This window comes from Taurulus bubalis (genome assembly GCF_910589615.1).
Source record: "Taurulus bubalis genome assembly, chromosome: 21".
Lineage (NCBI taxonomy): Eukaryota > Metazoa > Chordata > Actinopteri > Perciformes > Cottidae > Taurulus > Taurulus bubalis.
In genome coordinates this window covers 7,757,749-7,901,927 of record NC_136609.1, presented here as the reverse complement: position 1 = coordinate 7,901,927, position 144,179 = coordinate 7,757,749, and the positions used below count along the sequence as shown (strand labels likewise).

General features: G+C 44.2%; 4 protein-coding genes across 4 annotated transcripts; 2 read left to right on the top strand and 2 right to left on the bottom strand.

The window, feature by feature from the left end:
- The first annotated feature begins 40,158 nt into the window (after positions 1-40,158).
- spry2 (sprouty RTK signaling antagonist 2) lies at positions 40,159-43,929 on the top strand. The gene is made up of 2 exons (XM_079236708.1): positions 40,159-40,257; positions 42,410-43,929. The coding sequence occupies exon 2, from the start codon at positions 42,458-42,460 to the stop codon at positions 43,505-43,507; it is 1,050 nt and encodes a 349-aa protein (XP_079092834.1). The 5' UTR covers positions 40,159-40,257; positions 42,410-42,457; the 3' UTR covers positions 43,508-43,929.
- A 21,502-nt stretch (positions 43,930-65,431) lies between these two features.
- On the bottom strand, positions 65,432-71,440 carry ndfip2 (Nedd4 family interacting protein 2). The gene is made up of 8 exons (XM_079236500.1): positions 71,301-71,440; positions 68,639-68,858; positions 68,314-68,444; positions 68,029-68,116; positions 67,774-67,898; positions 67,618-67,684; positions 67,417-67,523; positions 65,432-67,338 (listed from the first exon to the last, which is right to left on the bottom strand). The coding sequence occupies exons 1-7, from the start codon at positions 71,325-71,327 to the stop codon at positions 67,420-67,422; spliced, it is 762 nt and encodes a 253-aa protein (XP_079092626.1). The 5' UTR covers positions 71,328-71,440; the 3' UTR covers positions 65,432-67,338; positions 67,417-67,419.
- A 14,495-nt stretch (positions 71,441-85,935) lies between these two features.
- On the bottom strand, positions 85,936-135,704 carry LOC306752882 (gamma-aminobutyric acid receptor subunit beta-3-like; the record flags this gene model as incomplete). Its single annotated transcript, XM_079236711.1, has 11 exons — positions 85,936-86,307; positions 87,805-87,873; positions 88,266-88,513; positions 93,823-93,975; positions 98,969-99,106; positions 99,987-100,069; positions 102,806-103,026; positions 114,406-114,473; positions 114,643-114,734; positions 116,564-116,611; positions 135,553-135,704. 11 exons carry the CDS (start codon positions 135,702-135,704, stop codon positions 85,936-85,938), a joined length of 1,644 nt encoding a protein of 547 aa, XP_079092837.1.
- Positions 119,564-139,072, top strand: LOC306752886 (gamma-aminobutyric acid receptor subunit alpha-5-like; the record flags this gene model as incomplete). The annotated part of the gene is made up of 9 exons (XM_079236715.1): positions 119,564-119,640; positions 120,447-120,571; positions 122,206-122,273; positions 123,430-123,650; positions 127,695-127,777; positions 132,487-132,630; positions 137,268-137,420; positions 137,673-137,884; positions 138,776-139,072. Exons 1-9 carry the CDS (start codon positions 119,591-119,593, stop codon positions 139,070-139,072), a joined length of 1,353 nt encoding a protein of 450 aa, XP_079092841.1. The 5' UTR covers positions 119,564-119,590.
- Between the last annotated feature and the right edge of the window lie 5,107 nt (positions 139,073-144,179).

Below are 144,179 nucleotides of genomic sequence, written 5' to 3'. Positions count from 1 at the left end.
CTAACGTTTGCTAATTAGCTCATTCGTTTTTGCATCTTCGGTCGCAAGCAAAAGTAAAAAAAGTATTTCCTTAAAGATTGTGCTGCATGAAAAGTCAACAGAAGGACAATACAATTGGTCCTCTGGGGACCATGAAGGTCTGTCCTAAATTTCACAGCAATCCATCTGATGACTGTTGAGATCCAGTCTGGACCGGATGAGTGGACAAACCAACCGACTCACAGACCCACGTCCGCCGCCAGTTGTCATTAAAGTGTCTCCTGCAACCTTATTAGCTGGTGTCTTTGACTGAGAGTTAATACAGCGGGGAGAATGGGCAAGATGCAAGCATGTGAGCAATAAAAGCAAATGCAGCGTGCGTAACTGTACTCATCTTTTTTTTCCTTCTCTTTTTTACGACATTCTCCTCTCAAGCTGGCATTATCATCATCACGGAGGACAATAGCAGCAATCGCAAGCGGGAGAGGAGCCATTGCTGTGATACTTTAAATAGCACCGTCAAAGTGAGTCGGTTGGCATTAGACATTTCCGACATGTAGGCCATGTCAATACGGCTCTGTGTTCTCAGCTTTCATCGTTTTCACCGTCTGTCAGCTAAATTGCGGTGTTTTTGATTTTTTAAAGCAGGATGAAATGTAGAAGAAAACGTGTTTCAGGCCCCACTACACGTTTGAACTTACTGTCAACAATCCATATGGGAAATATACATACACGGAGCTTAAGTAAGTCATCAACATTTTACAATGGCAGACACGCAGCTGACCTCGCAGCTAAACTCATGGCTGCAGCCGAGACTTCCTGTTGGTGCGCATGCTCCACAGCCGGCGATAAATTATTGATTCGGCCTGTTTGTGCATCCGGTTGTTCAAAACTAGACACACTTGGAGTTGGAGTTCAACACTTTGTCTGCATCCATCCCCATCAATTCTTCTCCCCTTTCACACTCCCTCAATAGCCACATGATGACTCTGGTTTTATGATGAGATCTGGCAGGGGCGTCTGTGGAGTGTGTCAGTGCACAGACATCAAATGTTGTGAAAAGACTTGCTAATTTGTGGCCTGGACACAGGTTGCCTGCCTTCAGCCATGAGCGAAGCGGCTCTTGAAGCTCAACGGCTCGCAAACCATCCCGCCACCAGCGCTGGTGACAATGGATTTGGGGAGGCAGCCCCAATGTGGTGAATGTGCAAATAGAGAATGAGTCAACGCAGGGCGGGATCCAGGCTTTTTGCAACAATGCAGCACGTGTGCCTCTTAAAAGGAATAGCTATTTTCTTCCTGAGCAAAGTTTTGCCTTCCGCTCTTGGTCTGCTTGCTTCAATATGCCCACTTTGCCACATCGGGGGCCAAAAACAAGTTATACTTAGTTATTCCACCAGCTCCTACGTATGTAACAACTGTAGATACTACTTTTTACAACACAGGCTCCATGGCAACAGTGTACTAATGATGCACTGTTGCTCCATCCCAAGATTCACAGTGTTTGGGTTGTCACTGGAGACTCTCTTTCAGCCTGGGAGAGTGTGAGGAATGATGAGGCACTCGGCGGCCATTTAGAAAACACAATCACCGAGCTACAAAGTTCCAATCTGGGTCTTTTTTTTTCTTTTTATATCACAATATAAGCTTTAACAATGTAGGGCACATGTGCAATTTGGTGTTCCTCAGCCTTATCTTGAGCTCACAGTACTTCCTCGAGTGTATCGAGGACATCACATATTTTTCTTTCTGTGGAGGAAGAGACCACGTAATGACTGGAACCTCTCAGCTTTCATCCCGAAGACAGCCGAGCTCCCTCTCCATGACACAAGGCCCTTAAGCCTCTCTCTGAGGCTGCAGCCAGTCCGGTGTCAGAGGTGGACCGGCCATCTGGATTTGCAGTTGACCTGTCCACAAGGGCGACTCCAGCAACATCCCCACAAAACATTCCACAGTGTTTAGAAGTACTGATATAGTCTTGGCGGCGCCTCGATGCAGCTGTGTGTCAGCGAGCGGGGTCACAAGTTTCTCACATCTAATGAGTCCACCTTTTCTCCCCCCTCATCCCCTGCCATCTTTACTTTGATTCGTTCCAACTCCTACGCTGATCTGACAGCGACTGGCTGAATTCTGGAGCGCTGATGGCAGATACGTTGACCGAACGGAGAACCCAAAAATGGAGGTGTGAGATTGGAAAATGGATTGTCCCTTGTGAGCAAAGCGTGAGCAAATGTCACAAATGTTGTGTGCCGCACTGACAAAGCGATGTATGTGTTGCACGTCAACATGCAGCACCAGAATGTTTCTATGTTCTCTATCATCCCGCCTTCAGTTGGTAATGTGTAAATGCATATGAACGACGGGGGCGTGTGCAGTAAGTCCGGTCCCAATTGAGTGATAACATCTTCTAATCATTTCATAAAATGTGCATGAAATGCGTATTTAATGAGCTATGTATGGAAAAACACATTTTATAAACATCCTTGTTTTGTATCTCCGCCTACAGTTTTAAAGCTCCATAATGACGATGAATATATTAAATTCTTACATGGTTGCTTTTTCTCATTAGCATTGAATGCCATTTTTGTTTTTGTTTTAAAGGAACTCCCCATAGACGTCCATTGTATTTATATCTTGACTTATATACAGTACAAACTCCTTTGATATTTCATCATGATCATTGTAGTACGCTGATTAACAGTACAGGAGCTCTTTATGATCAAATCTAAGTTTATGCATTGAGCTCCATAATGCATGTACGTCTATGGGTGACCATTGCATTTATATCAGCGTTTATAACTGCTTTATTGCCCCATTACCCTCCATTAAATATACCAATATTCTAACATGAAGTCACACAAAAATAAATCAATGTGCACAGCGACCACACACATTTTGTTCCAGAGATACTTCTCTAGTTTGGAGCGTGAACACTTCCCAATAACTGCCATTGTACCCAACTGGTGACCGGGTGCCAGTCACCATTGAGTGATCCCACTCATTAGGCATTTCACTGAGACATGCAGCAATGGACTGCCGTGGCTGCTGCCAGGGCTAATCAGAGGCATGAAGGAGGAGGTTCGGGAATTTAAATGCCATTGTTGGCTGAATTTTAATGCCAACAGCCAACAATATTTTCTCTCACTCAAGTTCCAAACGGTTGGACAATATTCTCTATCTTACAATTTCAACCTACGAAGAAACGTCCCACCATGTCTCTTAAATTCTTTTGGCAGCTATTAAGATTATAAAAAGACAAATTAATGAATGTGCACAGGCTGAAATGGTTCTGCTACATAAAAAGGTAGAGTTAAACCGGTGGTTTCTTACATCTTCCGGGATCACTGACCCCGGCGCCCGCTTGAGGCAGCACACCCATGCCTCGTGTTTAACATGCGCCTGCACTTGGAGAGCTATGAAGCACATCATAATTGTTACATCCCCCAAATCCTAACCCATCCATCAATCAGTCGCTCTAACTCGATCCATTCCCGATAGCAATCTGACCCCAATCTGGTGCCAGATCTGCAGAGGATTGCAGTTTTCCCTTCTCCATTCCACCGGCCTCCACGGTGCCAAGCGGGATCAATCAAGCCCCGCTGAGGCATCTGAGAGGAAGTGAAGTTGTGTTTGACCCTGTAGGTTTGCTGCCAGGCGATGATAGTAAGCAGAGCGGACAGGTTCAGCCTGCCTCCACTCTCCAGACGACCAACCTGGACGAGACTGGACAGCCAGGGGAATAGAGATGAGCAGTGGGATGACGACCGTGTGCGCGTGTGTGTGTGTGTGTGTGTGTGTGTGTGTGCAGATATGTAGATGAGTGGGCTCTCAAGTGACAGGATGCACTTGTATTTGCATGTGTTTGGTTGGGGAAGTGGCTGCTGTGCTTACGAGCGGGGTTATGAACTTGAGTGATGCAGGAGAGGACATGCCTGTGTGTGTGTGTGTGTGTGTGTGTGTGTGTGTGTGTGTGTGTGTGTGTGTGTGTGTGTGTGTGTGTGTGTGTGTGTGTGTGTGTGTGTGTGTGCATAAGGTGAGAGTAAATCTCCCCAAAGAAAAAAAATACCTCAGCTGTGTCTTGTTTGTGTTTGACAGCATCTGATGGGTGTGATTGATTTGCTCATTAAATAGATTTCACACGTTACGGGTTTTGAATCCAGGCTCCACTTCTGTGATATTCATATTGCCAATTCCTTCTTTAGCCATGTTTCCTTTAAAAGAAATATATTTCAGACTTATCTGTAGTTAGTCAATAACCGCAAACTTGTTTTAAATTCAGTGTACTCTGCCCAAGGAGCACATGCTTTATCTGTGCTGTATGATTGATGTATGATTAGGGCAAAAGTGTTTATTCCCCCAAAAATATGTGATGGAAAGTACATTACCCAAGTACTGTACTTGAGCATATATTTATATTTGAATATTTCACCGTTTACAGCTATAGTTATAATTTGTTTTACAGATTAGGGTTTTACATATACCATACATTTAGAAATGTCCTTGTCAAAGATGAATTACTATTGACATAACATTATTAACACGAAGGGAATTTGAGGAACGCGGATCTCCGCCAAACAAGACATAATCTCGTCCGGCAGAGTTTATTACATTACTCTATTAATGATCCAATATTATGCAAAGACACAAATATGAGAGAAGCATGCAAATACATGCATTATACATTTGTGCAGCAGAAATATGCTTTTTCTTCTCTCATTTCCAATTAATAATCTCAGGAGCCCTAGCTACCATCAGCTACTGAACTGCATACAGTATTGAAAGCTCTACGAAATATACTCACACATTGTTGCATCCATATTTACAATCCAATAATGTGATATATAATAATATATTAGTCACAGGGGATGTTTTTTTCTGCGGAACAATAACTTCTACGTTTACTACTGTAAACACACTGGTGTCACTAATAATATCACTTCTAAAGTTTTAAATGTATTGTATTAAATGTATACATCCAGGCAAATCCCTCACAGCATTTACAAGCATTTAACCTGTTTTTTTTCTTCCTCTTTCTTGCTGGAAGGTTCTGAACATCTCCACACACATAATCAATACGCCTCCCTCTTACAGCGTAAGTACAAGTGACACAACATGCTGCCTCTTTTCTAATAGGCAAATAAACGACGCTATGCGGGCAGGTGGCGACTGCCATCCAGAACAAACAGAGCATTGATTTACAGTCATTGTTCTGGTGCGCGGTCCCGTTTGCTGTGGGAGGAAGAGGGTTGGGTGAAAAGGCAGAGTCTCCATGGGTTTACATTATTGAACAGCAGTAATTGGCAAAGCATTGTGCAATTTGTCGCATTCATCTCCGGTGGGCTGCTCTTATAACCTCAGCAGTCGCCGTTGTGATACAATAAGTGAGATATGGGTTAAATCTCACATGCAGGTGAAACAATATTGTGGCGGTGTTGATTGCATTAAGGAAGATGTAGCTCAACGTTCATCCCAGGTTATTTTGATTCCTAAAATGCAAAAAGCTGCCCTCTTCCTCTCACACGACAGCCATGACAATAGCTGTTAACGTTTACGGGCACGGGTTCCATAAAACCAGGTGCACCTGAGTCTTAACCCGGCTCCGCCAGAGGCCCCTATGTAGTGAGCTTTATAGGAGAGAGGCTGTAAAGAGTTGCCATTCAAAATGAGATACCCACCACTAAAAAAAATACTGCCACACTCCTTACAATATGAGCCGGTTGTAGTGCCATTGAGTGTGCATGTGTGTGTGTGTGTTTGTGTGCATGTGAGGATGAGCGATTACAAGCTCTGACTGTGGCCAACATCACAGTGCAAATTAGCATTAATAATACAATTTGATTCCAAATAAAAGGAGCAAACAAATGCCTACATGTACACCTGGCTCCACAAATCCAGTCAACAGATGGGTACACTGCAAGCCAGTTATGGGGAAGAGCAGAAATGCTAATGAGCGTTCAGTGCAGGGCACAATCACAGAAAAACAGGGGGATGGACTCGTATTGTTGGCCGGAGAGTGGTCCAAGGTGACGGCGATGCCCAGAAGCGGGCCGGCAGTAAGCGGGACGCGGCAATGTTTGAGTCTCGCTTGCCGGCCAGCTGCTGGCTGAAGCGCCGCTCTCCTCCGCCATCACCCAAACTCCTGGCGAACATGTGCAAATGTTGAAAATGTCCACTTTGTGGCCTTTTCCTTTTGAGGGCCAGTTACACAACCAAATGCCACAACATGATCTTAAACCCAGACTTGCAATCTGGTGAAAATGTCCACGGCTCAGTTCACTGCGACTCCTTTTTTTTTGTTGATGAGAGTAAAGCAGGGACACGGTGAACCGGACGAGTAGGGGAGTTGAGACCAATGACATTTCATGCAAATAACGTAACACCAATTTTGCAGAACGTCATTCAGCATTTAGAATTTTTGGGGACCGAATGGTGAGGTTGCACCATTCTGGTCCAACAGAGGAGTGAAATAACCTTTCTAACAGCCAGGACGGGAGGCAGAAGTGTGGAGGTACTTTCTCAGGCCTCTGAAAGTCCCAAAAGAGAAATATGCACTCAGCATGTTGCCCACAGTTGCTTTCGGAGAAAAAATGGCATATTTAAAAGCCTCCATTCGCTGTGACATTTTTTAGTCACAGTCGCTTTTCATTTGCAGCCCTCTCTCCCTCCCTGTGGTCACCTCTGTATAGGAGCCCTTTTCCTTCTTGCATTATTGGAATGGAATTGACGTACAGTATACACATTTTGCTTCTCTAAAAGTGTTTTTTTTTTTTTTAGGGGGGCTGACCTTTTAAATGCACAAAAACACTTGCCAGATGGAAATTAAAGTGTGTGTGTGTGTGTGTGTGTGTGTGTGTGTGTGTGTGTGTGTGTGTGTGTGTGTGTGTGTGTGTGTGTGTGTTTGTGTGCGTGTGAAAAGCCCAACAATTTTGTTTCAGTTATGCTTCCACCATCATGCCCTGATTCTGGCTTCACCTTCAAAACTTACTAGTATTTCCAACCGCTTCATGCTATCATTAACCTTGTCATTTTGGAAAGATATTATTATTATTAAAAAGCAGCACCTGAGAAACCACTTTGAAGCACCGAATTAATACAAATGAGTGCGCTCCTTGAGATGATACTGAATCACTACTGCATGGTTGAGATGATGATGATGATGATGATGATGATGTTGCATCTGCAAAGTGCAACCCCTGTGGATATAATGCATTTAGCAGAAATAACTCTGGTGATGATGATGTGCCATGTGGGGCCCTCGCTATACAGAAAATGTTGCGTGTACATTCAGGCGCGAGCAGTAAGTCATGACCTCAGATGATTTGGGGAGGGGAGGAAGGCGTATCAGCTCAGCGGTGCCGTTTCAGGTTGAACCGGCAGTGTTATGGCAGGGCGATGATGCTGCTGGATCAGAATCTCTCCCTCTGTTGGAGGATGCTGGTGCTCTCTGTGTTAATTAGGCCTCCCTCTGCTGCCGCTCTCTCTCTCTCTCTCTGACAGCAGCATACAGCAGCGAGGTCTGTAAATCTGAAAACAACTCTGACTCCCCCTGTCATTCCCACACGTCACTCTCTTCCTCACTGTTTTCTCCTCTACAATAGATCATGTTGCTTCTATTCAGTTATTCTCAAACCCGGGGTACTTTTACTCCAGGAAGGTATACCTCTGCAGTTTCCAGCGAGGGACCTGGACAAATTGTTCCTCAGCTAATTTGGGGAAAGCAAATGTAAGAAAAAACAAACATTTAGCTTAGTTCAGCTAACAGTTAGCTGAAAGTATTGCAAATGGTGGAAATAACATGCCGGCGTCTTTTTATTAACCGTTAACCCACAAGGTTAGTGGCTTGCATGCAGCCAACGATAACCGGAGTGTGCATCACGGTTTGGCCCACCGTCTGTGTGGCGCTGAGTAGGACGTTAGCAGTAACGCTATAGCTGTGAACGTAGCAGTGCATTTCACCTTAAATCAACACAAGAAGGCAGCGGACATTTTTATGTGTACCATTGCCATTGCAACGCACTGCGACCATTGTAGCGGGCAAGTAGCAGACTCACTGGTGTGACCTGCAGCCCAACACTCGTGACATTTTAGATTATTATTACACCATCTCTGTCTCATCACATGTTCCCTCACAGGCATTATTGTTAACTTGGGAGCTCTCCTCCATCTTTTCTTTACATCCGCCCCTCCGGATTGTGATTGAAGCCAGATTAAATTGAGGAAATCCATAAGAGATCATGGGTTTCACTTGGATTTACGTTTGCCAGTCTCTTTCACCCGGAGCGTAAAGGCTCCCTTTAGGATGCTCAGAGGATTTAGCACCGCGGTTTTCATTTGCTGCCTCCTTGGCTGCTTCTTACCTTGAAAAAGAGATAGTCTTCCCCGCCAAGGGTTGAATAAATGGCTTAACTGACATCTAACTCTGTCACGTTCACACCCTTTCATTTTTCTGTCTCTATCTTTCTCTGCCTAGCGAGCTTTCTCTCTCTCGTCAGCAGAAAGTGACGCGAGTATCAAATTGCAGAGCAATAATATTCTTACGGCACTTTGGTCAGACCGGCCGATATTAGAATACCAGGAAAGGAGGACCCTCTCTCTCTCGTGGAGGCTGCACGATCTCCATAGACCTCTAAAAGCCATATTGTGGTCACGCACGTGTACAGTGGTCCTCAATGCACACTGACGGAGGCTGCGCTCGCACATGCGCACGCGAGAGAGACAAAACAAATCACATGAATAAACGGATCAATATTAGTAAAGAATTCGGCTCTTTCTGTAAGTAGACCCCGCGAAGACCCCTGACTGGATGCTTTTGAATTATACATGCCTGAGTGACAGATGGATCGTGGGAGATTGATGTCTGTCACACTCCCCTGTGCGCCTGACACATGTATGATCCCAACGGCGCTTTCTGTGATTACTAAAAGTGCAGGTTAAACACACACACTAATACCGCTGACTACGTCATGTCCGTGAATGTACACACACACACACACACACACACACACACGCAGGGGCAACAGCAGGTCTCAGTGACTCCTTGAACCGCACAGGGTATTCAGTGTTGTGGTGGAGAATAATGATTGACTGGCTGGAGCCTGATCTGCGTCAGACAGAGTAGGAGACTCTGAACTATGCTGCAGGCAATTACTTTGTTTTAGAGGCAGGGAGGGAGGGAGAGAGGGAGTGATGGAGAGAGAGACGGGAGAGAGAGATTTGGGGGAAGGGCTGCTGTGAGTTCATAGTGACACCTGGTGGTAAACGACAGCGCCAGAATCATATTCACTAAAGGGAAATGGAAGATTATGTTTATATTTTTCGCCTGCTGTCAGTCTGGCTTACTGTAGTCACTTGTTCTACATATTATTCTGCGTCCCAGTACCGGTTAATAGAGTTAAAGTTATGACACCACATGTTCCGCAAACACCCACACATGTATATATCCGTACCCTTGAGGACTTTCCATTGATTATATTGATTTCTAACCTCTAACCCCGTAACCTCAAAGGTGCTGCGTGCATCGTCTCTCCAGCAGTCAAGTTAATTACATCTTACCAATTACTGTGAGACTTGTGAGGGCTGTATCTCTACACTGCTATATGATGAAAGCAAACAAAAATAAATGTTTATTGTAGCCGAGTAAGTGCTTTGCAACAGTTTGTGGGAAAATGTCCTTCTTTGTGTCTTACGGCTGTGCAGCAGATTCTGCTGGCCATGAAGCACAAGAGCGCGTTGCCACCATCTTGCTAAGTTTCAATAAACTAAAAAATACATGAGGAGAAATCGCCATAACTTGTTATTTTCCACCAAACCTCAGAGGGCAACTATCACAAAAGACAGAAAGTGAATTAAATGCGTCTTCGTGATTGAAGGATGGTGCAATGCGTTGAAACGCTGTCCCCTCACTATTGGCTCATATAGGTTATAGTTCATACTCACCCGTGTTAAATGTGGTTTCTAAGCTCTGGTTGTAAACCGCATTACTTCCTTTATATATGTCTTGTCTGGTGAAATGGAAGTGAAGGTTGGCCGTGGCTCCCAAACATTTGTTATGTTAAATAAATCATCCCCCCGAAGACAGACTACGGCTTTAAGATGGTGAGACAGAATACAAGATGAATCGTCTGCGGTGCATAAATGATGCTGCCGACTCCTTTCCTGTAGGTTCTATCTGTGCGGCTCTCAGACCTTAAACATACTTGGAAATGTTTTCAATCATTAATGAACCTTCAAGTTGATGCAGACTTATAGTCCATTTAAACCAAAGTCCGGCCTATTACAAGCGCTTTTTCGTGCTCTTGGTCTTCCATTCGGTTCCCCTGGAGGTGTTGGGGGTTCAAGTTAAAGGGCATTAAAGAGAGGTGCATTACTCATTAACCTCCCTCCCCGGAATTTGCCCAAATAGTCAAAGGATTTAAAGTTGCAGTCGACGACCAACAAACCTGCATCTTCGAGTTTGTACCTAAAATAATTGGGAGAAAACAGGTTTGCCTGATGCATTTTTCTCAACCATTTACTGGATTCAACGCTGGTCACGGCACTTCCAAAACAAATATTCACAGAATGCATTCAATTACTAAATCACCTTGGTCCGGTTGCCAAGCAACATTAGTGCAAGAACCACTGCTTCCACTTTCTTTCAGCCTCTCCGGTGATTTGTCTTGTATTTAGTTTATGTACATTATTCAGAGAGAAAAGAGAGGCGGGAGGAGGGCATAAGAGAATGGATTTACAATGGGAATGGGACGGGCACAATGGTAAAGACACAAACACAGCTCTGCCGCAATGCATGCAGCCGCCCACATAGCAGCACACAGACACACATTTTTTCGATTTTCCGATTTGTGTGTTGTTGTTGTGGTTTCTTTTCTCGCCGCTTCTACTGCTTGTTAATTACGTCCGCGGTGTCCTCGGCTTCCCCGTTGAGCACTTTATGTTCCGCAGAATGCTCCTCATGAATAAATTCAACATTGTCCCTCCTGCACACAGATTCTGTGACGGAGTGTAACGCACAAGCAGTTTTTATGGTACATGTTGCCGTTTCCCACCTTAAATCTGGTCTCCAGCTGTGTGTGTGTGTGTGTGTGTGTGTGTGTGTGTGTGTGTGTGCAGGATAGCTGCAAGCAAGCCAGCAGGTTTAAAAACACCATATTGATGAATGTCTGCACGATTGGTTGTGTACCTTTTGTGCAGGTGTTGTACATGCAGCTTCTGTAACACGTAGGTGGCTGCCTATGTGTGTGATCAAGACACGGACATCATCCCCAGCTTCATCTGTCACAGCAGGACAGCCATCGAAACACACACGCGTACAGAAGGCCCGTCCAAAGGATACCGGTTTAAAGGTGTGTTTTGCTCTAAGTGGCGTCGCCGGGTGATGTATGTGTGTCGCTGCCCGTTCCCGGGCTCCGTCGTGGTTTTTTTTCTTCTCGCTCGAAGTGGGAGACGAGTCAATCGCCGTTATCTGGAACACATGGGAGTTTGTCTTTCCTTTCAGATCTGGAATAACTTCATTCAAAAAAGAAGAAATAAATGGGCCGGGGTTTGTCTTGGGGACACTGATGCAGCAACATTTCGACAGATAAGACACTTTGTGTTGCTACACATGGTAGCAGGCTGTCCTAAACATGGTCTTGAGACCACTTTTTATGACAGCTTAGGAGAGTTTGTGTTTATTTAAACTCTGGTTTGTCTTGATCTCAAGTCCTTTTGGAACTTTTCCCTGTCTATCTTGCAATTTCTAAGAGTTGTTTGTCTCCATGTGGTCCACTTTTCTTTGTGTCCCCAATTTTTTCAAGTATTCAAAAGACCTCACATATCTCTGATGTTAAGAGACAGATCTACACTGTCTCTCTTAAAAATGTCTATTTTCAGTTTTTAGAAATAGAATATTCACTTTCTTGGCGAGCATTAGATGAAAAAGATGGATAATACTCCTGTCTGTACAGCAAATATAAATATGCAGCGCGTTAGCTGAGCCTGAGGCAAAGGCCGAAAGCCGGGGGAAACAGCCTGCCTATAGATTTAGTGTGTCAATAAGTGAGCTGTATAGGTGCTCAAAGGCGGATTTTCTTTCCTTTGGGGGCCTGGCTAGCTTTTCTCCTTGTTTACAGCCTTTGTGCTAAGCTAAGCTAGCAATATGTGTAGTGTGGGATAAGTGGAGGTTATATTCGGGGCTCACCAGTCCTTCAATTTCTTCTCATTGCTGAAATCCACGTATGAAGAGCAAACCTGTGCTGCATACCAAAGTGCACGACACCCTTGAACGTCCGCGTCCACTTTTGTCTTTGTCTGTAAATGATTGCCCATGAGGTCAGACACATTATACAGTACAAACCCCATTGACAGACGAGCCTCCGCTTCCATTAGAAGAAGGTTATAGCCAAGCCGAAGATTCTCTTAACGGCACAATTATTAGAGAGGGGAGCAAATGTCAAAGCCCTCATTAAGTCCCTTTGGAGCCAGTATGTCCAGTGAATAAATCCGAATGGCCTCCATTCTAAGTGGGAGGTCACTGATGTCATCCCCTCTGTGGCAGCACTTAACCTATGCATTGCCATAAAAAATCTTGCAGAGGTCAACAAGTGTGAAGTGCATTTCCGCAGACCTGATGATGAGAGGACTTCGACATTACATACAGGGCAAGAGGGGAGTTGTGTACCTCCCGTCACTGATGAGTGAGCTCAGCAGTTTGCCTCCAATATGAAGGGATTGTTTGAGTTTGTGCCTTGGAAACAAACCAAGATAACCCAGCTCGCGGATCAAAACTATCAGTGGTCGTGTTGCATTGTGGAAACGGATTTATTTCTGCCGTCGTCTGTGCACCGTCAGTGTGTGTGCGTGTGTGTGTGTGTCCTCTACGCCTACACAGAGGTGTCCTTAAGCAAGGCAGCGAACAAAAGGAACCTTTCTTCGCTCGCTTGCAAAAAAAGTATAAGCTCAAAAATATACTGCTGCGCTTTTTTTTCCTCGCTTTTTTTCTTCAGCGTCTCACCAACAAAGATAACTGAACAGCTGAACTCTGCTCAATGCTTGATGCTGTTTTCCAAGCTGAATTTTGACAATGCCACCACTAAGTCCCTCTCTGCCTCGAACAGCTGGAACCCTTCCAGGTTTTGTGTGTGTGTGTGTGTCGGGGGAGAAGGGTTGGGTGTATGTGTTGTGTCATACCAATGAGTTATGTATGAGGCATGTGGATTGAGATTTGAAATTCATGTTTTTTTTATCAGTGTTCCCCACTCAATATGTGCTCCTTCTCTCTGTTCCTATGGTTTTCGGTGTTACATAACCTCGCATTTGCATTTGACATTGCCACATATTCTGCCTGCATATCTCCATCCTGTCTGTGTTCTCGGGTGCTTTATCAAAAAATCACAGCTGACATTAAAAAAATTCCTAACTGTGATTTCTCCCCACCCCCGCCGATAAGATTTGTTGAATCCTCAGCTCAGTTTTTAATAACGGTTGAATTTCATGGAATTCTGTTCAGACATTCATTGTCCCCAGATGCTGAATCATACTGACTTTGGTGATTTCCTTGACTTTTCATGAGTTTGACGTTATTTTGATTTTAGTCAATGTGTCTCAGCAACTATTGCATAGATTGCTATTACATTTGGTACAGCCATTCGTGGTACCCAGAAGATGGATCTTAAAGACTTTTTGGGGGATCTCTTAACTTCTAATCTCGTGCCAACTGTAATTGGTCCAGTGAAATAGCTCTAAATCTACACTATGGATAGGCACAGAATTGTATACAGAATATCGTGGTTCCCAGATGATGAATCCTGTTGACTTTGGTGATCCCCTTCTGTCAACCCATGAGTTTCACATTTGTGGTTTTGACTTTTATGATTCCCGCACGGGGAATTATAATTACTATTGAGATCCTTTAACTTTCCATGTAGCTCCATCAGGTCAAACTGTAATTTTCTTTTAAATATGTTGGTTTATGGCCAACTCATTTTACAACAAAGGAATGCACAATGATAATATAAGCCCCTTCGCACTACACACACATAGGTAGACCATATATACACATATTAGAACTAGATTAAGATACAATAAAATGATATGTGCAGATGATGGTCACACAGATGCATGAATTGAAAACATCCTACAGGGTAGGCGTTATGCAATGCCATGCAATGTGTCTGAGCATGACTCCAGTTTACAGAAGGAGAACGTTTTCCCACAGTACCTTCATGTTTTAGTGGTTTTCCCAGACAGCAACAACAATAACACTCCAACACACCACAGTGATACTTATGGCCTTTTGTAACTTTTGCGGCGGATGACGCTTCCCGCTCGTCAGGTCCCGTCTGTGCCGCGTCCCTCAGGATCCACCTGGTAAAGACGGAGTGGAGGGAAGTCTAATATTAGTTCAAGTGTGACTTCTTCTCTTTTCGCATGCCACTTCAAACTGACGGATACCGGAATGATTCAAGTTCCCTCACACGTTCGCAATTGCGGAGGCTAAAGTGAACCGCTTGGGAATATCTGGTTTTACAAGGCAATCAATATAGGTAGGCCTTGCTTTTTCCAGAAAGACAGTGGTAGAAGATTTTAAAACAAGAGGCAGAGACGTGATTGTTGTCTGAGACCAGGCTTCTAATTTCACTATGTTTTGATTGGTGGATTAAATATTCTATTATAGAGGTTTTTTTAAGCCATCCTGATCGAGTTGCTCAAGGAGAAAGAGAGAGTATGGGAAGATAGCAAGGAAGCCAGAAGACGGGAGGGCGAGAGGGGGGAGATGTTAAAAAAATTAATTCCTGGGGTTTATTCAGCGCCTATCACTCCGTCCTATCTGGGCTTATACCTGGGCTTCAGAAAGAAAGAGAAGTGAGTGAGAGGAGGCAGACAAAGGGCGAGGATAAGGATGGGATCAGATGGAGGTGAGGCGGGAGGGAGGGCGGCTGGGCGGCTGAATTGGGGGAAGCTTATCGGCGTGACGCACACCTGGGCCGCCGTCCTCCACCTCTCCTCATATCTTCCAAATGAAAGCGCTTATAGGCCAACGGCTGTGCAGAGGTCAGCGATCTGGTCTCACTCACCCACGTCCGTTGTGTCACCCGAACCTCGCCTCTCTTGCATCCGCCCGAGCAGAAAATCAAACGCCTGTTCAGCAGATGTTATAATTTCATCGCTGTCTGGTTTTGAAAATGAAGGAGCCGCCGTTTAAAGAAATCCCACACAAACACAATTTTACTCTCATTTAGTGGGCCGTGACAAGCTCTGAGCCGAAGGTTTCACATTGCAGAGGCCATGCAGTTTTTTTAGGATTTGGAGGAAAATAAAGTGCTTCATATATTATTACATGCATTGTTGACATGTTTAGACTCATTCATTAAAGGGAAGTGTTGTGAAATATTTCCAATACATGGAACAGAATGTCAGCTGTACAGTACTGTAAAAATCGTCCGAATTGGAAAAGACATGAAGAATATGTCTATTTGATGGAATGGTGCAGCCAAACATGAATTGTGGAGTTAGTCAAATATCTCCATCATTGAGTTCAAGATTCATAGTTGCTCAAAATCATACAATACTTTTTTTTCTTGCAAAGAATTATAATTATTAAGAATTATTTCTATTCTGATCATTATTTTTGATGGTTTCATTTTTATGGTTGTTTCAAGGATCAGCCACTGTAACATAACCCAAATGTGGAGCGTTAACAGGCACAGCATTGCATCTGAAGATGAACACATGCCTCCCGTGCCCCCTGGCTCATAGTTACTGCAGCTTCCCACGATCAAAGACCACAATGTGGATGGCGGGATGGAGGGAAGGGACAGATGGAGAGATGGGCGTGAGCTTGAATTAAGCACACAATTAGAACATTTCTTTTTTGGGATGGTGGATGCATGAGTGAATATTTTTAGCTGCTACTGAAGCAGGAATATTAAGTGAAATGATTAATATTCATACCAATGCTCTGGCAAAGTATAGCCACTGCAAGGAAAAGAGGGATGGGCTCTGCACTTGTATAGATGTACAGTTGAGAGGCGCTAATCTTGTGAATATCGAGTTTTATAACAGTGGCTAGATTTTCGTTCATATTTGTTCATAAATTGATAATCCTCCGCTGTATTTTGTGTTTTACGGCTAATTAGCACATGGCAGCATGCTAACACGCTAAACAAGCATGGAACAGCATACGTGCCACCGTGAACATGCTAGCATGCTCGTGTTAGCGTTTAGCTTGAATTGCGGACGCAGCAAAGGGTGGCCTCATCACCACTGCAATGAAACCCCTCGCCACAGAAACGCATTGTGCGGCCGCTTGCTTTCTGCAATGTAAACAGAAACCGACCCACGTAGGAAGGGCTCTGGAGGTGGACTCCTGTGAAGAGAGAAAGCGCCCAGTCTCAGTGGACGGGCTGCTGTTTGATTCCAGCACAATCGACTTAGCGGGTGGGACAATAGGGAAAAAATATTGTCAAGAAAGCTTGGATGCCAGCTAGAGACTTGCCAATGAATGAACCACATTTTGCCCTTAAAAAGGCAATTATGGGAGTTTGATGTACTGTGGTGACTAATTTCTCCATCATATAGGCACTGAATGTCTTTACAATGAGACGGAAAAGAGAGAGCTCATTGGGAACGAGCGGACGAGAAACCACGCCTGAGCATACTGAGCATTAATATTTCATGTCATCAGCCTCCATTTGTCTCCCTCACCCTGTTTTTTCTTTTCTCAAACGTAATAGACGTCAGGGGCACGAGGCAGAAGCAGACGGCGGAGGTGAGGGGTGGTTGGCCGCACATGCGTGCACGACTCCTGTGGCGCGCCTTCATTTCTGCTTTTAACTGAAATAAGGAGTGAGACTCTCTAATGGCTCTCTTACCAAGCTGAACTATTGAAATTGCATTCTGAATAACATGCGCCTTATTTTCAAGGTTCTCCATTCATACGGGAAGTATTTTACCTCTGCTCTCCCACAAGCAAGAACATCAGCCGAGTGAATGCAGCAGCCTGTCAATAGCATCACCGAGACATGATTTTCTGCAAACTAATCTACTCCGCATTATCGCAGTGTGAGGTGAATAGACAGTCAGGGACAGAAAGAGGTGCAGTCTCCAACTCATCGACCCTTTCTTTTGGTTATCATGACAAAATGTGTTTTTAAAAGACTGATAATGGGAAACAAGTTGGCCAGAGTGGTCAGTGACCGGACCTTGTGTGGAAGTGGTGGTGAGTGGGAGCTTTGCACGTTGGCACAAATGCATTTGGTATCTCAACCAGGCCTTCATCACATAGTACAAAATCACAAATCCGACCTGCTTCCCAGAACTGTGGACTCATATTCGATCAATTATTTCAGGTTTAAAGCGAGTAACTTTTCCTCAACAGCGTCTTCTGTGCACAGAAGGTAAAAATTGCTAAATGTTAAACTACTGCATTTAGCTACAATGCTAAGCTATTAACTGACATTTTTTTTACAGACAAGTGATGGAAGTAAACCAATTCTGTACTGTCAGCTATGCAGCAATATTCATCTAAAGTTGGCTGTAACAGAAAAATTTTTGAGTGGTTTGAATAGAGAAATAGTTGTATAGTGTCACTTGAACCAAAAATTGTCTGGGCAACTCTCGTGTGTTACTGAATTGAATAGAGCTTCTTTTTTTTATATTTTTAAAGGAAATTAAAATGTTAACAGGCATAAATCCAATATGCATTTGTTCTGAAAGGAAATGTTCTGTGAGAACATTTGAATTAAATCAGAACTGCATTAGACACCAACCAACCGTATGGTTTCCCCTCCTCCTTAATCCCAATCTAACCCCGGGTCAATACCCAAAATAAGTTTTCTCACACAGCTACGGTCGGCTGCTATTGTAATGAGCCTGATTCCCACAGAAACGGTGGTTCACTTTGGGTCCACGCTGAAGGGGGAAGAACAAATGAAAGAATCTCTCATTTGCATGGATCCCGGACCAGGTGTACAAATGAATGGATCTCATTAGATGGTTAAGATGTTAAGCCCTTGGCCTAATGGAAATCTTAATTATCGCTAATAGCCCCAAAGGAGGGCACCGGTTGTGACAAGCAGAATTAATAAGCAGCCGCAGAAATGTGGATAAGAACAAAACATCGTGTTTTTTTTGCTCTGACCTCTAGAGGGTTCATTTGCTCCCGGCTGCAGCAGAGACATTATTGCAGGGTCACAGGGGTCCACTGGTCTCCCCAGTTCAGGGTGCAGAAGAACCCTGCAATGATTTACAATCCTTCAACGTTGTTCTTCCCCTGGCATTTATCCAAGGCCATTCAAGTTGATGAGATTTTACGTGTCCTTGACTTGCCCCATACTTGTGCATGCAAAGGAATTCTATTCAGGAAATGTGTTAAATAATTGGAAATGGCATAAAGCAATGCAACAATATCAGAAAGAGAGAAGGAAAAAAAAAATAAGGAGAGGGAGCGCTGGGCCAAAAAACAAGAAGATGAAGAGGCTGGCTTCAGTTCATAGCGACACGATTAAAAGGTTTAGAAGCCGACTCATCTCGCTGATTAAACGAGTTCCCCTCGAACAACTTTTGTCCAGGCTTCCTTTTCCATGAATGTTTGTGTAGGCAGACGCACAAAATGTTCGAGAAGCAAAGAAGCGCACTCTGTTGATTGGCTAACCTCGACAGTCGCAATCACCATAGAAACAAAACCCCTTTATTAGAACGACATAGCTCTGCTAATCGCGTGCATATGTTTTGGGAGGACTGTGCCACCGGTTCTGTTTTCCTCAGGGAATTAAACGTCTAAATAAATAGAGCCTGGCATCTGTCAATCATCTGAGGTAATCTTGAGCCGGCTTTAAAAGGGTCGCTTGAGTCTTAATACGTGATTTAAAAACCGCCAGCGGCGTGAGACCTGGGTAGGGGCGGGGTTGTATGATTAACTCAGAGAGACATGACACAGTCAAAGGTTTTCCAGCTTTTAGAATCTGTCAGTGAGCCAGGATTTAGATACAAAAAACACAGCAGAAAAGATGGTAAAGTCAAGTTGACTTGAAGAGAAATGTTCTCCTCGTTTAACTTCGACAATGTCAAATAGGATTTAACAAACCAGATAGAGAGCAGGGGTGGTACTGTGCTCATGCAAATGGAAAAGGTTTATGGAAAGAAACAGTCAATTGGTTCCTTTTTTCTTTTTGTTCAGAAGACAGAAAAGATGGCTTCCTGTTTACGTTGAGTTCATCCGCTTGAAATATTGTCCACCACAAATGCGTACTATTTTACATGTAAGCTCATATTTTAGCCCTGTATGTATCGTCCTGTTTCACTTCTAAGATTCTCATTTTGCTTTTGCTTGCATAAATTATTCATATTTAATGAGCATTGTTGAAGGGAGCGTGAGATTGAAGATTTTCACGACAAAACGACTGTTTTTGTTGTACATTTTGTGGGAAGGCCGACAGCTCAAACTCAACAGTCAAACCTCCCTCTCTTTGTGTGCACACGGTCGAGCAAGCACAGTCTCGGTCCCGCCTCGCTCCTCCCCAACCGAAGACAGTCTCCTCGCTTTTTTTTTCCGGGACGAGACTGTTGTTGGGTCGTTGCCCTGCTAATACAACTTCTATTGCTTCTGGGAAGGGGAATTTAACTGAGGAATCATGTTCGTTAGCACAAACGGGGAAATGGGCTGTTTGTGAAAATAAATGCAGCTGATTAGACCGCAGAGAAAAATGAGAGGACGGGGGACGAGGGAGGGGTAGATGGTGAAGTAGAGAGAGATAACCATATCATAACGGAGCGAGGGGAAGAAACAGAAACGGAGAGACACAAATAAATGGCAAGAGAACTAATGCAACATAAAAAAAAGTCAATTTCCTAAACCTCTGAAGCCCCCTCCAGGGTGGAAACAATTACTGCGGACGGAGAGACAGTTGTGATTAAACAAGCGAACGCCTTGACAGTGGAGATAAAGTTTAGAGAGGACGGGTATGACAGAAAGTCATGTTTGCTGCAGACTATGATAGCTAATTCGCCGCCGCTGATCGGCGCCTGCAGTGAGAGCAGCAACATGGCAAATGACAGTTCAGAGTCGGATGCATCGGAACGCAACCCACACACACTCTCAAAGCACATCCACACACACACACACACGCGTGCGCGGAAGTCGTGGCTGAACTTTACATGACTTTCCCTCCCATCGTGGATCACGGCGATTGCCGGTTTCTCAAAGAAGTAAAAATGACAGTTAATTGTATTTATTTGAACGGCAGCACGGAATATCTTCCAGAAAACTAATTTCAAGAATAGGATGAGTCTTTGAAATGAAATTACAGAGGATGGTGCTTTCGGAGTGCCGATGCCTTCGCTGAAGAGCCGCGTCTTCATCACCAGATTAGAAAAAAAAAGGGGGCCTATATAACCGAGTGACGGAAATCGTCGGCTGAATTAATGAATTAAAAGTGAATAAGCCCCCTGCGAGACCGAGAGGGAAATGGCCGACAACAAACCGTGACGTCAAAACAACAGCAGGGGGCCACTTTGGCATCTGTTGAAAGCCGAGGATTGTCATTAAATAAATAATGTTGGGCTGCGCCGCTTTACTCTTTGAAAAACACCGCTGTGAAATTGGTACTCTTCTCCGGGGGAATAATAAGCAGATAATAATTGCCACAAAACTGCGCCGGGGTTTCAGATGTGGACGGGTGCTATTTCCACAAGAATTAGTCATGGGCTGGTTTAGTTCCATGGCCAGTCCGTGTCCCAAATTCCACCTTTTCCATCACTGTAATGAATAAAAATTACGGCCGGGGCGATGCTTCGATGATTACAGAAATACGTCGATTTGCATAACGGGCCTCGCCGCTAAGAAATACGGATTCTTCAGTTCAGGGAAAGGGTCGCTGTGACAAACATGGGACTTCCTCATTTCCCGATTTTCTGCCTCCTCGTCTCCTTGCCTCTCTGTCCTCCGGCTCGCGACTCGGAAATTGATCTCTGCGCTCCATCTTGAAGGAGCGAGGATGGAGGAGGCCGATTACACACCGGAGTGTGTGTGGCTCTCGCCGCGATGGATGAAAGAGGCGTGACACACAGATGGAATAATCTCACTTTACAAATAGAACTGTTCCTTTTTGTTTTCATAAGTTGAAGTTACTTAAATTGATCAAACTTTCTGCCCTTCACTTATATTACTTATATTGCACGCCTAATTCATCTGCTATATTATAAAGTAACACGATGTGCAAACAGCTGCCGCATCAATTTATCAATAGCGACATGCTCCTGCATTCAGCACTCAATTACTGTATTTCATGTTGTCGTATAGATAAACAGCTGTGTTTGTGTTTCTATGTCACTCTTTATTTGCATAATACTTTTCAAACAAACATTTGATTGAATTGACTTTAAATGAAGAATACTAGTTGTCATGAACACTGTTTTGCTCATCTGACAGCGATGGAACAAAACTAACGAACAGCTGTGTCACGCATCATGTTTAATGGACGTTGCTTTAAAATGGCGGCTCTCAGACGAGGAGGTGTTATTGGTTAGACGCCTGTTGCCTCGACTCCTCGCGAGGAGACGAGGAGACAAGGGAAGGAAAGGAACCAAAGTAATCAAATTAATCTGTGTCTGAGAGGATTAGGTTGTCGAGAGTCCTCTTTAGGTTGTCGAGAGTCCTCTTTACAAAGATTGCCGAGAGTTTTCGAGAGTCCTCCTTAGAAATATTTGGTTTGGAGGTTATTTTTCTTTCTTTTTTACATTGAGAACAAAATACCGCACAGTCAATCAACCAGACTGACAATCGAAAGAGCAGAAAGAGACAAAGACCACTGAGTAGACGGCAGAGGAATCCAAGAAAATATCTGGAGCCCAAATGCACCATTGTGTTTCTGTAATTATCGAAGGTTATAGTGCTTTCATGGACTGGAGAACACACATTTTGTGCCTGAACACTGCAATAAGTTCAGTTCATGAATGTAAATCGTCCTCATCCAACATCTTATCTACTCTGTTATTCTAGCAAAGATTGAATAGCATTTTTGTAAAGTAGGGTAATGTCTTAATTTCTATTTATTCCGGAGGTTACTCATGTTGTGTGTTTCAGTCCCCTCTCAGCATGATGAATACCGTTATCAGTATCCAACAGGCTGGCTGTCCTTCAGTTGCACATTAAGCATGAAGTGCCATATGCCAAGTGATGCATTGGCTCGGGACATTTTGTCCTTTTCCCTTCTAAGATTGTGTTCTTCACAACTTCTTCAGCTATATTTATTGCACTCTGCCTGGGTCCAGAAGAGAAACCAGAACCTGGCCTGTTCCCAGGCCTTCAAGACCCCAACCTATCAGCAGACAAGGCCGTTAATATTGGACCATTCTGCGAAGGGGACACTGCTTCCTCCTTCACACTGATTGGACATAAATCATGAGGTGCAGTATCCTTCAATAGAATCTGTTCAGGAATACTGGGCTGGTCAGACCCAACTCTTTCCTTCTTCCCCTGGGGTCCAGCTTGTGACACAGTTTGGTTTCAGTTTGGATGGGACTAGGTGGAAACAAGACCAGTAAAGCAAACATTATAGTATATGTAAAAAAAAACCTCTGTAGAGCCGTGTGTACTGCAGAATTTTGGATTTGAAGAAGAAAAAAATCCTCCATTGTTGACTACAAAAAAGAAAGAAGTGATAAAGATCAGCTTTAATTCAAGCAAGCAATTAAACATGTTGTTCATATGGACCTTGTGTGGTGCCATATAATTCTTTAATTGACCTCTTAAACAAAAAGGGAGAAAGAAACACTGCTGTGTGCCATACTTGTAAGCAACACATTGTAATGAGGTCTGTGATCCTGTATCTTAAAGGGAAAATAATCAACATCAGCATCACATATAGCTGTAAGCAGGGTGTCGACACCAGTTGCTATGATACACATCCCTCTTCCTTCCTTCCTTCCTTCACTGCGGATCTCCCTCTTCCTCCTTGCTTTCTTGCTCTCTATAGATAGGTTACAGCCTGGGTTCCAAAATATTCAACCCCCACTTGTTTACAGATAGAGAACGACAAGATAAGTGTGGAGGATGGTTTCCGAAGTGAGCAGATGCTGGCATATCATTTCTGTAAATGGCAGTTTATGAGGAACAACAACATAGGGCATGGAGAGAGAGAGAGAGAGAGAGAAAGAGACAGAGAGAGAGAGAGAGAGAGAGAGAGAGATGTGGGTGGACGGGGGTTGGAAACCACTTCTGGAGCAGGATCGCAGCTTTTGGCTCTGAACTCATTACCGCTGGAATCAAAAGATGCTGCTGAAGGAGCACGGCGCTGTCACTGAGATCTCCGCCCCGCGCTCCTTATAGAACACAACTTTTCTCTCCGCCACATCATTTGCCGCCCCCCAACCACCACCACCACCACCACCACCACCTCGCTCCCCTTCCCTTCCTCGTCTGCCGATGACAGGCAATGCAAAACTTCACACGGCCCGCTTGCAAAGTGGGTCAATAACAAACTGGGAGGAGAGCGAGAGAGACAGAGAGGGGAGCGAGTCTCGCCGTTGCTCTAGTTTCCAAGACGTAACAGGCTCCCCCTGCCGTCAGTTGAGGCAAAGAGATGAGACAATAGGTTTTTGGGATGTTGTTCTCAGAATCGTGACGTCCAGTGCCCTCCTTCGAGGGCCATCGCAGTGGCGTTAATGGGCACCAAGAAGGTGCAGGTTGGGCACAGTGGAGGGGTTCTTCAACCAGATGGGGAAAGAAACTGAAGGCTCTGTCCATTGCTGTACTACTTTAGAGCAGCGGCTCCCAACCTGGGGCGGACTGTGAAACCAGAAACGTTCTTTTCATCAGATTTCTAAAGCAGATTGTGCTTTATGAATCTCAATGCGTGTACGAGCCATCCTTTCTGCACCCAAAGGTGGGATTATAGATGGGTGTAGGACCGCCCTTCGACATCCATTTGCACATCTATCCATATCTCATTAGACCTGTGGATGAGGAGGAGCGCAACCTCGCCAACGTTCTCCACCCGACCATAGCGCCGAGGCCGCGTCCGTTCCGAGCGCCCACGTCGCTAATTCATCACACGTATTTGTAATCCGCCACTGCGGCGATATCTCAGTCATCATTACTAAAGGTCAGACGGGTGATTTATGATTCATTTGCAGAACTCGTATTGAAACGGGCCTCGCAAATGGCTTCGTGAAGCCAATTTAGGACCAAATGAAAAGATCATTAACAAATATAAACAAAAGGAGCGAAAAAACAATGTTTTACAAAGGTTACATCTCCCCCCTCATATTTAATCACTTCCTTATCTAATCACCAGCATAGCTAAACTTTGTGTACGCTGGTCTGACGTGTACGTGACATGCAGGCGTTCTCCTTTCATTAATATCAGTCTCTGTGTGGGAAATGGTCTTTGCATCGTTCTTGGAGAAGCTTTTGGATTAAAACATACATACCTTGGCTCTTTCCATCCACTAAATGCTGAATTCTCTCTGGTTCAAGTCAGCGGGACTGGCAGGAAGTTAGTCAAAACAAATATAATGTGAGTGTTTGGTTAAGACCGTCTGCTTGACTGACAAACCCATTTTGCTGCAATAAAAACGATTGAAGTGCGATGAACCGAGTGAGTTCGTTGGAAAGGTCTACAGGGCACAACAAAGGCAGAGAACCACGGCTCCACTGCTTTGTTTTTGATTGATTTTTGTCCTTTGTACTTTTTTGATGGAGACAGTTTTGATGGCATGCAGCAAAGGGGCCCGGGCTGCAGCATCCAGGACTCGAACAGGTGAGCTGTACCCGGGTGCCCCAGTGGGAGGATGTTTTGAGCCCCCCGAGTGGCGCCTGCAGGCCTCCTTCCAGGCTGCACACACGCCCACCAAGAAGTTAGAGCAGCACATATGTTGCCAGGCAAAACCCGGGGCGAAAAGCACACAAAGCACTCGCTGCTGCTTGATAAAGAGTCACTGTTTGTGAGTGAATAAATCCTGCGTGCCGCCACTTTATGACAATATCTATTGATCTTGGTTCCATTTTATAGTTTGCCTTAACATAAGTTATTCTCTGGCCTCTATCTGCTGCTGCATGTCCTGTGACACCTTTCTCTCGATCTTAAAATGTGCAATATCAGCAATATTCGTCTTTTACCCGGCTACATGTTCAAAGACTGGGTTCTGCCCTTCTCTGTTTCAAAGCCAGAATCCAGTGCTGCGTTCATGCACTACCTGCAGCTGCAATGCTGAGAGCCTTATAACAGTTGAATGAGTTTTGGTGCACCTGCACGTCCCTCTGTGATTTAAAAATGAAAACAAAAAAAGGTAAAAAACCTGCATGAGAACAAGGGATAATGTGGTTCTAATAAATGCAACAAATGAAAAAACGCCCACGCAGTTTAATGAACTTGCCGAGCCAAATTGCCGCCAAACAAAAGCTGTAGTTTTAATTGTGCAAGTGAAGAGGCCGCGTGGGAGTCTGTTGATGTTTACTGTTGTCTGCCCGGGCTCTCAGTGCTCAACTATCGCAGCTTTTAACTTTAAAGCCCCGCTCCGGTGACTCACTGCCAGGATTGTTGCTGCTTTCAAAGCACAGCTTTATATTATAGAGAGAATCGGACCGACACAGCTATTCTTTTCATGGAAGGAACTTGAACTTGGTGGGAGATTAGAGATAAAGTGATGTTTTTCATCTCCTTTCATAAAGCGCTGGCAGCAAGGTCGAGCATCAACAAAAGCCTCGAGTTCAACCGGGGGACCAGAATCCCACGACTTCTGGCTCCAATTAGCCCGTGGCGCTCGTGCCGCGATGACGTCCGCAGAACTTCTCCGTCTTCGCTTTTGTTCTGGATTCAAAAGCAACAGAATCTTGTTTATGACATTTTAACCGCAAATGGATTTCAAGTCACTTCACTGCACTAGCTGCCGGCAGAAATCAGAAGTCACAAAGCAACAGGTAGCACGCGGGATGTCACCTCGTGTGTGACGAGCTGTCACAACACGGAGGTTTCCTCTCGGTGCTGCTGTGCAACTGTTCATGCGAGGTGTTATTTTGCATCCTGCCAAGTGATTTTGGCTCCCTCGTTTTGCCAAAAAACTCACTGATTGGAAATGTTTCACGATGTTATTTATTATTTCCTACAAGAGGATTTTTGTTTTTCACCAACTTTTAACTGTTAATCTCTGAATGTTCCCTGTGCGGTGCTGAAAACTCACTTTGATAAATGGCCATGAATCTGCTAGAAAACCATATGAAAGCCTTAAATTCTGCATCATAATCGCCAAGGTCAGACTTTTAAAGCATTTAAAGTTATCCAGGTGATTGCTGTCTGTACATTCATGATTGCTGTGACAAGCTGCCAGAATGTAAACAAATATAAAGGTGACACTTTACTTTAAGTCCCACTATTCAGCATTTATGAGCACTGTACAATATCATTTCAGAAACCACAGTGTAGTGTTCAAAGACATTTTGAAGTGTTAATTGATGTTCAGTATTTGTCAGCAGGGACAAATGTGATGCTGTATTGTAGCAAATGCATAATGGTTGTGCTATACACCATTTATTAAATGTTTATATACTGCTTATGAATGATAAATAGGAGGGGTAATATAGGCTTTGGCTGTCCTTTGGATTCATTTCATGGCTGCTCTTTTATTTCTAATTCCGGGCAACTATACCATTTATTTCAATCTTTTTATATTATCAGTATCAAATTGTATTCTATTTTCATTGTTATGCTTTTTAAATGCTGTTTGGGTGTCTTTATTTGCTTCAAAGCGCTTTGAAAGGCCTTTGTGCTTGAAAGGTGCTCAACCAAAAACAAATCAAAAAACAGGCTCAGGCCCATGGCGAACTGACCTACTGCATGGCAACACAATAGTTTGTGTTCACGTCACCCAAAGCATGTTGGGAACGCTGTTGGCAGAATCTCAAAATACATCCACCGCATTAGAAACAGAACACGAAGAAATAGTGACATAATCATCCTCGGACCGAAATAAGTGTTCCAACCAACGAAGTTCTGACACTGTCCTCTGTCTGTGTCTGTGTGTTGACATGGCGGCAAGAAATACAGCAAATACGGAAAATGTTTTTCCTGTCCATTAAAACGACACAGAGCTCCTGGGGTCTATATACTGTGTATATATAAATGTATATATATTCCCCACCCCAGGCTGTTTTTGCTCTGTATTCAAGTGGTTAAAGCCGGCATACGTAATCAAAATCAATGTGTGCATTACACAATAACAGCCCAGTGTGTTTCTGTTGCATTGTGCATCCACAGCCAGGGGGACTGGTCTCGGTCCCCGGCTGACTCCGGACTCCGGCCATTAAACGCCATTGGAGGCGGCTGCTCTCGAGTCCGCTCACGTCGGGCCCAACAGCAGATCACCCTGCCTGCTCGAATGCAGCGCCGCCATTGGCTCGTGGCACATTGGGTATGTCCGAGGCATCGTCGGCTTCCTGAAAACATTAAGGCCTTTTCTGCCGCTCAGACGGCCCGCTATAGACGCTTTTGTGCCGCGAAGAAAGAGAACGGGGATGGATTGAAAAGCAGGGAGGAAGAGGAGGGAAAGAGTGACACATTGACGGAGGAAGAAGCCAACTGGTGCTCGCATAATTCTCATTGATGGACATATAGTCTGAGCCAAAGAGCTTTTCTTTGAGGAAGGGGGGGCTTTGGGATTCATATGCGCTGGGTGTCTCAGGCTTTATTCACACCGGGAACAGAAAATCACATCTTTACCCTCGTACAACCCAGAACTAATAGATTTTTGAGACGGAGAATAGATGCGATCTTGGATGCATTAGGCTAAAAATCTACTTGTCTTTTCCTGCACACGTCCTCAGAATAAGCTCTTGCTCCCGCTGTGACCTAAAATCCTATTTTCAGTGCACACAGCTTTGGCAACAACTTAGTCTTTTTCTGAACGCAGACGTATTTGGACTCAATGAAGACGCAGCGCTCCAGGGCCGGCGGGCTGCCGATTTAAATTGAATCGTGACCACTCTCAAAGCAGCGCTTTGCTGCCGATGCACTCCTTGTTTGAAAGTGAACGTTGATATTTATGGTTGTAAACTTCTGCATTTAAATCGATGAGGCCGTGACATAGTCTTCCCTGTTAATGCTGATGGCTCCGAGTTAACTGGAAGAGTTGTGGGTTGCTTGGCAGAGTGGGAGCAATGCAACCCCGTCCTGCCAAAGTCCGGACGGGGTTGGCTCCGAGCTGCCGGGTCGTCCCCTCCACCTCATCCATCACCCGTGTGGCTGAAACACGGTTCACCGGATTCTACACCGACACCCAACGGAAGATAATCCATTTCCCCGTTTCTCTTTCCGCTATCAGCCCATTAACTTCATGCTGAGCTCGATGTGGAACCCTCTGTGTTTCTAATTGTCTGCGTAGAATCAAAATGCTTATTACCTCAGGTACTGAGTCCATTTCTCAGCCTAAACAAAGTACGTCTTCATCCTAATTTCCTATTCTTATGCAATAATGCTCATTTAATAGCCCTTTTTTTTCAATTATCCCTATTTCATAATTAGCTGCTGGAGCCAATGTTGAAAGTGTTGCTCAAAAATAATTATGCAATTCTAAATCACAGCACATAGAGACATTATTGATAATTTGCCCGAGTGAATTGGCAGCATAAGCTGGTTGGGGACTTGGAAGAGGGACTTTGCCTCCAACCCCTCTCTCTCTCTCTCTCTCTCTCTCTCTCTCTCTCTCTCTCTCTCTCCCTCGCACACAAATGTACAGTAAGAGTTTTAAATTCGGCCCTTGTTTCAACCCCATTTGCAATATGAGCAGTGTTAATGAAACTGAAAGTGTGACTGTGGCTCAGCAATGAAGCAGCGACTATTAAGAAGTCCTGTCTCACTTTGGCTCAACACGTTTCATTTTTTTCTCTTTTAAGCATCATCTACTGGAGGTCGTGAGCGGCAACTAGAAAGCCATCTGCTTTTCTCTCTTTTTAAAGATGATGTTTAAAGATTTTACTTTGCTAACATTTGGTCATTAGCATTGAACACGAAGCAGACTTGAGACTGCCAGTGGTTTATTACCACATGCTAACAAAGCTGAAGTATTCAACAAATGATTTCATGGCAATCCACCCCATAGTTAGCTCAGAAGTGGACAGATTACAGTGCCCTTTGATTCAAACAAAGAATAATATTTCCCACCTCTTGCCTGATTTGAGACGCACTCGGCGAAGTATAGCTTCAAGGTGTGGAAAACATAGAGTACATAGTGTACTCGTGCGATCGTTGTGTAACCGCTGTAGTGTTAGCGACCAGCCGAGAAAGAGACGACAACGAGGAGGTGGCACGGGAACAGCAACTCATCGCAGGTGATTATTTACAAAGCCGTGACTCAGTGGCGCTCGGCTCCCCGGGCTGTTCCCCAAAATACAAATCTGTTCATGTTGCCTGGTTACAATTACAATTGAGGCGCTCTGCATGTGTTCCCATGAACAGTTTTATTTATTTATTTTCCTTTACTGATTTCAAACCAGAGTTTGTTGGCTGCTTTGTCTTGATGTTTTTTTGCTTTAATACCAAAGAAAGTTCTTCCATGTCGGGTGTGCATTTATTCTCCATAGGTGGCAGAATGTGCATCAGTAATATATTCGGCTCCCAATAACTCGCGGGCCGACAGCTCGGTGAGTTTGATTCTGTTTTCGGCAAGATTGTGTCACTTGTGTGAGTTTGAGCGTGTGAGGGGGTTCGGCAATTGTGGGTCGGATCCATTCAATCACACAACACAGCAATGTTGCATTAATGCAATAGAGTTTACTTTATTTGTTTTGAACTGCTTGATACACTGTTGGTTCCCAACATACAGAATAAATACATTTGCAACTCACTGAAATCCCATTTTAATAACATATTGTGAGTTCTTACATTTTATATAATGGCAAAGAAAAGAAAAAAGGGAAATGAATTATAAACAAAGAGAAAACCAGCTCTTTGCTTTGGGTATATTCAGAGATGCATCCAAGACAGCGAGCCACAAGAGGCCCGGCTCTTTGATACTTTGTCTAAGGTTGAGTAAACAAAGATTTATTTGAAGAGCATAATTCTCAGCCCATGCATTATACACACACACACACACTCACACTTGGCAAATGACAGCAGAAGGATACAGCCCTGAGAGCAGCACCTGGTGGAAAGATTATTCAGATTCTGCGTCCGTTCGTCTCCATTTCCCCCAAACATTTCTTTACCCCCCTAGCGTTGATCCAAATGGCTCAGCGCCGCCGCCGAGGTGTCCGTGGCTCTGCTCGAGGGGAAATATCTATTATCCCCCCTACTTGTTTTTCTTGCCTGGCAGAGGAATAACCACTCAGCGATTCAGGGCTTTCACCTCTACTCTGATAAAGGTTATCTTGGCAATTTAGTGCCGGCGATATCGCATTATGGAGAGAGTTATGAGGTGGAAATCAAATTTTGCTCCCAGTGGCTCAGAGGAGAGGGAGGATAAAAGGTGTGTGGGACTGCACAGTAATGATGTGGTGGAAATTGCTATGCGTTTGCTCACACCAGGATGTGTGAGAGTGCACATGTGTTTGGCGGCGGGTGCGTCCGTTTGCATGTTTACTGTCTACTATACAGTCTCCCAGGAATATTAAAGCGGCAATTTCACTATAGCGGAAAAGGCTTTTTACAAAATTGCTTCATCCAGGTTCATATAATACATGAAAGTGGCCAATGGGTAGCTTCAGCCAAGCCGCTAGATGGACATTTTGAGTCCTGCTAAGTTGATATATGCCAAGTGTTGTGGCAGCCACAGAGATAGTTAGTGAGGTAGTTTCGTTGTTCCTGAGTTATGTATGCATAAGATGCATAAACCCACATGTGAGGATTTTTTTAGGAAGAGAGCGTCAGCTGCAGTTTGCATTAAATATCGCACTCATTCTCAGTACTTAGCTCAATCTAAATGCACATTATTCGATTCAGAATCAGTTCTAATTAATATCTCCAATATCCACAGTGAAGAAACATCCATAGATCCACTTGGAACTCATAGAAACAAACGCACTCCGTACAACTCCAGAAATTCATTTTTCTTCAGTATCAAAGTAAACTTCCTCGGGCAGAAGATAAACAGGAAGTGCTAATGACTAACTCGGCATATTTTGAATGGTCCCAAAACGCCAGATATAGAATATAAGATAACAGGGCTCGAGTTGAAGCTTCAACTGACTGCATGGCAGCGCTACACATCCTGTTTACGTTCCCAAAGCCCTCACAAAGATGAGAAATGTAGATCCATATTTATCTCACTAATCAAGGTAAATAATGATAATTACAAAATCCATTAATATTAAATTTTTTTATGCTGCACAATCAATATGTTTTGACAGTACCGAGGCCCCATTAACATGATTCTCATATTCCAGAAATGAACACTCTCCAGTATTTATTCATATGCAGATATTTTAAGTGTTTGGGGCGGGGGTCAGAGAAAAAACTCTGCCCTAATGGATCCAGAGAGCAACATCCATTTACTCAACCACTAATCTCCATTTGAATAAAGTATTGGCTTTGCCTGTGGAAGTCGGGTGTGTTCCGGTAACGGCAGCCGGCACCGATAGCACTCACACCGTAAAGCTGATCTCAGTGTGCAGAGTGACAGCTCCTTCCTCCTTCCTCCTTCCTCCTTCCTCCTTCCTCCCCGTGCAAAAGAAATTAGAGAAACGCGTTACTATCAGGGGCATCCGTGGGAACCCACAAAGCACACCATCATATCACACCTCCTGTATTTGTCAGATGCATTATCACATTATTATATTCACAGTTTACCCAACTCCCCGGAGAGCGAAGAAAATATGCCGTTGCAAGGCTCATCCTGCCAAAAAAAAGGTTGCCATGACAATGAGATTTCACTCTTTTTTTCTCCCTTTAGTTTCAGTTTATTCAACTCTACTTATTCATCGTGTGCTATTATTACAGTATCACCATTGTAGCAGTTCGCCTGAGGATAGAAGCTCAGCTGCCGCTATGTATTACATGGAACTGTTTTTCCAGTTTATAAAACTAAATTACAGAGAGAGAGTGAAACCCTTTGCACCTCTGAGGTAGACACTGCAAGTGCGGTGTCCCACAGCAAATTGGTTATGTGATGGTGGTCGTCTTACTGTTAGGGGATGGAAATATATTTTTAGCAAAGCTGGGGAACATTTTATGATATCACCGTGAACTGGCGCGGCCCGAAGCGCTGTGAGGAAATCATGTACCGGGGAAGTAGGACAAAAGTGGTTCCACTGTCTCCAACCCATTCAGGTCACAAAGAGGGGATGACAAAGTCAACGCAGCAGAGGCGGAGACGCCCTGACTGCATCCTACATTTCACACAATGATACGGTGATATCATCACGTCCATTTTTTCAAAGGGGTGAAGTTCACTGTCCCAAAAACATCTGGCTGCTGCTGATTGGTGCTACCCACTGGTTTGTTTTAGCCATGCTAGCAGCTCGGTGTTTAGCCCCAATTGGCTAATGTTAGCGTGATAAAATGCCATACTAAGATGGTGCTGCTCAACATCAACATGTTTGCTCTCCCACAGAATCACAGGGTGACGGGTTATATAGCTGACTGCTTTCATTCTTCCTCTGGCAGCGATTTCCCTCTCTTCTGCAGTCGAGTCCATTCCCCACTTGAGCCCCACGCAGGAATAATGTGGCGCGTTGAACACAATACGCCTTTTGTGCAATTTTAAGACCAAAGCCTCTGTTTCTTGCTGTTGAACACAATAGTCTTGGCAACATAAATCCCTGACAGTCAAGCACCGATGTACATATTTCATATTTGTGAAAAGCTGATAACCACATGCTAGCAGGAAATAAACGTCTCTCGGGTCGCTGGCACACACAGGCTGAAGGCAGCTGCGTCCTTGTGGCCCCTCTGCTAATACTAATCTGTAACATTTCTGAGAGCGTAGAAGCCTCTTTTCAATTTGGAATACATATTTATGTGCTCAAGATTTTCCAAAAGGATGAACATTTCTTTTGCATGACGGGGGCCAATAAAACAACTTTAGCTAACCTCTCGCTGCTCATATGCTCAAGAGGAGCCTTGATCCACTTGAGTGTCAAGAGGACAAGAAGTGAGCGCCGAGCAGTGCAGAGCTCACAGTGACCACACAGTCCATGGGGGAGAATACTCTTTTATAAAAATTAAGTTGTATGGGGCTGTGTTTTTCTTTCTTTTTGCTGTCTTTTGGGAGAGCTGGTCAGTGTCTCTTAGCTTTATCTCCATATTGATATTATGTTGCATTGCCCTCCAACCCCTGTGTATAGAAAGACATTTTTGGCTTTTGTTTTTTCCATTTTTAAATAATTTTGGCTGGGTTAATGCATACGGGTTTGTTTCTAATTTTGGAAGTTGATCCTCGGCTCCTACAGCTAGACTATAATACATTGTGGAGCCAAAAGACCGTACAGACACTCAAACTCTTAAGGACTAAAATGTCCCCATTGAAACCCATTAAAACCAGAATATTGTATCCCATGACCACTTCAGCAACGACACCAATGGTATTGTTCATCATTGATTTATCCCAGACTGTGGTAATTCGCCCTGGCATTTAGGATACAGAAAATAACTGAACATTTGCGTTTTTCCATGAAGAAAAAAAACCCATTGGCATTATGTAAACACATTTTAAAGGGTTACGTTTAGAAAATAAATGAATATTTGCTAGTTATGATCAGGACAGATGTTGGATAAAATATTTAACTCAGTTAATATAACATTTATTTTTGTTTTATCAGAGCGACTTCTTTAAAGGATGCAAATAGTTACATCAGTAAGATGGCTTTTGTGTTAGCCATGCATCATAATAATAATATTCTTAACCCTATGACTCCACACTGGGGACTACAATCCTCTTTCTGTATCAAGGATTTTCTTCTTTCACTTTTTAGTATAGGACCAAAATGTCAAGTCCAACATCACTGTATTCTATATTCAACTCAAATAACTGAACTGCGGTGAAGTTAAATGCGTCACAGAGAGTTGGTGGAAAGGTTCCCCGATGAGTCAACGGGTGATTGTGGATTAGGCCTCAGTTACTGCATGTCAGACAGTAAATAGCTTCAATTTTTCTTATTATTATTTAGAAACTAGTAAGAGTGTAACTGAAAGGACTGCCCGTGTCATGTTGCGTATTAAAGCCTATTCAGATGTGTAGAAGAGCTTACTGGTACCACAGAGTGAGATTCTTCATTCTTTTATTTCTTTTTTTAAAGAAAGTTGAGTCTTAACTTTCCCCCTCCTAACCCCAATCATTTCCATACGATCACTAACTGACAGGACAGTCACAGGGGTATTGTTGGGGAGAAGTCATTTAATATAGTTAATAGACTTGGATTTAGATTTTCCATCAGACGAGGGAAGTTGGTTTGTTTGAAATCAATACTGAGATATAATTGAAACGTACTGAAGCCAAATTAAATCCTTTGCACATATTGGGAGATAATTAAAAAAAAAACGACAAAATGCACCATATTAAATCACTTGTCACGGTGGACATCTGTGTGCTGCACAGCCAAGTCAATACCCAGGTTCTCACCCGCCCAGACAAAAGTGTGGCTAGCCGAGCCTCACTCAGTACCCACATCACGACTCGGAGCACCAACAGCAACTATTCTGTGATTCCCTTTTCCTCCTCTCCAATTCTGCCCCGACCAAGCACGCTATGAGCCTCCAGTGAGACGCCTCGGCATCGCCTTTGTGTGCCACATGTATTCTCTGCATTGTAATGAAAAGGAGAGGGAGCAGAGGAGTCAACAGCGGAGTTGGTATTCAAAGCCGTGGACTCCATAGGGTCATGCTATTCATATTAGCGCACAGAGTGAAATACAGAGTGAAATACAGAGTGGTGGAATATTGGACACGGAGAGCGATGTCTGTGTGCAGAAGTGGGAAGTTTATCGATGATGTGCTCGGGGTTACGAGAGCTGTTCCGTCGATAAGTGTAACAGCGCGTAGTCCTGAGACGCGAGAGATCCATTTCTGCTGATTTCAGATCTGACATGTGAAGTAATAACACAATCCAGGAGGTTGTTATTTCCGTCATTGCCCCAGAGACCGAATCTGCTCTCGATCGTTCTGTGTCTGCAGGCAATAGTCTTAATAATCAGTAGCCTAAGAAATCTGCTACTAACCAGAAAACTTGTACTTAAAGCAAAAAGAAAAGTTTTTCTCGGTTTCCCTATATCCTGTTAATAATCTCAAGTCTAGGATTGTTCAAGTGTCACAAAGGTACCGGTTACGTTTTTTAAAAGCCTTTAAAAAGCTCTTTCCTTTGAGGGAAGTTTACACTCCACAACCCCGACTGATGTTACCCAAGAGGGTCGCGTTTGCCAAACACTCCTGAAAGCTTCTACTCCTCCTACATTAAACATGAAAGCATACTTTTTTCGAAAAAAACACAAGTAGCTAAGCAGCCAAACAGGGTTATGTCAGAGTGAAACAAGTCTTTGATATTTCCTTAGCATACTTATAGTACAAAGTAGCTCCACACTGCAATGCTGTTTCTTTATTCCCATGTCAATTAACTGGGGAGGATGCGGCAGTTGTACTTGGGGGCATGTTGGCTTCAGCCTCAGTCTTTCACCATGACAACAAGTATGTAAACATTAAAGGAGACATACAGTATCGCAAAAAAACTGTTTTTCAGTGCTTGTATACATACATGCAGGTATCGAAAGTGTTTACCAACACACAAACTGTGATATAAGACAAGCCAGGTATTATTTTTGTGGGATGCCTGGATCAAGAAAGGTGTGATTCCACAAGCCAGAAGCCTATCAGAACAGACTGGGGGCGTTTCTACCCTTAAAGAGACAGTCCCTAAAACGGAGCGTTTCAGACAAGACGGTGAATACAGATTGTTTTTTTAGCAATAAAACATGGAAACACGTTCTTGTAGAAGACCAAAACTACATATGATTCTGAGAATTAGCACGATCCGTCCCCTTTAAGTGCATATACAATAGCCATTTCACAGCGTTATTGTTTTAAAAACAGACTATGCTGTGCTGCATTGGACACAGTTCTGAATAGCTGAGAACAGCTGTAATGGCCCACTCATCAGGCTACAGGATCATATCACAGCCTGTGTGTGTGTGTGTGCGCGTGTGTGTGTGTGTGCGTGTGCCATCCCGGGAGAGTAGGTGATGGACTTTGAGACTCTGTCCTTTTACAAAGCTTTTTTCCGACTGTGTCTGCTTGACACAGTTCATCTCCCGCAGCAGCAGGGGTTTAAGGTTTCATTTCAATTTTCCTTTCTTCTTTTTGTTCATGGCGGCTCAGCGGGAGTAAGGTTCACTGTTCAGGTGTTCTGGGAGAAGAAGAAAAAGAAAAGGGCATTGCTTGTGGGGAAAAAGGAAAAAAACTTTTGGAATTGCTGTAACGCAGCCGCCATTAAATACTCAATTTTCAGACCTTGCCGGCGCCGCAGTAAACAGACATTTATAAGGTTGATTCAGCAGACTGAGAGTCTAGGTGACGGATGAACTCAGCAATGCGAGCTAAATTCAATTAGGTGGCCTTTTATTGTCATAGTGGCACAACACATCTTCTGGGGACAAGATAGGTGAAATAATGTCTCTGCTACCAAGCTATTCATTTAACAAGTGCTGCAAATACGTTAATCTTCACTTCTCTTTTGCTGGAGTACAGCAAACACGCGGGGAAAATGCTCAAGGTGTCTTAATTTAACGGTCATGAAGTATTTTTAACTTAGGCAGGGCTGGAGTAGAGCAAATAGAGTCTTATAGTGTCAGACATCCACCTGAAGGAAGCACATCCTCATTATAAATGCACAGTGGGCCCTGAGAAGAACGGAGGCTGACGTATGTCTCTCTGTGAAGAAACCAGCCCGGTTTTGCATAATCAGCAAGGTGTTGGTGTGAAATAAGAGGAAAATGAGTCATCGGCTCACATCTTTACCCTTCACTCGCGCTTAGGCACGGCTTCATACCTCATCAGCAGAAGTGCGGCCTGCTGAGGGTTCTATCCAGATGTTGTTGCCGTTGTATCAGCACCACAGATGTGAAAGAGAAAGAAGACTCGTCTTTTTGTTCGGAGAGTACTCGCGCAAAAACGTTATTAGTATATGTTATGTGTGCTGCCGTTGAATGCTTTATATGAAGATGCAGCAAATATCATAATTTAGCAAAAGACGGAAATTGTACAAGCTGAACCAGTTGGCCCCCAGAGAGCGCGTCGGCCCTCAACTTCTTTATGCTGAAAATGGATCCTTGTGTGCGGAAATTCAGCATAAATTCCATTTGGCTCACAATAAGTTGAAAGATGTCACAGATGTGGGCAACTTTATTCAGAAAATATGTGATGTATTGTAAATTACGCTTGAACTAGATGTTTCTAAAGTAAGAGGGAAGAGCTTTACCAAGTCTGCAACCGTGTAACATTTCCATTATGTTTTATTTTCAGACCACGAACAGAAACAATATACTTTAGAGTCAAACCAACAGCAGCCGGCGAGAGAGGGAGGGAACAAAGGAAGATAAATTGTTTCAAGAAGGAGGGAAATCTTGAAAGCTTCCTGACCAGGATCCAAGTTAATTTGCCAAGTCATACTCTTGAGTTTATTAAATTGACTCACAACTTCATAATTACTCTGTCTGGATTTGGTCAGACACTATATTACTAAAACAGTGGGACGGCTGGAGAGAGATGTCTCCGCTCCCATTGTTTTCATTGAAGGGCTGCTCTTTCTGTCCCTGCCTCAGTCTGACTGAACATGGGCTAATTGGTCTTTTCATCATTTCGCTAGAAAAGGTTTCTTCATAGCTTTACTTCACAGCTGGGGGACTTAGAGCCTGACTTTTAAGGTGTGTGTGTGTGTGTGTGTGTGTGTGTGTGTGTGTGTGTGTGTGTGTGTGTGTGTGTGTGTGTGTGTGTGTGACTTGACTTTTCAACAGAGCACACTACCAGAGTACACTGACTTTTCCTGCATTGATCTTAATATAAAACTCACTGATTCCCTTTCTCATTTTTCTCTTGTTCGTTCTTCGCCTTTCAACATGTTATGGTTTCACGTTCCCTCTGTTTTTAATGCATGCACATACATGTACGTCGCTGCTTCTGAACAGAACAAAGTGTGTGTGGGAGTGAATCTGTGTCCCAAGAACAGACACTCTTTGTTAAGCCTTATTAGAAAACGTCTCACGTGATTGTCAAGGACATTTAAACAGCTCTGATGGTTTATTTTGGCTTGATTGTGATGTTTGAAATCCAGCTTCTATGCATTGCAGTCTGCAGTACCAGAGGGAATCCACAAGGGGGTGCTGCTACACTATGATTCCCAGAGAGTAAACCTAATATAATGGCTTGCTAATTAGTTGTATCATTTGCCATGGATTGCTTTTAACCTTGGATCCATAGCAGCCTGGTAAAGAGCCTCAAATGGATGAAATGGGAAAAGTGTCCAGGGATGTCCGGGGGGATTAACATCCTGCCCTCTAAATCAAAGGAAAGTCGGTGCATATGGAAAGTACTCCAGGGCCCTTTGAGGCGACAGCTCTGAAAGTACTTATTTTTATCACTCTATCAAACTGGTGTAAAGTACTTTTGAAATAATTTTCCTCTGTCATATACGGGCATAATACAATTGTAATTCTCTAATTCCAACTAAACGTTGTGATTATAGTACTTGAAAGTTTAAAAATATATATATATTTAAAGTACATTTATGTAACTACTGTACTTGAGTACAATTTTAAGGACTTAGGTATTTATATTGTATGTTACTTTGTACTCTTTTGGGCAAGGGTGCACTGCTTCTTAAAAGTACAAAAGTATCATCAGCAAAATGTGAACAAAGTATCAAAAATTACACTCATCATGCAATATGACCTCTTAAAGGTAGTCTGCAATATAATATCTGTAATTTCCCCACTGAGGGACAAAATAAAGGATTATCTTATCTTAATATATTATTGTATCATTATTGTTACAAATCAACATTAATTAACATGTGTGCAGCATTTTATTAGAGAAGCACTTGTAAATACTTTATACTGTTAGGTAGTTGGATCTATAAAAAAAATGTATATATAAGTATATGAAGTAATAATCTATTACTCCACAACATGTATCGGATATCTATACAGTACAAATATCTCCTCTGAAATCTAGTGAAATATAAGTATAACTTTACATAAAATGGAAATACTAAAGTAAAGTAAAAGTACCTTGACTTTGTACTCTGATTTTCTTCTTTTAATTAAGTTATCTCAGGATTATTGTATTCATACTTGAGTTATTGTATAGTACGTAATACTATAGACCTATCTAGTGGCATTTCAAATGTTATATTTTGCATTGTTATAATTTGCAGCCGATGTGAAACTTTCCTAAAGCTGCTGCAACAAAGGGTCCTCGGTGATAAGAACCTGGACACAGTGAGGGAAGAACATGGCTCCAGGGAGGGCAGAACCTGTACCCAGTGAGAACAGAACATGCACCCAGTGAAGGGAGAACCTGGACCCAGTGAGAGCAGAACATGAACCCAGTGAGAGCAGAACCTGGACCCAGTGAGAGCAGAACATGAACCCAGTGAGAGCAAAACATGAACCCAGTGAGTGCAGAACCTGGACCCAGTGAGTGCAGAACCTGGACCCAGTGAGAGCAGAACATGAACCCAGTGAGAGCAGAACATGAACCCAGTGAGAGCAGAATATGAACCCAGTGAGTGCAGCCCCCTGGCTGCAGCGCAGCGGCAGCGTTTGGGCCCCCGCAGTATAATTGATAAGACTGGGAGTGAATGGCTGCTCTCTGGCAGCCAATGGCTGAGCACCGGATGCGAGATATCCGCTGCAACAACAAGCGCTCTGTTCCCCCTTCAGCTTGACGCCATTTACAGCCCAAATCCCGACCTCCTCTCCGGAAAGAGCAAAAAAAAAAAAAAAAAACATTCACACACGAGAAAAAAAAAAAAAGTACTCGCAAACCCCTCAGAGCCTTGCGGATAAAACACCGAATGTTGTCGCTCCTTTCTCCTCCTTCTTGCGCTTCTTCTTCTTCTGCAGGAAACGCGGAGTGAAGCGAAGTTTACACTCCGGCGGTGACTGTTTGAAGTTTTCTCCAGTTTTTTTTACTGCCTCGTGCTCTTGCGCTAACAACATGGGATTTACGTCTTAGCGCTGCCTTTCAATGAAAACGCGCCCCGGTTGGAAACTCTCTCAATGGATTTTACCGACGGCTCTGCGGACTGAGAAGTGTTCGCGTGTGGAATAAACTCTACCGCTAACTGGATTTATTTCACCTAAACGGGGGCTAAAGTGTCGAAAGCACGGTAAGTTAATGCTTTTTTTCAAGACGTAAACTGTAAAACATTACGCACGTCTTGGGTGGAAGTTGTCATAAATATGCAAAAAAGTTTTTCACGTAGTTTTTAAGTTGCGTTAACGTACAGCGTCATGTTATGGTTTCAACAGAAACGTTTTTTTAAATTAGTTTATGACTTTTGCCGAGGCTGAGTTTTAATGTCTGTATTACTCGTGTTAGCTTCACGAGGACACAGTCGTGTCCAAGTGGGCACATGTGTTTGCTCATACGTGCATTCACGTGCAATGTGAATCTGCAGCACAGTGGAAACCACACGGCCTTGTCAGATGTGCATCAGACACAATGTGACTCCTGTGGTTTCTGAACACTCATTTTGTTTGTCTTTTTTTTTTTTTTAAAGCTTAATATTTAATATTCCTAACCTGTCATATGTTAAGACCAGTTCGCTCTGGTCTACTTCCGCCGCCCTCCCTCCGCGCATCACCCTCCTACTGTGGCCAAAATGGCTCTTACGCGCAGGCCCCTGTGAGTGGATGAGGGGCCCCCCCAATGTCCTACCCACTAACAGGTTAAAATTTGAGTGCGCCTGCAAGCCCTTAAAAAAAAAAAAAAGCTCCCAAATCCTAAAGAACCCTCACGCCTGCTGCTTCACTCCCCACCGCCCTTGAACGCACCACTCACACTTTACATGGACTCTTTCATCCCACCCCCTAACTTTTGTAATCTTGTCACTCATCTTCTTTTGAAGAGTGTCACAATGTAAAATGCCTTCGAATGGGGAAGGTTGCTGCAGGCCATTTGTCATGCAACAAACAAAAGCCCTTCCTGTATTGTCATTGAAAGGGTTGGGGGCCCTCACAACCCAAAAGATGCCATTTGAAAGCTAATTAGCACAAGGAAGGAGAATTAAGGCCAGTGCTGTCAGTTTCTTTACTTTGGTGTGATATGCTGGCGAAAACAAGACTGCGCATTTGAATATGTTTGCATATTGCCCTGTCACTCTGCATTTGTCTAATACATACTCTCTCCATACAATGAAGGGGTGAGAGTCTAATCTGATCTGGGGCCCGAGCGCCAAAACACTAGAGGTTGGCATTTTTGTTTAAGCTTAGGAACACAAGAAAACGTACGGAGAGCTCTCCAAAATTGAACAAAATGTAGATATAATAATGGAGAAAATGACAGTAGACATTATTACAGTTTGACACTTTGTAATTACATTTGTGTAAGTGTACATTTTCCCCAGTGACAATTCAAATGTCATGTTTTGTCTGAATATATTATTAGCTTTTGGACTGTTGGTTCAATTCCTCATCACGTATGAGGTTGAAACGCATCAAAGTCTCCTATTTGAGGAACCAGCAAGTGTGTGACACTGTTTCTTTAAAAGATACCCAAACGATTATTTGATTATTAAAAGTTTCAGATAAACCTTCTGTCGAGTTGTTTGATGTTCCATGCCAAACCTAAAGATATTTAATTTTATAATAGTTGAACAAGTACATGTTTGGTAGTTATTCAATGATCTAAATAGTTAACAGGTCAATTTTCTTTTTCTTATTTAAAAAGTATTTTTAAATAGACGACAGGAAATGAGGGACAGAGATGCGTCAAAGGTCCCGGGCCGGACTCAAACCGGGGAACGTTGCAGTTCTCGGTTGTTGATGTCTTATTCCGCTCACCAACCCTCACTCAATTGACTCGTCGATCATTTAGTCTGAACGGTCATCATCATCAGTCAGTTCTCTGCCTCATTTCCCAGGCTGATTTTTGTATTTTTCATGGTGAGGTCAGTTATTGTTGTGTCACAGGGCGTGGAGGAAACAGGAAGTTTGCGCAAAGCACCGGCAGGGAAGCGTCTAAATTCAGTGTAGATATCAGTTTGTGATCATGAGGCCTGGTTCTGCAGCTTGAATCAGCTTTTAGTGAACAAACGTCTGTCAGCATCTGTGCTTTTTTTGATAGACGCCGCAGAAATAACTGTAGTTCCATGGACCCACTCTTGCATCAGCTATGTAACCAAACACCCCCGACACTGTCCTGTGTTGTAAGGCCTTATTTCCATAGTGGCGTTAGCGCAGATATCGGTTATGATTTGCATGCCATCATTTGCATGGTTCGCCACGGACTGATATAAACGGTCTGTTTTTCTGTTACAGGACTTCAGATGTGTCCCATGCCAGCCAGAGTGACCCTTCAGGCCCGAGATGGATTCCACAAGTCAGAACGACAGCGACGGGGGAGGAGGACGCCACGGGCGGTTGACGCCACCGGCCATGCCGCATGACGAAGGGAGACCGCAACCCCGGCCCACGCTGCACTTAGATGGTCCACCAGATCCTGGGTCGACCAACAGGCAGCTGGCCCATACTCCAGCAGTGCTATCTCTGGACCAGATCAGGATAAGTGGGAGCAGTAATGAGTACACGGAGGGGCCCACCGTTGCCCAACGGTCTCCAGCCGCTCCGCATAGGCAACAGAAGAGTGACTTGGTTTCGTCATCAGGTTCAAGGACCAGTGGGCAGCAGGAGACTCCGGAAGAGGGGCCTAATAACCTCCGTAACCTGAATTCATTGACTCCATATGGGAACACAAATACTTCCATCTCCTCCAGAGAGGGCGCGACGAGGTCATCCAGCGCCGAGGACTCCCAGAGCAGCATCAGGACCAGCGCGGGGAGCACCTCCTCGGGCCAGAGGCTCCTTGGCAGCCCGGCCGGCATCAACCAGATAATCAGAACCCAGCCGAAACGGGCGGAGCTAAATTCGGAAGAGCTGAAGCCCCTGAACCACGAGTCCCGGGCCGTGTTGGCCGTGCCCGGCAGCGGAAGCCATAAAAACCCCGGCGTGCACACCAACAAGTGCGAGGACTGCGGCCGATGCCGCTGCCCGGAGTGCAGTCGCCCGCGGGTGCTCCCTTCCTGCTGGACGTGCGGCCGGCGGTGCGTGTGCTCGGTGCAGAACGCGGTGGAGTACGGCACGTGCGTCTGCTGCGTCAAGGGGCTCTTCTACCACTGCTCCAGCGACGACGAGGACACGTGCACCGACAAGCCCTTCTCCTGCGCGCAGTCGCACTGCTGCGTCCGCTGGACCACCGTGTCGCTGCTCTCCCTGCTCTTCCCCTGTCTCCTGTGCTACCTCCCGGCTCAAGGGTGCGTCGCCGCGTGCCAGTGCTGCTATGACAGAGTCGCGCGACCCGGCTGTCGGTGCAAGAACACAAGCCCGGTCCACTGTGAGGAGGCTCGCAAGCCAACGTAGACGAGGCGGTGGACGTTGAAGCGCCGGGGGATGGGGAAGCCTTCCCGGTGACTGGACTGATAGACGGCCCTGTAGTTCTGTAGTTGAAGGGTTTGATTTGAGAGCTAATGATGCTTGAGCTTTTGTGTTTTCCGTGTCTTCGTGCCCTTCCACAACATGGTTCACGGTTTGCCTTCAGTTGTCAACTTTCAAGGCCGGCTGACAGAAAATATGACCACAAAAGGAGGCGCACTCACCCTAGCATTACGAGTTTCAGTTGGAAGGTAAACCAAAATAAGCGCTTCACGTGATGAAAGGTATGAAGACACAAATAATTTCCTTCACTCAAGTGCCCAGATATTGTGCTTTTGCTTTGAGAGTCCAAATGGGTGGCCTTTTTTTTTTTTTTTAACCTTTAATACAACTTATATGCTAAGAACACAGACTCCTATTACTAACTGTATGTAAAGTAGTAAACGCAAAGGGTATGTACATTAGAAAATGAGTTTGACAGATGTTTTATTTTTGTACATATAATACTTCAACTGTGAAAAAATGTTCTGCCATACCAGAGGCACCTGGATGAATCCACATTCATATGAATCAGTCGACTTCATTCATACAATGTTTTTTGTACATTCACTGGAATGTATGTCAATCATTTCATGTCATTTACAAAGGAAAAATCTTATCCCTTTTGCTTGTAAATTGTACAGTGACCATATATGAAAAATTTATTTTCTAATTCCAACATTGCTTAGTGTAAAGTTAAAAAATATATATATTTATTTGAAGGTTTATTATTTTATAATGAAAAATATTTATTTTGAGAAAGCATTGTTCATGCGTCACCTCCTACGGGTGCTGCTCTGTAGGCCACCTGTAGGCGTGTCAAAGCTGGATGAATAGTTCACTATGAATTAGAAAACAACTATATTAACGTTTGAAATTAAACAACCTTGAAGTCTGACAAAGTATTTGTTCCTGTTTTTATTTCTGCATTGTCTTGTGTCTTCATATTCAGGCGATGGGGGGGGTGAAAATGATAGATATGACAAATCCATAATGTGTTTTCTTTACACCACAATCAGAATGTGTGTCCGTGCCAGTTGTGTGTCAACACTTCCCCAGATGTAGAGCCATCATCAAGCCCGCTCTGCAGGACAATCGCTCCACGTTGTCCTGCAGAGATCAAACGGGGACGCGTTACCGGTCACCTCAGGCAAAACATCTGGCTCTGGTAAAGCCACATGTACAGACTGTGCTCGTGTCGACATCCAGAAAATCCCTCCTGTCAATAATTTAAAACGAGCGTCTTATTTCGTCTTCTAAATCCAGATCCCCACCTATTTTATTTTTACACTCTGGCTCTGCTTCAAGTTCATTTCACACACGTTCCTCGGTATCCTGCAGATACTAGGCCCTTTTTTCTTCTTCTTTTTTTGTATCAAAGGTTTGTTCAGAAATTCCTTGGTCTTGAATGTCCCTACAGGCGAAACATAAGCCTGGAACATAAGCCCCTGACACTTGTTGACAGCATACGGACGTGTTTGCGGCACGGTATGCATTCAGAGCCGTGATTGACGCGCCGAGGCCCAACCTGCGCTCACTTGTTTGTTATTCATCCCCAGCCTTTGACTGACGGGTTGGTGGGGGGGAGTGTGCTTTACATAATTATCAAATTTCATATATTTTTGCAGCGTTGCGAAGGAGGACGTGGAAACATATCGGGCGGAATCCCATTAAGGACAGAAAGGGGAGAGTTGATCTTGTGTTTTAGTTCTAGTTTTTTTTATCGCTCCAGTCGCAGGCCTCCTCTCTCCCTCTATTGTCTCAGCGGTGAATGAAGAGGGAAGGGGTGGGTGTGGAGGAGGTGGGTTGTTAGGAAGAGGGACCGCAAAGGGTTAAAAGCATCACTTTGAATGACAAAGACCTAACAGTTTACCCCCGTATTCAGCCCGGCATGCATTCATCCTGTTTTCAATAGTCGGGGGGGTCATTTTGGCTCCCCAGCGCTGCTCTCGGCTACCTGCTCCTACTTGGTATTCCCATAGGGACATGGTTGTTTTGTTGGGGGTGGGAGGTGGGGAGGGCGATCCGTTGGACATGTTGGTAAAAAAAAAGAGGTGTATTTACAAAGAGAAATAAAATAGGACATTTCCTTCACCTCCGAGCTCATCGTGTCTCTGCACATTGATTGAAACGCTCGTGGAACATAAGGGCTCTCGGAGGACTTCCTCGGCTCTTTTCAGTTCCCCTTGCGCTCGCTTTGGATCCGAGAGAGTTCATTGGCAACATGCTGGGCATCTCCTCCGGGAAGAAGTGCAACTTGTTGGGCTGATCTTACATCAGGCATATATTTCTTTAGAATTAACTTGTGTCATGTACTAGAAATGTTGCGTGCCCGGACTTATTCAACCAATAAACTGACAAAAAAAGAAATGGGTGAGAATCGGTGCAGGAAAAGAAAAAACAAGATACATGGAGAGAGATTGTTTACCGGCCCCGGCTGTCCCAGTGATTTGGCAGCAGAGAGGAGCAGCAGGAGGAGGAGGAGGAGGAGGGGATGTGAATTAGGGGGGGGTGGGGGGGGCCCAGAACGTCTCTCTTTGTTGGTTTTAGCCGCCGTGGCCCCCGCGGCTCATGGCGGCTGTGGGGCAGAGCGGCCTATTCACCCTGCTCAGCAAGGCAGAACGCAGCACAGGAAGACAGGAAGGAAGCAGGGCTATTCTTCATGGACGCATTGTCTGTGTGTTGACGGCCAGGCTTAAGCAATCAAACAGCACTGAGAGGGGGGGCACCCTGTGAAAGCATGACAACTGTTAGAATGTAAAGATTAGAAAGGGATGAAATATGTAGCACGTAATTAGACACACTCGTAGGACCAAGTACTTAGCGCTGGTACCCTGTTGCATCATTATACACGCAAAACTTCTTAACTCCCAAAATATAATAAAAGTCTTTGAATATACTCGTACTTGAAAAGTGCTGTGAATGAGTGCGGTGTGCATGTGGGGACTTTAAGGTCACGCAAAATAAATCAGTATTAATGCAGTTTGTATATTATTTGGTTAGAAGAAATAACTGAAGTTTTATTATGTTTTCCCTGCAGTGATGGTGCTATTTCCTTTAGTGTTCTCATGGGGAGCGTCAACTTTTAGTGCAGGCGCACAAAGTTTCTAGTGATGCTGTTTTGAAGAAAAAAATCATTGAAATCTGCACACCAGCTGCATTATAGTTTATATAGAAATCACTTTATCCACTGATATGCAATTGACTCCTTCTATAACATACATTATTGTAACCTACACTAAACTACTGAAGTGTGTTACACTCATTTAACTTCACCCAAAAGAAAATAGTCCACTCTGATGTCAAAGACAGAGATGCAGAAGTAGCTGAGAGGATTCATGGTTCACCACAGTTTTTAGAGAACAATCATCAAAGCGAGTAATCTTCTTTCATTGCCGGGAAGTCATTTTCCGGAAAAGTTCAGTTGCCCCTGTGGTTCCTTGTGTTCGACGGTGACGACTCACACGACTTCCATCGGCAACCCGAGAAGATGCGTTCTGTGTTTCTAGAACCGTGTCCAGTGTGTGATTTCACAGATTTCATTCAGCTCAGGCTTTACCAATCGCTCATATTGGTTGCCGAGTCAGTTGAACACGTCAACATGGCGGCCACAGAACGTAGGTGTAAAAGAAAAGAAAGAAGAAAAAACACACACACACACACACACACACACACTTTACTCGTCTCTACCAGTGAAAAACGTTTTCTCAGAAGCTGAACTTTTCTTTTTGTTTTTTCCGACGTGGGCGGTGAGAGATGCACACATCTAGAGCTCCACCACCACCTGACTGTGGTTTTACTTTCCATTCACTTTGTCCTCTGCTACTCTTACTATGTATTGTTTTTAGTTTTTTTTACACAGCAGTTTTATTACAGAATATGGTAAAAGTGACAACCGACACTTTTTTTTGTTGCAGTTTCATCTAATTTTTATAGAGCAGGGGAGGAAACATGGTCACCTCTGCAGCTTTGGGAGAGCGCACGGTTTCGCAAGGTGAATTACGGGGCACGGCATGCAGCTTAAAAAAAATACTAAAATCATACGCAACCCCGGTTCAGTCTCAGTGACAGCTGAACTACTGTTATGCCTTAAAGGAGGAAGATTACGGCTTCCAGGAAGGCTGAGACACCAGAGAGTGTGTCTATCATAAAGTGTGTGTGTGTGTGTGTGTGTGTGTGTGTGTGTGTGTGTGTGTGTGTGTGTGTGTGTGTGTGTGTGTGTGTGCGCGCCACAAAGGCCTCAGATAAGCCTTTGCACATGTTGAAAACTTTTAGAAAGTGGACCTGTGGGCGTGCGTGTGCTCTAATGTTCATATATGCATGTGTGTTCCTGCACGTGTGTGTGTGTGTGTGTGTGTGTGTGTGTTTCTGTCGGCATAATCAAGTCTCTCTCCCCCCCAGACAATGAAGCCCGACTGGAGGCCTAAGTCTAATAGCAGCACTTAACTCCAATCCACCACAGGAAGTTGGCTCATCTGCACACGCACACACACACACACACACACACACACACACACACACACGGAGTCGGTCCGCCGCTGACAGCCAGTGGATATTTGTTGGCGACGCCGTGGCTGCGAGGCTCTTTGCAGCTTAGCGGCCAATTGTTGTTCCCCCAGATACACACACACACACACTAAGAGCTCAGAGCTTCAGTTGTTATCCTGAAAGGCAACCCTGATCCCTCTGCTACACAGTGGGACAGACGCACATAAAAAGAGGAATTAGTGCGGTCTGACAGCTCACTATACCACATCGCATTTAGTGTGTGTGTGTGTGTGTTTTGGGAGGGTGCATGAACATTTTATTTTATTCTTTTGCATTTTCCGCATTGGTTTTTATCCCACATAAGACTCTAAAAACGAATCAATTGACTGTGAAAGGGTTGAGAGCTCGCGGTTAAATAATATATTTGATAGCTTTAGCAAACCATTTCCATGCTTGCTACACTCTTCTGTTGATACAACAGGAACAGGCAAATGTCTTTTATTCCGCCCACATTTGCAAGCCGACTTCTCCTTTTTCCAGGTGCCCCATTCACCTCATTGACGTCCCGTAAACCTCGACCTGAATGCTGTCATTGAGACCTTGATGCAGTTATTCAAATCATAGCACAAGGAAAGGAGCGTCAGGACATTTCAAAGTCAAATCTCTGCTGGCATATCTGGAGCCGTGATAAAAGTCTACGGGCTGCAGGCTACACACACACACACACACACACACACTCTTGAAATCCGCTCAGCTCTGAAGGAAAAGGAAGATGTAGAACTCTTGTAAATGACCATGGTGGGTGTCAGAGTGTGTTCACGGAGAGAGAAAGACAGGACTATGGGCCGGTGAAGAGTTCAGAAGGAACCACAGGACTGATATCACTATATATGTCTCCGCTGTGCGAGGGCGAGGGGAGTGTGATCGCCTGGAACAAAGCTGTGGCAGAAAATAAAAGATATGATCAACTTGTGTGCCATTCAGCTCCATTAAAAACAGATTCGCCCCTTTTCTAGGGCTCCAACCTAATGATGCGTTGGGCGCGTCGTGGAAGTTCGAAGACTGTAACTAAAACGGGCTGCACTCATCTGCGACGTGCCATTAAGGGTGAAATACTGAAATGCACTCGAGACCTCCAGGCATGTGTTTATATTTAATTGTAAGAAGGCACGAGCATTTCTCTCGAGCGTAATTATTTTTTTATTTTCATGGTTTTGTTTTGACAGCAAAGTCTGTGGGAAAGTCGGTTTAGTACACAATTATATGCTGCTAGTGTTTGGGCCTGGATGTTGCCTGCTGGTCATGTTAAACACAGTTATTGGAGGCTGCCGTCCCAATATTTTCAGTGTCATAAAAGTGGTAATTTGCATAACAGGTCACCATGGTAAATACTGGTAGCTAACATAAAGAGCAGGCCGAATGATTCTGCATGGGGAGCATTGTGGTTGTCTCAGTGAGTTTACGTTTCTGCTTACATAAAGTTATACATTCAACAAACATGAAAGAATAACTCCATTTTATGATTAATTATCCGCTGTTAATTTACGCTGAGTTGCGTTTCCCCCCACAAAAAGATAGGTTGGCAGCCTTCTGTTTGAATCTGAGCTTATCCAGCGTTAGATCAGTGTTACAATCAGTGAAGGTGAACTGTGGCTTCCTGCTGTTGCTTTTGATAACTTTTGATAACCACAAAATGCGTGCATGCACACGTTGCAGGAAACGCTTTACTGAGAGACAACCTCAACACCCCTGCCCCGTTTGAAACCTATTGTTGTTGTGTATTGAGTATTTGCACTGATGTGTATTTTGTATTTTTTTTATTATTATATCAAAGCCGATTCCGGGAAAGTACGTAATAGTGTGCTTCTTGCTCAAAATCCAAGGCCAACCTGGTGCATTCCCAATGCTCTCCCTCTTGCAGGAAGTTGATCTCTTGAGTCTGTCAGGCAGCTATGAGAGGACCGCGGGCCCCAGGGTCCTGTTACCGTTCACAGGTGCGGCACGCTGACAAGCCCATGATGACAGCCCAGCCGAGCCAAGGTGAGTGTGTGTGTCTGTGTGTCTATAATGTGCACATGAGCGCGCTTGTATGTGTGTTTCCCCCGGGCCTGAAGACAGAAATTTGTCAATGGCTGCAGAGATTGTGGCATGCCTGGGATTCCTCTAGATTCCAAACATTCAGTGACATGACGGAGAGGCATTTGCGAGAGTAGCCAAAGCTGTCCCCTCTGCGACGGGCACAGGTGCAATATTTCACAAGATAAAGGCTCCTCTGTTTGGAGGAGCACGCTGCTTTACGGCCATGATACATGAGGCATATTTAGAGGAGGCAGGGGCCGGCAGCTTTGGGATGCTGATGTGCAAAAAGAACAAAATTGGGATGTATAACACTGAAGGCTGCAAAGCTGTAAAGAAGGGGAAAAAACCTAAATCCCTGCATGACAGAAATATATCAATTCACCTTCACAGGGAGAATGTCGTGGCTTATTCAGGAGGTAGCCTACTAATTAAAGACATTTGGAGATTGTTTCCATGAAAGTCTCAAAATAATTGAGTTAGGCTGCAGTTCTATATACAATACTCTATTACTCATTACTCTGTGACTGTTCGTTTCTCAGTGACTCTTTACTTTACTCTGTGAATCCTTACGTTACTCCAGTGGTTCTCAAACTGTGGGGCGTGGGGGGGAAATGCAGAATTTCTTTATTTCAAGACCTTTATTGAGAACTTCACATATAACAAAAGTACACAGGCATAAAACGTCATGAATAGATACACGGCAAAATAACTTTATGCTTGCACGTTTTGCCAAAAGCTGATCTCCGTGAGGTCGTCTTTTCTGCTGTCTCTCAAAACAGAATACAGATCTAAGCTCAACATTGAGCATGAATTGAGAGCGGCTTCCAACCCCGTTTTAAAAATATTTGTAGAGGAAAGCAGCTCATTGCAGCCACTAATACTGATAACATGAGATGGCCCCATAGCTGCACTAATTGACTTTAGTTTTTCACAGGTTGCACATTATTGTTATTATCTTGAAAAGATATTCAGTGCAAAACAGGTTAATTGCGGCTACAATAAGCAATTAGTTTTTGCCAAATACTAGTTTGTTTTTGCACAGATATAACTTTATTTGCATTGTTTTAACAAAGTGACTGCACATTTTATTTGTTTTTGCCTGATGAGCAATCTGGTTTACTTGAAAGTGATTGCAATGTTCTTTAGTCTATTATTTATAAAGCATGGATGACTCCTTACGTTACTCTGTGACTCCTTACATTACTCTGTGACTCCTTACGTTACTCAGTGACTCCTTACGTTACTCAGTGACTCCTTGCGTTACTCAGTGACTCCTTACATTACTCTGTGACTCCTTACATTACTCTGTGACTCTGTATGTTACTCTGTGACTCCTTACATTACTCAGTGACTCCTTACATTACTCTGTGACTCCTTACATTACTCTGTGACTCTGTATGTTACTCAGTGACTCCTTACATTACTCTGTGACTCCTTACATTACTCTGTGACTCTGTATGTTACTCAGTGACTCCTTACATTACTCAGTGACTCCTTACGTTACTCAGTGACTCCTTACATTACTCTGTGACTCCATACATTACTCTGTGACTCCTTACATTACTCTGTGACTCCTTACATTACTCTGTGACTCTGTATGTTACTCAGTGACTCCTTACATTACTCAGTGACTCCTTACGTTACTCTGTGACTCCTTACGTTACTCAGTGACTCCTTACGTTACTCAGTGACTCCTTACATTACTCTGTGACTCCTTACATTACTCTGTGACTCTGTATGTTACTCAGTGACTCCTTACATTACTCAGTGACTCCTTACGTTACTCTGTGACTCCTTACATTACTCAGTGACTCCTTACGTTACTCAGTGACTCCTTACATTACTCTGTGACTCCTTACATTACTCTGTGACTCTGTATGTTACTCAGTGACTCCTTACGTTACTCAGTGACTCCTTACGTTACTCAGTGACTCCCTACATTACTCTGTGACTCCTTACATTACTCTGTGACTCCTTACATTAGTCTGTGACTCTGTACGTTACTCTGTGACTCCTTACATTACTCAGTGACTCCTTACGTTACTCAGTGACTCCTTACATTACTCTGTGACTCCTTACATTACTCAGTGACTCCTTACATTACTCTGTGACTCCTTACATTACTCTGTGACTCTGTATGTTACTCAGTGACTCCTTACGTTACTCAGTGACTCCTTACGTTACTCAGTGACTCCTTACATTACTCTGTGACTCCTTACATTACTCTGTGACTCTGTATGTTACTCAGTGACTCCTTACGTTACTCTGTGACTCCTTACATTACTCAGTGACTCCCTTGCATTACTCTGTGACTCTGTATGTTACTCAGTGACTCCTTACATTACTCTGTGACTCCTTACATTACTCTGTGACTCTGTACGTTACTCTGTGACTCCTTACATTACTCTGTGACTCCTTACATTACTCTGTGACTCTGTACGTTACTCAGTGACTCCTTACATTACTCTGTGACTCTGTATGTTACTCAGTGACTCCATACATTACTCTGTGACTCCTTACATTACTCAGTGACTCCTTACATTACTCTGTGACTCCTTACGTTACTCTGTGACTCTGTATGTTACTCAGTGACTCCTTACATTACTCTGTGACTCTGTATGTTACTCAGTGACTCCTTACATTACTCTGTGACTCCTTACATTACTCTGTGACTCTGTACGTTACTCAGTGACTCCTTACATTACTCTGTGACTCCTTACACTACTCTGTGACTCTGTACGTTACTCTGTGACTCCTTACATTACTCTGTGACTCCTTACATTACTCTGTGACTCTGTACGTTACTCTGTGACTCCTTACATTACTCTGTGACTCCTTACATTACTCTGTGACTCTGTACGTTACTCTGTGACTCCTTACGTTACTCAGTGACTCCTTACATTACTCTGTGACTCTGTATGTTACTCAGTGACTCCATACATTACTCTGTGACTCCTTACATTACTCAGTGACTCCTTACATTACTCTGTGACTCCTTACGTTACTCTGTGACTCTGTATGTTACTCAGTGACTCCTTACATTACTCTGTGACTCTGTATGTTACTCAGTGACTCCTTACATTACTCTGTGACTCCTTACATTACTCTGTGACTCTGTACGTTACTCAGTGACTCCTTACGTTACTCAGTGACTCCTTACATTACTCTGTGACTCCTTACATTACTCTGTGACTCCTTACATTACTCTGTGACTCCTTACGTTACTCTGTGACAATGTTTACTGAGGTAATAAATCAAGTGAGAAGTAAGGTCATTTTCTACAATCACATTGGCTTCACTGTTCAGAACCTTGTCAGCAGAAGTTGACAGGGCGCCTCATGTCAGCGCCGGTCCTCGGATGTCACTCAACCTGAGTCATGGGAAACATCCACCCAGTGGCTTTAGGCGTAGATGCTGTTCACACTAATATGTCCGCATAAAGGGTTTTAACCTCTTTTGAGAAATGGAAAAATAGCTGCAGTATAGTTTTAACTGTTTTAATTGCAGTTTGTATTTCCTTCCAAAAAAAGTGAGGAGAATTTACATTTTAGTTTGACTTTAATGTGTAATAGCCATTTGAAATGTGGACCAAATGTTCCGTAGTGAATCTCCTCATAATGAAGAGCATTTTGTCCTGATAAAGTCTGTGTAAGTGCGTGTTTACAGAACTTGCCGTGCGTTCCATCTCCAATCCGCTGTAGGCCACTACAGACAGAGATTGCCTCATTGCAGGGACCCCAAAGTTGGAGAAAACACACTTAACATGTCATTTCACTGTGAGGCGTCTTAAGAAGTAGCGCTGCAGCTGGCCCGGAGCCAGAAACAACAGAATTCCTTCAGCTTGGAATGCCTTCTTAATTAATATAGAAAACAGAGTCTCGCTTGAGCTCATTTGGTGTAGAAGTGTGGCACTTTCCTGCTAGTTAAGTTGCCTATCAAAAGAACGAGGCACCTCTGCCAGGACTTGACCATTAAAGGCCAAAGCGCTCAAACTCGCGGCTCACTATAATCAGCTTTTAGATAGATTTGCCAAAATTGGAGTGCTTTCGGCAAAAGAGGAATGTATCAGAGGTGGCTTCGGATAAGTCCAGGAGTCGGTCTCCCTGTGATGTCTCCACCACTCGTGCTCAATTGACGTTGTGTCAAAGCAAAAGTCAGAATCAATGCTGGAGTCTCCAAGGTCTCATGAACACACCGCCATTAACATTGATTTTCTTTTCCTCCGTGCACTCTCACACCAACACTGGATGAATAACATACATGGGAGGGCTTGCCCCTTAGGAATTTTGTGTGCGCAGGTGACTGTGTGTGTGTGTGTGTGTGTGTGTGTGTGTGTGTGTGTGTGTGTGTGTGTGTGTGTGTGTGTGTGTGTGTGTGTTTGCCCAAAGAGGAAGTTCCTGTGGTGAGACGGCCCTAAGCTGAACACACACACACACACACACACACACACACACACACACACACACACACACACACACACACACACACCACTGGAAAAGCTCTGGAAAGCAACTTCCTGTGGTCACCTGTGCTCAATGACCCTGAAGAAAGAGACCCTTACAAACCCAAACTCACTGTCTCTCTCTCTCTCTCTCTCTCTCTCTCTCTCTCTCTCTCTCTCTCTCTCTCTCTCTCCCTCATACACACACACTGTACTACCTAGCCATGGTTGTAGCCAGGGCTTGGCTGTGACACACAGGGTAAGGAGGATGAATGGGGCCCTCAGAGAAGCCTTCAGTGTGTCGGGGCGAGAAGAGGGAGGGAGGGAGTGCTGCGAAAAAATAATTCAACCCAGCAATCCTGTAAATCTCGTTGACATCTTCAAACAAGCATTTATTTTTCACTTACTTCTTCTGCAAAATAAATATATATATATATATATATATATATATAGCTGTAATTCATGAAACGACTGCGAGCAGCCGATCACCGAGTCAGATTGCATATGTTTCCCGTTTCGGCACAGGGCACAGCCAATGAAATCATCATGCCTACTTGAGTTTTGCTTCTTTAGCGCCGTTGGGTGGACTGTTAGGTGTCCACGCCTGTGGGCAGGTTCAGTGGCTTTGCATTCAAGACAGAGAGCCAAAGCGAGTTGTGTGATGAATTCTGCATTTTATAGGAGGAGCAGGAGTCGAGACGTTTTCACACTCCGAGAGAAAATAATGCGCCCCTGTGAGTTTGTCGGGCTTTTTTTTGGTTTGCTTTAATCAGCTCAAACTGGAACTGGACTTGGCCAGCTTGCACATTTATTATATGTTATATCAGTTGTCCTCTATACTTTGATGGTTTTATTTAACACGGTTGCTTACATTAGGATGGATATTGTTTCTTTTTGTGTTTCTTTTTGTATTTGAAAGTTCCGTTTGGTCAAGTTTCTGCTATGACTTGGACTTATAATTGAATCATGTATCTATTGTTTAACCATTCTACTGTTTGTGCAGTACTTTTAGCTAACTATTTCATCCATTTATCCATTGCTTTTAGCTAACTGTTCTGTTTACATGCTAATTATGTTTCAGGCACTCTCTATGGCAACAACGGTGGCAGCTGTTCCAGCGTACTCGATGTGATGTTAGCATTACACACATTTGAAATGCTCCTCCTTCGCACCAATATGTGTATAGATTTTGCTGTAATAATCTCAGAAACACATCTTTCCATGAAGCGCTTTACTACGGCAGTGAGCCGCTCTGCAGTGAAGCTACAGTCCGTGTCGGCTGACAGCAAGTCAGCAAGGTGTCATGTTCAAAATGGACACGTGTAGAAAAACACAGTGTGTAGCTTTGGTTTGGTTTCAGCTTCCCCTTTCGCGCCCTTTGCTCGCCACACAATCAACCGCCATTTATTCCGCGCTTATGTGCCGGTGAGAGAACGAGATCTGCAAATAAAGATTTGTGATTATTGCCATGACCAGCGACAAACACATTTTGGCATGATCCAAATGAAATATTATGTGTATAATGGCCTTCAGCCCAAAGAATCAATTCATCGCCTATTCTTTACAGCCAGAGAAACTCGGTCTATAATATTTGTGTTGGCCTCTCCACAATCCCCCAGAATCCCCTCTGTGCAAAAGAGGAAGCTACTTATCAAGAATCTGGTCTACCTGTGCCAAGCTAAGCTTCATGTTACTGCCTCTTTAACCAACCCAATATCCTGTGTGTGTGTGCGTGTGTGCGTGTGTGTGTGCGTGTGTGCGTGTGCGTGTGTGTGTGTGTGTGTTTTCCATGTGTTTCTTGGAAAGAGGCGGACTGCAGCTCCTTCATGTTTAGCCTCAAACAGACACACACGCCGTCGCAGACACACTGCGGCACATATTCACACATCCACACACACACACACACACACACACACACACACACACACACACACACACACACACACACACACACTCCCATCACAAACAGACTGCATCTTGAGGCCGGGGAGCAAGAGCAGCAAATGATCGCCGTAAAGTTTGCTGTTGCTATCGACAAAGCAGCCTCTGTTCTTCATTTTGTGCCCCCCCACCACCACAGACGCCTTCCCCCCTCCTCCCCTTCTTCCTCCCCCTCCCCCTCCTCCTCTTACCCATTTCATGCCTTCTCCCTCCTGCATCCCCTCACTCGCCTCTTTTTTCTGTCTCTCTGTTTACCGCCCCCCCTCTCCTCTGCCATGCTCCATCCTCTCTCTCTCTTGTTCTCTCTGGTTCTCTCTCTCTCTCTCTCTTCTGTCAGCTTCCTCCCTTTCTCCCTCCGCTCTCTTCATTCAGCTCGCTTCTCCTCCTCTCCTTTCCTCTCCTCTCGCTCCTCGCATTTCGGATGTCGGGCAGGAAAAAGGAAACAGCGCCAATCTCTGTTTGTCAGGGGGAGAGCAGGGGGCTGAGACTGCGGCAAAGGGACCATTTTGATGCGTGTGTGTGTGTGTGTGTGTGTGTGTGTGTGTGTGTGTGTGTGTGTGTGTGTGTGTGTGTGTGTGTGAGCAAAGATGGAGAGGAGGATTGGATTTTGCCTCACATAGACAGAGCTGTGGAGGATCTGCTGGTGTTCAGGTGTTGCAGAGGGTCAGAAGAAAGCTCCAGAAAAAGTACTTTTTTTTCAAACTTAAAGCTGCACAATATGTTTATATTCACAATTCCTCAAAGGGCTGAAATGTGAAATATGCCGCTGATCAAAACAAACCTACAGGAAATGATTTCCTGCCTCAGTTTCAGCACTTTGTTTCAGCACTTCACACCTTTTTGTTTCCAGCCACAGCACGCAGTTATTTTCCAGCAAAATATCCTTTGACGACATAGCAAACGTTATGCAGACAAAGTTAGCGGGTTTAGCATCAAAAGAGCCACATACTTCTGTGGATACTAGGTGGAGACCAAACCAGAGGTAAAAGGAGAGCAGATATGGGACTTATAGCATTTAGGTGGTCATGAATAGCTGTGTACGAATGTGCAGAAGAGATCTTTCTTAAAGAAACACATTGAATAATGGCTTGTAATCCACGACCGCCTGTAATGACATTTGGCTATGCGTAGAAGTAAAGTAGCATTTTTTTTACAAAAAGAAAAAATGTGGAAGTGAAGGAGATGCAGACAGAGGGTGAAGTCATCGGGCTGGATGCATTAATTGTTGGATCCGGGGGGATGAGCAGGGAGGAGATGCTAGGTCAGAATGTAAAGTTGGAATTAGGGCCCATCGCGGAGCAAATGAATGGCTCATTGTTACCACGGACAGACAGAGGAGGAACAATCCGGGCTTTGTGCTCTGCATCCACCTCTCTGTCGCCCTCCTTCTCACCGAGTGTGTGCATAGATGATAACGCTTTAGCATGCGACACATACAGGAAATGATACCAATCTTAGAAAGTAGCAGTAAATAGTCAACTTTGTTTATTCTAACCCTGCATGAGAATAAAAAAAATATATATTTAAAACTTAAGATGAGCAAGCATAGCATTATCTACAAAAAAACACATGTACTTCAACACTTCATTGACATTTACACCCCCAAAAGGACGTGCATTGATAACTCATGTGTGCACGCGTTTATTTGTCCAGTAATATGAGTTGTCGTGAGACTGAGGGCTCTGTTTGAACTCAGCAGAGGGGAGAATGGGACAGGCAGGTGGCTCTTATCTCTGGCAGACCACAGCATGGGGACACTCGCTGCATTGTATTCTCCCTCTCACACACACACACACACACACACACACACACACTCACACACACTCGAGCGCAGGCCGGCTGGCTCGGTACCAACCATCTGCTGCGGAGGACAGGAGCCTTCCACTCTTCAGCGGTGATGTATGGTGTCTGGCTGCTACTTGCCACCTCACCCAGCAGTCACAAGTTCAACACTTCATCATATACGGCCAGAAGTGGGTCAAACCCAGCACCGATTGCTTTGAGTGTTCCAGGGCATGACTTTGTCTGCCCAATAAGAACATCGAGACTCTGCCTTTCATGGTGGAAATGACCTTGCAAATTAATATTATCATCTTGTCTTTTTTTCTGATTGCTGGTTTTCTGAGAGCAGTTCAATGTAATGTTGGTCCACATCTTTGGATATGTAGATATTTATTTTTAGAGGATTAATTAGCAGGAACAATACAGACTTTGGTGATGCCCTGATTTTGCGGTTTTGAGTTTGCTGGATGGATTTTTATTTATTCTCCCCAGAGGACGAGTCATAATGAATTGGATGATCCCTTAATGTTTTCTCTAATGTCATCATCAGGTCAAATTTTATGACCGACCGCCGCAAAGCTAATGATATTCCCATCAGCCGCAGCTGTGCTTTGGCTTTTTGCTGCTGAGCAAACGTTGACATGATGATGACTATGATGATGAACAGGGTAAACATTATACCTGCTAAACATAGACCCTTGTTACACTTCCTGCACAGCTGCCACGTCGAGAGGAAACACTAATCTCGGCATTTGGAGAGATTTACCACTTTCCTGACTCATGCAACCATGTCCAGATTTATTTCTCCCCGGCCTTAAAAGATTGGTCCTGTTGACTCCGGTCTCGCGTTCAGTCTCTGGCCGTCTGCAAGCGAACTGGAGAGCTGTTTATTTATTCCTGCCCGCTAACGGGGATCCGTGCATCAGAGCCACCGTCAGGCCGCCTCTCCTCCCCATTGACATCTTGATAAGTGGAAAATTGGGCCTGGAAATGGAGCCGGAGAAGGTTTACGCGGTCTCTCCACCCTGCATAATTGCAGCCTCAAAAACTGGCCCGTAATTAATCTTTGAGAAAACTTGTCAAATTATTAATAGGGCCCTTAAGTGATGGCCCTGAAAGGAGGCCACTGTTCGGGGGGCGGGGGAGAGGGAGCCGGAGCCTTTTCGGAGGGGCTGTTTACTGTGAAAATACGAGGAGGTCGCTCTTCAGGAGTTCTGCGCCTCCACGTGTCAAGGCTCTCCACACATGACGGAGTTAAAGGGAATGTGGGTCTCTCCGGAAACCAGAGAGCTCAGACTCGAGACTCGAAAATGTCATCGGGTATAAAGTGAGCCGCTCTGTGTTTGAGACTAAATGGAAGGTTTTTGTCAGCGCACCGAGCAGCCTATCGCCGATCGGAGGCGCTCATGCTCGGACGTACAGGAGGTTTCTTAACATCTCTGTTTTCCAGCACATAGGCCGCACTCTTTACCCTCGCGGCCCCGCCACCCCCACCCACCCCCTGCTCCTGGTGAACACAACAAACCATTGTTTTCACCAACTGGCCACCTCACACCATCCACGCACTCTTGCATCGCTATGCGTGCAAGAGGGTTTCACTCTTATTTTACACCTATCAGTCGCTCAAATGTGCCACGCGTGCAGCAATCGTGTAAGTTGTATCCAGGAATTTTTCGTTTACAACATTTGTTTTTATTTCAAACACGGAAATGAAAGGAACTGCCGCAGTCAGCATACTGCTCGCCTCTTCTGAGTAGAGTTGATTACGCTCGTGTAAATGTAACTGAACGACTCACAGTACCGCCTGCTGCAGTTTGGCTTTGAATGTACTCTATAGTCAATTTCATATCACTCTCTATTGTCAGCATGGAAACTAATTACATGCTTGAGCACAGTTCTGCTTTCATGGAGAAACAAAATGAGAGCAAAGCACTCAATGAGGGAAATGACTGCACACTGAAAATAAGAAGCGAGATTAACTTATATGTGATGCTGAACGTCATTATCCTTATTGTCAACTCCTCAGGCATAAAACGAAGGTTCAGTGAATACAGAGGGCAGAAAATTGCTTCTTTTTTTTTGTATTTGCCGAGGGGAAAAAGAGGACTTTTTTTTTTACTTTTAAGATATTATTCTTTTTAGCAAAGTCATTTGCCAATCAAATTCGTGGTCGGATGTGACTTTCCGCACAATTGGTGGAGCTCTTCTAAATACCCATGTTAGTTTCTGTCTTAAACACATAACAACCTGGACATTCACTTGCGCGAACAATTGCGTCGTCAGGATATTATTCCTCAACTGATAGCCCAGGTGGCATCTGCAGGAGAATGTCAATAGTTGCTGGCGTTGAGCTCGTGTGTATAAGTGTTGTTAGAGAAACGCAGCGCCACGTGGGAACAAGGGATAAATGGTGCAGAAGTCAAACAACACGGCAAATTTGTTACGTCTAACTGCTGTTGAGACCGGATGTTGGCTGCTGTGTTTGTCCTTCGTTAGCAATATTAGCTGTTAAAAAGTTGTTCTGGGTGGATCTGTTGCGCATGTGCGTTCACAATTCCTCCCTACAAAAATGTGCACACACCGCTCAACAGACCTCAATCACACTCTTTCTGAAAGCGTGAACAAAAGCGCTGCATCCAATTTGCCTCTCAACATGGTGGCAGCTGAGCCCGCGTCTCGCAGCTAACGATACTAACGGCGCAAACAGTGCTAACGGTGCTAACAGTGCAAATTGCATTCTCTGCTCAGAGACATTACTCCATACATAACTATGTCTTTACATAGCATTTTTATCTATCTATCTGGTGTATTTATTAGCACCTCAAGATATTTTAAGACCACTTCCTCATGTGACATCACTCTACTAGCTACTAGCTACTCGCTTCTACGACCCGGTTAAGTCGAGGTTGAATCCTTGGCGAGGTACAGAGGTTGTTATGGACTCAAATCATATTTGATTGGACAAATTCATGGAAATGCCCCTGAAGTTTAAGTCATCAACAATATTTTATATTTTGCGGGAGGAGAAAGAGAGGGATATTTGGACATATAAATAGCAAATAACAAGAGCTAAACAATTGACAGTGACGCACAAACTTGGAACTTGTTTCAATGTGTCTTTAGAGACATGGATCCAGGTTTTTTTTCTTCACTTTCTGAGTCTATTTTAGTACTGATGGGTGGGGTTTGTCTCAGGGTTATAATAAAAAGTTTAGACAATTCTCGGAAAGAAGTGAAGTAAACTTGCCAATGCAAGACAAACCCACGAGGAATTACCGCACACATTCATTATACAATATGTGGAGAGGTCTTCACATCCCATTGAGAAATTCCTCATTCTTCTAAAGAGATAACCTTCAGGCCATGTTGGAGGTTTCACATTTGTGGGAAATGCCCCCTCTGAATACAACCCGTGTGCGCGTGCATGCGTGTGCGTGCAGTCTGGTGAAATGTCCGACAACAGACAGGTATGTGTCCTGGAAGCCACTCCAAGTCCATTCTTCCTGTCCGTACGAAAGACGCCCCGAGGCCCTGCAGTTTGGAGTGGCTCCTGAATGAAGGAGGCGTGTGTGTACATGCCAAAGCCACGCACACACACACACACACACACAAAAGCGGAACACACACCAGCCATTCTGTTCTTCTTCGTGCCCACTTGAGAAGCGGCGGTGCCTCGTGCCAGAGAGATTACATACTTCCTCACCTAGAGCCCATGGGGGGTTTCAGAACGTGGTTCTGGTGGGTGATTGCCGTCGTGAGTCAACGGAGGGTTCAATGGCGGAGACGAGTCAAAAATCAATTTCCATGCAATCAGCAGAAACTTTAAAAGGAACAGTTTAACATTTTGGGGGCTTTCTTGCCGAGATCTAAACGAGGAGATCAAAGTATACCGAGCCGGAGCCACATAATAACTTTTATTGCATCGGCAGCTCGTCGAAGCTCAAACACGCGAGCATCTGTACATGGAAAGAGTCATTACATTTGATCGCTGATCGGCTATTTTTAAATGTGATTCATTTCCATCCTGATCTTATCTCAAGTGTGAGTGGGTGGCTATCAGACCACAAACATATTATTTTCCAGGAAGTCGTCGAACCTGGTCGCCGGTCGCCAAGCAATGTTTCCAGCATGCAGCTCCCCGTAAAAAAACTTGTCCTTTTGTGCATTTTGATATGTGCACGGATTAAACATGCTAGATATTACGTGCTAATGAGTCAAATTTAGAGGCGCTAAGTCTTCCTCCTGTTTCCAATCAATGCTAAGCTAAGGCCAAGGCGAGCCGTCGGCTATCAATAGTAATACACCCACACCGGAAAGCTGCTGGATGAGCACGGTGAAGCAGACACACACACACACACACATACACACACACTGGGCAGTAGCTAGGCAGCCGAGGCCCTCAGACATGCTGTTGACAGAGATTATCAGCACAGTTCCCCCCCGGCTGCCTTTCTCTCGCTCGCATGTGACAGAGTTTGCTCTGGGTTCGGACTAGACGCCGACCAGGCTCCACCTGGTCCGACACGGAGACGGGAAGCGGGAGAGGATGAGGAGAATGAGTTCGGAGACGGGAGAGGGCCTCATAAAAGGGGGGGAACTGTTTTTAGCGGACCGGAAGGGAGTTATGTAAATGGGTCAGTCATTAAAGCCTTCTAAAAGAGAGAGGAGGCCAGATTGGGGCCAGGGGCAGGCGGGTAGGGAACATAAACCCATTATGTGAATGGGCTTCTCTGTTCAACGTAGGCTCCTCGTTCTGTTTTCCTCTTTTTTATTTGACAATCTTTATTAATTAAAGGCTAAAACCAACAGTAGATGTCCACTTCCCAACGTTTACAGTTGGTAGTTGAGGCAGCAATGAGGCTGTCACTTGTCTCATCCTGTCAGGTCCTCTGTGTTACTCTGCTTTTTCGGCGACATCACCTATACGCAGGAGAATCTATTTTAACGATTGCATCTAAGATGAAGCACACACACGTGCAGCAACAACATCGAACATCTTCTGTCTGCGCCTGTGAAATCTGCAGCGCCCCACGATATATAATACAGCACATATTTGGCCGCAAGCTGCCGTGAGGAAGAGAAGAGGAAGGGAGAGACAGAGGAAGGGGGGGAACATCCTGTGTCTGATGTGACACCTATCGAAAACCTGGAGTATAATTTAGGCAGGTAAGGGAAGGAGGCAGGAGACAGCTTGTCTCTCCGAGAGGGGGTTTCACAGCGAGCACATGAGGCTCCTCTCTCGGCCGGGTTGCGCTCAAGTCTGGTCTCGAGTGAGGTCATCGGTCCAGATTTCTGAGCTGGATTCCTGGTATTGTGTCCCCCTTTAAAAAAAATTATATTGCTCTCCGCTCTAATGAAACAGCCAGGAGATGTCAATGTCGTCTATCACTCTGGGGTGCGGAGGGCGAGGACGGGAATTGGATCTAGATCCCTGAATTATTATTGTTTTTTCCTATAATAAAGATTGGTGGCCGCAGGAGCATGAAGATCACAGGAGCCTTGTGCACTCTTAATGCGAGGCCCTTAACCCGTCGCATCTCCACTGGAGCCAAACCTCAACATAAAGCCTGTGGTTTTCACTCAGCAGCTCCTATAGAGGAGGGGAACGTGGGCGACTGGTGCCTTCCTGTGGTAAAACACCCAAATGACATGCTTCCAGTTTCCACCTCGGCATTTTCTTTTTTCTTCTTCCATATCAGATCATCTGCAACCTAAATGTTTGGTGCAGTCTCGAGGTGACGGAGAGCCACTGGATGACTATGTGCATTTTTCTTCCCTTCTCGCATAAAACCAAAAGCTTTTGGACGTTAACACGTGCAAGCTGTGGAAGCGGAGAGGGTCTAAGTTGATAGCCGGAGGCACTCGTGTGAGTGGACACATTGATCTAGCAGGGAGGAAAAAACACTCCCCGAGCAGCGCTTAAGAGCCTCTGGCTTATATTTGTCAAGCCCCTTCCGAGCGGGGCCGCTGATTTCGGATCAGTGGTTAGGCCACGCCACCATTTAAACTTCAATAAAGCTCCACGAGTGAAATGGGCCACAAATCACCACAAATCATAACTGGCTTCTGGAGAGACTAGATCATAAAAATACTAATAAAAGTCCAATCCACAATGAAACAGGAGCTATATAATGCAATGAGAGAAGAGGCGTTAAATCAATATTTTATTATACTTTGACTTTGACATTTTACACATATAATAATAACAATAATAATGAAGATGTCATCAAAGACATATGAGCCATTCAACTTGAATGATCCCACACTGGCCCTGCACACAATATTAATGAAGCCTCATGCATACAGCTGAGGAGGCGCTTTGCCTCAAAACTCATGAAACTTAAATAGAATATAAAGGACTTTATTTTTCAGATGACAAAAGTCAAAAAAAAAAAAAAGAATAATACAAAATAAAGGATCTTTTTGGTGGAAGATGAGCCGTGTCGTCATCAATTATCATGAACGGGAACCCAGAGACGTAAAGAAGGACACGCCGGAGTTGGACTGAGGTTTTTCCTCAAAGGCCTTGACCCACATAAAGAAAGTGTGGAATCAAACTCCTCCATGTAGAAAACTTATGTAACACACTGGAACGCAACAAGCAGCGCTTGGCTCCATCTAGTGAACGGAATCAATCAATGCAGCCAAACCTCACTGGCACTTGAGCTATCGGTTTCTATCTTCATTGAACTGTGGCGTGAGGCCAGTAAGTGTTCCTCAGACTTCAACGCCTGAACACAGGAGGATCCACCAGAAGCACTTTAGCTGCAGTTACAGTCTAGGAATATGATATCCAGAACTAGAGTGTGTTTTCTAGAGTTTATAATCACCTGAAACCAAGAAGAATCCAACATAAAACTTGATTGATCTTCTTGGACCAAAAAAAATAAATGTTTGGATGCCGTCTCGTTTTTTTCTTCATTTATTTACAAACAAAGAAATGTCATTGTAGTAGATTAATCCTATTATTATTGGATATAATTAATTGACAATTCAATATAATTCATTGACATACCATGATATTGCTGAAAGAGGCTTTAGTTGGATATGAGCAGAGGCAAAACAAGAAGAAAATAGCTGAGCAATACTTAAGTTGCCACAGTTTATGCTAAAAAGCAATAAAACAAGACACACACAGGAACAACATTTTCATTTTTTTTAAATAAAAAAAAAGTGCAAAAAGGCAAATTTGGGATGATTAGGAATTCCAGTTGTAGAACTTGTATGGCTAAGATAACATTTTGATTTCTTCTTCTGTGTCTGTCCACCATATTAAGTTAAGCAGATTAACAAATCATACTATACAGAAGTTCTTCAAGTGCAAATATTATGAATTGGCATAAGCTGGTATGTACATTTCATTTCATGGATGATAAAAAAAAGAAGAAAAGAAATCAATCTAAGCATGTTTTCTTTGTCCAGCCGCTCACAGGCTGCTGCTGCTATGAGCCCCGCCAGGATCCACACGTTCTCCAAATCATGCACGACATGCAGAACCCGTCCCATTTCAGGAGCTTTTTATTGCATTTTCCTCTGATTTAAAATGATTTTGTTGGCACACACACACGGTGCAGCTTGTCTAATGAGCCCTCTGGGATGAACCTGATCTCCATCTGCATTACACCTAATCCACGATCACAGGACTTCACAACGGTTGTAGGTTTATCACAAAGAACTACATTGCATACAACTCTTTTGCTCCAAAGAGTTTCACTCTCCCCCCACGCTGGTCCGAGCCTCGGGGCCGGAGTCGTCGTGGGTTCTACAAGCGCCAATTCTTCTCAGGAGCCGCCGCCGATTGGCTGCGCTGGGCAACTGCCCACAGACGCGGTATTTTCCCCGGACGTATTTTGGCAAAAAATGTTGGTGTATATCATGTTTCACAGATCTGTTGTGATAAACTGAACCCCGGGAAGGTGACACATGTGTGACACACTGGTTCTTATGGCGAGGAACAGTTGATTACATTTTGGTTTTGGTAGACACTTTGTTTTCTTTCTTTTCTGATGTGTTGTTTAAGGGGAGTTCAAAAGTCCCCAAAGGTCATACAAAGCTCCATTTAACGGATTGGTTGACTCAAAAAAAAATTATTGAACATTAAGAAAAGATTCTCCGTGAACGGCTGTTTTCTGTCCGTCGACATATTTTGTTTGGACGCGGTCGAGGAACGGAGCGCGGGTCCGAGTCCGAAGGTGCGTTTGGTTTTGAAGCACTAAAAGCGTCGGGGCCTTGATATGTAAACTGATCAAAACACGTCTGCCATCTGGCCTCGGCCTCCAGACTATTCTAAAACGGGGTGAGAGAGGCTGTGGTGTGAGACCAAGTAGAAGTGAAGGGTGCAAAAAATGCTACATCACGGTTAAAGTTAAGACTTGTTGTTCAAAACACCCTTCGACTTGGAGGACGTGGAGAAAAGGGGGGCGGGGTTAATGCGAGAAAAAAAAAACAGCTCAGAGGCGCTTCGTAAAGTGCAACAGGTCAGACAGGACGCAAAGCTTGAGGGGGGATTTGAGTATAATTTGAATATCAGACGCTTAAGAATAGCTTTCCGCCAACTTTTTGCAATTTCTAAAAACTCCAAACATTTAGAGACAGAGACCATCACACTGATGAGCCTTGTTAGTTCACTCAGACAGAGCGAGACCTTCAACAAATGAGCAACAGTGGCGTTTGTGTTTCCTTCAATTAAGACGCTCCGTTGAGATCGCTTCATTTTTGGTGGCGACTCACGTGGGACCGCTTCTTCAAACTGTGTTTAGAGCTTTGAATCAAAAGGAAAATGAAAAACAGATTTAAAAAAACAAAGCCGGGAAAGAGATCTGATCAACAAAGACTTATTTTCTTTTTTTTGGGGGGTTCACACCACCGTTCAGAAGTTGAGAGTGAGCCGTGTTCTGCTTTTAATGAGACTGGTAACACTTTCTCCCGACGCCTTTCCTTCATTCCTTCCCCGTCTCCTCTCTTCGCTGCAAAGCTGGTCGCTCAGGTCATTCGAGGGGGGGAAGGGTGGGGACGTTGCGTCGGTAAGGAATGGCGATGCTGCAGAAACCTGTGGGAAACAATCATCAGGCCGAGCGGCGATATGGTGGTTTATTTGTATTTCTTTCAGAGGGAGAGTTTGCGGTACCTTTCAATAGAGGAAGAAGAGGCGTGTTCTGTGAGACGTTGCCATGTTCTCGGACATGTTACGGACTTTAAGATAGTTCACGAAGCCCCTGAAGAACAGCAGGATACCTGTGGAGGGAAAGCACAGCTCGCTTCAACAACACATCTCCAGCTGAGAGGCGGCCAAAAAGAGGAGACGTTTAACGCTGCGACGGAGACTCACCGAGCAACAGGAAGATCCACCAGAGCCAGTACTGGCCGTTGAAGTAACCGGTGAAGTAGTCGGAGAACTGGAGACGAGGAGCAAGGTCTGTCAGCATTTTATATATTTGTCTCCATGATTTGATATTAGAAGATATAAAAGCTGCCGCGAACTTACCCTGACGATAAGAATCCACTTGACGAGGGAAAGGCCGAAGCCGCAGATGGCGCCGTAGCGTCCCGCGATGGTATTGGTCAGACAGAAGGAGAGGCAGAACCCGATCCAGTTGAACAGGAAGGCCACTAAGAGGGGGCGAGGAAGCACGGAGACACTTTGTGAGTTTGATACCGTGTTGATACGCAACACATGTTGTATGTAAAACAGACACAACATAACAACCCTGGCTGCGCTCCTCTCTCCTGAAGGACTTACTGAAAAAGGCCAACATGAAGATTCCGTCGTTCCCAACTCGAAGCTGATCGGCGTCGCTGAAATCATCTCTTGGAGGGAACTCATCAGCCTGGACTCGTACACAAACAAACCTACGTCAGTCAAACAGCAAAGGACACACCCACCACACAAACCAAATAAACGCTCAATCTCCTCTATTGTGACGTAACCCAGGTCTGGACCTGGAATGCTTCAAGGGAGAAAAGAAAGAAAAAAAAGGAGCCGATGAGACGGAAGAGAAACAACGTGTGAGCGTTTCGTCCTCACCCGTGGCATCACATCCACGGTGGAGGTCGCCATGGCGGCCGCCTTGGCCTTCTCCGCCTCGTCGTACGTGGGCAGCGAGGTGGCGACGCTGTAGGGCGGAGGGACCGGGAAGTCGCCACGGTAGCTCGCCTCTGTGAGGGGAAACAGAGGAGGAGACTCGGTTACAAGCTGAGCAGCTGCTAATGATTGTGGTCACGGCGTCATGGAAATCACCGCTGACTCGCGAGTTTCGGGCCGACCACAGGTTGCCACAAAACTGCAGCTGTGGCTATTTCAGGACGCTCGCAACCACACTTTGTAAAGCTCAAGAAGAAAGTGTACATACCAGGTGCAGCGGTTGCCCCCAGGTCGATGGAGGCGTAAGGAGGCGGGGGTGCGTCTGCCTCTTCCTGGGTCGACCCCGACGCTTCCCCCTGTACGGCGGCGGGCGCCTGGCCGTACTCGGCCTGGCTCTGGTCCTGGCTGGACGTGCCGGCCGCCTGTGCAGAAGTGCACGGCTGCTGCTCGCTGGTGGAGGCCTCTGAAGAGTCATCCTCATTGTGCAGCTGGAGGAGAGGACGAGACGGTGTGGAAAGAGGGGAGGGGGTCAGAGGAATCGGCACAAGCAGATCAGCTGATCAGTCAGCCAAAAAAGTAGCTGCCGGAGGGCATGTTCATCGCTGTGCAGAGTACAACTGTGTCAAGAAGAGCATACAACACAGCCATTGTAGTATTTTATAGTCTGACATCAGTCTTCTGATAGCAGCAACAACATCAAGTAGTTATTATGTAACGAGAGGAGATTGCACAATCTGTTTTTGTTTGTCAGCACAAAATGTGGGTCAACAATGTTTTTTTATTTCCAAGCTGAATGAGTGACATGGGCAACACACTACAGTCTCAGTATATATGGTCCATTTCATAGTCTTAAAACGAAGAAACAATTTCAAAATCCCCAAAAAAATGTGGGGCTATGTTTTTTTATTGTGAAGCCGCCATCGAATTTACAACGTGAGATAACGACTTCAACTGCCATTTGGAAGTATGAGCTGGAACAAAACGCCTGCCGCTTGCCCTCAGCTGAATGTTTGACGCTGTAAGCACAGAGACGCGAGACTCCATCGGCATGTCAACAGAGGGAAGGTCCCCGGGGAAGTGATACACATGTAATCAGTTAATGAGCGTCCCCGCGACAGCCGAGAGTCAGCAACGGTCCTGGGTGAATTAATTTCTTCACCAGACGTCTGAAATTACAGAGGGGCAATGGGAGCGGGGAGGGTCACAGGACGGGTGGTGGGGGATCCGGATGGGCCCTTCAGGAACTTGAGTTCCACTCGCTCAGAGGCGTGAAACTAATTTTCGAACAACAAAAGTGAAACGGATAAGTGTCGGCTGTTACGGGTTGATTTCTAGAACACAATGTCCGAGTGGGGACGAAACAGGACACTGATATACCCAACAGCACAACCCAAAACGTTTAGGCCAAATACCTCCATGGAGTTTGCAGTTTCGGTCCTATTTATTTCCATTATATTCATGAGGTAGAATTTCCGAGTTCATAAATGTGTTAGAGAGGAGAAGATCAGCGAATAATTTTTTCGAAGCAACATTTTTCCACGAAGTAATGGCCATATACTCTTTGTTGTGGTAAAACACCACCGCAAGCTAGGAAACACCCTTTGTAATAAAAGCTTACATCATTCCGATAACTAAAGAAAAGTCTCGGGTGACTAATACCAGCAGAGTAACTACTGCTAAAAAGAGAGAGAGAGAGAAATGGACGTAATTAAAATGGGAACGTCTTCATCAGCATGCAGATAAACTTCTCAGAAACAATCCTTGAATTGAACTCAACCATTGAGTGAGTGGATGGGGATGGCTGCCGTCTGGCTCAGAATCAAGGGCAAAGCAGAACCCCCCTTAAACACACACACAGGGAATTACATAAGATCTTAACAACATAGCCATGAAACTCCTCTTGTGTCCAAATATACCCAAAAACTCACGCGGGTGTGCTCGGAGCAGGAAGGTCCTGTACTTGGAGAAATCTGCGGGTTTTTTTGTTTGAAGTTTGAGTTTGTTTGAGTTTCAGGGGCAAAATGTGAGGCAGGAATGGAAATTGCGCACGTGTGATGTGGAAACCTGGCTTTCCACAAACCACAACATCGGGTAATCTTTGAAACAGTTTGACCCAAATGTGTGCAAATGTGCATAGTATCTGTCCATTAAAAAAAACATTGACTTAAAGTAGATTGTGGTCGAGATCTGCACTTTGTTCAGGATTGAAAAGCTTTGCTCTGGACTCGCACTGAAGGGGATTACCACGACCACAGGCATCAGGCGCACAAAGCAGACTTTTACCCCAAAAAGTGGCCTAACTTCCAAAATGTTCCAGCTACTGTTTTTTTGCAGCTTCAAAGCGGCGATACAACTCCATGTCAGTATGTATTTCCATTAATAACTCCTTGGAATGCTTCATAAGCAATGTGTCTGCTGGGGAGATGTATAACACAGTCATACCGTGGTTATTGGTGACCTAATTAGTTGGTGTCGCGCCCTTTGGCTCATAAAGTCCCTTTAGGCCACCATGTTAACTCACAGCTAAGCTAGTTTACGCTCCTGTTAACGGACACGTAGCTTAACCGGCGGTTGTGTTTAGCAGGTAACTGTTAAATGCGCCGGAGAGGCGGTTCTCTGCGGGGTGTGAGGCGGTTTACCACGGGGTAAACTTCCGCGGCCTCTAGGAGAATTCTCTCCTGACTGCTAGCTTGATGTTAGCCGATGCGGAAGCGCTCGAGATGCCGACTGTCACAACAAAAACACATTAATGGGATTAAATTAAACCGACACACAAGCGGTCAGGGACGAACAATATTAGCCGCGTTTGTGTCGACGTAATATAGCGCGTTTTAGGTTTAATAATAATGATGACAACAACGCCGTAGTCCTCGCGAGGCCCCGTTTCCAGTGACAGGCTGTGAAACGGTGTTTTGATCCCCGTCACTCACCACTTGGTAGCGGCTCGCTGGGTCCATCCTGGAGAGATTCAGCTGGCGAGCGAGCCAGCCGAGCTGCTGCTGTTGTTGTTGTTGTTGTTGTTGTTGTTGTTGTTGACACTTCAACAACGTAGACTAACAGGACGCGGACCGATGACAGAAATGGCTGCAATCTACAGCGCACTCGCTTCGGGAAAAACACCACTGTTGGGGAATAACCGTTGATCAACAGTCGAGCTGCTCGTGTAATCTCCCACTTCCTTTAAGATATTTCAAAATAAAATATAGCTCTGCCTTCAAAAGTTTAGTATAGTACAGAGATATTTTCAGCATTATAACTAAAAGTACTCATTCTGCAGAATGGCTGCTTTAACAGTGTTGTGTTATTATGATATATGCTATATATGATTACTGATTTGTTTGACACCTCATATGGTCAATATAGTGCCAGTTTTAACTAATGTATGTGCATTACTCTCGGTAAATGTAATGCATAATATTGCATAATGTAAAACTTTTAATTTGCGAAATGAGTAGGTAATTACTGCTGCCATTAAATGTTTTGTTATAATATGTAGTTATGTAGTTATATATATATATATATATATATATATATATATATATATATATATATATATATATATCGTAAACCACACTTTACCATACATACCATATATCTCCCTAAAATGCAGTAAAGTAGCCTACAATGAAAATACTGAAGTACCTCTTATAATGTATGCACTCAAGTTCTACCACTGCTTATTGTGTAGTACTTAGCGTGTTGGATTTTCTCTGCAGAATTCTTAGGTGTAATAGTTCGGTGAATAAATATTTTTAAGCTGTTTTATTTTGAAGGCCGAATCCCCTTATTTCCGTATTGTAGTCTAATTCTAGCTAACTTGATGGCGAGAATTGTTTACGGAATTCCACGGATTGAGAAAACGTGATGACGCAAATGCCTTTGAGAATTATGAATAAAGGTCCACTGGGTGGAGCCAAAACACACTTACGTAACTGAACCGCCGCGAGCTGCTGCCATCGCAATATAAATCATGAAGATAATTTGACATGCATCCTTTTTTTTTCAAAGACACAATAATGACCACGAAGTTATTGAAATTGAGTTAGATTTTACAACAGGTAAGTCTTCCGTTTTTCATATATATATATATATATATATATATATATATATATATATATATATATATATATATATATATATATATATATATATATATTCCACATTAAAGGTGGCAGTAGAAATAGGCCAAAGAGACGTCACAGCTATAACTCATGCTGTAACACAGATACATATAAATCTGGCCTCGAATGAAAGACAAATGATAATAATAAAATATTTAAATGGAACTAAAAGGCGTTTTCTGGAGCTTTCAACCACATCACGAGTTCTTCATCAAGTTGAACTTTTGCATTCTTTTTCTCAGCCAACACAGACGGTCAACAGCTCCTGTTTGGTTTTGAGAGAAGCACGCACTTCTTCTGCAACAACCTTCAGAAGTCAAACCTATGTTGCACATTATTACACACAGATTTCTTCGGACAAACTTTTTTTGACCTTTAGCATTGCAGCGTTAGAGGTGCTGAAACAATGAGGCCCTGACAGCCCCTGGCTGTTTGTAACAGCTCTCTCCTGCAGAGAATCACTTCATGGTTGTGAGTGTACTGGAGGGGGACTGCTCTCTGCATATGTTGCCAACATTAACAACTCTCTATCAAAAAGAAACAACTCAGGCAACATATTGCAACTGGTTTGTGTCTGCTTGTTTATAATATATATATTTGAGGCGGGTTGGCATCTTTATCTCATGTTGAAGTTTACTCCGTCATGTGTTCTCGCCTCTAGGCTAATCCTGGATCAGAGTTGCAGTGGATCAGTGCACAATGGGCTCTTGGTACGTGCATGAATGCGAGCGCTGGAGGTTTCAAGGGTGGAGCACAAAGAGGTCCCGACACGGACCGACTTTAAAGGGACCGTCGGGGTTATGGGGACGTGACCTGTCGCAAGTCGCCGCAGCTTGGTTTCCGCTTTTGGAATAACGCAGGAAGGTCGTGTACATCGGACAACCTGAAGGCCAACGTTGCCTCAATGCTTTGCTCATAGGCCATTTTTCTTACACATATTATTTTCAATCCTCTGGCGTCATGTATTTTATAGCAAGATGCCGATGAATGCCTCTGAAACCAAAGAAATGCGGATACTTTATCCGAAGCGACCGGACGATGCTCCTACAGTCCTATCATGCCCAATCCATCGCATTAACGCACTTAACCATTCCTTCGATTGGGCCAAAGCCGGGTAAAACCACCCCCCAAAACCAGGGGGGGGAAACGGCGAGGCATTGATAAAAGGCTCTTCTTGAATTAAATATTAATCCCGCTGGCTAAGAAGGGGATTACTGTCGTACACGTATCAGTTAGGCAGCTCATGCTGAGACAGAGAGGGAAGCAGAGAGGTTAGAACAAAAAGGTGTGAGGGCGTGACGTGAAATGAAGCAGGTGCAGCGTTCCCCTTTTTTCAGGGCAGCGGGCATTAACAGCATTAAGGTTTAATATGTAGCGCTGTGATGATTGATGAGTTCCTGCCTACACCTTTTTTTTCTTTTCTTCTAAAGCAGCAGACTTGCCAGAGAGGAGAAAGGACTGGAAGTCATTTGCCCAGTTGCGGTTAGTGCCTCGCTTTGAGAGCCCATAATGGCACTTAAACACATCCATCGCTGACACACACCTGCAAAGAGACACACACACACACACACACACACACACACACACACACACACACACACACACACACACAGTCAGGATGTTGTTACTTGGCAACATCATTTCAAGGTAAAATAGGTGCTGCAAAAAAAAAAGAGAAGGTGTTATATAAAGAAACAGTGGGTGTCTCCATCAGATGCTGCAGCTCTTCAGTGAGGCAGACTCCTTTTCTTAGGGCCCTGAAAGCTTTGCTATTTGACTGGAGGTGAGGGTTTTGTTAGAGGATGGTGCATTACAGGAGGAGGCAGTTTTCGCAAAAGGACACCGGCAGCAAATTGAATTGCCTTGCTGAGGCGTATTTTAAGTCGATTTACATTTTGTTGTGTGGGAAATTGCATTAGACGAATGGCTTCTGGAGAGGACTTCAGTGTATTTCTCAAATGTACATCGTTATTAAAAAAGGATCATAAATCAGTCCCCACAGCATACACACTGGAGTATTGTCTGTCAGGGACTGCATGGTAGTTAGTAAGGGTGGAGAGGGGAGGGTTTAAAAATTGAAAAAACATTTTCTTTCCTTTAACAATAGGTATAACTCACCTTGACGTCTAGTCAAACACCAGCACAAAGTATTCCAGCAAGAAACATCCAATCAGTGTGCGTCCAGTTCTGTGACGTGCGACTGCTACGCAAGCGTTTTCAAATCCTCCCTCCATGACAAGAGAAAGGTCACATGGACATGGTGGGCCCAGTGGGAACTAAACATCCGCATATAAGTGCAGGTGCGTCAATTTGTTAGCGCCAAATAAGCAGGAGTGGTGCAACTAATAACTCCATAATAGTTTTCTGACTTTAAAATGTATTAAATTAAATCATTTAAAATGCCTCGGACAATACTTTATGACTTTGGATGCATTATTCAATACAAGCTTGCACTATTTTTTCATCATCATAACATCATTAAATATGCACAAGCAAGCAACCGTTTCACAAGATATATAGAATTTATATCTGGCTACGTGAGATACAGGGCCGTAATTGAAAAGTGTTAATAAGCAGGAACTCTGTCCATGAAATTGGCCCCTGCACAGTGCAAACTACAAACATGGAGTATTTAAACGTGTAATTACGGGCGTCAATGGCTCTATCGACACAGGCTAAATAAAATGTCTGTTAAATAACCGTCGGAATGGAGATGCAAGCAGCTGCTAATTAGCAAGGAATGTGAAAAGGGAGAACATTAATCACACGTACACGCCTCTCTGTGTCTGCAGACGAGAGTGTGGGCGTGTGAATCTGTGATGGGGGGTGCAGCGTTCAGTGCATGAAGCTGTATGTACTCAAAGTGGCCAGCAGAGGGCAGAAAACACAAGGTTATTCTTTCTCACCATGCTTTGACATGCCACATCTAAAATTATGTAAAAAAATAAATATATATATACAGTATATTTCACTCACTCTTATCGAAACCCAAGTATTCTCATGCATTTTGGTGTGATGGTAAATGCTGTTGGTTTTGATGTGATCAGATCGGTTTGTCACAGAGTCAAACATGTGCCTTACATTTGTCAGACAAACCAAAACCTCTGTCAAAAAAAATAACACATTTACTGCTTCTTAGTTTAAATGGGTTTTATATTTTCACCCACATTATAAATAAATTGTGTTTTTAAAAAGCACGCGGACACCGACTGCACGACTTCAATACATTTGATTAGAATCCTGCAAACAGAATGATATAACAGACCTGTTGACTTTTTTGGATTTATTTGGCGACATTTAAAACAAAGATACTGTTGTGTCTCTCCCTGGCAGCCAGCGCTCACTTTGTTCTGATCATAATGAGCCCAGGGAATAGAGGAGCTCCTGTGGGGTGGTGGTGGGGTGGGGAGAACAAATGGCTGATAATGTCTGAACACAGGAAATGGAAATGTGCACTCCGAAAGCGAGCTGTGTAACAAGTGATACCATCTTGTATTCTGTCTAAAAGAATCGAGAAAGAAGGAGGAAAAAAAAGTCTGTTAATGTCCTCCATGCAAAATAATTCATGAAAAATGTAACATTATTTGAGATGCTGATGAGTCAAGAGGATGTGTGGAGTGGAGGGATTTAGATTATTCCACCACATCTGGCATCTTTTTTTAAAGATGGTCATTTTCGTAGAAGGTTTTAAAGGCCTAATGACTGTGTGCAAGAAATTCTGCTGAAGTGCAATAATCACATTTAATGTTGGGGAAGTTCAGTTTGACTTTGGAATAAATGAGAATGTCTGTACCAAAGAACCTACAGCTATACCTCTTGTCCAGTAACTAAATGCATGAGTAGACAAAGGATGCTCTGATTAAAATCAGGGTTTAATTTGGTCAAATTTTAAAAGCCCGCAGAGGAGCCTGTCACTCCACACCTGCCCACCAGGGGTCCTCAGTGTATTTCCCGCCCGAACATCACCTGACCAATCACATGTCGATACACCTTGTCCTCATTGCTCATCAGCCCATATATACTGATCTCCAAACCAAAAATCACCCATTTACCGGATCATATGTCAACATAAAAGCTTGTGTGGCTGACTTGTTAGCAAACAGCAGCATATCCCCACCTCGAAGTAGACGTGGAGCAGTATTAGCATTAGCAATTTATCAAGTACCACTATGCTATCAGCTGTGTTTTGTAAATACAATAGTGAGATTCTTGGCCTGTATTGAAAGTTGATTACGCAAACCAAAATAGAAATGTGGTGTGATCTGACTGGGCCCCACTGACATTTGAAAACAGTTTTTCAGATGGCTCCTGCGGGATAAGTGGATAAGTGTCTGGCCTCCTGTCAATAACAACCAATTAACACATTTCCCTTCCGTCGGATGATGTCGTCGAGTAAATCAAATAGCCTGATACTGCTGTACTCTCCAAAGAGCGGAAGCCAGCTGAACAACTGCGGCTGCAGAGACGCAATCACATTCAATTAAACATTCAATATGAGTTTTATGTTACTGCAGCAAACGTGAAGCTCCACTGTACAAAAATCCTTCCTCTCCGGGTTGACAAAGCAAAACAGTGGTCAGTATTCTCTTTTATCCATCTCCAAAGAGGGGTTGGGGGGGGGGGGGTTCTTAATGATTATTCAGTGAGCAGATGTGACTCAAGATATGAATGAGTTGTTTCTGGGTCATACATAATAGGACATGGTATTCTCTCTGGTATCCAACACTTGGGGAATAGTCCTTTAAATGTTTAATGATTCAGGGATATGCAGTTCCCTCTTCAAGAAAACTTCATCGTCAAGGGACTCAAAGGTTTCTCTGTAGGAAGGATGAGCCATCACAATATTGTCTTGTACAGTACGCCCTTGCTCACCAGCTGATGCCAGGAAGTGTGTCTTACAAAATAAAAGACACAAGGTTACAATGAGAGACGAGTGATGAGCGTTGATGACGGAAAGGGAGCAAGTGTGCAGAACAGTAAAGTGAGAAGTAGGCTAATACACTGATGCGGCTGTTGTGTATCACTGAGTTCATAAAGCAAAGAGGCATCATCAAAAAGCACATGGAGGAGTCAATGTATTCCCCCCAGTCTCCGAGACAGTCTTTTGATGCCGAAACACACTTTCTTTCTCTCTCCATCCTCCCATTCTCCCTCCCACTCTCTCCCACGCTCCCACCATCGCTCGCCATGCTGCTGATGAATTAAAAGAAAGTATGTCAGTTGGCAGGCGGGGAGCGGAGAAGAGAAAGAAAGAAGACATCAGAAAGAATTCATTCAGTGAGTTTCTCAACAAGAAAACACGGGCTGAACCCTTCGCCGCCTCGTGAGTTTGGGATGGCGGTCTATTTGGGTCATCCATCAGGGTAGGGGATCCACCTTGATCCGTCCACGTGGCGCTTCGGACAAAAGTGCAACAAAAACCATGGACCGACGCATTGATTCCCATCAGAACGACTTGGCCCCAGTGTCCACGGGGTGCCTCGTTATTAACAAGCAGCACAAAACACTTCGACTGTATGCGAGGAGCCCCGGCCGTTTGGATGCTGCTGTTGCTATGCGACGGCTGAGGTCTTGTTTGGAGTGCCGCGTAGCACCGCTATGCTTAAAGTTTAAATGTTTTTTTATTTATTTATCTCACAGCAGTTGATGTTCTGAATGCTACAGCATGGCAAGCTCCATGCAAAAAGACGGAGGGAGGAAGTGGGAAGTAGGTTAAGGTTCCCAGCGTGAATGTCTTTGGATTTATGAAAACAGATTCTGGTCCCAAAAGTTCAGAGTTTCTATGAAACACTCGCTAAACTTTTGATGAACAGCAAAACAAAGGCTTAACTGCAGGACAATGAGGAATGCGAACACATCAATGTAGTAGTAGCATGAGTAAAGGCGATACAAGCTTTAGCTACACAGCAGTGTAAGCTAACGTTAGCTCATGTTAGCTCATGTTAGACACCTAAGCTATTGGTCATGAAGAGTTTGTTTTTAGCGGCCCTTTAATACCACTTTTATAAGCTTGTGACTATTGTAGGCTAATTGTCTCTGCTCAATAGACGAGGCAAATAAAGGACGTAGTTTTAGGGCCCTTTCACACCGACCTTGTTTTGTCCGGATTCTGGGCCTTTTCAATGTGTGCTAAACCAAAGTTACAGTGGGGAAACCTCCCCAGGCACCTCGGTCCATACAATAACTGCCCAGCTTCAGTCCAACAAAAAGAGGCGCTCCAGCCCTGCGTTCAATTAATTAACTTCTATTTGGTCGATTTCAACTGGTTTATCCAGCGCCACCAGCAGGTTAGCATTCTTTGTTCAGAGTGAGTTTCTGAGGATGAATTATAATATTTTTGCTTACCCCCGTGACTTTTTAGCCAACATCAGATCGACATATCAATTCATTTAACACTTTGGTTTGTCCTCGCAAAAGTACTGATATGCCCATCAGCCATACTTCGAATTTAATGCTATCAATGAACGTTAGCATGCTAACGCGATAAACTACCTTTGTTTACCATAGGCAACATGGTGCTGATAGCATCTAACTCAAAGCACCACATGTGTGTTGTGATCTTGTGTAACCACGCTTTGTATTGCTTGTTCTGAGAATATTTCATAATGTAAGCATTTGTATATCTTGCATGTTCCTTTTTGTGCATTTGTCTTTGTTGTGTTTGATTATTTGCTGCTGTTGCGACCCCATTTCCCCATCGGAGCGATACAAGTTGTATCTAATCTCTAATTCTGGACAAGAAACAAAAATAATAAGACAAATTAAATATTCATATTCTTTCCACTGCTCTTTTATGAAAGCAATAAGTCATTTACCACAGTGCTTCGGCTCAGCTCACAGAGCTCCAGGTCATGCCTCACAATGCATCTTCCCACCAACACCCCCATTAAGCCTTATGAGGCTCATTTCCTGTAAGTGAAGAACTATGATTTGTGTACTGTTTTGACAATATTCATCACCCTTAATATGTGCGCTTCATCATAACTCTTTGAGCAGTTATACAGCTCCAGATCCTTTGCACTGCCAGATAATGATGTCAAGCCCAGAGGCGAGGCACTTTATCCATCTAGTTATCACTTGCCGTGATTTCACTTTCCCATGTGTGAACAGCTCGTTCCTTTTTAAAGCTTTCGCATCAGGATGCAGACCGAGTCGATGAGATGAGAAATGAGTGATAGCACGGCAGAGAGAGAGGATGCTGCTTGTAAAAAATACTGTTGTCTCTTTGTTCTGATAACCTTTGGTTGCCTTTTGCTTTACGGCCCTCCCGAGTGCTTTTTATTGGTGACTTGGCATCTTCTTTGCCCGAGGTCATCTATCAATATCTCTGTCAGCCTCTTGACGACCTCCGAGAAACTGTATTAACTGTAAACTTTCATTGGGTTATTCATTATTTACCTGTTTGGATGTTCTAAAATAAGGTCTGGTAGAGGTTGTTTCCAACACAGCAAAATAACCTGACAAAGTTGAAGAGTAGGAGTCTGTATTTTATTTTTTCCGTTCTCAAAACTGAGTGCAGAGATGATCTGGAGACCTGAACAGTTTGACAGCAAATCTGTACTTTGGTGTCTTTGAATTTGGTACAGAGGAAAGAGCTATCTGTGCTGTGAGTAAGAAGTTATGCAGGTAGTTACAGCTGGAAAAACAAACATATTGACTGGCTATTATATTTCAAACCCGAGCTACCGACAACGTCATCGTTGTGATCTAACCCTCCAGCCTGATTATCAAATAATTGGCCGCGTGTTGCCTTTTAGCACTCGTGATTGGCCAGGCCTCATTTTAGCATATTCAAACGGCCAAAACAGTATGAGTTGCTCGTCTATGTGGGCTTGAGTCTGTCCTAGAGACTAAGCAAGTTATCAACAACAGCTCCACTCACATGCCCCCCTTTAAACTGCTGAACTATCATATTCTTTAATGATTAGCTTAATGATAAACTGCGCAATATATCTTGGGGTTAGAACCCTCATATACATTATAAAGGGAAGAGATTAAAAATCTATCACAGGCACCCCAAGGGGCTCATATAGCCTACTGTGCAGAGGCAGGGAGGGGACTGGAAAGCGAAGCTCAGCATTTTTTAAAGTCATTATGCATAAATAGTGTGTGATACGGCCGATTTATAAATTTCCTCTACCTGAGATGAAGGGGAGGAGATTCCAACATTGAGGCAACGTCCTTCTTCCAGAAACGGACAAACTGTTTTAGAATGCCGTAACATAAGTCAAACGGAGTTTGAAAGGTAATGCATCTATTATGGAATGGGGCTTTTGGACTTAAAAACAAACAAAGACAGCAGGCATTTGCAAATACTTTATTTTTTCCGGAGGCCGAGATAGCCTCTTCTTTTCGTTGCTCAAGCTCCAACAGCCACAAACCACTGGCAAAATGGCTGCAAAGTCAAATGGACATATATCCACTGCTACAAACACGTAACACCAAAACGCGTACACGTTCCCAAATTATGATTCATGAGCGGTTTTGACATTAGACACAAACACTTTTCTGTTCCTTGATTACATGACAGTCGTTTCGCTAGCACACCATCAAGCTGCTCGCTGTTAAGTCAACCAGTACAACTACAGGCTTCTCGTCAGGGGGACTTCGCCTGTTTGATTCATCGCCTCTGCTTTGAACTCGCGCTTCTGTAGGTGTTGAGTTTGTTAAGACGTCTCAAACATGTTTTACTGCTGTCACCCATAGTCTGAGTAAACCCCACAGCGGTCGCTCCCAGTTGTCTGTTTTTACGCGTGGGCCCACGGAGAACGCGTTACTTTGAGACGGACCCATCCTTAATGTATTGCTTTGCCTGGTTTCGCTGCGTAGACCCAGCTGGTCCTTTCAGTTAATGAAACGCAATGTATCATTTACAGTGGCGGCTTGTCAAGCCAGGTTTGGTGCACTGTGTCGGCAAGGTTGAGTAGTCAAGCTTAAAAACTACATCAGAACACCTTGTTTCTTTTGCCACATTCTGTGTAAATCTGCTGTTGTGTGTTGATGAAATCTAAAATAGTTCTGCGTGGGTCCCCTTTGGGGGACTCTGGCCTCTTTCTAATGGCCTAATTATCATCATTAGCTTCATAGCAGGAAACCCTCTTTGTAAATACACATTACGCTCCATAGTTGTGGGGTTCTGGTGCAGCGTTCCTGTCATTGATACTGCTTGAAGGAAGGGGTTTCTTCCAGTAGGAGTGTCCAGAGATCCGATACGTAGGATCGGGACTGTGGCTTAGTGGTTGTCAGAGAATCGGTGGTTCGAGCCCCGGCTCCGCTAGTCCATGTCCATGTCCTTGAGCAAGACACTTAACCCCGAATTGCTCCCCGTTGCTGTGTCTACGGTGTATAGAGCAAAAATGTAAGTCGCTTTGGATAAAAATGTAATGACTATACAGGTGTTCCTTCTTCCTTTGGGATTGTTTGCATACATGTATAAGACAGCATTGCTATTCTTCCAATATGGTCACCACAAGTACAAGTCGATATTGTTGAGACATGCATTTTTAAAGTTAACTGAGAAAAAACCCTTGAGCAAAAACTAAAACTTTCTCAGTTTCCTACTAATTTATAATCACTCGCATCGACAAGTCACTGAATGAATCATGAACTTTGTGGCTCTTGAGTAAGGGGATAAAATGGACAACAATTGCCGAATAATAATCTCCAACCTCACACAGTTGTTGTTTTTTCAATCTTTATTTATGCAGGGAACCACTGTACTCTTACTCACCAACACTCTGGCACACATTCATAAAGTTCACTTCATACACAAAATATGTCCAACTGGGAGTTGCAATGAAAAGTCTTCAACTGTCACTGTGTAGTTGCACTGGAACAGGTAGGGATTAAGTGCCTTGCTCAAGGGCACCTGGATAGTTTTAGAGGAGGTACTCCCAACAAGTGTTAGGATATGCACAGGCGACATTTTTATCAAAATTCTATTGTATGTGCGAAATGGCGGTGCATTGCATTAGCTCGCTCTACATGTACAGGATATGCAGATTCTTCACGGAGTGTCATGCATGCTCGCAATACCAAATACACAGGTACAATGTTTATAATTTATTCGATGGTTTAACATGATAATCTATTGAAAAAGGAAGAGAAACATACAGAGATATACAGTATAAATCTAAGCCTAAATACATTTTGTGGCAGCACAGAACATTTCACATTCCATTATGGGACCAAGGCCATACAACACCTGAAGTCTTTGATGACTATTTTTTTTTCTTTTTTTTCTTTTTGAAACTTTTTTTTCTTTTTCTTTTAGGCTCACATGGCATATTGTCATCTCTAAAATGAGCAGTTGGCAGCTCCCGTGAGTGAGTTTTTGCAAAATATCATATTTTTTTCTTCTTTTAAAATCTACCCAAGTTACGAATTGTAGTCGCATGCATGATAAACAAGTATCGCGTTTTCGTCTCATTCACTTTCCAACTGCACTATGTAGTTCGGTAATTAAAATACTGACTCATACGACCAACTGAAAAAACGTACCCGAAAGTAATCGTTTAAATCAAAGTCAGCCTGGAAGTAAAAAAAGTTCTTTTCTTCTAGCATCAGTGTTCCAGAAATTGGCCTTGTGATATCTTATTTACACACAACTGAAGCCTCGCAAACTGCTTTTGAGATTTATTTCATACGAATTTCCTCCTTCGAGCTCCACGAAGCAGCTGGAAACGTCTTTGGACAAACTGGTTTAAATGCCTTAACAACCTTGAATGCATGAGATCACGAAACAACGCTTTGTGCTTTAAGTCCGGGCCTCCGTGGAGCACCGTGGGCTCAGGCGGAACGCCAAACGACTCTCACTGGCGCGGTTGCATCCAAAATGCACCTGACACGAAAAACACATCCGTCAGAGTTGTAAACGTCTCAACTTCCGAGAAAAGAGAAGAAATTACGCGCATTCCCACGTTTTCATTAAATTTGCTTCGGAAGCGTACAGAGGGGGGAAGTAACAGAAATAACAAGTGCGTCTGTTGCTAGCTAGCATACCGCTAACATACCGTTGGTACGTTGGCTGTTTGGGGCGAAGAAAAAAACGACACAAATTAATACGAGTGGCGCGAGACGAAAAGAGGTTTCCGCCGAACACACCATTTTGCAAGAGGTTTTGGCTTATAATATAGGATAATATTTCATCTACATCTGGAGCTTTGGACCCGGGTCATCATGTGCACTGCGCCCCGTCTACACAGTAGAAAACAGGACAAGGAACCACCAGGAGACGTGCGGCCCCTTGAATGTGGAATCAACTAGAGCCCTAATTAAACGGGGGTTGAGGTCAATCCTGTTTCCAGAACAAAAATTGCATTTGTGCAGCAACAATCCAAGTACAATACATTCAGTTCTTAGTCACATATCAATCAGTCTGTACACATAAAGCGGAACTTTTTTTTTGTTAAATTGATCCCAACTTATATCCCAACCCATATTCCCTCCCCCAACATGCACAGTGTGTATATTCCATGACAAATTAACATCGTCATCCATGAAGTGTAACTGCTTGATTGCCCTGCGACCTTCGGTGGAACGGCACACAGTTTATCAAGAGTGGGACAAGGAGAGCTATTTTTATCCACAAAACTATTATACGTTGACATTTGTCCACAGTCCAGCAAGCGGCGCAGAAAATAAATGGTCTGCCCACGCCCTCCCTATCTCGAGCTCTCCTTATCCACTTCCCATCTCTCTCTCTCTCTCTCACACACACACACACACACACACACACACACACACACATGCACATGCGCACACTCTTAAAAACGCCGTCGCCTCTCCTCCCTTTCTTCGCCGCTCATGAGAATGGGGCACGTTACATTCTGATGGAGAAATGATGACCATGGCTCATTATCCTCTCCCTGAAGAATGGATCTGGTACATTCAGCGCTAGTGTGTGCTTATTAGTCGACGGAGCGGTTACCGCGGCCCGCCTGCGGGATCGATGAAATCTATTTGCATCTGCTGCATGGCGAGTCATACGGTAACTCTGGAACGCAGGGTGAACATACGCACAGTGTCTAGAGTGGATTCCAACATGGTCGTGATGATTGAGAAGATATTCAGAGTGCCCCACAAATGCTCAACAACTAAACCGATGCTTGTAGATGACCTGTTAATTTGTTAACTGTTTTTTTTTCTTTTTTTCTGACAATTAATAGCCAGTATGACAATCACAAAATGCTCAGATCATTTTCATTTGGGGTTGTACACACAGCACTTGCATGTATATATATATGCACATTTGTGTATTTACACACCTATGTACGTATGTACAAAAAATGGGTTTCATTCTTTCACTCTATTACCACAACAGAGATAGTGTTGAGCAAAGAAAATAAAAATAAAAACACAGGTTAGGAAAATCAAATGAATACCTGAAGACACACAGAGTACAAAAATATCATAATATTTCATGGGTTGAGTAACCGTGTCGCCCAAAAAGGCCCTTGGCAGTTGTTTTAAATTAAATAAGACAGTTTTTTTTTTTAGAGGGAGTTTGATAAATTTGAGTGCAATTCTGTCATGCTATTACTTAAAGCGCTGTTGCTGAAAAAATGGCAGTTTTATTTGTATTTGTGCTTTCTTTTTTTCCCTTATCAAATTACCAAAAAGGGAATATTTCAGTGACACTTTTCTTTGTCAAGAACAAGATGTCAGATAGCAAAAAGATTCAGAACCTGAGTCACATTCATCCTGAACAGAGGAGAAAATCCTCTCCTTTAAATTATTGTGTTTGGGTAAAAGTTAACCAGATCAATGCATGACATAGTTTATAGCAAGTATTCTGTATATTAACAATGCTATAAACAAATACACATCAACAGAGTCTTCTGTGGACTTGTGACATAATCCAAGGCAAGTCATTATTTGTTCCATTATGGTTGATCATTACATGCATTAATAGTGCATAGGATACCAGTCAAACATACATTAGTTTGTTTAATGGACTTTTAGGAATTGCCTGCATTTATCTGACCACCTGTGTTGTATAAAGGTTTCTTAATTCTTTTTTTTGATTAGAAAAATCATTGCTTTAGCTGTTATTTTGTGTAATGTTTTTTTGTTGTTGCAAATACTTATTTATTTATTCAATTGCTGGCTTTGTGTCTCTCTATTTACACACTACTGAGAGAGCAAATGTTGGGAAATGACTGTCACAAGTCCCAATTACAGTACATACTTTAGAAAATAAAAAGACCTCGGTACGAAGGATTCAAAGACTGCAAATATAAAAACAATTTTGACAAGAACTTGGTCCAAAACTCAGTAGTCTTTTCTTAGTCTGTTTTTCTGTCTGTTTCCGTCTCAAAGTGTTGCAGTCTTTAACTCGACACATTCTATATATAAAAGCAACGGAAAAAAAAGGAAGAAAAAAAGAAAGAAAAACAAGAAAAAAAAGAAAAACAACAACGTACATCTCAAATAAACAGTCCAATCAGACATAGTAGAGCCAGTAGATGAGGTTGAACAGTGAGAACACGGAAGGGAAGATGATCCGTGACCAGCGGTCGATGGCGTTCACATCCGTCAGGTCAGGGATTTTGATTTTGAGCTGCGAGGACCGCCTCCGCAGGCGGCTGCGCTTCAGCTGGGCGGCCCGGTCCAGGGAGTGCCGGCTGGTGGAGCGCGGCCCGATCCCGCCGCTCTGCTTGCGGTACTGGATGTGCGACGAGGCCGTGCTGTCCAGCTGCACCATGGACTGAGAGTTCCTAATGTCCGCCAAGCTGGTGGTGATCTCGCCTCCGCCCACCTCGTTGTGGATCTCCAGGGTGGTCAGCAGGATGTTCCCGTGGCCCTGCGGTTCCGCCTGGATGGATAACCAAATGAGAAAAAAGAATTAACAACGTTGCGTGCAATAAACGGAGCAGCTAGAGCGGACTCCACCTGAAAGCGCTCGCCCTCGGTACACAGCGCATTCAAGACCATGAAATGTAGATGTCATCATGGAAGGATTACTCAACGGGCCGGCCGGGCACAGGGGCCCAGAGACTCCAAACCACCACAGAAACTGGTGACCGGTTACAAAGAGACACACAAGAGCTACAAAGAGACACACAACAGCTACAAAGAGATGCAAAACATCGACAAAGAGACGCAAAACAGCTACAAGGAGATGCAAAATGACTACAAAAACTGGCAAAATGACTTTAAAGGGATGCAAAACGATCATTCTGCGTGTTGATGTTTTGCCCCTGTGTAGGAGGGGTGGGGGGCCCAATTTCTCATAATCCCGTTGCCCTTTGGAACATTGGGACATTTTCATTGCCACGCTTTGCCTTCGCTCCCGACTTGACCGGTGTTTATTGTGATAGTGAGACATTTAGTACACTTATCATCATATCATTTTGTGCATCACAATGAGAAACCTTTCTGAGTGTTTTTCGTGTCTGGAAAAGTGATCGAGTAAAGGAGGGGTCAGTTTCAGTTTCTCAAGTGCCCACCACTCACTTCCATGGCATTTTTGTGGCAATTAATGGCAGCCACTAATGCAGCTTCTCTGCATGACTCACGGACAAGAGGAAAGCTTCCATTGATGATACAATCTTTGCCCCCCTCCTCCTTAGATTTTTTTTTTAAGCCCACATTATTACGTTCAACATTTAAAACACACATCATACTCCATGCCTATGATATGTGCACCACAAAACAGACCAACAATAATGGACAATGGCGATCGTTCATGCAAATGTAGCAACTGTGGAAGTCCCACCTTTCCCTTTTTTGTTTATGTACATTTTAGCGTTTGCATATTTCAAAAAGGTTTTGCACTAAGGCCCATTCAGACGTCCCCTGACTTCAAATGAACTTGGTTGTACTTCGGTCTTATATTTGAAAAAGCAATGGGCTTACAATGTCTATTTCATTTCCAAAAGAATCCTGGCATTAATGCGGCAAAGATGCATGATTGTGGGACCTCTGCAGTAACTACCCACGTGGGACATTGTTAATGATGATTTCAGTGGGGAAACAAATAAAATATGCACGGACAGCATGCATTCAGGGTGAACGCTGAAAGGGGAAAACGGCTTCATATCTGGAAACACCACTTTTACAATGCGATCGAGCAATGAGCATCATTTCGACGGAGAAAGAACTGCAATGAAGAAGTCAAAGTCAAAATGAATACTCCGGATAATAATGGCAATGTCATGAAGATGTCTGTTGCTGCTTGACTCATTCCATGGATGGGGAGATATTTTTGCATCGAGGCAAAAAAATGTAATAAAAACATCCATGTCAGCTTGATGGCAATGGCGGAGTTGACTCAAGGATATTGAAGAGTCTCACTGAACGAACAACTCACCGAGCGTGAGTGGCGAAGACCTTTAACCTGATTGGACCGCTTTAGGGACGCGGTCCTACTACCTGCCTCCTGAGGAGATGAAAATATTCAGCCACATGTGGGGAACAAATACCTGAAAATACCTTTAAACCCAACGTATTTTGCCTACTGAAGCCTCTGTGTGGTATACAGATGCCTCTGATAAAGTCATACAGTTAATTTACGCAGAACATTTTCCCTTTGCTGCTTCTGCTACCGAGAGCCGACAACACATCCTGTTTAAGTCCTGTTAGGAAGAAGAAAAATTAGGGAAATTGAGAGTCTACTCAGACTGTCCTTTCTACAGTGTTTTCCCATGGCATTTTCTGTGGAAATAACATAATTGATTGATTTACTTATACTTTAATTCATTCCATTCATCCTCTGATAGTTCGAGTCGAGAAATCACGCTACACGCGTCCAGTCACCAAATCTCAGCTCACCCTCGCGGCGTCGTATTTGGCAGCCCTCTCGTTGTTGGCCTTCTCCGCCTTCTCCGCCAGCTTCTTTTGCATCTGGGGGCCCCTCCCGAAGAAGATGTAGTTGACGAAGGCGTACTCCAGCAGGGCCAGGAAGACCATGACGAAACAGCCCATCAGGTACATGTCGATGGCCTTGACGTACGGGATCTTGGGCAGCGTCTCCCTCAAGTGGGTGTTGATCGTGGTCATTGTCAGCACCGTGGTGATCCCTTAGGTGACGAAAAAGGAAAAAAGACCGGGTTTTTACTCCTTATAAAGAACTTTTATGAAAGTGTATTCTATATATAATGCCGCAAATAAACCCGGGACGGCACATTTGATGCCTAATTGGTCCAAATCTGTCAGAGCATAAGCTCAAAGAGCACCGCGTCATTCTAAGCAGATGCTTCAATCTCGTCAGTAACCTTAAGGTCAGGCTGGAGAAAAAACTCCAACAGATATCTTCGGTGTTACTATAGAAACAAGGATATTCTGATAGAAAACATGCTTTTCTCTGCTAGTTAGGACCCACTGGAAAAGAAGAAAGCTATGAAATTGCCTTGCTTGAAGTGTCAAAGAAACAGTGTATCACATGCACAGTGATTTTCTTGACCACTCGTATGAAGCAGTTTCCTGATCACTTTCATGTGATTTTATTTGCATAAACAAACTGTTAAGTGAGGGCATAACATCTGCCTCATTGAAATTCAAAAAAGGTCTGCCTTTAAAACCCAACAGGCCCTTGGTCAGCGAGCAGAAATAACTCATGAGAATAGTGCTGCATGCATCTAGCCTCCAGCTCTTAGTAACCTTAACCACAAGGGATACAGGGTAGAGGTATTTGATGTCTCTTAGTAAAGGCACCCTCGCACCTGTGAGGGTGCATGACAGAAGGAGATAGATACTAAGTGAGATTCACATGAAACTACAGACAAATAGATGAGCGGAAATCGAATCGGCTGAGGTATGATACGTTTCTAAAGTGGCCCTGAAAGCTCAATGTACTGTAAGTTAAGAAGACACACGCAGACAGGCAAAACAAGACTGAGACAGAGAGCACAACCAAATACAGAAACCTACTGTAACTACAGGAAACAACCAAATACAGAAACCTACTGTAACTACAGGAAACAACCAAATACAGAAACCTACTGTAACTACAGGAAACAACCAAATACAGAAACCTACTGTAACTACAGGAAACAACCAAATACAGAAACGTACTGTAACTACAGGAAACAACCAAATACAGAAACGTACTGTAACTACAAAAAACTACCAAACAGAGAAATATACTTTAACTACAGGAAACAACCAAATGAAGAAACGTACTGAAAAAAACTGAAAACCACCATATAAGAAGCTGCAATTACAAAAAACACAACCAAATACAGAAAACGATTTACAATGTTTCGTAATTCATATCTATTGTGTTCTGTGCAGTGTGTTTTCCTCCTTTTACTCGTGCCGTGCGGCTCTCTCGCCAATGCACTCGTGTCCTCCATCGCCACCGTACATTTCAGAAGTCGCAGCAAATCAACACACGCCTTACTCATGATCACGCAAACCCTGACCTCCTGGCAATGCAATAATAACGCTGTGCCTTATCTCATAATATATATGTGGCAGATATATCTCTACTACTTTATCTACTCATGCTGGAAATAAATTGAGCCCATCAGTGGCCGGGCCGCTCGTTTAACAGTCGCGGACAAGGCTTTTTGGAGTGTTTGTGTGGACGCATATGTGTGTCATAAAGTACAGTGAAGAGCCCAGGACCAGTCGGAGCGAGATAGAGGTCAATCTAGCCCTTAGTGTGATTTATTGGCACATTACATGGCAAACACAACTCATGCGTATTTGTGTGTGTGTGTGTGTTTCTGTTTCGTCAGAGGGGGTGTGAGAGGCGCGTGTGTGCGAACGAGCTCGCACGTGCACATGCTTCGTGTCTCTGCACCCTATTGGATGGTGCGAGTTTTTTTTCTCCTCTTTTTTTTTTGCTTAACGACAGCCTTGTTCTTTATAGGTGTTCTCTCAGCTGTGCCATTACTCTCCGTCCTTCACTCCCTCCCTCCCTGCCCTCCATCCAACTCTCTCCCTCCCGCTCCTCTGCTCCCTCGCTCCCTGTTCGGACAATTTAATCAAGGGGCCGTGCGCCCATGGGCCTCCCTCCTTTTTCATCACGCCGCTCCACTCTCCGGGGAGAGATTTCTTTTTTTATGGGGTCTCTCTCACTCACTCTCTGTCTCCCTCCGTCCCATTGTTGTCGGCTATCCCTGCCTCGGCTTCCACCTCTACTCCCACTTCATGTGTACTGCATCTTTTCCCCGTGATCTCACCATCATTTTGTGGTGCTTTCCCTCTTTCCGTCACCCCCCTTTTCTCTTGGCATATGTCCCACCGTCTCTTTCTCACCTGCACAGTTGGAACAAAGGCACACCGCAATTGAATCACAAGCCAATAGGCGATTAGCAACATGGCCTAACGTTGTAAAAAGGAAAAGGTATCATGTAGGGTGCAGTAAAGCGTGTGGCGCGACAGTGTGTCGACTGCGAGAATGGAGGCACGGGGTTAATCAAAGCAGCGTTAAAGCGTTAATTGAACACGTCCAATCGTCACGTGCAGACGGCCCAAATTGATAGCTATCCAGTTAGCACGTGCGCTGCTTCAGCCTGCAGTCAAAGAGGGGTGTTCGCACACTGTGAAGTCAAACTTGTGTCTACCATTACACTTGAAGTGCTCCATCACCAATTACAGCTATTGACCACACCTTGACTGTTCGCAGTAATATGATTGTGAGTGAGCGGGACGACTGCGGGAAATGGCTTGCAACCACATTAGCGAAGCGAGCGGGTCATCTGCAACTTTGCCATCCTTTCGGAATTGCTCAGGAAAATGAGATTCTCCTTCAAACAATTCAATTGTTTGCCTGGTGCCTCCTTGAATTGATTTCTCCCTGAACATTACACTGCTCTTACTGGCAGGTTTGCACACAGAAAAGGAGCAGACGCGCACACACACACACACACACACACACACACACACACACACACACACACACACACACACGCATGCCTGCACACGCCCACTTGCACAATGCACCTGCTGAAAGCTTGTAATGATCCATCAGGAGAAGTGGATGGACCTCCGGTCCCCGCTCAGCTGCGGAGACACACACACACACACACACACACACACACACACACACACACACACACACACACACACACCGGATATTGCAGCTAGCAGGACTTCACACATACACTGCCCCCCTCACCCCCCCCCCCCCCCCCCCCCCCCACTCCCACAAACACACATATGCACACATTAAAAGCACACATACACTCCGATGGTAAAGACCGGATATTGCATGCGTGCCATCACACAAATAACTAGTTCAAGCTGGCAGATAACCGTGGATATAAAGCAGATAAACAAACACACACACACACACACACACACACACAGATGCTCAGATTCCAGTCTCTAATGAGCTGCTTGTGCCCGTGGATAACAGGTTATGGATCAAAGCATGTTTTCCAAAAAGCATTATGATGTGTTAAGGTCATTACTGCCCCATCATCCATCCATATGAAGATGATTTAAGAGCCAATGCAGAAATCAATTAGTATGGCCGGATTGAGCTGTAAGGAGGCCCCGGGCAGAGGTTTAATGCTGGGCCCCTATTGGCCCCCAAGCTTAAGCATTTCCTCACAGAATCTATGGAAGCTTCATTATACAGCCTCATTCAAATTACCACTAACTAACTGACACACAGTGAATCTGGGGCTTTTAAATCCCTCTGGGCGGTTACCTAATTTGTCTGGTTTGTATTCCTGTCAGTTGGTGAGCCACTTTTGCCTTTGACAGAGATGTACTTCTGAAACTGCATGAATGGAGAGAATGGAGGAGCAACATCTACACGGTTGCAGATTCATAACATAATCTAATTTTTTTTGCATTTATTGGAGAGAAAAAGGGAGAGAGAGAGGTATGGTTTGCAACAAAGGTTCTTGGTCATATCTGCTGTAAGCATTTAGCTACCACTCAGCATGTTAAAACGGCGGGTAGACAAACGCAGACTTCTCCTTTCTAGCTGGTGACCAGCTGAAACGACAACTGTTGCTGGCAGATTTCATCAACTATAGCAGCCTAGTGTATTATGCTAATGTTAGCTCCATGAGTAGGTTAAAAACGGATGGATGAGGACTGAATGCACAAACTGGATGCGCTGATCATTCTTTGGAAGTAAAAATTGGTTACTACCAGGCAGCAATATCTGCTTCTGAAACGTGTAATCAATGAAAAGTGCATTCTTACTAATCTCCATCAGGGGGCGCCTCTTCTTGTTGCAAAAAAGAGTCAGATGGCAATCAATGTCTATGAGAAATTGACTTGATTGATGGTCCCGTAAAATAGAAAATAAGGCGTGGCTACTTTGTGATTGACAGCTCCATGGCGTTGAATGGTCAGGGAGTTGCCCATACTTTCGCATTAAAACTTTAACCCTTTCGCAGCTGGTTTCTCAGTTCATGAAAGCTAACATTGGAGTCCACAAACCAATGGATGATGTCACGGCGACTACATCCACATCTAATACGTTTATTACATACGTTGTTATTATGTCTTCTTATTAAGCTTATATTAGATCAGATAAACACACTGTTTAATCCATCCTTTCGACTTTTCTTATTGCATTTTTTGGTTTTAGAAAGCCTTATAAAAGATGCAACTCTCCAAGCAGCAATAGGTGGTGAAATCCTCATTGCTGTTGCTAAGCTATGATTGGACCATTGCTGATCAGGGGAGGCATTTAACGAATGGTCAATTACCAATTTACTGCGGTACTAATTATGCAGCTGTGGAGAGTCTGTTTGTTAAAATTACTTTTTTATCTATTGTCTTGACAACCTTATTACATTTCGTGGTTCCTCATATGCCATCTAGAACTACAAAGACCCAACTGTGCCGCGGCCTCCTGTGAAGGATCACGATGATTACAAACCAGCGACCCGCTGCTTCCTTCTCTGTCTTGTTTACTGCTCACAGGAGCCCCACAGTGTCTTGAGCCTTTGCACCCACACAAGCACTCTTCAATAACAAGTGAAATTATGCTCATTAGAGACATGATGTAGTTATAGCTCCTGGAGGCCTCTCAGTGACCACAGCAACAGCAGACAAAAGGTATGACCCAGTTTGGTCCGAGTCAAGGTTGTGTATTTCTGCTTTTGCCCTACGGAAAGGCAGTGGACCAAACAGCTTGTTCCAGCATTTCATCTGCACTATACTTTCAAGTAGAACCAATTTGCCTATGTCCATAGAAGACAGGAAACCTAATTTCTGTTTTTCCCCCTACATAATAGACTTGTTTTTCCAAACCATTTGCATTTAGTCCACCAATTTCCAAGCCATTCCCTTAAGCTCCCACTAATACCGCCACAGTGTGAGGAGTTAAGCCAGGGAGGTTTTGGCTCATTCTGGTCCCTGATCTCATCTTAGAAATCCAAATACCTGCTCCTTAACAGCCACTGCCTCTTACCTAGAGCCACTCTGGCTGCTGACGCGTCATAGTTTATCCAGAAGGAGACCCAGGAGAGGATGGTAATCAGGATCGATGGCATGTACGTCTGCAGGATGAAGTAGCCGATGTTCCTCTTTAGCTTGAAGCTCAGAGACAGTCGAGGGTAGGCACCTGAGGACGGGCGAGACAAAGGCCGAAGCAGTGTGTTTAAATCTTTGGGTTCAGAAACAAAAAATGTTCCAGTAGTATTAATAATCACAGTACATACATGTTAACTCCATAAACACATTTGGTTCCATAGATTTAAAAACATGTCAATGTAAAACCATCTAACGTATGTTATTCATAGGAGCACCACACAGAGATACCATGTGTTTTTGTTTCAGTTTCCATGACAACCTGACAGCATGGGTTGGATTTATTGCCATGGTAACAAGTATCCTCGTCACTGGCTCAAACACACAACAACTCTCTCACACGCACAAGGACTGTAACTCTGTTTCGTGATGATGCGACACAATATTTAAGATGGCGATAAAGATTTCACCGCATTTTCCCTCATCAATTCTCAACCATTTACATAATTCATGTGGTGATTCTGAGAGATTCAGCATCACTGCAGGAATAATAGCTTTCTGAATGCACGAAGCAGTGCGCCTGATGCTTCATAAGTCTGGGAAATAATATTTCTCTCCACGATCCGCTATGACGGAGCATTTGTGTCATTACTTTTCCATGACCTGGAGTATAAACAGCATACGTGTGTGCGTGTGCTTGAATACAATGCGATGCTTGATTATTTTTTCCTCCCAGCATATCTCTTTATGGATTGAATCTATAGCTTGTTACTCCCACTATTCTTTTCTATTTTCTCTTTATATTGGAAGAGAACTGGGGGGCCATTATAATGTAATTTCCAGTCCGTGGGTTTCAGCCAAAGCTACTTGTGTGTCCAATCAACTGCACCCTCGTGTGCAGAGTTGGATAGAGAGTCACTCTAAAGAGGCACACAATCTCATTAAGATTCTGTGCAGACTGTGAGTTAGATTGCAATAAAATCCCGACATGTTATTTTAAAGGTCCGGACCGTTCATCAAATTGTTGTTATCCAAAGCTGCTGACTGGCATAATTGACATTTGAAGGCAGTCAGCAAACAGAAGACCCATTTTGTAGCCCGGACAAATATGTGGGTCTATATGGGAACCGTGTAAGTTGCCTCCGCGAGGAGGATCAATGCGATCGGTCGCGTGTGTCAGTGGGTTTCTGAGTGAGAGCCCTCGCATGCTGCTGCACCAAACTGCATTAATATTGTGGGTGCCCAGTTATGGCTGCGTGCTCAAGGATCTCTCTTGGTTGCTGTGACTCACACTTTCTCAAAACACACTTATATTGCCTCTGTTTTCGTGCCATTGACTGTTTCTGAGTTTGAATTGAGTGTGTTTTTTGCGTCGCTTAACAGCCCATTAGCTGCGTACTGATGTGTTTGGCTAACAGCTAACGGAACAACCAGCACACACACTGCTGAGCCGCCACTAAACGGGCACACGGCTTGGAGTTTTTTGCAAGACTTAGTCGATATTGTCTAAGCCCACGTCTTTAAATGTCTCGTTTTGTTTGACCAACAGTCCATGACCCACATAGATCAAAGTAAAGCAGTAAATCCTCACACTCAAATCCTTGTATTTTTTTGCTTGATATGCAACTTCAACAATTATGCGGTTACAAAAAATATATTTTATGTTGATCGACTAATTCACCAAAGGACTGCAAACTTTGTGTAAAACTAAAGATCAGCACATTGTCGAGCATATTATAAAGCTGCTGAACATGAAGCATGTATTAATGCACACACTTTTCCATTATTATCACATCAGATGATCCTCCTGTATTTGGCTCATGGTTAACGTCTGGCAGCACACGCTAAACAACACACGCTAAACATACACTTCATTATAGTGTGAATGTGGGAACAGACTGTCCCAGGTCCTAAAATATCCCATTCACTTCTTTTGATGCGTACTTAATGGCAGCTCCTGCGGTCTCAAACAGGAGCTGGGTATCTTCGCAGTAGCGGACGCAGAAGTGGTTTTCCAGCAAAAGGAGTGGGCTGAGGTTCACTGGCGCGTGGGTGTGGAACTGTACTGGCTGTAACTGCTACACCAAACAACATCCGCGAGTAGGAGGGACACCATGTGTGAGGCCGAGGCGGAGCGCGAGGAAGGAGAGGAGATGAGAGGAGATGGGATGCAGGGATGAATATGGAAGTTGAGTGGCTGGTGACAGAACGGCAATAGAGTCTGGGAGGGCGGCTGGATAGACGGTGGTGCTGAGGGGTAGGAGGCCTGCTGTCTGTCTCTTCTGTCACCATCGTGTCAAACAGCATCTTTGTTTGCTCCAATGTAAGCCGCACATGTTAGCAATTCCGGCTAACTAGCTTACGACCTACGACCTACATGCAACCTAGCCAAGCTCCAGGGCCAGCTAAGGAGCTAATTACACTTCGTGGGGTTCAAAAGTTAGCATCCTCCAATTTATTTCCCCCCTGTCTACTTTCTATTGGATTTAGTCAAGTCTACACTCCAGCAACCCTAAACTCCCTATCCAAGATAGCTTTTTTGGAATGCATGACTTTTTGTCTGCAACGTGTAGCTTTAGCCTCTGATGATGTCGCCACCAGCGAGGATCTAAGACCTCTTTTACAAGATTAAAAATGTTTTAAAATGAGTCTGAAACACTAGAAAGTCAGCAGGCAACGGTGTTTTTTAAATTAACTCATGGCGACAATGTTAGCTTTGCTAGCTACGGCAATGTTTCCTTTCTTTTTTAAGCTAAAAGCAAATGCCGAATGAATTTTGAGTGATCAATCAGCCACTTATTGTAAACTGCATATATGCCATTTGAGAATGGAAAGCTTGACAAGGGGTAGAGCTGGAGTCATCCATGTACGCAGAGAGGAAAGTGCTAAGATATAGGCCCACAAATGAACATCAATGCTATATTAATTAAAGGGCTGTTTTTCAAAAGCTGTTATGGAAGCATTTCATATTTTCTAAAATATTCATATGTGAAGGAATATTCAAGGGCTTTAATGTCAATTTACAGCAAAAACATTAAACATACATGCTTTTGAATATTTAAAGATGTTATTATTGCCGCTATCTAACGACGATGTCAGGGAGGATGAAAACAATAAAGGTGGCGACTGACAGTGATGGATGCGCACAACTCGCAAAACAACACACTTAAATGTCACCCTTACACAGCAACGTGAGCAGTCACGCGTGCATTTGCATATGGACTTGCTCACTGTATGTACACACACAAACAAGCAGTATACTGTATGTGTGCTTAGAGGAAAATAATTGATGTTGTGGGTCGTATTCCGCATGAATGTGATGCCCTGAATCCCGGGCTGCTTTTCCGTCAGAGAGCAGAGTAATTGGCATCCAACCACACCTCTTACAAGAAAGAGGAAAATATACACTGAAGACGGCTGGGGAAAGTAAAGGAAGCGACACAGGGTGAGAGAGATGCCAAGACAGGGCAGAAACCCGGGGATAGAAGAGGGAAAAGGTGGGAGGGAATTAAAGGCTGGCCAGTGGCACATGTAACGGAGGAAACCTGGTCATTAGCCAGTCTTGCAGGGGGAGCCTTTGATGTGCTTCACACATCCTGCCAAGAGCACGGGAGCAGGACCACTAGACACTAAACTTTAATTGTCGCCACCCGCAGGGGACGTGCCACTTCTCTGAAACAAGTGCACTCGGGCACATCCACACACGGCGTGCACACAGCCAGGGTTGATGGCGCAACGCAATGCGGCACGCTCGCCACATTGCCAGATGAGGACAAAGGCGCAGTGAGAACGAGGGCAACTCAAAGTGAGGCACTTGTGGGAAGACTGAGAGGGAAAAAAAGGAAAAAGTGTAGCCTCAAAAGAGATGTTAAAAATACCCACAAAAAAAGCAAACAAAAGGATGATCTACTCTTTGTGTCCCTTTTCCAGACTGGGTGTGGCTCCTCCTCATAAGCATAACTTCTGTGAGAAATTCTGTTATTAATAAACATCAAACAGCTTTTATTTCCCAGCTACTGTGGAGAAGCTGCCTCACTGAATGAGTCTCCAATGACCAGATTATATGGCAGTTGGTTAGGGAGCGTCACTAAAGTTCTGTGTCTGGGACTTGATGTACACATAAAAAACAGATTAATTTAGGACCTCGGCGTGCGACAAATGAAATCCAAAGTTCACTATGTGCCATAGCAGAATAGTTCAAGCATCCAAGTTAGCAACTCAAATGAATCCCATGAACTACGATATTGCAAATGATTTTCTAACTTGACAAATTGCTTCAACGTGTCAAACCGTCTTCCAATTAATTGCTCTGGGAGACGAAAATCTCTGAAGAAAATGGCCATTGTGGACCTATAAATAACACCAGTTGATGATGACAGCGAAGGATTTATACGCTGTGTAAACCTCTCTCATGCGTTGCCATTTATTTTTCCTGAGCATCCATGTTTCGTTTTTGGTTCCGTAAATATTAATTTGGGGTTTTGGAGGATCCCTTGTGTTTTCTGCAGTCCATTGACACACTACTTTGTTTAGAGGTTTATGGCATTGGACTTGCTTATTTCACCATGAAGAGGGCTAAACACAAGATATACCTTCATGTTGAGGGTGTGAAAGCATTGTATTGACTGATTGGATTGATTGGATTCCTCAGCTGCATTTTGTTAGCATCAGCGTGATGACCAAACCTTTAACTCCGGCGTCACCTCTCAGGGTTAAGGGCCACCCGACGTGGACACAATTTGTGCTGTAAAACTTGACGTTTACATCATGTTTTGGTTAAGTACCGTCCCAGCATCCTTGCATCAGCCCACTGTTACTTAAGGGATACTTCAAAGGCGGCGCGTTTTCTTCACTTCAACCCAATTAGAAGCACTGACGAACACAACTTTGGCTCTGAGGATTTTAGATCAACAGATCAAGCTTTGGCACAGATTTCTTTGCTACCGAAATTGATTAAATAATCAGCTTGAAAACAGGCCAGTACTCGATATGAACAATATAATGGAAAACATATCATCCACTTGTCATGCGTTATTCCCGACGGAAATTCAGTGTGTGCGCAACACATTGCAGTAGAGCATATTTACCTGTGGAAAAGACTACGTTTCTGGACACCAACTTGTAAGCGACAATGGAGAACTGAGGCAACTCGATCCGCGTCACCCCGGTAACAGCCGACTCGCCTCCTTTCCAGTAGAACTCGATGTCGTCTGTGGTGTAGCCATCTGCACAAGTAGAAACGCACACACACATGCACCAAGGTGTAACCATCTGTCTAACCATCACAGGAGACCAAGATATGCAGTGTTGCTGATCCTCCAACTGGGCTGTCAGTTGGGAAGAAGCATGTTTGAAGTTGTTTCCAAGAATCAGACGTTGCTTTGAAAGCAAGTGAGTTAATATGTTCATTTGAGTTCAAAAGACTGACAAAAATAGCTGACATTTCTTGTCTTTTCTTTTTTATTATTATTTGTTGCTAATTATTCTATTAGCAACAAATCTGAAGAAAAAAACTCCAATGTGCTCCAATCTTAAAACTGGATTTGAGAAACTGGCTTTAGTTGAATTTAACCTGCAAGGACACCAACAGGGACGTTTACCGGCTTGGCCAAGAGATGTTCTGTACCCTGTACTCTGTACAGACAATGAAACAAAACAAAAGTCTCAATGATAATTGGGCTTATATGGATAGATTAGTCTGGGTCCACAGATTCTAAGAAAAAAGAATGATGTTTTTGAGACATACGGTTCCAAAAAACTGGTCAAAGCATAAGGTTTGTTGTTATAGCGCCACCATTTGGCCCAATAACATAACATCTCCAGCAATGCATTCCACCTAGTGTGAAGTATAGATCGGACGAACGTAGCTTCCAGCGTTAATGGAGCGTGACAGGATGTGCTGCTTCAATTTGACCGTTCTTTCTTCTAAACTGTCTCTCAAAAGTCTCCAAACTTGCAATAATGCATCTGCATCTGTATAAACTTGCCATATCAGGTAAACCCCATCCTTCTGCTGCAGTACCTGAGGTGGATTTACAGCTAATACAAACACTGTGTTGGTTTTCTCCTCAGCCTGCATATTGTGCTGACAGTCTTTGTACTCACAGCTCTCTATCTCCAGAGTGCAGTTCTGTTCGTCCAGTGGATACCTCCTGAGATCCATCATACATGCTGCTGTTGTAGTGATCCTGAACAAAGAGACATAGGAGAGGACGCAGGAGAGAATATGTTAGATACTGTATGCGATCCACACAAATTGTATTGAAAGGAAGACGGATGGGAAGGAATAAAGAAGGAAGGGGTGACTCGCATTTTATTTCCCATTTGAAATGTTGTTATAAAAATAGCAAAGCAGGCAAGTAGTAACTTAACAAGGAAGCATGCGGCACTGTGGGAATATAAATAGATTAAAGCATTAAGGTGATAGCACTTGACGTTGTCCTTTCATCTTTAAAGGAAACCAAATGTCCATTTGTTTTGACACTAAGTTCCTGGGTAGGCGTCATATTACTGGCAAGTATTGGCATTGTCGTCTTAAAATAAGATTATGGCACCGCCTCCGAGGTAAAATGCTGACTGTGTAACTGTACACATGATAATGCTATAGATCGCAGACAGAAAAGCAGTCCTCATCCTTGTATTTTAAATCCGCCCCCGAACAAACTGGCTAGTGATTAAGTGAAAATGTGTGCAAGTAAAGATCATATTAATGCAATGCATTTTGGCAGGGTTTAGTGCCTGCTCATCTGAACTGGGTCATGAAGAGGTATCCCTTTGTTTATCAGATGTATGAGCTCACACAGTTAAAATAAGCAGCAAAGTGAAATGCAAACTCCGAATGATTTCGGCTGCCCTGATTGACTGCTTGGCAGTTAGCCACTCGATGTCTTCATTCGGTCAAGACTCATGAGGCTGTGAAAAAACACATCAGGTGTTGTTCTTATACCGCTAAAATTAGCAACATAACATGGTGTCTACAAGATATAGATGCAGTGTTATTAATGTGACAGGGTATTTTCTTACTTGGATTTCCAATATGTGACTTTATACCATTATAATATCTATGCTCTTTGAAGCCTGTCTGTTGTGTCACCTTTTTAGCAAATCCCCCTAAAACTGCACTGCAGACTTCAAGTAACTACAAGGCAAAGCTGCAAATTGAAAATAATCAAATAAAACAGTTAAATAAATAAATTGTATAACATATAAATGAACAGATGAATCAGGACTAATTTAATACAGTTCTATTATTTTCAAAAAAACAGAGCTTTTAAAAAATCTTGTTTCAAACTGCCTGTTTTCTCAACAAACAAAAACAATTCTTCTTTATTTAATTTTCAGTGACCTTTTATTTCACAATGTCACTTTGCATGACAGTGGTTTTGTCAGCAGTCACCACCTCTGCCGCTCCTGAGCTAGCAAGCTCAACAAATGCTACAACATGTACCCAGTTAGTTCCTGTAGTTGTCAAAACAATTCTGAATTAACCCAGTAGTACTGTTACTGCAAACACAGTGCAAACTAACCTCTCCTTTTATTTAGCTTAACAAGTTTGAACACACTACCTACTCAGCCTGCTAACTAGTCACACGGGGTTGTAAGCTTGGATTAGCATCAAAGCAAAGGGCCAGTTTTAACGGTAGCAGCTAACATTAGTCGGTTAATTTAGAGTTATCTCATCTTAAAAGCAATGCACTGTTGTAAACCTTGGCTCTGGTATTTATTCATTATTTTCTGATTTACTGATTGATAATAATCAGTAGCTGAAGCCCTAAAAAATCTCCGATACCATGATGTGAATCTGTATTTGGCTCATTACTCAGCCTCACCTGGCATACATTTATTGAGCAGCTCATATCACAAACACCACGTCACACATGGGCTTTGATCTCTCTAGCCCACGAGGCTAAGTGCTATGAACTCCTCTTGCATAATCAAGCATGGCTGTTTGACTGTAAAGTATGAACACTGACGGATGCAAACGCAAGTATGCGCAAAAACATACATACAAACACACATACACACACACAAGCGCACACGTTTTTCTCTCTGCACTCTAATAATACAAAGCATGCATCCATATTCATAGGTCACACCAACTCGTCTGAACCTGCCTGTCGAAAAGATCAATGGAAATTCAAAACAAGGGCTTTATGAAACAAATATCAAACAACAGCTGCAAGCTTCACATTGCATAGCGCACTGTCTAACCTGTTCAGACTTCATTTCATGGGTGATCTCTGGCTGCGCCCTCCCTCCCTCCCTTAAACATCCAATGCCGGGGTGCCCTTGAGCACGACACATAATCCTCTGGCTGCTCAGCGGCCAGCAGCAGAAAACTGCCAAGTTCTCAACACGGGCAACTGTGGTGCCGTAACAGGGCTTTAAACACATAGAATGAACTTGACACTGGAAAACATCGGGGAACGTTTTTTTGAGCCTGAGCTTCACTTCGCTGCCTGCTGTGGGGAGTGTTGCCCGATTGCGTGGCTCAGAAGTTTCACATTGTAGATTAAAGATTACAAAAGATCCCTCCCGGAAATGTCGAGTCAGTTAGGTTCTTTCTGTTTTTCTTATTGTACACAAGTGTACAGTTTACAGTATGATGTTTTATTTGTAAAAAGGACTCAGCAATTTCCTAAAACAGTGTATCTTTTTGCAGATACTCAAACTGGAGGAAATAGTGTATTTGTTGGGGACTACTGACAGTTGTGGATTAATACACGTCTTCAAAGGTGTATTTTTAGTAGTTTTGGAGCAACAAAGCAGCTCTATAATACAGAGGAACAAGGCTACACAACGATACTTCATGGTAGGATCAGTTCATCGTTGGTTTTGATCTTTGCACCGTCTCAAGATTTGTTCACTACCATTTTGCTTCATTTTTTTTAACGTTTTTGTGTGGATCGCGAAGCGGAACCCACCTCAGGCCGTAGAGAACGGTTCCATCTGGATGCAGGCGGATCATTCGGTTTTTGACGGTGACTCCGTGGACGAAAGACTTCTTGTCGTTGAGGAAGTAGGTGTCGGGGACCCAGAGCTGGTCGGCAACCCTGTTATCCAGGGTCAAATTGAGGGGGATTCCTGTGTAGGCGAGACGCTTGTCCCTCCAGTACTGCTGGAAATACATGGTCAACGTGTAGTCCTGTGGACACAAACGCAGGGGAAAGAGACAATTGGAATAAGTCCCAGCTGATACAGACATGTATCATACATGAATTATACATTACATCTTCCTGCATGGAACAAGCTGCTGCGGAGCTCACAAGCAAATATTAACCACTCAATATTTACTCTGCCCATTCCCCAGCTGTTAGAGCTCCTAATATTTATCTGACATGACACATCCTCCTACAAGGTGGACCGAGTGTTGGGCCAAGTGGTCTCTGCCGCTGCCCTCCCCTCTGGAATACGGTTACCCATACTGTTATGTGCTGTTGTACAACAAGCGTGGACATGCTGAGTGACTCATGTAGCTGCAGCCTGAGTGGAAAATGTTCACCTGTGATATCTGTAGCGTACTCCCAGTGTCAGCAGTGATTCACAAAGCCAAAGAGTTGAACTGTAATGGAGCCCAACAGCTTTTCAAACATATGTTGCCTTTCATTTCCTTCTGCCTGCTGACTCCAGAGATGTACAGGATTTTTTTTCCTCGCAAATGCATAAAACATATTGTCAACTATTAATATCCAATGGCTTCTTTTACTTTGATGCTTTTTTTAAATGCAGTTTTGTTAAATGCGTAGCTACTGTTATTTTCCCTCCTTAAGGGACCCAAATGCAAATGCTTACCTTAAGTGACACTTTATTGTTCTATCCTCTGAGATCATCATTAATTTCGAAAGCTAATAGGGATTTCCGCAACACCCCCAATGCAATTTTGAAAGAAATACTGAATCTCAAAGGCTAAATTACGCGAAACGTACTGTAAGAGCTTTGGAGTTCTTTTACCACTTCCTGTAAATGCATTTGTGGCTGCATTAGCTGGTCAAAATGGTCATCAGTCAATGGCTATTCTCACATAAATCACCTCAATCTGCTGAGCTCAAACTACACTTTACAAACAGAGGTAATTATTGGATTTCTCTAAAATCACTCAAGTGTTTGCAAACATGTACGATTTGGAGAGTCTCTTTATCTGTCTCTGTTACACAAACCCTCGCCATCTGGCACCTAAGCCAAATAAGCATTGGCAAGACGCACTTAAATCCAGCCATGAGGATACTATTAGTTCTGGGATATTCAGCATTTTTAGGACGGTTGTGTAAGTAAAAGATTTTTTTGATTTTCATAAATAGGGCGGTAAGAAAATAAATGTTTGTGTTTTGCCTTGATTCAAGTAGTATTTGAGCAGAACGGAAGCAGCAGCGAAGATAGAGGGCAGAGCCTCTCCCTTCTTCCTTCCACATCACATAATCCACTTACCCAAGCTAACGGTCTCTCTTCTCTATTTCTGTATTTCTCTCATTCTGTCTGTACCTCTCTCTCTCTCTCTCTCTCTCTCTCTCTTCCTCTCGGGGCCGTGCCATGATCTCCCCTCTGCCCGCTGTGGCGTGGAAATGAAACCAGCCCGCACCGAGCTGGCACCGGCAAAGGCACACATGTCCGTCGGTGCTGCAGATTTCAGGTTCGCCCGAAACGTAAATACAAAATTATAATAAAATTTAAAAAAAATTAAACGAGGATTAAAACGGCCACTGAAATGAGCACGGCTTCCCAAAAAAAAAAAGAATGTGTGTTACGTAAGCGTGATAGTTATTTGTCTCAACACTGTGTTATTACTGGAGCCGAGAAAACACTTGAGGTTTCGCATTTGCATGAGAGAAGGGATTGAAATACGATTATGACTGCATGTTAATTATTCATTCCTTTATTTTTTTACTAATGCTTCAATACTCAATGAGCATGTTTTCCAGGATTGGTTCGCGCACAGAGATGTGAACAGGGAAGCTCTTAGTCAGCACAGGATACAGATTGGTCCCCCAGCATGAGGAGGAAAGCTTCTTGGCACCGAGCCATAAATGTATGGCGGTGGCACCATAGCCTGTTTGGTGTCCGCAGCCTCCGTGGTGATGGAGCCATTCTGGTTGTGGCTAGTTATTACTGTACCAAACATGTGGGAAGAAATAGACTAATATTCCAAATATGCGGTACTGCGATAGAAATATTTTTTGTGACGCTGCTATCATCTATCAGCACAAAGCTGCAAATATGCTGATAGCTAGTGAAAATACCAAACACTCCGTTTCCAGCCGCTCAAATGTAAGCGACTGGTTTCCAGTAAGAAGATCAACTGCAAATTTGTTTGGGTTGTGCACGTTAAACTCATACCTCCTGAAATCATCGGATTCTTAACGGGGTCCGCCACCAATCTAGCATATGGAGTTATGTTTACTTGTCATAAGGAGTACCCCTCAGCTTGTGAACAGCTGTGTAATGGAGCGCTGCAGAAAGGAGTCCTGATACCCGGAAACTAGCCAACGTGTTTGCTCTTCCTGTTCCTTTCGTCTTAGAGTCGATGGGTTTTTGGATGGGTTTTCCATGTCTTAAAAACCTCCTCTCAGATTAGGTTTGACACTAAAACATATCTTCCCAGAAGCTTGGGCGTGGGGTTAAGGAGGCTGGGGGCCTAATGAAGGATGCTATTGAGTTGCATTATTGGAAATGTCGGAGGCTGGACCAATTCTGGGAACTAAAGGTCAGGACGTCTCTGCTTCAATTATGACTCCAAATTCTTTTTAAAATCGGTCCCTCTTGCACTTTATGGTTGTGCAATATTACATAATAAATCAAAGAGGTTTAAGTACCCACCTTCAACTGAGTCCTGTGTCACAAAATAACCTTTAAAGATTTGTTTTTAATGCATTAGTGTTTAATAAAGGTCTCTGATTGCCATACTGTACTGGTTGAGGCTGAGTGAAATATATAGAAGCTGCTGGGGTCTATTGGAGTGGGAGGAAGCCGGATCAACAGGGGCCCGACAGCTCTTTCTGTGGCCACAGAGGCTCCTAGCAGGTTGATTCAGCCATAACAGACTACTGTTTGTCTTTCTCTTGACTCCATAGTAGTAGAGGAACAAGCACAAGTTAGTTCAGTTATACCAGAACCTGAAAGATTTCATCCACCGAAAGAGGAGCAAACGGTACTGAGGGCTTTCCTCAAAGGAAAGACGCTTTCGCTCTTCTCCCAACTCGCTTCGGCAGGAGTTTGATTGACATATGGTGAAACCAGTCATCCGCCACGTCATTTTTGAAAGTGCCTGCCCTTTTCCAAACGGTTTTACAATGACGGCTTTCTCGAACAAGTGCCAGCGCCTGCTTTATCACGTGTGACGCTGGAAATAAGGATCCGCATGTCCCCCAATTTGGACCGGACGATCATCGGCAGTCGCTGCAGTATAGCAATAAAAGATACACTGCACCGCTCTGGCGGATGAATACATCAAGTCAAACCGTCCCTCGGTGCCTGTAAGTGATGAGAATAAATCTTTGTCAATTTCCAGGATTTTATGACATAAAGGGCAATAAGTGTTATCATTCATAGTCTCATTAGGGGGGCAATGTGGATTGATCACAGCATGCGGCAAAAATGAAATCTCCTGTTACGACTTGCATCTCCCCCAACTTTACCCCCCTCCCCCACATCAATCCTTACAAATGACTAATGTCACTTTCACACCGCCTCGTTTTGACCCTTATCACATCACTCTTCCCACTCACCCCCCAACCTCCCCGGAGCGGAATCTCACTTTCGGTATGCATTTCCATCTCCCGCCTGAGTGTCAGCAGGTGGGCAGCGCAGCGGGCGGGCAACAGCCAGGCATAAATGATGCAAATTAACCGTGTAGCCTGTACAAACACGCGGCCAAGGAGCCCTCATCAATGTTGCATGGAGACAATCAAATCGAATTTCAGATGAGGACGGGGTGCAGCTGCCGTACCTGCCCTGCGACTTGGGGGGCTCGGATTTTCTATGAACTAGGCCTGTAGATTATGAATTATTGACAGCGCTCCCGCAAAACACATGAATTCCCACAGCTTTACCACTGCCGTGGGGTTATTAGCATATGTTTTCAGCCGAGATAATGAGAGTGACCAGTGGAAATGATTTCCAGCAAGCCTCAATTATTCAATTAACTCGACTGGGATAATCGCTCTCATTCGGGGTGTGTGAGAATTCAGATAAGCAGGGTTTTGGCTGAGAACTGACCCATATTCAATTTAATCTCTCCCCCTCTCTGCAGCGCCAGCGCACCGACTGCTCGGTCGTGATACCGCCGGTATCTAGGAAACATCCCGCGAACATTGTTTTGTCACATGGCATTATGCTCTCCGTCCCGACCGGCTCATCCTCGTGGGCCGCGGCACAATGGGAGCGGATGCGGAAAAAACCAATGCGCTGACGAACCCGAAAAAGAAATCACTAGTCGCTTTCCGTGAGAAACAATGAAACGGCCCCGCAGCTCCACGAGTCTCTACGACCCCAAAACTTCACGCATCTCGACCGCGCACATTTTTCAGACCGCACAAACAATTTTTTTTCAGGGGTTGAAAATCTTTTTTGCGCCAGTGTTTCTGAGATAGGAGTGAGCCATCTTCACAATAACAAGATCTTTGATGTGCCGTGCCGAGTCTTCTTGGCCAATCAGCGTCCCGTTTCTCGACATGCGCTCTCTGTACCTCTGCTAGCGCTCTGCCTCCGTTAGCACCCCCCACCCCCGCTGTCCTCCTCCGGGCGCCAGGAGTGAAGCTCGCCCAGAGCGCCACATGAGCTCGGGCCGGCGCTGTTTAGGCTCCTCTTGGCGGGCCCTGCTCCAGCAGCTATAGGCTACCATGGCGAAAAGAAAGGCAGAGCAGGCGCCCCAGAAAAAGGTCTGCCTAACGTTCAAACATGAGTGGCTAGATGAAATAGTCCAAACTGACACAGGTAGGATGAAACTTTCAGACATATTTAAATATGAAGAATATGAAGTTATTAAATTGTTTATATAGGCTACCTTTAGGAAAAATGACACCATGTCAATTTAATAGGCCTATAATTATTGTTTAGCACTGCATTAGCATTTTTCTTTCAATGAAGTTCCACTTAAATGTTGTACCTGCTGAGAAATGACTAAACACCTTTGATACTTTTATTTTTTTATATATATCATTATCAGTCATAACCAGTGAACCAGTCATAACCTCCCCTTATTGAAACAAAGATCCTTTAAGTTCAACTAAACTGACTGGTAAAACACCATCATTAAAATGTTCCCAAAGTCCAGCCATTATAAAGGATATTGAATGAATACCTTGTATACATATTGATGCATTTGCTGTCATCTCATTGAATCCCCTATGGCTAACGCAGGCTTGTGGTCATTTTCGGCAGGTCGCGTGGTTGCGAATTGCTCACAGTGCTGAAATGTGCGGTCAGAAAAAAATTGTTTTTGCTCAGTGCTGAAAAAAATTTGAGAAAACATTGGCGGGGAGAGAAGAAAAACAATATATGTAATCACCGTGTACTCCGCATGAACCCACGTTTCATGTAAAGCAATTTGAGTCACTTCAGTGTAATGTCGGAGCCCTCCCTCGGGATGGCCCCCGAGGCGGTGTATCACCGCAGTGCGGGGGAATCCCTCAGCGGCTCCCTTTTACCCCTCCTTCTGCTGCTATAGACTGGTAAAAATAGCGCTGTCCCTTATTGAGCTTGGCTCTTTCCTCCAAATGACAGCGTTTGGCCTTCAATGTACGAGATAATTCCCTCACTGTCTAATACTTTATGATGTATTGCCTTATAACAGGGTAAGAGGGGAGGATACGACAGGCGGGCAAACATTAGTAAAAACATTTTTCTCTTTTATGAAGAGAGCCACTGTGACAATGCGGTACACATAACTTTACACAATCCTCTTTTATTGGTGTGTATCACATACAGTCCCTTGAAGATGTTCTTTCATTTACACTAAAATATAGTTTTAAGAATTTTCTTTTTTTATGTGACATGACATTATTTGTTTGCCTGTATCACTGGGTTTTAGGATAATGCAAAGTGTGAGTACAGGATGCTTTTCTTTTTTTATGGTCCCAAAAGTGTGTCATATGCTTAAATAACTGATGCAGTTCGTGAAGGAGCAGCTCGAGGGGCGGAACAGGTTCCAGAGGTCTTTTGTTTAGGAAGTTGCCAAAGATTCGATATCATGCAACACAGGCCTCAAAAGAAAAAAGGAATGGTATATAGATAAAGTATGCGCTGGTCCAAGCGGCGTGAGAATCACTCCTGTGAACAGATCTGGTAGCTCAATGAGCATGCGGATGCTTTTTGACTAACCAATAATACAATGATCAACCTGGACCCAGAAGGCTGAGGACTAATTTAATGCAATTGTTGCATTTGCCCCTCGGTTTGAAATACATGACAGCTGTTCTCTCGGTCAGAAATGTTAGAAGGAAGATTTTCTATAGGGAACTAGTTTTATGTCAACGGTAACTGTGTCATGAATAGGGTCGGGTACCGAAAACCGGTGCCAATATACCCATCCCTAGTCATGAGCATATGATACTGTGGCAGCCTTGCTGTGTGAAAAACCTCCAGTGTCGTGTTCCATATTCTTGCTGCGCAGGTCTTTACTCTCCATAGAGCCGCCCTATCCATTACAGTTAGCCGATTCAGGCCGTTGACTGATGACCTTTTCTACAACCATCATAAATCCAGTTCATAGCTTACCGGCCCCCTTTTGTATTTGCTCCAACGCAACAGCTGCTTGAGTGCTACTGAGAGAGGAAATGAGGCCGGCGCCCCGTCAACTTTACAATTCCCCCGGACCGAGACGCGCCGCCGCTTCAAGGTGAACGCGGCTCCGAAAGCGAGGCCGTCGGCCGCGATGGAAAGCCTGGAAAGCAAGAGGGGCCAGCAGACCGTGGGGGGGCGAATCGCACGGCCTTTATTTACTCGGCAGGTTGGCAGCGCAAACCAGGAAGTGCCCGCTCCGCTTGCTCGAAACCTCCGTGATCATCACTTCACCCTGCAGCGTGCGCTCCCCAGAGGCCAATTACGTTCCATCAGGCAGGAAGCCGGATGCAGGATAAAAGACATGGGGGTATATTAAGCCACACTCAGAGCCCGCAGAAAAAAAAGATATGCTCTTTTGCATGGCTGGAAGACCTATATAAAATAATTAGGGTAACATAGTTTGTGCATATAGGCAACATCTGATTCCAAGATGTATTTAATGCAGTCTGTGGATACCTTAGTGACTGTGGCGTTGTACTTTATGGGCTTGTTTTCTCACTGGTGCACAACAAAAAATAACAGGCAGCGGGAACATTTGGAGAAAGAGAGATGGAGAGAGATCTTTTCACCTCTCCATAATGACAGATTTTTCTTCTTCTTCTTCTTCTTCTTCTTTTTGACACCCACACGGCTGCGTGTGGGTGTCTGGATGACTAGCTTGTTCAGCCTGTTACTGCAACTACATTCACAGCGACCGACTCTGACCATTACGTGGAGAGCGCTACCGCCATTGTGATTTTTAACGATGCCTTTTCATTTGGTGCATAATGGGCTGGGATAAAGGACTTGATGGCTCTCGGTGCATCGCGTTGGTATGAGGTCATGGAAATGAAAACACACCTACACACGGCGCCCTTATTTTGCACTTCAACTTTCTCAATAGGAGAATTTCAAATCCTTTTAAAGGCAGGCAAACACCAGGCGGCTGTCACTTTCATTTCCACCTCCACACCTTAAACCAATTGTACGACATCTAAACAGCTATTTAAAAAAACTCCCATCACTGCACTGAAAAGTTAGAACGTTTTTCACAGTGATCCATTGCAAAGTGCTTTAGCACACACACACACACAGACACACACACACACACACACACACACACACACACACACACACACACACACACACACACACACACAATCTATTTGGCCTCGCTCTGATCTCGTCCTGGTGTGCGTCATCTCATCAGCCGAGGCCTCCCGGCCCACCACAAGCTAACCTCAGAGGTAATTAGTGCGCCTTTCTCAGCCCGCTTCAGCATCTGTCAGCGCCGGAGCCCATGAAGGCTCCTGGAGAAGAGGACTCGGGTCGACCTGCCCCTCCAGGTGGGTATCGGCGGACGAGCCAGATGCCACATTCAGATCATCTTGGACGCTTCGCGTGGTTCGAGGGGAATGAACTCCCACTGCACACCAAATATAACCGTGTGCAGCAGCAAACTTTGCATATAATCAGCAGTATGAGAGTTAAAGGGCTGTACACAAATGATTGGGGTGATGGGGGGGTTGAGTCTAATATTTCACATTTTAGAAAGCATGGCGCACCCCGGTGTTATCAGTATTTTCCTTTTGACCCTCCGCCTAACATCACAAAATATAGTACTGAGTTGGCGCAACCATTATTAATAACTAAAGGAGGCAAAGCACGAAGAAATTAGGATGCAATCTATTTTAAGCCTCAATATATTTAACGGGTTCTACATAGACATCCGGTTACAGGTGCTGGGGAGGGTCAAAAAATAAAATAAAACGTATGTAAGCAGTGGAGTTGCATTGTGGGTTTTGACCAGAGAGAGGAATGCGTGCAACACAAAAAGACAATCTCTCTCTCTCTCTCTCTCTCTCTCTCTCTCTCTCTCTTTCTCTCTCTCTCTCTCTCTCTCTGACGCTCTGTTGCTTCATTAATTCCCAAAACTTGTATTATTATTTATTTTTGTACCTTCTGTTACGATGCAGATTAAAGTGAAGAAGGCAGAGATATAATTAAATTGCAAATATCCAGATAGATCAATGGGAATTCTGTCCTTCCCAAACCTGACACATGGTCCATACATAACACACATACATACCATAAATCCTTCCCTAGCTGTGGAGCTCCCCTCCCCCTAAAGATTTGTATGCAGTCTCTAATATAGTACTTTTGATGACCCGCATAGACTAAGCATCTGTTTGTATGTTTGATTCCAACCCATTACAAGGATCCATCACCCTTCTCCCTGCTACACACTTTCACATTCACATGCATGAATACACGCATACATTAACTTGTAATACCCGTGGGGGAAATCTGTTATTGACTCCCACTCATTTTTCTACCCAGTCACCCAATCACCTCCACCTTAGCCCCCGCAGCCGATGCCTCAACTTATCGGCAACTTCATCACTCTCTACACACTCGTGATTTACCACACAGTGTTGAGCTGTTCTGTTTTTCTCTTTGTGTGAAAGAGAGAGAGAGAGAGAGAGAGAGAGAAAGAGAGAGAGAGACTCACATCAGGGCTGAAATTTGGCAGTATTGTTCTGCAAGATCTGCGCTGCTTTTAGAACAGGCTCCATTGGATCCAGACCCCCTCCCTTTCAGCAAAGCGAGCAGTGCTTGTCAACTTTTCAAACACGTTTCCCAGTTATGCCTGTGGGTGAAGTGGATTCAGTGTCGGAAGTTTTGTAGAGATTAAAGCAAGATGGAGCCTCCCAAAATAAAGAAGCAGAGAGAATAGAAAAGAGAGAAGAGAGAGACACAGAGAGAGAGAGCAGCAGCATTTGTCGGGCCGTGCTGTTTAGTGTTGCTCAATGGATAAACCATGGCACTGTCACAGTCTGGACAAAAGCGCTCATTATCCATTTTCCCGCTGGAGAAATCCCTCCTGTTATAAAGCCGCAGACGGCGTTGGATGAAAAGCATCCACCAAATGTCACAAAACGCTGGTGCGGAAAGAAAAAAACAAAACAACAAACAGCTTGACCGGTCTTGTTTTGGCTTGCGTGCCGGATCCCAGCCGGGGATTGTTCATCTAACAGGCGCAGACGCACGTGCACGGCCCCCCCAGTGCACTGTTGGCGATGGGAAACAGACCTCATTAATTATCTATTGGAGTGTGATCTCAGCTGTCTGATTCCCCGGCCTTCACGCGCTCTGCGGAGAACAGCAGTCTTGGCTTGCAGGCCGACGTTAGCAACCGCGCCGGTGGCGAGCTAAGCTCATCGCGCGATTCCTATAGAAGCTCGGCGAAGAAGTTATACGCGATGTTGTTTGAAACATTTGGGATTTTGCTTTGCAGTCCCTCTCTGCGTGATATTTCATGGGTTTTATCTGAATGACAAAGATGTTTACGGCTGAAATTTCTCGTCCCATAATAACTTCGGAAAACTCTACAAAATGATGAATGTTTATTTACTACTAATTTGCAACTGGCATGTATATAACAAAACGTAAGGCACAGACGTATAATGAATGAGATGAAACTTAAAGATCAAGGGTCACAAGAAGAAAAGTGTAAAGAAACGCTCAAACTAAAATGATAAGAATGAATACACCAATAAATACAGCATAATACAAGTCAGAAAAGAGTCAAATTGCCAGGTTGATGTCTTCAACTTGCTCAATTTACTCTCATATAAGACAAATAAAACAGCAAATCCTCTCACAGGGGGTTGAAATACATCAGAACTGTGAGTTCTTGTTTAAAGCCCTGAGCACTGGAAAGAGGCTGCAAAGTCAAAGCCAGGAATCACCGGGTGAAGAAACTATTGAGTCATTATTATTGATCAACACCGGCCCACACACACAGATACACACACACCTCCCACCAGATAGATAGCGATCCTTTTCTAATATGGTGCAGTAAAAATCTAGCCCTTTCTTCCCTCCTCAGTAGATGCGGTCAATGAGGAACTGTGGCGTGTGAAGTGATGCTCCCTGCACTGTGACGTAAAGAGGTCGAGGTGCAACCAGCCGACCCGAGTTCAACCCCTCGATGCAACGGCCGTGTCGCTGTGACAGTCTCTAATAAAAGTCTCAGCGTCAACGGCCAGCGGCCCCGTGAAGCGCGTGGGGGCGGAGGTGTTGATCTGGAATCGGCCATTGTGGCTCGTGGGCTTTTCAGAGAACCCGGGTCCAGAAGCGGCAGCGACTCAGCGGCCTTAACGTCAGCTCTTTCAGGAAGAAGAAAATACAGCCAATGGGGGGGGGCGGACGCAGCGTCACTGGTTTAAAAACATTTAAACTGGGAGTGAGGAGTCGTACGTTGTCCTCGCTCCATGTCCCGTACATGCATTGCATGTGGACTGCACTGATTGCGAAAGGAAACCCACGGTCGCAGCTCTAATCTCTCCTCTGTAAGGGAGCTGCTGTCTGAGGTTCGGCATTGTTGGAAGCTGCATTGTGTTATTTTAATTTTGTTCTCCTTTACGCTGAGCGGTTCCGTTGCATGTAAGGCAACACTGCGCCGGCAGTGTGCGCGAGATAAAGACGTTTTTATTGCTTACAGGAAACCCAGCCCATCCATCTCGGGCATCACATAATGGCCTGCGAGAGGGGGGAAGAAAAAAATAACGGGATTTACATCAGCACTTCTCTACGACAGCGAGGCAGCCTGAAAATCACGTTGTGTGAGTGCCAATGTACAGAAGCAGCGGGACTTTGTGTGTGTGTGTGTGTGGGTGTGTATGTGTGTGTTTTTCCGCGTGCATGTGTGTGTTATGCAGCTGAGTAAACACATAAGAAGCAGTGTTTAATGTGCAGATTCACTCACCATGTTGACTTCTGAAACCATGTCTATGCTGGCCACGTCTATGCTCATCCCGACTGCAACAGGGGCGCCTGGAAGAGGTTAAACAGCAGAACATGTGTATATATATATATATTTATATATATATACTGTACAAAGGCCTATCTCTGCACCTGACCACAACACTGTGAATGGCGCCAAAAATAAAGCTGCCTATAGGCATGGAGGGACATTTTGATGGAGGCACCAACGGGCAAATACCTCCAAAGTCCGGCCTCAGTCGGATGTCGTATCCCTTCAGTAGTTTGTCCACCGTCTCCTTCACGAAAGACATGTTGCCCGGTTCGTTGACGCTGGAATGACAGCAGACACAAGAGGGGAACAGAGGGGTGTGTGTGAAAGGCAGACATCACCTTGACTCCCCGTGCCAATCAGCCCGGGCAATAACCTTGACTTCGCAGAAAGACAAAAGCACTCACCTCTTCGCGCAGCACACAATCGAACCGACAACCAGCGCGGACAAGACGCGGAATTGACGGACCCTGTGCAGAGCCAACATCACCCCTTTTTTCCTGTGTGTGTGTTTGTGTATGTCTCTCTATCTCGCTCTCTCTTCCCCGTTGTTTACAAAAGCATCAAGAGTGGAGACGGTTCCGGGCGCGCTTCAAAATCAGAGTAAATCCATTGATTGCCCGGAGAGGAAGAAAGTCGACTGAGAAGAGGTGGAGGTGGAGGTTAAAAGTCAGCAGCCCGCCGCGGACGGAGTCAGATGTGAAATATGGGCAGACATCGCCTCCACGGCATGAAAGCCTGGCTGCGCGTTTTTTCTTTGCCGTGTGTGGCCGCGCGAGATGAAGAGGCTGTTAGGTTGGGGAGCCGGAGCGCATATTGATGAGGCGCTGCTGCTGCTGGTGGCGGGGAAGGCACTGCTTGTTCAAACGAAGAGACGAAGCCCAGCTCTTACACTGTAAAAATAACACCACTCCACCAGTAGCTGCCGGATATAGTCTGTTTATCTGGGTGGTTCTTCTTTCTTTTCTTTTTTTTTTTCCGGTTAAGCTCTTTTGTCTGTTTTTCTAATGCAAATGACCTGCTCCTAAATTATCTTTTTTTTTATTAATTTTTTTTTATTAAACTGCCTGTAAAAAAAACTGTGTGTAAATTGGTGGGATGTGTTTAAAGGATCGCTCCAGCTATTTAGTGAAGCACTCTCATTAAGTTGTGGAACTCGTATTGGATAGATAGAAACATTTTAAAAAGTTTTGAAATCAAAGCAGCAGAGGAAGAGATATCCTAACTTTTATTCCCTAAGCGACGAGATCCAAATATACTGGATCCTACAATTCCCACAATGCAACTTGGCAGCATCTTTTCAGTCAACTCTCTCCAAATGGTGAATGCCATCCTCTTATGAACTCAAATTTGTAACGCAGTCTACCAATTCAATATAATTGCATGAGTCATGGGTTATTTCTGGTGACATCATCAGGGTTATTCTCTGAGACTTTAGAAGCCGAAGAGATTATTAACGGTATACAACCATTTTCATGGAATAATTGGTTGGCCGACTCCTCATGACAAAGAACATCTCCAAAAAAACATGCCCTTTTTCAATATCTCAGTTTTCTTTTATTTGGTGAGATAGTTTCACTTTCATATAGAACACATTTTATTTCATGTATTCTATTTGTATTATGAATATTATTTTAATAATGTAACCTGTTCGACTTTAATTTATATCTTTTTTTTAAATAGGAAAAAAATAAGAATAGAGTTGAATCAATTCATTTTTCCTCAGATAAATGCATCAAATTGCCTTGTTAAGATGGACTGTTTTTTACAGTGCTCTTCACACCATTTGCGCCAATCCCCTTCCCGTGTGTTTCCTATAAAAATGGCGGGACCCGAACAATATCGAAGAGGGACAGGTGGCATTTATCAACCAATTAATCGATTATTGTGATTGATTAACCTGTTAATCGACTATAATAGCCTTTAGTCCTTCTCTAAAAGGTGTAGGGCTCTGCCATAGATTGTCACATTGTGACATTCCGTGGATAATTAGGACTGCGTGCGTGTGCGCGCGTCGCTCACAGTCGGAAAACCTCCTTCATGCATAATGTGTGTGCGTGCGCGTGTGTATGTGTGTGTGTGTGTGTGCTGTGGTGGTGACATGTCCTACCTCGTGTCATAGATGGCGAACAACTTCTTGTTTCCGTCAACAGCATTCCTGGAAGAAAAGGGTGGTGACATCATTAATGATAGAAGAGCGTTTAGCCAATGAAACACATTAAAGGAGCCATTAATAACATAAAAGAACATCTATAATAAAGGAATATTTAATGGTCCGATAAAATGCCTGTTTTATGTCATGTTATCATGGCTTTTAATTTACATTCAGTCGTCTATTAACCCTAAAATGTGTGTTCGGTAATCGGTTGAACCGATGTGTATTATTCAGGTTCCACGCAGGGCCAATATTGAAAGTCTATTTACTGTATTTACTGCCTCCCCTTCAAATTCTTATCTGCACACACACACACACACACACACACACACACACACACACACACACACACACACACACACACACACACACACACACACACACAAACACACACACACACCTCTGTATGCCCCCTTCTCTCACACACTCCTCCAGCCGGCCGGCACGTGAGAGAAATTTGCTCGAGGCTTTCTGCCAGAAACCACCATGTTTTCATGAACCCAACCCGGTAGGTTTGTTGGGGGCCCTGAAGGCAAACCTCTCCTCCACGTGCGACCGACCACGAGCTGTCCGTGGTGCTGAAGTCAAGTTCTCGCGTGTCCCGTCCACAGAGCGCACCCACTGACGGACTGATTAGAGGAGCGGAGGGGAGAAGATCACACATCCGAAACTAATGATCCGTCTACGGAGCGTGGAGCTCGGCTACCCTCTTATGGCAACTGTCAGGATGATAACGACTTTGGGTTGAGACTTCATGGAGGAGGAAAGGAATAGTGAGTAGGACTAAACAAAATAAACAGTTCCTTCTTGGTTTGGTGTTATTTAACTCACTCCCTTTCCCTCCTCGTTTCGCTTCCTCGTGGACACCATCGTTTTTTTTTGTGTTGCTTTTGTGGTAGCCTTATCTTTATTTTTGTATATTGTATATGCCGGTGATTCTCACCCAGGGGTGCGTTCTCCCCTCAGAGTGTAACACATTTCTGCAGCTGAACAGGTGGATATGTGTAAATGTGTAGAGTTACTGTCAGCTCGGCTTATCAGCAGAAATGGAAAAAAGAGCACGTGACAACTAAGGCTTGCTAGCTAGGAAGTTTAAAACATGTTGGATAAAATTAGCTACATGGTTTAACTAGTTAACGTAAAGCAAAATGAACAGGTACATGGCTGTAATATTGAGCTAAAAGTAAAGAATAAACAGTTAAAATAGTGAGCTAAAAATAGGCTAATGGACAAACAATTAAAATGGTTAGCGTTAGCTAAAGTAAACGGTTGAATTGACCTAGTTAGCATGGCTAAAGGTAGGCTAACTATCAAACGGTTGGAAAACTTCGCTAAAAGTCATGCAAAACGGTTAAAATGTAACTAACCAGTGGGGATACAGATTACAATGTAACTAAACCATGTGGATATACGTTAAAATGTAACTAAACCGTGTAGATAAATGTTAAAATGTAACTAAACCATGTGGATAAACGTTACAATGTAACCTAATTAAACTATGTGGATAAATGCAATGTCCTGCTTCTGCCAATGCAATTGACCAAACGGACCTGAACGTTAGCTAAATAGTTTGAACGGATTTATATCTCTGTATAATTGATGGTGTCACATAACAATTAAAACGACTTAAACTGAACACATCTGGCACACGGCAGGTGTCGTGAAAGGGGGTTGAAACATCCTTTAATCGCCTCACTTATAGAAAGAGCGTCATTTCTCTCCGTTGCATTCAGCGACAGGCTTCAAAAACCCGCACCTGATTTTGTTAACGTCTGACTTCTCCTCCCTTCTCTCCCAGTGCGCCTCCTCCTCCCAACCCCAACCAATGGGCAGCACCTTTTTTATCACATTATTAGCCTCTGTTGCGGCACCCCGCTCTCTCGCACCGGCGGTGTAGCTAAAGAAGACGGGAGAAAGATGCGGAGTGAACCCGGTCTCCTCCGAGGCGGCTCGCGGACAGGACCGAGGAGGCAGCGCGCGTGATGCTGCCGCTGCTGCAACACCTCTGGAGGCGATGCAGGAGACGCGGTGCAGCAGGCGCTAGAGGAGGGGAGGAGTAGCCTATAGGAGGAGAAGACCAGACAGACTACTACAACAACGCCAGATGGGGAACGCTGACTGAGAGAGAGGGAGAGAGAGAAAGAGAGAGAGAGAGAGAGGGGGAGAGAGAGAGAGAGCAGAAACAGCCCATGGTGGAGGAGAAGAAAGAGGGGAGACAGCCTACAAGCAGGGGATTAGGTGATTGAACCCGTGATCGCACTGTTCCAAGACAGACAGAGACCCCCAGCCTCCCGTCGCCACAAAAAAATAATAATACGGTGGTGATGGATCTACATTCAGGTACCCCCCTTTCTTTTTTCTTCTGTTTTTCACCCTCTGGCTTTTTCTAATTAGACACAGCGTGGCAAATAGGAATAGGAATGTGATTCATGTTTTTGGTGATGGTGATGGTGATGGAGGAGAAGGGTGGAGGAGAGGATTGGGGAAAGGTGGTGGTGGTGGTCGGGGGAGAATTCATTACATGAATTGTAGTGCGCTGGTTTCAAACGCAGTTGGATCTCACACAATGGGGATCACGCTGCAGAAAATAGTACCCCTCTTTCGATGTCTTTTCTCTGTGATATCCCATTCTGTCCGGCGGCTGTTACGGCTGTAAAGGTAGACGTTTCGGATGTTAAAGAGTTACAGCCTCATTGAGCAGAGATCGTCCCGCCGCTTGATTTAGTGATTTCTGTAATGGTCCGCCTCTGTGTGCAGCGGAGTTTCTTTGTGTGAGTTGGGTCGCCTTATTGAGATTGCTAGACCTCTGGGTTTATCATATTAAGAGGCTGACGAAACAGTTATTTTGGTTGCGGCTCTGGAATGTGGTGCTTTTCTGATGCTATCTTGTTCTTTGTTTGTGTTTGTGTGTGTGTCTCTCTCTCTCTCTCTGTATGTGGATGTGTTACAGCTCTAAACAACAAAGTGAGCAGAATCTCAGTCATGGCGAGGCTCGTCCTTTCCCTCCTGCTCCTGTGTGGATGCCACAATAGGTAAGCTAGGAGCTAAACAAAAGAGATGTGGTTGTTACCAGCTTTAAAGTAGAATGCTATTTATCCCCTAAATAAAGCTTCTTAAAGAATACAGCTTCGGTGATGTTATTATAAGAGCAAAATGTGTTAAAGTTGCCATTTACTCGAGAATGTTCAGTCATCAGTTTACGTTCTGTTGCAACCACAAATCCTGATAGCTCCATCTGTAGTTCTGTAAATGACTCCCTTACATATTTATATATTGCCTGCCGGCTCTGCCCTCCTCTCTTGATCGCATATCCGCTCTGCACTCTGCTACATCGCTGCTTAAGTGGCTGTCCTGCACTCAAGTAAAAGCGAAACAGATCTTTGGGCGATGCTGTCAGTAAATCACTGGAATAGTCCACTCTCCCAGATCAATGGCTTTTAGATCACATGTTCAAATCCGCCTTGTAACCTTCCTCCTGTGTCACTCCCTGCTCGTCCCTGTGCATGGACACAATGTTCTTTGTAAGAAAAAGAAGGTTGTAATTTCCCTCGTTTTCTAGCAACAGAGGATGTGCTCATCCCCGAGACATAATGCATCGCTTCTTGCCATATTTAGCGGGGGAACTCATTTGTTTATATTTGGATCACATGTCAAAGCCTTAATTATCTCTACTGGTAGTTGTGAGCAGTACTTATGTTCAATAATTAATCACAACAAGCCTGTCCTTAATGCAGTAAGCTAATTAATCACAATAACCGTGTCATGTTCGACGTCCTGCCGTGTACCCAATGCCAGGAGCCTCTTTTTTTTACGCTTGCTCCCTTGTTTCCTATCCTAGTCGCTGCCAGACCCCCACGGAGGCCCAGAAGGAGGCGGCGGCCAACGACAACAGCACCGTTTTCACCAGGATCCTGGACGGGCTCCTTGACGGTTATGACAACAGGCTCCGGCCGGGGCTTGGAGGTTTGCTGGGGATCTTATTTATTTATTTATCATGTTGGCACCATTCTGGGCCCTTTTTTATTTTATTTGAAAGCAAGTGATCTTAAATTAAAATATCATAATGTTACAGTCGAGCCTCCCAGCATGCTAACTTAACCCGCTAACCTGAACTCCATTGTTAGAGGCCCCGTATCGCGCTGCGATTTCATGCACCGTTTCACGGGAAATGGCTGTGACACTGGCAGATACCAGGGTCGAAACTGTGAGAGCAGGTGTGAAATTTTCACACCCATGTCAGCTCAGGTGAACGCACACGCACGTTTCTCAGATGCAGTGTTTCTGTCTCAACCGTGGCCAGGATCAGGAGTGCACGCAGTATTTTTCCTGTACGCCGCCATGGTCGGGAGAATAAATCAATCCGGCCCTCCTCAACACAGCCTGCGTTCAGCGCACTGGGGTGTTTTATTCACACTCTTCACCCTGGCAACCGGAGGTAACCTTGAGAGCTGACAAATTGCCATTCAAAGATGGAGAGTTCTTTTTTTCTAAAGGGCCACTGAAATAAAAGTGTTTCATTATTTGTATTTTTATTTTCGCCACCACTACCTCCATGTTCTCCATTAGCGCTGCACTTACTGCATGCACCCTCACACCGTTGTTCCTCATGTTCAATTTGTTTCCCACGTACATACCGGTACCTGTCCCCATAATTCATTTCTCCAAGTAGGAAGAAACAAGGCTTTTTTCAAGCCGAATGCCTGATGTGTCATAGCAAAAAGCCTGCTCTCACATCCTGGTAACGGTTGCTACTCTTGACAAGAGGGCCTATAAATACATTCTAGGGGAAGAAAAAAATTCAGCCCTTCATTCAGCATTCAACAAGCTGCTCTCCACAGCACGGCCAATCCCGGCTCGCTAGAACCAAATGTATATGCGTAGCAGAGACTTAGTTGACTTTGCTGGTACAAATGACGGATATAATGTGCTGCCTTTTTCACATCGTCTCCAGAAGGAATGCATGGCGTGAGAACATCACGGAAATGTGTGGATTCATATGAATAATGAGACTGGGTTTATTCTGTAGCTGCCATTCAACCGATGCAGGTTTTTAATGCCAATATTGGTTGTATTGCCTAAATATCTAATTCATGTTTTTAGATTTGGACCATTTGCATTCACCCCTCAGTTATTATCAACCAGTTTTCCTTCAAAACGTCATACTTATCAAGATGTCAACGCCTTTGAAGCTAAAGCTGCAACGATAGTCAATTAGTGTATTGACAGAAAATGAACTCTTCATTTTATTAAAAAAAAAACTCCTATGATTCCAGCTTCTCTCATATAAAATGAGGGTGTTTTTCTTTTTTATATCATAGTCAATTTAATATCTTTAGGTTTCGGACTGTTGGTCAGACAAAAATAATTGTTTTAATCGACAATGAAGCCGGTTGTTAGTTGCGACCCACTGATCCGTTAAAATGCAGACTTTTACGTGGCTCAGGGAAGAACGTCCCACACATCAGGGGAAGATGTCGCCTAATAAACCAGATTATCAATCCTATATTGCTACAATTAAAATTCAGTAAAATTATTATTTTTCACTGTCTTTTTAATGACCACACCGTAAAACATTCCCACCTCTGCTCTCTCAACAGAGAACGTCACAGAGATCCAGACGAATATTTTTGTCACCAGCTTCGGCCCAGTGTCGGACACGGAGATGGTGAGTTCATCTGCAGCAAACACCGTAGATACACAGAGAGAGAGAGAGAGAGAGAGAGAGAGAGAGAGAGAGAGAGAGAGAGAGAGAGAGAGAGAGAATGGCTGGGCTGGCCACACACAAACAAAGGCTACTGTGGGTATTTTTAGATTGAAACATATATTTACATTTCACGAGACTGTTACCAATGCTCAGGCTGTTCCCTGGAAGTACCCTCGTTGTGTCTTTGAAGACTGGTTCCTTGAAAATGAGACCAAAGGAATGTGGATAACTTAAACATTTAAGATTTAATGCAATGTGGCTGGCCTATTCCAACTTGTTCCAAATGAATCTTCCCTTTATTAATCCATTCTCTTATAAACTATAAGGTTCCACTTGGATAGCGGAATGCATTAAATCTCCTCTTTCATTAAATCCTCTATTACACCCCGGAATCTCTCTGGCACACTCTGACACAGCAGCTGCCACTTTCCCATAATTGACTTGAAGAAGGTATTGACAAGGGCGCACGATTGATTAATGAAATATGGCAAGAGACCTGAATGGTTCTGCGGTCCATAAAAGCTTCCATGTCGGCCTGCTAACAGCAGTTTCCCGACCATTCGTTTGTTTGTTTCCAAGCTCGCAGCGGGTCGATATTTCGCACACGAGCAGATTTATGACGGATTTCTACACCGCTGTGTTTGATCAACTGCAAATTGTTGGTGGATTTATGTAGGCATAAAGGAGGAGCCGCTGTCATAGGACGCAACGTGCCGCAGTATTTTATGCTGATGGGCATTTCACGGCACGTTTTCCTGTCTTAATTTACTTATTTGTAACTCTGAACTGGGTCAAAAAAATGCCCCAAAACCCCAACATAATGATGCTGCAACAGAAACTGAGACTCTATAAAACTTTAAATTCTTGTTTCGGGTAAATACACCGCAGATGAAGACGATGCTCTGAACAGTGGGCGCTCCTTCCCAGAGAAGATCTTTTGCCTCTGGCATCCCTTCAGTCTGTTTTGGGATGAAATGATCAGAGTGCAGACAGATCGGTAAACACAAGTTTTACTGACATCACATTACATGGCTTCTGGGTCCAAACAGTTACTCCCTCACATTGCTCGCCTTTTCCAGCAGAGCTCTCTGAAACCTCCGTTTTACCCCTGTCTCAGGAATATACCATCGACGTCTTCTTCCGTCAGAGCTGGAAGGACGAGCGTCTGTGCTTCAAAGGGCCGATGGAGATGCTGCCGTTGAACAACCTGCTGGCCAGCAACATCTGGACCCCCGATACCTTCTTCCTCAACGGCAAGAAGTCTATCGCCCATAACATGACCACGCCCAACAAGCTGCTGAGGCTGCAGGACGACGGCACTTTGCTCTACACGATGAGGTCGGTTCTTTGACGTTTTAAAAAAAACGCAGAATAATGAGCTATGAATAATTACAAACCCACTTGGTGCCCAAGGTTTATGGCACTTGAAATATGCCGCGAACCACACAGAAGTACATTTGTCAGCACAGTGCTGAGGTTCAAGGTGCGGTGTTTATTTGCCCGTATTCAGTCTCGGAATTATTAAACCTTTTGTGCCATACAGCTTTTATTACAGGTTAGTAAAGGGAAGGTTTTTATAAGTTCATAAAAGTAAAAAAACTAGCTACCAAGGCCAACATAATACACAATACAGGCCTGCACTCAGAGAGAAAACAGTGATACAGTGATAAAAACCCTCAGTGTGTGTCATAGGGAGAGACTGTAGGGAAATAGTGTCACCCAGTGGCCAATCACTGGCATTTGATTTGTAGAGCAAAGTGAATGGGAAATAATGCAAGTATTTCTTTAAAGTATTCTTTTTCTTTAAGTTTTTTTCAATTCATATTAAGTTATTCATGATACATACGAATGCCAGAAGGAAGTGTCTCTTTAAATGAAGGGTTTGAGAAGAAACTGCAGAGGGAGATCATCCATTATGAAAAGCAGCCTCATTGTGAACTGTAGTTTTTGGCAGTGCTGCAGTGAACTATAGTTGGCAGTAACGTAGCGGTGAATTAGAAGAAGAAAGAAACAGGCCATCAACCAGATGGTGATCACTCTGAATTAAACTAGAGATATTTGCAACTTAAAACGCTGACCAAGTGAGGACAAAGTGATGTTAACTTGAGACACTTCTCTCGCATAAATAGCTGTTGTTGTTCCGCCAGCGTAACCATCGGGGTTCCCTGTGACCTTTGCACCATAGAGTAATTTTGTGCTTATCCTAAGGAGTTACTGCAGCTGCAGGACTTAAGAGTGACTGTATCACGGATGAGAGCACTCTATCTGATACCAGGGCCACCCACAGGGAGAATAATGCTGGATGGATGACAGATTATCCATATGCAGCCACGCTGACATATATACATATCTAAAGAAGTGCGTACTTACAGTCACCTATTTGTCACATGCAGCCAACACACACATACACACACACACTGATGTCTTCTGCACTAATCAGTTATAGTGACGCTCAACTTTGACCCCGAGGCTTAGCAAGTGAGGGGTTGCGCAAATGTGTGCACGTTCATTTCCATATGCGTCATTTTATGGAAATCTATGCATTACACGTATTTATGTCTAAATGCAAAGAACACACACATGAGAGAGAGAGAGGGAGAGAGGGGGGGCTTGCACTTCCGTCATCTAAAAATGGCATCGGATTCGCTGCCACAGTTGAAACGAAGCAGCAGTAGGTTGCTTTTAATCGTCTAATTGTTACAGTACTGTGCTCGTCATTACCAGCAGAGCTTAACCACAGGCAGCACTGATTTTGTTTCCTGCATAAACACACACCGACACACACAAACACACGCACACACACGTGGACCATCTGGGTACTTGCAGGTTATCAGCTAACTCAACAACAGCTTCTTTTTTTTGTGCCTTTTCTGCATTTTTTCATAGCATACAGCATCCTTTATGTAGAGTAGGTGCACCATATGTGTTCATCCCCAGAGGATCCACTCAGACTTTTGTACACACACACACACACACACACACACACACACACACACAACAACAATATATCCGACACGGGTGCATGTTCCTCTGTCATGTCACATTACGAACACCACATCCTCTCTCACGCAACTTCCACGTCCCGTTCGGGTGTCACTGAAAGCTTCTCGCTCATGTCATTTGAAAAGCATCACTCTGAGAAGTTGCAGGGGCAAGTTTCGATTTGTCTTCGCGGGTAATTCATAAAACGCAGCTTTACTAAACCAGAAAAACGATGTGCTTGTTAATGTGTAAAGACAGATGGACGCATGGCGGCTCAGTGGTACACGGAATAAAGCCCCTGAATTCAGAACTCTGTCCTGTCGTCCAAGTTCTCGACTTTTCTGCAAAGTCCAGTATTGGAAACTTTTAGATTTCCCACAGGCGCGAAAGGTGCATACGTGGGTCTGTTTCTGGGGCGTTACCGCTGTGATGCACCGCTTTCCACTTATTCTAAGCTCCTATTTTACCCCTGATATTTAAGTTATAACTGCAATGGGATAAACAGTCTTCTTTTAAAGGGACGGATTTTCTGGCACTAATCACGCTCCAAATTAAAAGCAAGTATCTTTACAGGCATCCCTGCTAATGGGGCAAGGCCACATGAATATTTAGAACATGGTATAATAGCCAACAGCCATGTTCTCATTTATTTCTCCCAAAGACACCCTTTCCTCTCCTCCAATCCCAAGCCTTCAGCTGTTTTAGACGCAACAATGCAGTTGGAAAATCCTGCGCTGATGTCGGCTCTTTGGGGACCAGAGGTGGCCTCTTATCCCACTTTGCTATGCTTCGTTCACTTTGAGAATATAATTGGGAAACCTCCTGCGGTGGCTACGTACATGCTGGAGGTTTTTTGGAGCGTTCAAAAAAAAACATGACCCAGGAGGATTCGGCCACATCTCGGTGACACAGTTGTCATCAAGATTATGATACAGATCAGTGAAGGAAAAAACGATTAACGTTACACTGTAGCTAACGCTGAGGTTGCTCATATGCCTGACTGGGTAAAGCAGAAAAACAAACTGCTGTAGAAACCTTTCAGGCAGGGATATTAACGCTTTTCTTTTCTCCTCTGAGAGCTAATTTGAGGAAATGAAAGTGGCCGGGAGCTACTCAAGTTGTACATCGCCAATAGCAGACGTAATTTCTGTCTTACTTTTATGGCCCTTTAATAACATTCCAGCCACAGCAGTCGTCGCCTCTATTACAATCCCGCCATAGGCGAAGGGCTTTTTGTGTTCCATTAGGATGTGGGCCACTAAACGAGGTCTCTGCCTTGGCCTTCTTCGTCACTGTTGTCTTTCAAGCGTCGCTTTCGGCTCCATTACCTTCTCTGTTTGTAGGCCGCCACCAGCCGGAAAGCCCCATAAAAAGTTGTGAAGTGGCGCCCGGCGTTGCACTGACTGACACACACATTTATCACTCACAAAAATTGACCCACTCTTCAATACAATATATATTGTATAAATTATAAAGTATACATTTATGTCCATATTCTTTGAACCTTTAATGAGCCACTGAGAGACGAGTCGGAGCTACTCCTTTAAACATTATAAACGGGTGTTTTTGTGCACTGGTTTCCACACCACTTAATTCCACTTTATTCCGCCCCGTTAAGTTCAGTGAACCCACATCATCACATCACTGTATTACTGGTCGACATCATGCAATGAGCAAGAAATGCACAGAGGAACTTGATTCAATCTGGGGCAGATATCTGAAGCAGGAATAATTATGATTCTGTGGTTCTTTTAGGACAGGGAGAGAGTGAGGTACCATCGTAGAAGCTAAAATGATAACAACATGTTGTGAATGACTGGTAAAGAATACGATTTGAGAAGCCTGTATATGTGAATGATTGACATCACCAAAACGAAGCAAGACATAAAACTCAGGTTCTTAGCAATTCAAATGGTTCCTATTAGGAGATAGAGCTATGTGTAATATTCATATTTGAAGAAAATGTAAAATGACCTGCATGAGCGGTTGTCACAGAGGTCATTTTCGAAGAGTTTCCCTCCAGTATACTTCCTGGAGAGACAAATAACACAGAGACTATGTGGCCACCAGGTGGTAGCATTGCCACTGTAATACTGGTTTTGCTGGTGAGAGAGGGGAATACTGCACTTCATGCCTTGCATGAAACTGTAAAGTTAATTTCACCTCTGTTCTGAGCTCAGATTGGTTAATAGTTATTATTTAAAAGAGACGGCAGAGCTGCGACCTTCCTCTCAATTGTTTTTGGTACCCTGTAATTTTAGCAATTGTGGTTCTTCCTGTAATTACACGGTGCTCTGTCGAAGAGATCTACATGCTCGGTTAAATAGTCAAAAGGTGGTGACGGCTGAAGTAAGACCTTGCTACGTGTTTAATTTGTATATTGTATGTGTTTTGCCTCAGACTGACCATATCGGCAGAATGCCCCATGCAGCTGGAGGATTTCCCAATGGACGCACACGCCTGCCCGCTCAAGTTTGGCAGCTGTGAGTATAATCCCATCTCTGAATGTCTACTTTTTATGTTCATCTCGCTCGTCGCTATATGCTAATCCCAGTTTCTGCGAGTCCAATGCAATAAGTTTCACCAGAGTTTAATCTAAATTTAGAGCAATTCATTTAGAACAATTAGGAATCATTTTGGCTAATTGATGGAATGCTGCTGCAGGGATTCAGTCCACAAGTCATTATCTGCTGGAGATTGCAAAGTTTCCTCACATTAAATTGTCAAGTTAAAGCGCTTAGCTAAAGTGCTACGCTATTGTAGCAGTAGCACAAAAGAAGTAAAGGCCGAGGAGTGCAAAGTGAGTTTCTGTTTCTCATGTATGTCTAACAAGGCACATGTATGTATATTATTTCAGTGTTCAGACCACAACTGTTTTTTTTTAATGTTTTGATAAATCAAAGGCACAAAAGTCAGAGTTTAAGGAGGTATACATGCACATGCACTGACTCAGATTAACACACAATAGTAAGCAAAGGCAGCGACAGGATCCTCCTCAGGTTAGTCCGACCAGAGAGGATTATGAACAGGGTTCAAATCACTTGTGTGTTTTACGGTATCAGTCACAGTCAATTTGAGTCAACCAGCATGCACCGTAAAGGGATTTTGCCCAAGCAGCATGGCCTCTGGTTCTTTGACAGGTATTCGTCGCCCCGCCACTGCAGCTACTATTCAAGATAACGGTAAAAGTCGCTTATAGAGGAGAAGATTAGCGCATGTTCTCCAACGCTCCATTTGGCCACGATCCGAAGGGTTCTCCCAAATGTCCTCTAACAGGACGGCTTGTCTGTGCGGCCTACCGGCGAGGACATGGCTTGAGTGGCCCTGAGGGTATTTAAAGACAGATCTGGCAGAACGCCACACCTCGGGAGCCTCTTGGGCTAAAAGGATGAGGCTCTTATCCCCAGATTCCTGTGTAACGCCGTCCACCCACACCCACTATGTAGAGGAAGCACATTCGACTGCAATCCGATTACAGCGTAAGGAGCTGTTGGGCCTTCCCATGGCAAACGCAAACATAATCACCCCCGCTGAGAAGCCCCGCAGGTGAGAGGTGTAAGTGTATAATGGGAATAATGTGTTGATGGTGACACTGCTGTTTTACAAGTTTCCCAGAGGAGAGAAGATCTTTACTTTCGGTGTTCTGAGCGCTGAGACTTTGTGTGTCTGTCTGACCTGACCACCACCTGGTTTATCTCTGTCCTCAGGTGGCTTTACGCCACACACACTAAACCTCCTCAACACACTGCAGCAGGACCCGCACAACCATTACTACGACGCCATGGCACAAAGGGCGACAATACCTTTTCCTGAAGTAAACAAAATGGCTGAAGTGCCTGACACGGCATCCACTGTTTACTATTGTACATCAGTGGGGGATGAAAGGGGAAAGCATCCGGTGTGATGAAAAATGGGCAAAATTAATCCCTCAAGCAGCCAAATCTCTCCATGTCCTCCTCCTTTTTGTTTCTACGCAGACGGGCATGGTTTTAGTTCTGTTTGTTTGTTTGTTTGTTTGTTTGTCAACAGGATTTCTCCTGAAACTCGGTGGAGCGGATTGTCTTTGACGGAGGTCTTTCTAGTTCAGAATATCATGATTTGGTCATTCGGTGACCACAGAAGCCATTTCATTTCAGGCTGGACAGTCTTTTTATACAGACATATCTACCAAAATAACAACATTTAATTTTTTTCTTCAGTTTTCTCACCAATTCTAAATAGTTTAAACAGATAAATAAAGGGTTGGTAAAACATTTTTGTTATATATATTTTTGAATTCCCTCAAGGACCAATCAATAACTCAGATACGATATTGTGACTTTCTCGCTATATTTTGCTTTTGGAGCTCGTGCTGCTCGCTACTTTGAGTCGAGTGAACTCTTGCTAATTTCTGAAGATTAACTACTTTTAATGATCTATTTTGCTACTTGACTTCACTATTAACATTCATGTTGAAATGAATATTACATTTTCAATTCCATTTACTTAAACATGTGATATTAGGAAATTAATCCTCACCAAACTGCATGAATGCCAGTCGAGCAGTCACTGTGCTAAGCTCTCATCACTTCCCTTTAATTAAGAGGAGTTCAGCTGGCATTTTTTTTCCCCCATTCGCAGATGATAATTCCCAAAAATGTCAGTTTATCAAAATATAAAATGTTTTTAGTTACAGGTAGCAAATCAAAAGCTTTAGTTGAGGTTGACTGAGTGTAGTTTGGTGATAAAGTGTATATTGTCAAAAAGGTACCAGGGTTAAAGCCCAGTCTTGGGCCACATTTACGAAGGTCATCATAGCCTTGACGTGCACATTCGTACAGCCGTGCTGCATCGCTCCTTGTATCCAATCATTGGTGACAGAGTGGTGATTTGTTGTGTAATATAAAGCACAAGGGCCTGCTCTAAAGTTGGTTCAGGTGAAGTGGCAACTAATCCCCTTTTTTCTGGCGTACAGTACCTGTGTCCTAATTTAGCTGCTGCCATGGCCTTCAGCCATCAGCTCTCACATACACACATCCTTAACTGAAATGCTGCACTTTCTCCCTTCACCATATTTACACATTTGGCCGTGAGACACATTATAAACGGCACTAGCTTTAACGGCTAGCGTTGAAAACCTCTCCGGAATAACCACACGAGTACCATAATCGGCGGCTCTCAGACGGAGAGAGAAAAGAAAATGACTTTGCAGAGCTGTTGTTTACAGCGCGGCGGGTGTTTAGGAGCCGCTTGTTCCCCGAATAAGTGCATAAAGATGCAGACGACAACGCTAGGTGCACAAAACCAAGCGGAGAGGGAGGGGGAAACAATAAAAATCCACTCTAATGAGTCATCTCTCAGCTTGTCTTGCCCTCAGCCCACAGTGGTTCCCGCTGAACATATGTAGTAGTCAATCACTTCATGATTGCTCTCCTTCTCGGAGCCCTTCATAGAGTCCAAAGATACAGCTGCCTGACTCATTCGTATCAATGAACTTGAGCTTTCATGAACAGCAGAGAGAAGCCTGCCATCCCAGCATCAGAGCATTCTCAGAGAAAATGAGGATGAGGATTTCCACTTTAACGAAAGTTATAGGTCAAAGGTTTAGGCCCGAAGCTGAAGCCCAATCATGGCCCAAGTTCTTGTTGGTTACTGCAAACTTATGCTACTTAAGGTATATTCCACAGTTGTTTTAACTGTCAAAACTTTCACAAAGTAAGTTGTTTTTAATTGCCTGGGTGAGCACTCAGAGTTTTTGTTTAGATATGAGGATTTCCGCACATAGGTCACCTTCGCATTTAATGGTCCAGGCTCTCGTAACACGGGGTTAAAAGGGGTTAAAAGGGGTTAAAAGGAGTTAAAAGCGACCCTGTGGCAGTACTTTGCTGATGTTGACATATGTGACTCCATGAAAAAGAAAAACACATGCACTCTGTATTCTCTTCCATCAGTATTTCAGAGCTACTGTGTAGTCAGTGATGAGTTTGGCTGAGTTGTCGCTCCCTTTGCCGAGCACACAAGACGGGAGCAGCAAAGCATTAAAGCGTGACCTGTTGAAAAGTTGGCACAGGTGCACCTTCTCGCCTGCCAAGGTCTTTAGCTCTTACCCTACGTACTAAAATTCCCCAATAATCCCTTATTGCAATCTAACTACCCTACAATCAAGGTCCTGGCATTTGGCCTGACAGTGGCCAAATTTAAACACTATATTGTACAACAGCATGCCGCTGCCAAGGGAGCACCCAGAATGGAAATACTCAATTTAAGATGTCATCCGCTGGACAGATAAACCACCACGCTACCCAAGGTCAGGCCGAGGGTTTAAAGGCTGTTTGATACAATGCGCTAAACACATTCGAGTGTTGAATTGCAGATTCCTCCGGATTGCATGGATGTCTAAAGGGAACCGTGCACACTAAAAGCAGTGCTCGTCAGTATAGCAGCAAATTATCGGCACTTCCTGTCTACCAGTATTTAATTGCAGCATTTAGAGAACATCAAAATACAACAAAAATACAAAATATTGAATGAAATTGATTCTGCTGACGCAGCCCCTCTCTCTCTTTATTTAATGTATCGAATATAAGGTGACATGATCACAAATAGCTTCTTTTTTTTTGGTCAAAAATACTGTACGTCAACACCTTGACAATAGGGAACACACAACATAGATTGTTTCCTTTATTATTTTCTTTTTTGATAAATAGAACACTTGGATTGAAACTCAGGCTGCACTATGACAGATAACAACTGCAAACATGCCATTTTCAGAACAAATCCGAGATAAATCCCTCTCACAGTTTTCATCTTTCCATGTTCCCGTCCTCAGCGGCTGATAGATCGATGTCCAGTGTTTGTACAGGATTCATCAGGAATAAATGAAATAGTACGGGAGGCTTCAGAGTTTGAGCTCTGTTTTTCATCACAAGGGTGATGCAACACATTATGGTTAATCTGACTCGGTCTGGTTCCTGCCGACGCGGGAGCTCACCTCTGACCCAGAAGTGTGGTTTAAACAAAAACACACTCAAATATCCGCCCACACACACACAGGCATGCAAGCGAAATTCTGTTTTTGTTTTTTAAGCCTGCAGTCTAATCAAAAAGTGCTAGAAAGATCTTTCTTCGTAAGTAGATTAACATACATTTGGGATGTTTGTATATTAAAAATGAACAAGTTCTCTGTTCACAGGCTTACTTCTCTGTCTCTCAGATGCATATCCGGTGTCAGAGGTGGTCTACACTTGGACTACGGGAGCTGGTACGTCTGTGGTGGTGGCAGAGGGCGGCTCCAGACTCAACCAGTACCATCTCATTGGGCAAAACGCCGGCACCGAGAACATATACACGAGCCGAGGTGGGTGTGTGTGTGGCGGTTTGTGATTGTGTGACCGTGGATAAAGAACAACACAAATAATAAATACAAGCTAAGAAAAGAAACATGAATGTCACTCTGTGAAGGAAGGCGTCGCTGCATGGATTCTGAATAATATTCATATAATTTAGACCCCCCCGTGTTGCCTTTGGGTCAAAATGACCCATCAACACACATACATATACAGGGTCCTTTTGACGAAGAGGGTTGGAGGGAGCAGGCCTGTATTGTTTGTTGCCATTCAATATGTGTGTTCTGTACAGTCACTGCAGCTGTGACGTCATGCAACAGTTTGAGAAGCGTTGTACAGTCTTATTCATGTCTGCATACGTGGAGAACTGTTTGTGTTTCATGCAGATGCAGTTTAGAATGAGTGGGGATTTTATTTGACCTTTTGCCGTAACTCAAACTGCTCGCCCACATTTCAAACCACTCTACCGTTAGCTTTGTCGGCCACCTCCACAGTGCAATAGTCCCTTTAACTACTCATACAATCCCTCCCCCCGCCGTTCTTGTGAACCTTTTTCCTCCACGAGTGAATTCATACTGTATGTGGCGCACGATAAGTGTAATACCAAACAACGTGATGTAACTAATTCTAGATTAGAAGAAGATAAACGCCGCGAGGAGAGATGGCCGTGCGGGGCCGAGAGTAAATGTGGGAAACATTATCAGGAGATCAGAGTCAATGAGTGGAGGCGAGTGGAGGAGAGTAGCCTATCCCTCACACAACCAGCTGTCTACAGGCCCGGACAGCCCTGTCAAACAACACTTATCCCCGCATGAGCCCATGCGCGCGCACACACACACTCACGCGGCCACACACACACTCAGAGTTAGAGAGAGACCTGAGACCTAGGGTTAATCCCTCCATCCAACCACCCATCAGCTTTTGCATAAGAAGATGACATCACAGATCAGTGAGGGATTGGTTGGTTGGCTGTCGCTGAGTGTATCTGTGTGTACGTGAGCACCAAATGTCCTCATAATAACGGTGAAAGACCGGGACATTTTGGCGGTCGCCGGTTCATTCAGCTGCGGGTTGCATCTGAGCTACGGGTCAGGCTGAGGGACATTTTTACATGGATTTCATGAAGTACGATCGGAGGCTTTCAAATTAGAAATGTAGCATGATGGAAACAGTTTGACTCAGAATGTCAGCTAGGTCCTCGCAAAGATAGCAAAGGAAATCTGTGTGTGTCTGCTTGTATGTTGGGATTGGACAGCCTCGCTCTGACGCGTGGGGGTTGCATGGGGGTGGGGTGCGTTGAAAGGCATCTGCTTAATACTCTTATGTAAAACGGAACTGTAATACACTTCCTCCCCCCAGTTTCTAGTAGAATCATTATTAAAAGTGTGGATTTCCCCTGTTTGTTTGTTTTTTTGGTGCTTTTTTGTTTTTTTTTGCACGCCACAACCTAAACCTTACTTCCGCTTTCAAGCAAAGGGTTAACGGGTTGTATTAGTTATTGTTAGTATTGCTGGTTCATTTGCTGTATGGTTGGTCGGTTAACATGTTGATAAAAACCTTGTCTGAAACTGAATACCTGTCTGGTGACTACAATTAAAATGGACAATACCAGGGATGCCTGTATAAAAGTTAAATATGGTAAACGCAGTGCGTGTATCCTTGAGGCCTTGTGAAGCACTTGCAAAAAAGATTCTTGCAGTATTTGTTTTATCCTGCTCACTAGCGGGCCACGTTTCTATTCAATCAAACCATCAGCTTCTGACACATTGTCAGCATCAATCCACCGGTTCTGGCACTCCAGTGACATTGTCAAACTGCTCCTTCCTTCTCATATCTGTGGTCAAGACCAAGCAGGAACTCCATTTCGTCTGTTTAGAAGTCAATAACCTGACCTCAACATTTAAATCGATAACCGAAGTCATTTGATACGTCGGGACGGAGATTTATTCGTTCCCCTTTAAATCGCCGTCTGCCATCTGGTGTTCTGAATACTACAATAAAAATGCTCAACATTATCTGTGGAGTCCATTTAGCCGAAGGACTGAAGGCAGTAAATCATCATTCATGCAGCCCAAAGCGTCCGTCTGGAAACTGTCCAAATCAGCGCTGATGAGTTTGGGGCTCTGGGGGTCACATTCAGTCCAGTAGGTTAATTCACTCTGTATGTGTTTGACCCTTTTGCTAATAACTTCCACGGACCAAATATGACTATCAACTTTAGCTAAACATGCTATAAAGGGACTATTACCACCTTGGAAAAACAAACAATCGGCCCCCGATCAGTTTTTTGCATTGCATCTTGGTACGAACTAGTACTGACGTGTCCTCTGGAAGTCAGAGTGCAGCGACTGTCCCCAGAACGACGTGCGTTTGCTTGTGAGCGCCTGCAGCGTCCTCTCTGCTCCGATAAAAGTCACCCGGCGTTAACTATTCTTCCCCTCGCTTGATTAAAGCCAGTCTGACAGCCACCTGCTGTTTCACGGGGTCTAGACAAAGTAATGAAGCACTTGTAAACCTGAAATTCAAACACAGCAGTCAATTAACGCTCGCCCGGCCTTCCTCGTGTTGAGCACCAGCGGTTTCGTCTGTTTTTGATTCGTTGATGATGAGCAGAGATCTTCGAAAAACCCTCCAGTATAAGAAATCCATAGCTCAGAATATTGCTCAGATGTTGTGAGCCTTTAATTAGTGCATCTAATCTTAGAAAACACTCCCATCTGAGGACACGAAGGAGGAGATTAGCCCACAGGTTTCTCTTTAAAGACATCTTTAGAGGATGTGACTTCTGCCGTCTCAGAAAGCAGTACCTTTCCTAAAAATAACTCCCGACTCTAAAAGTAGAATAGGCGCCCTACAGCTGCAGTTTGGCGTGCTAAGGATAATTGCTAGTGTGGACCTCAGGCTAAAAAAAAAAGCATTAATATCCCACTCACCAGTTGACCAGCATGGCAGCATTGTTCCCCGCGATAAAAGGAAGTTCCCCTCGGACGTTGCGAAATACAAATCCTTGGGAGAAAAGCAGTAAGATCCACCAGAGGAACATGTTCCTCCTCATTCCTCTGCCCCCAGTCCTGTCGGGATCCATGCATCAAGGGCAAAGGTGGCCCCGGGGCGTCCCAGGTCGGCAGCGCCGGGCGGTGTCCGGGTGTTTCCGACAGAAGTAGAGGTTCACGGGGTTGCTGTGAGCCAGGCGGCCTGGAGTCATGAGGGCGTCAGAGGGCCCAGGTGATGGGGTCGCGGTAAGAACTAGCGGTGTTGGGGATCTCCTGGTCGAGGCATGGCCGTGGCCACAAGTGTCGTATTTAGCTGTCTGCCCTCGGCACGGAGCGACCTGCGGAGCAAACAAAATTCTACCTCACTTTATCGGGGCCGCGGCGCATTTTCCTGAATTGCTTCTCCTCCCCTTTCGTACGGCAGCTAGTCCCGTCGAGAGCGCTTGATCCTTATTCCACAAACAGCTGTCGGATAACACCCCCCAAAAATAAAATAAAATAAAAAAAGCCATAAAAGATAGAAAATGTCCACACGGTTAGTCCCCCTCCATCCCACCAGTGATTAGCAGACAGCAGAGTCCCTCTCCGCGGCTTAGAGTGTGTGTCAGCAGTTAGAAAATCATGCTTCATGTGTGTTTCAGGGTGTGTATGTGTGCATGTCGGCGCCTGGATTGGCAGGGCGGAGTGGGCGGAGCTTAGGGCTCTGTGAGGATCCCAGGACAGGAAGCCTCACCCCAACCCTCCCCCTTCTCTTCTCCTCCACACTCCCTCTCTTTCTCTCACTGATGGCAGGATGCAGATTGTAACCGGGGATTAGGGAGGTTCAAAAATCCGATTTTGCCCGGAGAAAGCCTCATGTATTACTCTGCGTGTGTGTGTGTGTGTGTGTGTGTGTGTGTGTGTGGGTGTGTGTGCATGCGCCCTAGTGTGTGGAATATAGTCATCGGGTTTTTTCATAGTTCACCAGCGCCTGCAGTCACAAACTGCTGCTGGCGAGAGGATTTTTTAAAGCCTCAAATGCAATCTTCAGTTGTTTAACTCTCTCTCTCTCTCTCTCTCTCTCTCTCTCTCTCGCTCTCTCTCTCTCTCTCTCTCTCTCTTTCTCATTGACGACACTTTCTCTGTATTCACCTCCAACTGTCTCATCCCAGACGTTAACCACATAATACTCTATTGTCATGTCCTGGCGATAATCAAAGCGGGCTTTTTCAGTTTGCTAATGGGGCTGAATTCAGGTTCATTTCGCCGTTACGTTCAACTGAATATGAAAATGGTATCTCTTTATCTCCATTTTCCAACGGATCTATCCCTACCGCTTCTCCGTGCTGCAGTTTGCGGGGAGCCACCTCTAATTGCTTCATAATGAAATAGCAGAGAGGAGGAGAGACGCATTAGTTGGCGGAGAAGAAGAGAAGCGTTTATGACCACTTTTCAGGCTGCCAGGTTTATGGTCATAAAAAGTCATTTTGCCAGTAATGATTATGTCGTCCTGTGTGGTAACCCGACACCTGTGGTGCTGTAAGCAGGTCGCGTCACATATTCATAAATCCACTATGTGCGAACAATATTGGCTGTGGTTGGGTTTAAAGCAGACATTGTGTTTATTGTTCGTTTCTAACTTTGATATCCTTTTTAAATCTCTGCCTCCCCCTCAGGGCAGTACACAGTGATGATGGCCCACTTCTACCTGAAGAGGAAGATTGGATATTTTGTCATCCAGACATATATGCCTTGCTTCATGACTGTAATCCTGTCCCAGGTGTCATTTTGGCTAAACAGAGAATCGGTTCCCGCGAGGACCGTGTTCGGTGAGTGAGGCCGCTCATTTACTGATTTACTCGTTTACTTCTCAATGTTTTATTTGTCTGGGCAACACTATTCCTGCCGTGCGCGTGTCACGCGCGGGAGAGTAATAACAGAAGAGCAGCAGCGCCGCAGCGGCTGGCAGTTAAGAGTTATTAAAGCGCCCACCTTTGTTGTGCAAGGGGAGACTGGTCCTCGCTTCCGGGCGGCCTGTGAAAACTCAATTTAAACTTGTCACGGCCTTTGTTTGCACCCAGGGGTGACCACTGTGCTGACGATGACCACCCTCAGCATCAGTGCCAGGAACTCGCTCCCTAAAGTGGCCTACGCCACGGCCATGGACTGGTTCATCGCCGTCTGCTACGCCTTCGTCTTCTCCGCCCTCATCGAGTTCGCCACGGTGAACTACTTCACCAAGAGGAGCTGGGCCTGGGACGGCAAGAAGGCTCTGGAGGCGCAGCACCCGAAGGTACAGCTTGTGGGCACTTTGGCAGACTTGTTTTCTGATTTTTAGACGACCTAAAACACACGAAAACTCGCAGAGATTTGGAATTGAATTGGAATATCCCGTCCTTTACTTGTGCGGTCCTTTGCAACACATTAAAGGAATATTTTGGTATTAGATTAGAAGATCAATAACCCTATCATGTCTGTATGCTAAATGTGTAGCAAGAACCAGGAGATGGTTAGCCTAGCTTAGCATAAATACAGAGAAAAACAGCTAGCCGAGCTCTGTCCAAAGACTTCAAAAATGTCCACTCTTCTAAAGCTCACAGTAGGAAGGCACATGTTGTTACCTTTGAACAGAGCTAGGCTAGCTATTGACCCCTGTCCTCAGTCTTTATGCTAAGCTAACTGTCTCTCTATATGTCCTGGCCGTTTGCTACGTAGTTAGTGCACGGACATGAAAGTGGTATCACGCTTCTCTTCCTAACAAGAGAGCAAATACACCAGTTTGAGCCACTTTTCCGTGTAAAACATTAAGGTGGTATTCCCAAATGACAAGTAAGTTAGAGCCTGTTTTAGACGTGTCAATCACAATGAACACGATGCATCATGAGTCATCAGACTGTTGCTAGCAATTATCATGATTATTAAACAAGTTCCTTGCTTGAATATCATCAGAGATAACCAGGGGAGCTGCGTTAAAACATATCCCTGCATATTTTAGTCATTGTAAATAAACACCAGACCTGAGTGAAATCCAATGAAACAGCATTTTACCAGAATGTTTTGCCAGAAATGTTTCCCTTCTGTAAACTCACTAATCGTTCCAAACAGACTGGAAAAACACTGATAATTAGCAGAGCACGGTGCTGTAAGCGACTCCCCCTCTCAATGTGATCTGTCCCACTTGCAGAAGCGAGACCCCATGGTGCTGTCCAAAAAGCCCAACAACGTTTGCTCGGCGGGCGTCAACTACACGCCCAACCTTACCAAGGACGTGTCCATCTCCACCATCTCCAACACGACGTCGGTGCAGCTCCGGGCCTCCGAGACCAAGCTGGTGGACCCCAAAAAGACCTACAACAGCGTCAGCAAGATCGACAAGATGTCGCGGATAGTGTTCCCCGTCCTGTTTGGAACCTTCAACCTCGTCTACTGGGCCACGTACCTTAACAGAGAACCGGTGCTGAAAGGAGTGACCTCAACGTAATCCCTCTGCTCTTTTTTTTCTTTCTTTTTTCTGAGACAGAAAGTTTGTGTCGGGGATTAAGTTTGAGCCTAATTTGCGAGTGTGCGGACAAACAGGAAAAAGAGTTGTTGTAACAAAAAAATAATTAATAAAACACAAATATCTGCGCTTGAAGAACAAAAACAAACTATACTACACTATCTAATTCAAGTACTTTGAATGGATGCAAGGCTGCAACCGATCCCTTTCCTGTTTTCCATGGCCTAAAAAACTGCTTTGATCACGAAGAAACTACGTCGATGAGAGAGCGGCGGTTTTTGCTTCTTTCTCATCTATCCCACTGCAGTTTGCATGACGCTCTCCTAAAAAAAAGGAAACAGCGGACTCCTCTTTGTCTTGAATACCGACCCATGTATATGTCAATCTGCTCAAAGTGTGGGAGCGCGCTTCATTGCTACTACTTGAGGTTTTAAACGAAACAAACGCAGTTATTTTTTTAGCAATTTTGCCTAAATTTTAACGTATTCTTACTCTTGGAGGCTTGAACTGCACTGAGCTTATGCTATTGAGAAACCTTGCAATATATAATGCATTTGAGTTGATTTAGAAAATGTACTTAATTCCACACTGTGGAAGAAACCTCTCTTGAGATTAATGCTGCAAGTGCATTAATTATTATGTTTTATGTCTCTTAAAAAAACAAACACACACAAAAAAAAAACTTTGCCATTTTTTCCCTCCTTTTGCAGCGGGTGTTTATGTGTCTCTTTGTACATCTTTACTTGAAGATGCAGAGCCTTCTGCTGCAGGCCCGCTCACCCAAAAGCATTGGTAGCCAGCGTCTCGGTGGAACATGACGAAAAAAGATCGAGTGCTACCTGGAGGTGAAAAAAAAATGTATTCATAAGATTATCATCGCAGGTTTTTTTTAATTCTTTAAAGGAAGATATAATTCTTCATTCTTCATTTATAAAAAAAAGAAGTCAAAGTCGTCATTTAGCGGCAGCTTGCCAGCAATCAGGAAAATACACTTATTTGGCCCACTTACACTGGGTAACTAGTCAGCTGTGGGCGGTGTGTTCAGGACAAATTTAGGATTGGATATATGTGCTCTGACTGAATGTTGAGCCCGGGTCACTCGGCTAGGAAACTAATATTCACAGTCGAGAGACCAGTGCTGGAAACGCAGAGTGTGTCACATACAAACCAGCAGAGTGAGAGTTTGGAGACTCTCCTTCAGGCTGCAAACCCCCGATTTAGATCAAGCCCCATCAACACTGCAACACCAGCAGCTCCAGGCGCCGGTGGTCACAAAGATAGATTCTCCGTGAATGCTGGGCAAATTTGTAGTCTTTTCAAATGAAAAAAAAACCCACCAATCTCCATCCACGACAGCAGAAAAATACATTTTTGCCTTGTGGAAGTATAGACATTTCAAAAAGATGACATGCTCATTTGTACACCAGCAAAAATAGACAAAACTAATCCCCAAGAAACTGACTGAAAAGGCCTGTAGCCTGTATCTGTGGAGCCTGGTGACTCACAGGGCTCGTCAGGGAAGCAGTCTAGCTGGAGCGCTAACCGCTCCACACGCTAGCCAGCCTGCTTTAGTTTTAAAAGATTGGTGTGAACTTTGAGCGACAAAGATTTGGGTCTCATAAGGGAATCATGTAAATAAACTTTTAATTTCCCACTTTTGCTTTGACACACACAAAAAAAAGAGACTTGAGGCGTTGAGACTCCCATTGTTTGAGTTTTACGCCCACTTGGATGGAAAAGAAAGAAAGACGTATCTAATGTTGACTTTCGTTGTGTGAAGGTATTTCCATCTGATTTCTTTTTTCTCAATGTTTGCGTGCACACGCGTGAGACTCTTTTTTTCACTTCTCGTCGCTTTTAGAGGAGCTCACGTCCGGCTTTTGGATCTTTGAATCTATCCGCTCGTCTCTTTCTACAGCGACTTAATGAAACTGGAAGCAATGAGCACACGCTGTGGCATTTTTGGGCTGAAGCCCACCATAGCCCACACGCATGTTGGGACTCGTTGGACTATGGTGAGACATACTCAGGAACCAAAAAAAGGACCTTACGCTCCCAGCAGAGGAGTCGCCTCAGAGTCACTGTTCCTTTGAGCTCTCGGGTGTTGTGTTTTGGGAGCGTCGCCCGCTGCTACTGTACCTGCTTTGCTTCGTGAAACTGGGACCTACGGTGAATGTCGTCATAATATCAGCTGCAAAATTTGTGCCATAATTTCCTGTAGCGTTTTTTTTTAAGTGCCAGTTTGGGTTGATGTTGAATCCGATGAAATGCAGTTGACAAGGCGATCCATGGCAACAAGTCCAGATGAACAGACCGGACATCCTTTCTCCCCCTCCCCCCCGTAAAGACATCCAACCTCTGTATCTGTTCCTCCGCTGACTCTGCTGCTCAGACACGTGATACACAAACCTTTAGTTCATGATTTCTGCAGTAGTTTGGGGCTCATTTGTTTGTTTCGTCAGAGCTGTGACGCGCCAGTGCGGCCGGATTCCAGCTGACTAAGCCTTATTTTGAGTTGCATTACCAAAGGAAATGAAACTGTAATGAGCATTTTGGGCCCCAATCATGCGAGTGTATTTAGCCTCCATTCTTTTTTCTATGGATGCCGATGTCGGCCGTCTGTCCTCCGCGAAAACATTCCCATCAGCCTTAGCTGGGGAGCGCATCTGTGCTGCCAGGCCGCTATGTTCCCCGGCTCAATATCCTCTTAATATGGCTCATCGAGGAGATCCCTCAATGGTCTAAGCAATGTTTTTTAGTTAGATGATTAGTGTAAGTTTCCCTGGTTCACTATGTTGAAATCACCGACAGCTGAAAACCGCCTCGAAACCCACACCTTCAAATTTTCAGGTGTTAGACATTTGTGTTTCCACAGTGGCAGGAAGGATTGAGGGGATAAGGACCCTCTCCCTTAGCTGTACTATCATATGCTAATGTAGCCATGGTTAGCATGCTCACACGGCGAACCTAAACGTTACGCCTGCTCAGCATGTTAGCATTGTTGCTGTTAGCATTGTCACGTTAGCCGTGCCTCAGAACAGCCTCACAGAGCCGCCAGAGCACAAAAGCATGACCAGCGGTCGGCAAATAGCGGCCCCCGGGCCCAAATCCCCAAATCTGTGTGTATCTGACGCTTCACCCTTTTTTGTTATAGTTGACACAACTTTGGCGTCATTGGCATGAATGGACTACTATTCTGTCCGTTGATCTTTCTGGCTGTTCAAGGAATGAGTGTCCCCTCCCTCCCGCTCCGCCGGTCCATTTAACCAGCCCCCCCTCTTCTCTATCGCCAGCCAAGAAACGATTGCCCAGCCCTCCCTCCTTCCTTCACTCACTGTGACAGACTCATCTGCCATACATCTGTTAGAAAGGGGATTTAGCTCCGCTTAAGTTACTTTCACCCATTCAGGGGGGGGGGCCCTCGCAGCAAAGCGCTTCACTCCAATTTAAGCCCCTTGCGGCCCAGCCGATGACAAACGCTTGTTTTTTTCCTCCCGGTAGTGTCTGGACAGCTGTGGCTGGTGCGTGTTCGGGACAAATTTGGGATTGATTAGATGTGCTCTACCCAGAGCTCGCTCACGGGCAGCGAAGGCCGGCTGACGTTTTGAACTCGGGCCTCTGGACCCGGGGGACGTGACGCACGCGTAGCGGCCGCCTTTAAAAGAGCCTGAACGCTACCGGAGGGCTCCACACCGCCGTTACACATGCATGAAGTTACTCTTGCTTTTTTTTTGACATCTATGAAGAAATGATTATTATCATTTTATATTTATTTTTTTGGGAGGAAACTGAGATATTTGCTTAACTTTTGCAAAAAATGCAGCGAAGCCATTGTAGCTATAGCTGGGCTTAAAGTATTTGTGTTATTCACTCTTTGTTTCATGTACTGTATTTGTTTTATGTGTTATACTTAAAATTACCGAATAAAAAGGATAAACAAAGATGGCATTCATTATTAAGCGTCGGGGCAAAGCTGCTGTATGTTATAGAATCCATTTTACAGCTTATGTGGCCTCACTGAATCCTGATTATAGCTGCTGACATGCGGGGAAGCGGGACTGCAGTTCTTCAGTTCATCCATCTGAGCCCATTCCCCATTGAGAGTTATGAAAATATGATGCATGGACCACTGAATGTATCGCACATTTGGGACAAATCTGTTTCCCAATCTATCTCCGCTTTTGTGTCGTTACTTTACGCAGGAACGTTTAAGATGAATCAGAGTTGTAGTGCCGCCCGTCCACTATTTCTCAAATCATTATCTGGAGCTTTTTGCAGTGCTGCGTCTGATGTACGAGTGACCAGATTATTACAGATGAAAGTACTTTCACTTCTCAAATTATATTGAGCGAGCGGATACAAGAACATTAGACATCTTGTCAGCCACAATGGAGGGAAATCATTATTAATATACTCACTTTTGAAGGTTTTTTATGGGGTAATAAAAGACTAATTTACAATGTGTAGGTGATTGTACTTTCTAAGTTGTTTTCTGTTCCCCCAAAGATTTCCCCTCTAAAATATTAATATATTCATGAAATAACTTTTTTCTTCTTCTTCTTTCATGCCACATGCATCATTTCATGTGTACTTATAATTATCTTTAAGACTCCTTCGAGTCCTGTATTTGTATGTACTAATTCATACTATGTGACAGCACTTTACAAAAAGTCATATATAATAATAGATCACTCACAGGAAAGTGCTGCCCACTGATACTGAAGTAAGAGCTCTTGGTCACGTGTCAGCTGTTGCTGTTATTGATGGCGGTCGCGGCGCCGCAGTGAGGATCCTCCTGCATATAGTGCCGTCTCACTTTCAGCCACCAGGGGGCAGCGAAGCCTCTCTCTGTGTGTGTGTGTGTGTGTGTGTGTGTGTGTGTGTGTGTGTGTGTGTGTGTGTGTGTGTGTGTGTGTGTGTGTGTGTGTGTGTGCGTCACCAGCCTCACAAGAGTGTGGGGCCTGAACACTGGGCTGCCCCTTCTTCCTCCTCCTCCTCCTCCTCCTTCTCCTCCTCCTCCTCCTCCTCCTCTTCCTCATACACTGAGTTGCGCGCCTCTTCGGAGCAGACTTGTTTTGGAGAGTGGAGC

What these genes read in the sequence shown, in the direction of transcription:
- spry2 (XM_079236708.1), top strand. Translation starts at nt 42,458, where the DNA reads ATGGATTCCACAAGTCAGAACGACAGCGACGGGGGAGGAGGACGCCAC.
- ndfip2 (XM_079236500.1), bottom strand. Translation starts at nt 71,327, where the DNA reads ATGGACCCAGCGAGCCGCTACCAAGTG. An exon ending in CAGCGAGCCGCTACCAAGTG is followed by an intron (nt 68,859 to 71,300) that starts GTGAGTGACGGG and finishes CCTCTCCTCCAG; the next exon opens with CTGCACAATGAGGATGACTC. An exon ending in GTGGATCTTCCTGTTGCTCG is followed by an intron (nt 67,524 to 67,617) that starts GTGAGTCTCCGT and finishes TTCCCTCCACAG; the next exon opens with GTATCCTGCTGTTCTTCAGG.